At 39.6% G+C, this 144179-nt stretch overlaps 3 protein-coding genes and 2 pseudogenes across 5 annotated transcripts; 2 read left to right on the top strand and 3 right to left on the bottom strand.

The window, feature by feature from the left end:
- Positions 1-37479: 37479 nt before the first annotated feature.
- LOC149173918 (uncharacterized) lies at positions 37480-38070 on the top strand. Its single transcript, XM_089426872.1, has one exon. The coding sequence runs from the start codon at positions 37480-37482 to the stop codon at positions 38068-38070; it is 591 nt and encodes a 196-aa protein (XP_089282998.1).
- Positions 38071-48272: 10202 nt separating this feature from the next.
- LOC149173917 (uncharacterized) lies at positions 48273-51474 on the top strand. The gene is made up of 4 exons (XM_089424782.1): positions 48273-49029; positions 49230-49457; positions 49804-50054; positions 50174-51474. The coding sequence occupies exons 1-4, from the start codon at positions 48411-48413 to the stop codon at positions 50264-50266; spliced, it is 1191 nt and encodes a 396-aa protein (XP_089280908.1). The 5' UTR covers positions 48273-48410; the 3' UTR covers positions 50267-51474.
- Positions 51475-51679: 205 nt separating this feature from the next.
- Positions 51680-52996, bottom strand: LOC149173916 (putative U3 small nucleolar RNA-associated protein 7 pseudogene; annotated as a pseudogene). Its single transcript, XR_016259314.1, has 2 exons — positions 52931-52996; positions 51680-52798 (listed from the first exon to the last, which is right to left on the bottom strand). The product of XR_016259314.1 is annotated as a putative U3 small nucleolar RNA-associated protein 7 pseudogene (transcript).
- A 17085-nt stretch (positions 52997-70081) lies between these two features.
- Positions 70082-133954, bottom strand: LOC149173914 (putative U3 small nucleolar RNA-associated protein 7; annotated as a pseudogene). Its single transcript, XR_016259159.1, has 9 exons — positions 133828-133954; positions 127619-127723; positions 127265-127345; positions 126717-126806; positions 82437-82569; positions 82059-82177; positions 71987-72054; positions 71332-71380; positions 70082-71199 (listed from the first exon to the last, which is right to left on the bottom strand). The product of XR_016259159.1 is annotated as a putative U3 small nucleolar RNA-associated protein 7 (transcript).
- Positions 96782-99189, bottom strand: LOC149173915 (uncharacterized). Its single transcript, XM_089428093.1, has 2 exons — positions 99019-99189; positions 96782-97965 (listed from the first exon to the last, which is right to left on the bottom strand). The coding sequence occupies exon 2, from the start codon at positions 97916-97918 to the stop codon at positions 96782-96784; it is 1137 nt and encodes a 378-aa protein (XP_089284219.1). The 5' UTR covers positions 97919-97965; positions 99019-99189.
- Positions 133955-144179: the final 10225 nt, after the last annotated feature.

Here is a 144179-nt window from a genome sequence, read left to right as displayed (position 1 = left end):
TGCCTGCAAAAGAAGGCCCAATATGAGTTTTGGTTTCAGATTTGTCAGTGTTTCATTGGCCCCTAGTGGGCTTCGGACCCCTACCTCTTTTAGGCATTCATTTCAGAAAAAATGACAAATGAAATTCAAAAAGTAAAAGTTGCAAGTTTTAGAAATAAATCGGCACCTATGAACTCCTTCAAACAATAGAAGCACACTCCGGAAAAAATGATAGCAGACTTACCCCTATTTCAAAAAAATGGAAAATTGTTACCAATTCCAATCGCCTCCCTGGCAACGGCGCCAAAATGTTGGGTGCAGGAATTGCACTTGAGCAAACTCCTCAACACTTGATTGTCAACATGAAGGTTTCGTAAACTTAGAGACGAAGCATAGGCAATGCCAGAAATGGTACAAACTTTTCCTATTTCTAATCCTACTTCTTGAAGGAAATTTTTTGCAGAATCAGATAGAAAACAATTGGAAAGGCAATTTACACCAAGGCAAATCTAGTGATGGAATGTAAAAGACAATTTGCAAGTAAATCAAGTAAAGAAATTCCACACAATAGAAAAAATCTTAAATGCTGAATGAAATGCTATGTTAATCTCCAGATGGATGATAAGCAGTGTTGCAAGTGGGCCCTTGCAGAGTTTTGCCTTTCTTCTGATCTTTCTCCCACACAAACAACCTATCCTTGCACAGTTGCAATCTTGCTTGCACTAGTGCAGGTACAGTATTTCTGTGTAAGAGTATATTCAATCTTCCTTACTAAAGACTTATGTCTGAGTGAAGGTGCTCTAAGCCTCAGGGCTTGGAGCACTCTGTTCTGGTGTCAAGAGGCTTGCTCTTTCCCTGAAGCAGGGTTCCCTTTACTCGGTTTTCTGTTTACTTTCGAAAGCTGAAACGATATACTGAAAAGGAATTGCAACTGTAATGAAATTCCGAATTAACTAGTTGCGAGAAAGAAAATGCTTCAACTCGTTAAACTTCATAAGGGAAATAAACTTCATGAGATAAAACACTTACAAAAGAATCAATCAATAGCCTAAGTACTTTGCATGTGTCAACCAGTTTTGGTACTTCACCCACAATAATGATATTCTTTGCAAGTATAATTTGGTAGTTAATATAACTGCTTCTAGATCTTTTTAGAGATGAATTTTTAATACCAAAAACATGTACTTGATTTATTGATTCATTCACTTGTGAAATAATGGGAAATAAAATGCAGGTGAGTGACTTAATTTTTGCAGGAACGAATGACTAGGCGTGGTGTAAGCAACAACACGCACTGGTGAAGGAAAGAGTTCTTCGCACAATCTACTTCGAAAATGAATAAAAACAGAAAGCAAGAATAAAGTAAATGCGTAAAAGATATCTTATAAATAGAAATGGACACAAATACTCTGCAAACTACGAATCCGTTCCACACATAGGCTACAGAAGATAATTTAATTCAAAACTCAAAGATTAAGGATTAAACTATTTCATCACACATCTACTACGAAATAAACACACCATCTTCCCAAATCACGAAAGCAAGAGGGGTCAATGAGCTGGGTTGGTTGGGCCCTGGCCAACTAGTTCATTCCCCTTCTAAGGAACGAAAGTGATTAGCACTTCAAATAACACATCAAAGACAAATTTACACGTTGTGTGTGCAAACCATAATGATCCTCTTTAATTACTTGATTCGGCAGATTACATTACGAAGCAGTCTAGCCCCAGAACGAAGCAATAACCAGAGTACATAAACCAAAATAATAACTGATGGTTCGCTAGCTTTCTTATCTACGATTTACATCATATATATCCTTCGGCTCTAAGTTGTTTACACTAATTATAGATAATTTTCGTTCAGGCCTCTCGGTCGAACAGACTTAGAAAACGAATTACAAACTTGGCCAATGGTTATAACAACACGAAATTTGTTGGGCCATGATCTATCTTTGGATAAAAATCCCTGGATGCACACCACCTACTTCAGTTTATCAGTGGTTAAACTCAGAGTCGAAGATTGAGATCCTTCCTCGTGGAAGATAGCTCTCAGAATCTCAAACAGTGGCGGTGCAGGAATGTTCCTGCGCTAGTCAACTCATACATTATTAACACTACGTTCCATGATTACTTCTAGGAAATCAATATGAGTTGCAAGAATATGTAAATAACATGAAATCTACATAAAAAGATTAATAAAGTATTGTAGCAAATCTTAATGTAAACAATGAACATGTGCAAGAAAAGGGTAACCATCTTGTACTAGTGCATGGAAGAAGGGTCTTGTATTAAGGTAAAACAGAGGTTGATATTGATGGAAATGGGGTAGAAAATAGGGAAATTTAGGATACCAAAAAAAATCACAAAAAAATGTGGATTTGCCCTAGTGTTATCGTAGCCATAGGGAAGTAGTAAATGTCCTTGAGCCAACCGAATTGTGATTAGCCTATATCAAGGAGTAATCCCCATAATATTATCATGTGTGATATTCCCAATAAATCCTCAATATATTGCACATTTAATGCATCAGGTGCATAGGATATATAAAATATCTCTTAACCTTCCTAAGAACACATTACAGTTTAATAAAAACATTATCAGGTGTAGAAGGAAAGGTTAACCATGCCAAATATTGGTTAGATGGGCCTTAAATTATACCTATTTTGAAGGCTCATCATTCTCCACTACTAAAAAATGTTTCTCATCCTTTGAGCAACCTAGTCATCTTGCCGCACCTCATTCATTGCCCCCAGTAGCTTGCCTGACATTCCAAGTTGTTTCAGAAGTGGTGGCCCCCTCTAGATGAAATCCTACATCATCTTAAATCTTTGTCCACTCCCTGTTTTCCTCAACCTAATTCTTATTCTCCTGTAGGCCCAATAGTATAGGAGGACAAAATTTGAGTCTAATCTAGTGAACTCCAAGCCTATGGATACTTCTTTTATATAGAGCTGTTATGGCCAATGCATTTCTCAACCTCATTGTTGAGTGGTATTCTCTTATTCCTAAACTGTGTGGTAACATATGCCACCTCCTTTTCATGCTTACAAGCTTTCCTCTCCCAATAATCTAAAAGTGTCTTCAAAATGAAGAATTTTTTGTTCTTGTTTTTCCTTGTAGACAACTACCATTTTTGGATCTTTTGCTATGATTCTATGGCTAGCAATGATGAGATGAAGGGTTGATGGTTTTTCCTTGATAAAAAGTGGCTCTTCTACCTCCTTGGCCACGATTTTTTTGATTTCTTCTACCCTAATTTCCTCATGGTTTAGCCATGAAGCTAAAGCCATTAGTTGAACATCACCTAGTTGAGGATTGGGGTCCCAAATATTCATATCAAGCAATACTAGGCTATGCACATAAAATTATACAATCCTAGGCCTATCTTCAATGCCACATTTCAGGCAAAAAATAAATGAATTTCTTAATATATTGCAAAGGAATGGAACCTTTTTGGGCGAATTCCCTAATCTAGAATTGACACCATTGATATATTAAGAACAAGGAATATGTTTTTGATGGATGTCTCCAATGTATAGCTTCCATGGAAAAACTAGCCATTGTGGAAAGTTGTTCCTCTTTCTCCTACAGCAGCGTTCAGGATTGTTGCAACTAGGATTTTAGCTCTTTATTTTCCTTTTGTATATGGTCCCTTATATTTTCTTCCCTGGACCTGAGGTTAGCAATCTCCTCCCACATTTTCTTCATATTTTCCTCCATAATACCAAGATCTTCAACCCCTCTTTACTTGGCAATTTGCATCCATCTATGATTCCTACCTCTTTATTTCTCTAACTCAAAGAATAGTTGAACTAAAAGGGTGGTAGGAAGTACCTTTCATGCATCAATCCAAGCATAATAGGATTTGAAATCTGGTTACGGGTCTAGCTCCTATAGGTCTAGATTTTTTGCCTATAGTTCAGGATTATGTTCTTGTAGCCTCATGGTCACTTCTTGTAGCTTCACAGTTTTTTCCTATAGCTTAGTGATTTTCTCTGGGAGCATTGTTTCCTTAGCTCTTGGCCCTTATTTTTGAACCTGTGACTCTTTTACCTTGACTAATCTGGAGGTTATTTCAACTTGTAGTTTCTCTTCCTTCTTAGATTATGGAAAAATTATTCTTCAATAGTGATTGGAGTTGGTGAAGATGAATGAGGTTTCCCTTATCATATTCTATCACTCTTTCTCCTTTTGAATTACATGGGGGGTTTCCCTTCGCTTTCTCCCTTTGGGTATAATTGGGGTACTTAAATATGCTAGGGTAGCAACAATTTCCTCTTCAAAATCTCCCTTTGAAGTGATCTCTTTCTTCTCCATCTTTATTTTCTTTGGTGGCCTAGATGATGTCCCAATAGCTTCTTAGGGATTTTTAACTTCTAGTTCTTCCAAATTAAGCTTATCTAGCTCTTCCTTAGCCAATTTTGCCTATGTTTCTGCTTCATCTCGTGTCTCTATTCTTCCTTATGTTTTTTTTCTGTCTCCTCCTATGATTTCCTCTTTGATTATTCCTCTTCAATCTTATAGCCTTCCATTTATGCTTCAATATCCTCCTTTTCTTCTTCTCCTTCTATTTCCAACTAATGTTGGACTTGGGTTTCCAAAAGTGCTTCTCTATCCATGTCTATAAAATAAATCCAATAAACAGGGTTTTGTAGGCTCTTTAAAGCATCCAAGACTATCAATTTTTATCAACCCATGGTGAGCTAGGTAAAAGCATTTTCCTCCTTTCACCCTGATCCAGGAGGATCCTTAATAGCCCAAAAATCAAAGTCCTCGAATCTCAATGAAACCAATACCAAATTGAATATCTTCTCACAAGGAATCCAATGGCACAAATGACGCCTCGATCTGATTTTGTATGCAAAAGTTATGCTCAGTTAAATTTACAAGTGAAACTTGGAAAAAATACAAGTTTAGTTGGTCCCAAATAAATTTGGGGCATCACCAAATTAATGTACTGGCCAAATGGGCAACTAAATTCAGTGAAGCTTAGATAAATTTGGCAGGGATATTAGTTACATTTAAATTTGGCAAGACTGCCAAATCTGGTGACATCCGCTAAACTTGGTGGAAAAGTATGGCCCCTTCATATGGGGCCTTGTGGCCCAATCAAATGGTGCCATGTGGCACCTAGCTGGCTTCCAAATTGGCCCCCAAACAACCCAAGTGGTAGAAGAATTAAATTTTAACAATCAGTGGAGGTTATAACCAAGTTTTAAAAACATAATATATATAAACTAGCGACGATAAAGTTCAAATGAGATTTGACAATTTAATATATGTTACCAACAGTTCAGTGGGGGTATATATGACACGATCTATATAAAACCATAATGACTGAGGAGTCAATTCATTGGACCCAACAACCTAACAATAGTGCACCAAAAAACACGCCACGATAGGGGCTTTGTTATCTCTGGTTCGCACATTTATTTAAACATTGTTTGCACATTTGAATGCAGCGGAGGACGAAGTTGAGAGTACGCAAAGGTCATGGAACCGTGACGATCTAAGGAACCAAGAGGGAAAAAAACCTTGCATACGTGATTTCCGAGAAGGGTTTATTCCTAAGGAATATTCCCAAAATATTACATACAGAATCTATTATGGAATCTTGAAGATCTTTGGGGGTCTCGAGTTGACAGTGACAAAAATATAGTTGAGTTTATACTCATTTTACTCATAATATTGCCACAATTTCACTGGTGCAGTTTGTTTTTGGATTTGAGCAGCACATTTTCAGGTCACTCCTCGGATTGTAAGTATAATAGTGTATTTTTCCATGTACTCATTTTCATTTTTGTTGAGATGAATGAAGAGTTCTCCCCTCTATTGAAGCAGGTCTGAAGACTTAGTCTAGATTGGACGAACTTTGTTATCAAATATTAGTTGCATTGTATTTATGGTCTTGTTTATGTTGCACCTTCTTTAAGTGTTGCATATATGGTTTTTACAAACTCTTTCATGCAATTTTGAATACATCAATGAATAAAAGAACCGAGATCACGTTGGTATCAAAGCGGTCTTCTTGTTGATGTGAATTGCGAGTGTGGATGATAAACAGGGCCAAACTCAAAGAAGGTGAGGGAAAACTCAAGTGTTCTGACCCAGAGATTTGACGTGCACACAAAGAAGGAAAATGGAAGATGACAATGCTCGTACTGACAATGAGCAAGATTTCCATAAATCTATCTACAACATGGAAAATAAGGTAGATAAATTGCTTGCAGAATATTAGAAGAAACTAGTTAAGAAGGAAAAGAAGAAGAAAAATAAAGTATAGGTAAACGCTTTGATAACTTAGGGGAATGGATGAGACCCTTCTGAACCTCCATCTCCATCTTCCAGTGAATGTTCTTCTTCTTCTGCTCATTCTCATCATTCTAACAATCATCAGAACAACGTTGCTAGAAAACCATTATTGGAGTTAGAAGTGAAATTTGATTCGCATATGTTTAAGGGAGAATGTTATGAAACCAGCTCAAGAAAAGATAGAAGAGATAGATCAACGCCTTAGAATTCAGCCTCTTCGAGGGGGCAACCTACTTTACATTACATAAATGAACAATTATTGGATGATACAAATGAAAAGACCCCCTTTCTATATATAGGAGTCTAAGGGTCATAACATAATCAGAGCCGACATAACAATAATAATGTAAGGGCACAATAATAACAATAGTGGGCTTTTGTGGGGCACAACAGTAACAATATGGGCACTACATGGGTACATCAATATAATAAGTGGGTTATACTAATAACAATAAGGGGTTACACTAGTAGTATAGGGGCCTAACATGCCCCTCTCCTTCAAAAAGTGTTGTCCTCAACGCTTGAGTAGTTCTTGATGCTTTTGTATAAAATTCTTGTCCTCCCATGTGGAATATTCAGTGGGTAAGTTCTTCCACTTGATGAGATGCTCTGAAATTGATCGATTTTGTAGTTGTCGGGTTCTTGTTTCTGTGACTGCTCAAGGTTCCAATATGATTTTTCCTTCCTCTTCAATTTCTGGCAATATTGTTTGAATTGGGATCTTTTGCAACTTTTGATAAGTGGCCATACTTCTTCGTCCTTCTTGCATTCATCCCTTGCTTCGTTTATCCAATCTGGTTCGATAATAGAAATAGCACAAAACAATGCTTCCACAGCCTCATCCTTGAAGAGTCTTCCCATTCGGTAAGGTTGCCATTTTTTAAGTGCATGTAGTATTTTCAACATTTCCTTCTCATAATTAGCTTGCTTGAGATGTAGCAGTAAAAATACCCAATCACCTACTTCAAAAAAATTTCACTATGATGTCGATCTACCTGTTGTTTCATTTGATTTTGCACTGAAGTGGCGTTATCCTTTAAAATTTGGAGAACTTGTTGTTGATGCTCGATGTGATCTTTCTCTGCTTGAAGCTTTTTCGTCTTGATATATCCTTCTATCTCTAGAGTTTGAGGAGTGGTAATTTCTTCCAATCCTTTACAAGATATGGTCGGATTCATTTCTTGATGCTCGATGTGATCTTTCACTTCTTGAACATTTTTCTTCTTGATATGTCCTTCTATCTTGATATTTTGACGAGTGGTAATTTCGACCAATGAATTACAAGATATGGTTGGATTCATTTCTTCTTTCTCGATGTGATCTTTCACTTCTTGCACCTTTTTCTTCTTGATATGTCCTTCTATCTTGAGAGTTTGAGGAGTGGTAATTCTTGCCAATGCTTTACAAGATATGGTCTGATTCATTTCTTCTTTCTCTAGGGTTGGGTCCTGGCATATATCCTCTTCTTTTGATGTTTCTTGATCCTTTTCTTCCTCCTCTTCATACTCTATGTAAAATAATTTCTTCTCAGCACACTTATGACCTTTAGTGCATTTGCTATCACAATTGTAACAAAGCCCTTTTTCTCTTTTTTCTTCCAATTGTTGTGGTGTAACCCTTGTAGGTTGTGGAAGGCTAGGAGAAACAACACTTCCATCTTTATAGTTATGAGGGGTAGACTTCCTTGTTGCCATAATTTTACTTTCCAATATGTCACAAAGCCCTTTTACTCTTTCCAATTGTTGTGGTGTTGCTCCAAAAAAGGTGTTGCTCTTTGTATCCTCATAATGTGCTATCATTTCTTCCGTGAGAATTGACCACGTAACAAGTTGTTTACGAGAACAAAGACCTTTATACCATAAAAATTGATCTGATTCTAAATATTGAGATGCAATACATACCTTTTGTAATAGTGGTACACCATGTAGATCAAAATATTGCTCCATCTGAAGTATCCAATTTACCGGATCCTTGCCATCAAACTTCCTCATCTTACCTTTTCTTGATTTTAGGGCCTCAATCTTGAAACGGCTATAACTCTATAATTTCGGATATTTAAGTTCTGAAATTGCCACTTGTAGTAGCCCTCTGTGTCCTCTTTCCAATGCCACCAGTCTGATCCAAATTGGATTCTCCAAGAAAAAGTTATGCACAATCTCCCAAGATGACCTGATTATAGACCTTTCCAGAAGAGAAAATTTGTATGAAGTGCCACTTCTCAATTTTTCGACTTATGGCTTTGAAAACGATATACAAGAAACTACAGTCCGTCCTCTTTTTGTACCTTCTTACGAAATTTCAATCTGATCCCTATAGAGAAAGTTATGACGATTTTCCCCAGGTCACCTGTTTTGAATGTAATTCAGGAGTCTTCAAAAAGACCAACTTCCTCAGATCATATCTCCGCAAATATCGTGCAAAAAGCTCTGAAATTTGAACCCAAGGTTCAGCGCGACTTCTGAAACGTTACAGAAAAAATTTATAGCGAAAATGCCACGATGATCTGTTTGGAGCAGCGAAACCCTAGAATCCAAAGCTCTGATACCAAATGTTATGAAACCAGCTCAAGAAAAGATAGAAGAGATAGATCAACGCCTTAGAATTCAGCCTCTTCGAGGGGGCAACCTCCTTTACATTACATAAATGAACAATTCTTGGATGATACAAATGAAAAGACCTCCTTTCTATATATAGGAGTCTACATAACATAATCAGAGCCGACATAACAATAATAATGTAAGGGCACAATAATAACAATAGTGGGCTTCTATAGGGCACAACAGTAACAATATGGGCACTACATGGGTACATCAATATAATAAGTGGGTTATACTAATAACAATAAGGGGTTACACTAGTAGTATAGGGGCCTAACAGAGAATCTAATGTAGAAAAACTAAACAATTGGATTAGACAGATCAAATTTTATTATCGTATACAACAAATCGAAGAGGATGAGGAAAACATCCAGTTAGCTTCTCTTTGGCTGGAAAGCACAACACTTGTATGGTGGGAGAGAAAAATTCATAAAGGTAGTAAGCATAATGGTAAACTCCTTTCTTCATTCTTTGAGTTTGTTTATGCATTGAGAGGGAAATTTAATCCATTGGGTTAGCGGAAAAAATCCATTATGGAATGGCAAAACCTAAGCCAAGGAAAAGGTTAGAATGTTCAAAGTTTGACAGAGGAGTTTAGGAAGCAAGCATTGACATTGAATATTCCTTTAGACTCACCTGATACTTTAATGGAATGTGGATAAAATATATATTGGTGCTCTACATAGTAATCTCTAGCATTTTGTCTTGTTTTTTGAACCCACTACTCTTGATGGGGCTAGTGTGAAAATTCACCTTGAAACCCGGGGAAAGTGAACATGACAACTATGCAAAGAAGACAATGATAGTAAAGAAAAAGGAAGAAAATCCCTTTTGTGCTCATTGCAAGAAAAAAGGGCATGATGAGGAGAATTCTTGCAAACTACATCCAAAATTGAAGCCTAAGAAGTATGGTGACAAAGGGAAGTATAAAAGTGTTGCTACAATGCAACATGCCTTGGGTTTTGATTTAAGCGATGAGATGAAGATCGCAGTTGTTGGGATTATAGGTGTTGGACCAATGATGGGCAGAATATAAAAGAATACATGGATCCAAGAACTTGGGGAGATCAACTAGAGCATTCAAGCAGAGAATGTTGAACTAAGAAGACTACTACAAGAAGCAGAAGAGGAGAAGCAGAGTTTGCAACATCAGTTACAAGCCATAAAATAGACCATGGAATATGATGAGCACTAGTATTGCAGCAAGGATACTGCAACTCCTGGGCTACCATCTTTACTTATCAATCTGGGGTTCGTACAAACTTTGAGGTGACAGTGTTGTATGCACAAGTAAAAGTGATGGTTATGCCTATTGTCACTGTTCAGTTGGCAAGAGACCACTAGGGTTCCAAGCTATACTTCTATAGAGTTAGAAGAAGCTTAATTCTTTGATGGAAGAAGGGAAAATCTACTCTAAGGGAGTTACTCTACAGCAGTAATGGAAAAAAACCAACATGTAATGCTAAACCACACCATACCCTAATTAACATTTAAGAATATATGCTAAGCAGAATCGCAAAATCAACACTAAAAAAATGCTACTATCTAAGCTGCAAAAGTAAAAAGAATCAAACAATACTAATGTGCAAGCAAAAAAACTAAACTAAATATGTTTTCACTTTTTTGTTTTTTTAAGGCAAAATCAAGTATGTAAACTAATTGTTCTTGTGGATGTGACAGGTGGATGGAAGGCGTTTGAGGATGGCTAGAAGGTTTATGGAGTGGTTGGATGGTGTGGAGGGGTCCTAGGAGGATTTTTGTGACTTCCTAGAGGTTTCCCATCAATTCGGCCTCAAAATAGGTCGTTTAAAGAAAACCTACAAGATGTACTAGAAACCTACAAGATGATCCTGTAGGAATTACAGGAAACCTACAAGATACAATTGAGAGATAGTTGTGAGGTGTTGGAGGTGTTGGGAAGCTTGGAAAAGGTGTGTGATGGGTGGAATGGAGTGTTAGAAGGTCTAGGAGCACTCACGAATCAATATCCAAGATAAGATTAACTCAATGTATCTAGGGGAATTTCAATGAAAAATGATGAAAAACTAGTAAGGGTGATGGTGAAACAAGGGATGGCTAAGGTGGATGAAGTAGAAAGTGGCTGCTAGTGATGAAGTATTGGTCTCCTCCTGAAGTACCTGCTCTGCTTAAAACATGTGTGTCTTCCAAGAACTATGCAACAAGATACATATTCATAAACTAAAAAAGCATGAATCAACCGCCTATATTATGCATGAAGAAAGTTGTTGAAGGGAATGAAAGCATGAGTGAGATATTATTGCAGAAATGGGGATGGAAAAAAAATATGATAATGAAATCTACCTTGCAACATGAACCAAATACTGAATCAAATACAACAAACTCCAAAGCTCGTACAAGAACTAGAAATCTGTGTTTTTGGGGTTGCTGAAGGGTCCCTTCCTCAAGTCATGGTCCCAGAGGGAGATAGTGAGGCCGAGACACCTATTGACAACCTTGTGGTGATCATTTTTCTCCTTGCTAACCTGTTATTTGAAAGAAGGCACAAATGGAAGCAAACTATCACACAACCAATCTAATCTAAACTGTTGTAATGGAAATGCATCTACTAAGCAAATGAACAATTAAGCTATGAATCTACACTAGCATAGATGTACAATAAAGAGGAGAATTGGATGCTAGGGTTGGGCCCTAACCCAAGAGCTTTAGCCCTCTAAGTTAACTCAGTGTTGGCTCAAAACAAAACTCATTCTTATTATCAAAACAACAGATTATGTCAAAAGAATTGTCACAAGTCTTGCAGCTCAAAAAATAGAGTAGAGTTTTACAATCAAAAATTTGAATCCTACTGAGGTCCTAGGCCTCTCTACTTATACATCTTAAGTCTCCAACGACTTCCTCAAAATTAGGGGGGCTCATCTCCCAAACTCGAGATAAAATGGTGCTTTGTCTTTCACTTGCTCGGTTGTCTTCTAGTTCTCATGATTTCGTTGTTTTCACTCCGATCTGATGGAGGAGTATTCGAATGGAGGGGTAGTAAATGAGGAGGATTTTCCTTCTATAATCCCTCTCCCTTGTCCCATTTGAGTTTTGACCTTGGTATTTGCCAAAATTCCTTGCTTTTCTCCTTTAATCATGCATTAAATGTGCATTAGACCACAAAGAAAAATATCCAACTCTAACTCATCTCATAAACAAAATATAATCAAAAGTATGCAATAAGTTATGAGAATAGTTGGTTTGACTAAGCTAGGAGGTGAATTAAGGCCCATATAATTACCCAATGATGAGGCTCATCATCACCCCCTACTGAAAGTGTTTCTCATCTTCTGAGCAACTTAGTCAATATCCATATCCTTCATGGCTCTGGTAGCCTCTCTGACATCCCATGCCTCTATTGTGGTCTCCTCTTCTTGTTCATAGAAGCCTTCTTTATTTTCTACCTCTTCCCACTTCCTCTTTTCTTCTTCCTATTTTCTCCCTTCTAGCATCCCTAAGAGTAGTGGTGGACTAAGTTTTAGGCCTATCCAATTGACCTTCAACCTTTGCATATATTTCTTATACATTGGTGTCATGTTGAGTGCCTCCCTTGACCTTTGAGGGGAGTGATATTCTCTTATCTTTAGGTTGTATGGTAGTGTGTTCCATCTTCTTAGGCAAGCATGTATACTATCATCTCGTAGCAGCCTAAACATGTCCTAAAAATGTGAAATTGCTTGCTCTTGGGCAGTAAGATATCTAGGTGCCAACTGAGGGTCATATGCAATCAAATTATGGGTACTGATGAGGGCCATGGGATTTTATTGTTCAGCTATGATCAAAAGAGGTTCAGTTTTCTCTCTTGCCAATATCATTTTCATCTCTGCAGCCCTTGACTCCTCATGGTTCATCCATGATGTCAAAGCCATTAATTGTAGATCTCCTAGCTTGGAATTAGGGTCCCATACATTCATGTCTGTGAGGGCCATGTTGTGTAAATAAAACTCAACCATTTTGGCCCTATCCTCTAGTGTACTTTGATCACAAAGATCAATAAACTTCCTGTAGTCATGAAATAACATGGTTCTTCTTTGTGCTAGTGTATTTATCTAAAACTGCAACCATTGTTCGTTGAGGTAGAGAGAATAGGATTTAGCTGGCATCCTACACTGGATTGCCTCCAAGGAGAGGCTTGCCATACATGCTAGTTGGTTCTCTCTTTCCTGTAGTTGTCCCCTCAGCCATGCATTTTCTGTCTCTAGTTGATTTCTCATTATAGCTTCTCTGTCCCTTAAGCCACTTAGTTCTCTGCCCATTTCTTTGAGTTTATCCTCCATGTGCCCATTGTCTTCTACCCCCTTCAATTTGGTGATCTGCATCCATCAGTGAGTTCTGACCCTCTCCTTCTCAAGCTCGAAGAACAGTGGGATGGAAAATTTTTGAGGTATGACCCTACCTCCTTCAATAAACCAGTAATAGGAGTCCAGGTTAGGTTGGGGGCTGGGTTCTTTTGTCTCTGGGTCCTCCTCTTTAGCTTCTTGCTGCTCCCAACCTATATTTCCAATTTATGTGCCTCTTGTAGATTCAGCGGAGTATCCTGTAGGACTATTTTTGCTTCCTGTAGATTTTTTTGTGGATCCTGTAGGATTGCCTTACCCTTTGAGGAAGTTGATCTAGTAGTAGGCCTCCTTACATAGGTGATAGGGGACTTAGGGGAAGGCATTTTGTCTTTTTGTGTAGGGGAATCTTCAATCTCAATAGGAATTTTGGTTGATGTTTGTGGCTTCCCCTGTCTTATTCTTGTGCTCTTTCTTGTCCTGAAATATAGTGGGGTCTGCCTCTGCCTTTTTCCTTTTTGCTTGATTGGGGTGCTGAGAGCAGTGAGGGCAGCTGTTGCCTCTCTCTCAGTGGCCTCTGGAGACACCCTAGGTGACTCCTCCTTGTGTTTTTCCCCTCTATTTTATTGCCTTCTTCCTCCTTGTCTTTCTTGTCTTCTTCCTCTTGTAGATCTTCATCGTCTCTATCAGTTTCCTCCTTAATTTCCTCATGTGTTTCTTCATCACCCTCCCTCTCTTCTCCCTCTTCTTCTTCATCTTCATCCTGTTCCTTTGTGTCAGTTCCTTCTTCATCCATCTCATCCTCATCTCCTTCTGTATCTTCCTCTTCCTGTTTTACTTCCTCTTCACTAACAATAGGACTAACATCATAAGTGAGAGCTTTGATGTCATCCTTTACTGGCATGTCTCTGAAAACTGACCATGTTATAGGGGTTCTGAGGTTTTCGAGGGCATCTTCAATGAGGATATCAATCAACCCTTTTTGAGCTAATTGTTGGGAATTCCCCTCCTTCACTTTGATGCTTGAGTCTATGAGTGATTGAAGCGAGAAATATGGTATGATGAGCCTTTGGTGAGGGGGTGTTTCTACTCCAAATCTTAATTCTTCAAGGATCCTGAAATGATAGCCATAGACAACACTATATCCACCCTCGCATGAGAAGTATTTGATTAGTTGGTAGCCTACCCCGCTCCATGTATATGGCAGAATTTCCCTCCTGACTCCATTTTTTTCCTCAGTGGGTTCCTCACCTTCTAAAAAGATTTTTCTTTTGGAAACCTGGCTATCTCCTTTGTCTTCTTTTCTCCATGGGACTCCTAGGGGAAGTGTGGTGACCATGTTGATGATCTCAGGGGTGAGATCTATAGTGAGGCCCATTATTACAACAGTGGCATGTATTCTAATATGTGGGGTGAGGGAGAGAGAAAATTCTTGAGCCACCTCATCATGATACCCTCTTAATTTTTCGAAAAACCCCATCCAATTATGTCTTGTGAATATTTCAAACAGTTGGGGGTGTTGTTGGATTCTCACGTGTTTGTGGGCTCTCTCCTATTAAACCCTCCTGTCATCTTGCTAGTGAAGCTTGAGGAGAAAATGAGAGGGTTGAAACAACTTTTCAAATGCAGGAGAAAAACAGAGATGACTGTGTATTTAATTCCCTTTACACAGTTGCTAAATTCACTCAAATTTAGAGTATCTTTGGTTCATTTACTTTCAAAGGGGAATTTAATTTTAGAGCCTACCTCTTTAGACTGGTTGCAGTGGCCAACTCCTGTGATATCCCTTCTGAACTCTTCTCTGCCAATCCTGTAGACAGTCTCTGTGTATCTTGTAGACTGTATCCTGTAGGAATTCCTGTGCAGTGAACGATGGATCTCTGCTTCTGGTGGGTGGCCTGGGTTATGAAAGCGACTTGAGTGAGGGAGTTTTGAGGAGGTGAAATGCATGAATGCATGGGAACGATGTTTTATTTCCTCTTGTGGTGATTCGGGTGAGGTGGCATGTTGGCAACAAAGGTACATTGCCATTTTTGGATCGTTGGTCCCCACTACCACCTCATCATTTCCCACTCCTCATAATCATCTCCCACCTCGTAGATCCGTAGTTTAACCACTTTTTTTCCTACTCCTTCTATGTCTTTGAGTTGACTGCAGCCACGTGTGAGAGGACACCCGGTTGTGCATGTGCTAACTGAACGAAGGTGGCCAAGTTAACTGGCCACCTTTTCACTTATAAACCAACTATCTCGTAACCCTTACAATTTTTTACTACATGATGCATATGAGAGAGCGAGTAGGATACTTACCTGTGGTTTCAATGCTATGCTGCAGTTGTCGAAGACTAGAGGTGTTGTTGTGTATATTTGTTGCATGCCATTCTTCTTCCTCCTCTTGTTGTCTGCTAATGGTTTCTCTGTTTTTGCAGGTATCTGTGGTTGAAGATCTGATGCTGCTACTTTGGAGCTCCTGGATCATCCTGGTGAAGACTTGTTGCTAGTGTGATTGGCATTCTGTGGGATAGGTTGCTACAGGATGTCATGTAGTTGCTTCTCCCTCAAAATTCTTTAATCATTTTGCTTACTGGGGCTGTGAGGATGGTGACATGGATGGAAAGAAGGAGTGGGAGTGTGGAGAGTAAAGGATACTCAAGTGATGCTCTTTACTCCTCTTTGTTTCCTTTTTTCTTTGAAGACTGAAAAAAATTGTTGAAACTGATCTTTTTTTTTTAATGATGAGTGCAGGGATGATGATGTCGGATGAGGTGAGGTGCTAGATCATGGATAGGATGGATTTTAGGGACCTAACAAGTCCATAATTTTCCTTCGGATTGCTTCCTGTAGGATTTACGGGTCACTGTAATTCCTACAGGATCGTCCTATAGGTTTTCAGGGGATCTTATAGGAATACATGGGATCCTGTAGAAAACACAGTGTTTGTATAAATCGAAGAAATGGAGTGGAAAAATGACAAAAATGATGGAGGGATGCATGGTAAGGAGTGAAAAAATGAATATGTGAGTGGCAGGGGTCACCTTGGGATCCTCTTTTTCTCCTTAATTGTCCTTCTTGCCCACCTGCAAATGGAATTTTCATGAAAAAATTATTATTATTTATTTATTTTTTTTTTTGAAACATAACTAGGCTGCCTCAGAGAGGTTTTCACCCAGGTTGTTTGCCCTGGGTGCCTCAACGAAGGTTTTCACCCAGGGATCTTCTTATTCTCTTTTTCTTTTTTTTTTGTCATCACTAGGCCGCCTCAAAAGGTTTTCAACCCAAGGATGGGACTCAGGCACCTCATGGAGGTTTTCACCTGAGTCCTTATTCTTGTTTCTTTTTCCTCAGTGATTTCATGAGGGAGGAGTTGGAACTTGCTCCACTATCATCATTGTCTTATTGATATCATCAACGAACTCTTGCTTTGATAAAGGTATCTTGTACATTTTCAATTGGTGTCCATTAACAAGCAAAGTAATGGCTTCTTCATCTATGGTTTTGATTTGCACTGAACCATTATCATGGCATCTCTCCACAACATAAGGTCTGAGCCATCTTGTCCTTAACTTGCCCTTGAAGTCCTTATACCTAGAATCATATAACAATGCCCAATCGTCTTCCTGAAATTACTTCTCCTTGATATTTTTATTATGCTAGATCTTCCTCTGAAGTTGAACTACCTTTGTATGTAGGAGGGCTTGCATTATGAATTCATCCAAACCATTCAATTGGAACAATCTCTCTTTCTGTGCACTGCTGAGATCCAAATCTAGTTGGGTTGCCATCCTTAATGTGTTATATTCAAATTCAATGGACAACAGGGCCTTTTTCCCATATACCAACTCATAGGTTGTGAATCCAGTGGTGGTCTTCCATGTGGTATTGTAGACCCAGGTGGTATCAACTAGCATTTCTGCCCAATCCTTCTTGCTTCTGCTCACCACCTTGGTTAAGATGCCCTCCAGTGCTCTGTTGGTCACCTCCACTTGCCCATTAGCTTGTGGATGATAGGGAGTGGAGGTCCTATGCTTGATCTTGTGATGGCTAAGCAAGTCTTCGATCATGTTGGAGGTAAACTGATTGCCTTGGTCTGTGACCAGCGCTCTAGGGTACCCAAATTTGTCGAATACATTCTCCCTTAAGAACTCATTCACCTTCTCTTATGTTGCTACCTTAATTGCCTTGGTTTCATCCCACTTCGTCAAATAATCAGTGCATACAATAATGTATTGTTTTTGCTTTGAAGGAGGGTCAATAGGCCCAATGGAGTCCATGCCCCACTTGTCAAATGACTCGAAAGTCACTTGAGGCTGCATAGGCATTTCATCTCTTGGAGTAAGTCTTCCCATCCTCTGGCACCGATCACACTAACTAGTGTATTTTTTCACATCCTGATGAAGATTGGGCCAATAATAACCTGCTTGTAACACTTTGAATGATGTCCTCTTTGTTGCAAAGTGACCTCCACAAGGCCCATCATGACAGGTTAGAAGGATGTCAAAGACTTCCTCTTCCCTGACACACTTTCTCAAGATTTGATTTGGGCCAAGTTTGAAAAGTTTGCCCCCAATCCAAGTGAAGGGGGCGCTTTTCCTGACTATCTTGCTCTTTTCTTTGGAGGACAAGTTTGGTGGGAAATGTTCTGATACCAAATAGTTTTCTATATCTGCAAACCATGGAGAGAGAACTGAAATAGAAAATAAATGCTCGTCTGGTAACTAGTCATCCACCATTCCTTCTTCACTTGTAGGCAAATTTACCCTAGATAAAAAGCCTGCAACAACAATTTCATTACCAGGCTATTGTGATATTCAACAACCCCCCACTTATTAATGATAGTAGTTAATATTACGTTAATAAATGGGGACCCTTTAAAAAATCCATCCAAAAAACAAAACTTAGCATTTAGGCATTTCTTTTATTTTTGGAATAAAGCAAGATATCAATCAAACCCCCCCTTTTTCTAGAGAACTACTAAATGCTTGCCTTTGCACATAAAACATCATGAAGCATCATCAAAAGATCTTTCTAACCCTCCAGATCAAGTAAAATGATTTAAAAAGGAATCTATGCTCAAAACTATCATAATTCTAACATAAACTAAGTCCTTCAGCTTTTTCTTCAAACTCTGAGTCTCGCATCGCATGTCGCCATTCATAAAGGACATGCCTTAAAAAGGTTATCTCAAAACATGCGAGAAAATCGTTGAAAGCAATGGTGAAGAAAGGCAAGGCAGTCATCTCTGAGAAGTTAGAAATGACTCCTCTGTTTACGGATACTACAAGCAACAGAGGGAGGAACCTCTACATGAGAGGCCATGTATAATATACTCGAGGAAGAGCAACCAAGGATTCTAGAAAGGAAGATTACAGTTGACGGACGTGATTCCTCAGATGCTTCCATGTTAGAGACAGCATGCTCGTTTTTTCACCGCATAGCCACGCGCCCGAAGATAATCCCTTATACCGACATGGTTAAATGGGTTATTAATGAAGCTAACATCTCAGACAGAGAATTCAAGACAAGAAGCCAAGAGGTTATGGGATCTTTTACCCCAGATAACCTACGGCTTATGTACCACCTACCAGAGCCACAAGGCATCTACAACAAGCAGTTCGTCGAGAAGTTTACCAAAGAGAACGACGACCCAGTAAACTATCCCCGGACCTGGTCAAATAATGAGGACAAAATCAAGAAAGATAAAAATGGTATGTACACTACTTCGTCTATTTGTCCCCCTCGTAGTTTTGTAGCAGCCATGCTATGTAGACTATTTGGCAGACCCGATAGTACTAAATTCTCCCCAGAGTGGTTGCCATTAATAGATGCAATCGTTAACACAACTATAATGAATTGGGCATGAATTTTGTCTGACAATTTAGCAAGAACAATAATCGAGTTAGACGGAAAAGAAGTGTTGCTTCGAGGGTTTACCCTCCATTTTTTATGAGCGCCTATGTAATGGATGCAATTTGTTTTGGTTTGAAATTCCATATCATGGGATGGAAGTGGACTATTCAAAATCCACTTTCCATTCACATATAGCATAAGGACATGTGGGAATCCAACTTTCAACCACATTTTTTCAAGATTTGTCATGGAGTTATGCTCCCTATTCACAAACAACTTTATAACCGAGATGCCCCCAGGTTTTCCTAAGAAGATGAAGTAGATATCCTCCCAGTGGCCAGATGGTTTGGGGAGGAGACATTTATGTACATCAAATTATTTGGCAGTATCACCTCCCCCCATGTCCTCCCATATTATGTTCCAGACAAATTTATGGCTAGAGAGATAGCCTATCAAACAGCTAGTGAGGGAGCGATGAGCAAGACATTAAAGGAATCAAAAAATGCCATATGGCCTACATTCCCTTTACAGTGTGGAGAATTTGCATTACACGACCTAGGGCATGCATTTAAAGAAGCAGAGAATATGTTATCTCTTCAATTACCTAAATTTCCTGGAAGGCAATATGACACGTTTGGCACTGTCAAAGATTTTGCCAATTAGGTGAAAATAAAAGTATTTAGTAATGAGGAGGATATCTTTGATGACATCTTTTTGCAAAAAAACACCTTCACAGAGGTGAAGCATATGGCACAATTACTTTTTGACCGTGAAGATCTCGATAACTTTTACAGCTACAGAGAAAGGAGGTTATCAAATGTCCCACTGGACCAATTATTGATTGAACCAATAAGGGAACATACTCCTAGTGTAAGTATAGAAGGTGACTCAGAAGAAAATTCTAAAACCGATTCTGGAGCAGAATCCCAAGAGAAATATACCAGGGAATCAGAGAACTCATCACAAAATGGAAAAAGCAGAAGCAGGGAGTCGGTAAAGGATACAACCCAATCTACACAGAAGATCGCTGAAGAAATTTTAGCCAGCACGCAAGCTGAAATCCATGTTACCTCCACACAGCAAATAAAACCCCTGGTAATTGATTTGGAGGAAGAATGAGACAATTTTAATAAAAGGCTCAACACAGACGAACAAACACCAGAGTTGCAAACTATACAACAGAAAACAACTCAGGAAATTACAGCAGAGGAAACTGTAAATACTCAAGAGGTAGAACACATCCCTGTTACCCCCACCTCGAAAATAGTTTTGAGAATAGAGGAGTTCCCCTTCTATATGTGTTTTATAGCCCACAACATAAGGTCGTTGTTAAAAGACAAAGGAAGAAAAATAAGTTGGACTCTACAGCTGTTATTACCCCTGAAAATGAACCGATGGATGTTCTCTGGAAAGATTCACCCGTCGACCCATCCACCAAGCTTACTAGACTCTCACAGTTTGCAGGTGCCTACGCTACAGTGACCATCGACAAAGCAACAGAGGTGCAAATGTTGTTTAAAGAAAAAGAAGATAAAAGTATGTCACTTGAACAACAATTACAGCGAGCAAAATCTAACCAGCAGGCAAAGATACAATTAGCTAAGCTACAACAGGTATTCGAGCAGATGAAAATAGAACATCGAACCAACTTAGTAGAGAAGGAAGAACAAATACAAACAATAACTGATCTACACAAAGAGGATCCAAAAATTGATCATTTTATCTTCGAAGCACTCAGTCTTAACTCACAGTTGATGCACCAAAAACAAATAGTGTGCCAGAAGATTTCGCAATGTAGCACTTATTACGAAACAAGCGACAAATTGACAAGTCAAGTCATGGATATGAGACTTGAATATGATGAGATCTTTAAAAATGTCTTCGACAGCGGTGGGGGAATTTTTGCCGTGGGGCGGGGTCGAGTGGCCGAAGGCCAAGGGGTCGTGGGGTCGAAGGGGCTGAGGGGCCGAGGTGGGCTAGGCCAAGGTAAGCCTCGGGCAAAGTATGGGTGGAAGTACTAGCAGATTAACTTATAAAGATTAAAAAAGATAAGCCTTGGGCGGGGTTGAAGGGGTCGAAGGGGCCGAGGGGCCAAGGTGGGCCGAGGTGCTAGGCAGATATTAAAAAAGAAGGTTGGAGGGGCCCATTGGTGGATGGTTGGTTGGAAGGTGGGGTGAAGGGGACGAAGGGCGAGGTTGAAGGGGCCGAAGGTCGAGGCCAGGGCCAAGGGTTGAGGGGCAAAGAATAGGTCGAATGGCAGATTAAAATATAGAGATTTACAAAAAATATCACCTAAAGGGTGGAGGTGTTGGTGGATGTTTGGTTGGAAGGTGGGGTGAAGGGGAACCCGTTTGAGGAGACCCCTCAAGGTTGTGGAAGGTCAAGGAGGGGCCCCATCTTACTTAATGATGTTGGATTGGCCAAATCAATGCACAGAGGGTGCCATTCTGGGGCCATTTGTGTGACAATGCTCAAAACTTTGTGAATGAGTGTGACAGATGCTTACATAGTTAGAACAACTCATATACACAAAGATAGACCCTTGAAACCATCAAAATAGGCTTCTTCACATTGTGTGACAACCAATCATGCCAAAAGACAACAGTTTACCCAACTTGCAAAAGAGAGCAAAATACTTCAAGAAAGCTCATGAAATAAGTGTCAGTGTTTGTGAAAAAATGTTCAAGACCAAGGAAGGCTCTGAAATTGAGTGTAATCCAAAATTTTGGAGGGTGTTGTAACAGCTACAACACTCTCCAAACAAAAAAGTTGGAGGAGCCATTCAACTTCTCCTCAATCTTGAAGTATGAGGTAGACATCTTAACTTAGTCAAATGAACTTCCACAAATAAGATCTCTTAAAAGGGGTGATTGCTCCTCTCCTTGGGCTTGTCTTCACCTTAGCTCTGATACCATGTTAATTTTTTACAATGTTCTATATTGTAACAATCACTTAAACAATTTCTTCTTTCAGTAGTAATCACTTTTCAAATTATTTTCAATCACCTAATAACAATAAGAAATTGTAGATAGAACAATAAACAATATGCACAATAGAAAACAGCAAAAGGTCAATAAGACACACATATTTAAGTCAAATACTAGGAGAAAACTCCACAAGGGGGAAAAACCAACTAAATTCTTCTTCTATTAAATAATAATTATTCAGCGAAGATTCATAGTCCAAGTACATTCATCAATAATTCAAAGGTCATATCCTTGACTATCCAAGTCAACAATACAATAACTAATCAAAGATGAGAAAAAAAGTCAAATATGGTCAAAGTACCAATCTTGCAATCTTAGGCCCTGTCAAGTATAGTCAACAGTAGTCAACGACAACCCTAACCAATCAAAGTCAATGGTAAACTTTCCTAGAACAATTCAGTCAAAGCAGCAAACAATTCGGCCTCTCTTGATTAGTCAACCCCAGTCAAAATAGTGCTCAAATCTATCAGCAAATTCGGTCAACTGACAAGGTCAACTTGTGGTGAAACTATAACTTTAGACCTATGGTTTGTTGAATTTCCACGACCTTAGGTCTAGGATAGAGTCTTAAAATATCTGACGCTACCAAACCAAGAGTCACAATGATACTACTTTGCATAGTGGAATATAAACAGCAATAAATCTACTAATGCACAAAATATGGACAACTTTTTACAATTTTCAACCCAACTTCGTTATATTAATCAACATATAATAAAACAGTTTAGGGCTCTCGTACTAGGGATAATGGCCCTCATATATCCACTGATACAAGACACAAAACTAAGGCTTGTTGTCAGTCCATCAACAACCAATTTTCCCATACAAGATACCCTAACAATCTGGTTGATGTAGCGTTCTCTCTCAGCTCCTTTGATCGTACCTTGTACCTGCCTAGTCCTGTGGTTTCCGATCTACAGCGCCTACCTCTATCAATGCTCCAAGTCCATCTGACCACCGAACCTTGACTATCAATCTGGTCACTAGTTGTGCCTTAGTCCACCAAGGGCACAACACATCGAGACTCTTGTCAAGTTGTTCATAGCTCCACTTGTGAACAACTCTCAATTGCCCACTACTACTCCTCAGCTACTCAGGGACTTCAACTCACTATGGTTTTCATGCGCTTCTCCAATGAAGACCAACATAGGGCACTGAGGGATGCCACCTATCACTGCAAGATGTTCATCTCCCATAGTGAACACAAGCTAGGAGGACTGCCCATCATCTGTTATAGAAGTCCTTCACACACAAGTCTAGGGCTACTCCACTGCTCCTTTGGTTCGTCAACCCTTGAGCTCAACAACTGCCACTCTAACAACCACTTAGGTCCATGAAGATGGTGCAAACCTTCCTCCAACTTGGGCACCATCATGTTGTCCTCCAACAAACCATAAATTCTCAATCCAATGTCACACTTGGCCCACTCTCACGTTGCCCTCCAACAGACCACAAGTGACTAATCCTCGATGTAGCATCTACCCTGTTAGGGCATCCTCACACCTAGGAAACCCTCCTCTTGGCTGCGAACAGACTTCTCCTAGGACACCCATTCAGCTACAAATTACATCAACTCAAGAGGATATACATACCTACAACCTCCCACTGCTCTTCTTGACATGACACATACACAAATATTGATGTGATTGCTTCATAGGATGTCCTACTACAAAATTTGCCCACTGGTTAAGGCTTCTAACATGCCATGACAACGCTACCTTTTGGCTCCTACAATCCTCCAAATAGGTCCATCCATCTTATCAAACTAAGATCCAACACCTGCTTTCTCAATGTCTGGTGCAAACTGTTGTAATATAGGTCATTGGTTAGGGCTTGCTAGCAATCTGCTACAACACCCTTTTCTCCACCTTCATACCTTCTCTAGGATTGCGGTCTCCCTCCAACTCTCTACTCTTCGTTGTTTTTTCTAGGCTTGTTACCAATCCACAAACACAAGACCCAACCTCCTGGGCAAGAGATCTAAGGCTTGCATCCTACCTGTGATAGTGTCCAAGGTATGGGCCCTGCTCTTAGGAGAGATAACCCACCATGATGAAGACAAAACACCACACAGCACTGCCCCTTAATCCAGCAGCTACCTCTATTGCAATTCGGTCCTTAGAAAAGACAAGGACATGCCTAAAACATACCCATAAACCTCACACACTTTCCTCTCTTGTTGTGGCTGCCTTAGTGAAGTCTGTCCACAAAAAGACACTTCAAACAGATCCTAAAACACTCCATAAGTCACCCTCTATCCTCGGCCTTGTTGCAAGGTAAATTTGGCTTCCAAATAGTCACAAAGAGGCTCAACTAGCCCTCTTCCTCTTCGCTAGAAACTGCCTCCAACCTACAGACCAAAACAAAGGTCTCCTGCTATAATGTGAGTGCCCTTTCGATCTTTAAGGATTGTTCAAATAACCTCATACGCACCTCTTATTTATATCTCAAGGTGTGGCTCCAACATAATGTCCAAGAGGGCTTGTCTTGCTGTCATAAGGCCTCCAATCACTAGGCCGACCTTAACCAAGCCCACACACAAACTTCAAAAAATCCATATCTCAATTTCTTCAACTCACAATCGAATGATTTTCGATGCATCGGATTCGTCTCGACGAGCAATATCATCCTCATCCATCACATGTCGAAATCTCTCCATGGTTTTGTCCCCAACATCGATGGGTGCAAAACCCCAAACTTGGGCTTAAAGCCCACAAGGCCACTTGTGGAACTCATTCCTCCAAACCCTCGATCCTCAAGGTTTGGAGTACCTCCCAAGCTTCAAGAATGAACACTCCCTCTTAGTAATGGAGGCACTTCCAAGACTAGTAAGTAACCATCATCATCTTTAGTGACACTAGCCCATCTGGCGTCCATCACTGTAGCATGCTATGTAGAATGAACCCAGCGATCTCGGTAGTGCCTCTGCCTCATCACATCTGAACCTAAATATCCCAACCCTCCATAGGGTTGCTCCCTCTGAGGCTAGACTCCCTCTGAGCCTACACGATCTCCACTGGCTTGGTCCTGCAAGCACTCATCCTCCTGGATTAAATACAACTCGTGCAAATCCTTCCAATCTTGGATATGCACCATCACGATCCAATGAGGACTCTAGCTTGTCAATCTGTAGTCTATCACATGAAGCCATCTCAATCAACCTCATCTCGTCCAATTCAAAGAAACCCTTGAGTTATCCCAACCATCAATGGCAAGTCAAAGGAAGTCCACGATCTACAAACCTCCACATAACATATTGAAGTGCACTAGGTCCACCACCAACCCACCAAAACTCCCAACCCAACTCACCATGTATTCTATCGAAACCACATTTCCATGTCTTCAGCTGAACCCTCTACTCCATGATCTAGACACCTACAACTCCCTTTCAGTTGCTTCGTTGTGCACCATCTGATTCATTGTCCCTCAAAGCAGCTCAGATACACTCTGATACCATGTTGAATTTCCACAACCTTGGGTCTAAGATAGAGTCTTAAAATCTCTGACACCACCAAACCAAGAGTCAACCATACTACTTTGCACAACGAAATATAAACAACAATAAATCTACTAATGCACAAAATATGGACAACATTTTACAATTTTCAACTCAACTTCGTTATATTAATCAACATGTAATACAACAGTCTAAAGCTCTCGTATCCGGGATAATGGACCTCATACATCCACTGATACAAGACACAAAACTAGGGCTTGGTGTCAGTCCATCGACAACCAATCTGCCCATACAAGATACGTTGACAATCTCGCTGATGTAGCGCGCTCTCTCAGCTCCTATGATCGTACATTGTACCTACCCGATCCTACAGTGTCCAATCTGCACTTCCTACCTCTATCAATGTTCCAAGTCCACCTGGCCACTGAACCTCGGCTATCAATCTTCTCACTAGTTTTTCCTTAGTCTATCAAGGGCACAACACGTCGAGACTCCTATTGAGTTGTCACAGCTCCACTTGTGAACAACTCTCAATTGCCCATTACTGCTCCTCAGCTACTCAGGCACTTCAGCGCACTATGGTCTTCCTGCGCTGCTCTAATGAAGACCAACATAGGGCACAAAGGGTTGCCACCTATCACTGCAAGATGTCCATTTCCCATAGTGAACACGAGCTAGGAGGATTTCCCATCATCTGTTGTAGAAGTCCTTCTCCACACACAAGTCTAGGGCTACTTAACTGCTCCTCTAGTTTGTCAACCCTTGAGCTCAACCACTGCCACTCTAGCAACCACCTAGGTCCATGAAGATGGTGCACACCGGACTCCAACTTGGGCACTATCACGTTGTCCTCCAACAAATCATAAATTCCCAATCCACATTCACACTTGGCCCACTCTCACACTGCCCTCCAATAGACCACAAGTGACCAATCCTCGTTGTAGCATCTACCTCTGGCTAGGGTATCCTCACACCTAGGAAACCCTCCTCTCGGCTGCCAACAAACTTCTCCTATAACACCCATTTAGCTACAAATTACATCAACTCAAGAGGACATACATACTTGCAACCTTTTGCGTCTCCTCTTGACATGACACATACACAACTATTGATGTTACTGCTTCATAGGATGTCCTACTGCAAAATCTGCACAATGGTCAGAGCTTCTAACATGCCACATCAGCTCTACCTTTTGGCTCCTACAATCCTCCAAATATGTCCATCCATCTGATCAAGCTAGGATCCAACACTTGCTTTCTCAAGGGTTGGTGCAAACTATTGTAATATAAGTCATTGGTTAGGGCTAGTTAGCAGTCTGCTACAACACCATTTTCTCCACCTTCAAACCTTCTCCAGGATTGTGGTCTCCAACTCTCTGCTCCTCTTCGTTGCTTGTTCTAGGCGTGTTACCAATCCACAAACACAAGACCCAACCTCTTGTACAAGAGATCTAAGGCTTGCAACCTCCTACTTACCTTTCAGCCCCCTGTAGAAGTGGATATAGGCTTGTGACCTACTTGTGATAGCCTCCAAGTTATGTGTCCTACTCTTAGGAGAGATAACCCACAGTGATTAAGCCAATACACCACACAGAACTACCCCTTAAGCCAGTGCTTGCCGCTGCTTCAATTTGGTCCTTAGAAAAGACAAGGACAGGCCTAAAACATACCCATAAACCTCACGCGCTTGTCTCCTCTCTTACTATAGTTACCTCAGTGGAGTTTGTCCACAAAAAGACACTTCATAAAGATCCTAAAACACTCCATAAGTCATCCTCTATCCTCGGCCCTGCTGCAAGGTAAATTTGGCTTCCAAACAATCACAAAGAGGCTCAACTAGCCCTCTTCCTCTTCACTGGAAACTACCTCCAACCTATGGCCCAAAACAAAGGTCTCCTTCTCTAATGTGAGTGCCCTTTTGATCTTTAATGATTGTCCAAATAACCTCACACACACCTCCTATTTATATGTCAAGGTGTGGCTCCAACATAACGTCCAAGAGGGCTTGTCTAGTTGTCATAAGGCCTCCAATCACTAGGCCGACCTTAACCAAGCCGACACACAAACTTCAAAAAAAACATATCTCAATTTCTACCACTCAAAATCGGATGATTTTCAATATGTCGGATTCATCTCGACGAGCACTATCATCCTCATCCATCACATGTCGAAATCTCTCCATGGTTTTGTCCCCAACATCGATGGGTGCAAAACCTGAAGCTTTGGTTTCAAACCCACAAGGCCGCTTGTGGAACTCGTTCCAAACCCTCGCTCCTCAAGGCTTGGAGTACCTCCCAAGCTACAAAAATCAACATGGTTAAACAAGTCAATGCATGCACAAAAATTCGATCAAAGTCTCTTGAACTCAGCCTCCCAAAAACAAATCAGAATTCAGTCAAACTAACCCAAGTCAAGCAAAGTCAAAGCAATCCCAAAACAAAAGTCAAACTCTGTCAAATCAAAATACCCTATCCTCCTTCGCACATGTGAAATCAGCCCTACAATTTTAGAATTGTGTGAACTAATGAATGATTGATGAGATGTGTTGTGTGATGCCTCCAAATGAAGTCAACAATGGTCAATTTATATGTGATAGAGCATCAATTTCTCTATATAGGTCGACTTGTACTTTTCATGTTGACTTGGACCAACAAAAATATTATTTTTGCAAGGCAAATTTGACTTTTCTCAAGTGGAAGAGACGTCTCCTTAGGGTTTGTTTGGCATCACTAATGGGGAAATTTCTCCCTCGACTGCCAATTTTCAACACATTCCACATAAATTTCTTTTCTATTAAATCCACCCAAATATATGTAGGTCTATTGAATAGATCGAATAGCACTTCCAAGATCATTAGGTTCTATAAAACATTCAAGGAATCCTCAGTATAGAGAAATGAAGGGAATAGTACCAGCCCTTCCAAGAAAAATTGCATTGTATTATTTTTCTATTTAGAGCAATCCAAGGCTTAGCCAAACACAGTCTTAGAGAATTTTTACTACAAAATGAACGCGAAGATAATGTTGAATTTTAAAGAAGGAAAAACCCTTAAAACCCTATAGGAATCCCCATGAGATAATCAAGAAACTCTAATAGAAATCCCTTGGGGCAATGCCTCTAGTCAAAAAATTTCTAGATCACCTATAGATAAGACAAACAACCATAGTTTCACAGTGATAAGAAAACAATGTCACTAGCAAATCTTGAAATTGTGGTTGAAAACACAAATCTAGAAACCCTAGTTCAGCAATCACAAAAAAGCGATGCCACTAACCAAAAGTATCTGAAATGTTATTGAAAAAACAAATCTAAGAACCCTAACATTTGGTGCACCAAGGGGAGAATTTTGAGGACGCGCGCGCTCTGCTCTGAACCGCGGAGCTGGGATTAGGTTTGCCGCCGCCATCAAACTTGGACGCAGCCATGAGCGGACCTGGGGGTGGGGAGTCCGCTCCCACCCCTCCATCATCCTCTGAAGAAGCATTTCGAAGACTTTTAACGCAGAAAGGGAAGAAGCACCAGAATTCTGAGGTGCCGAAATTCATAAAAAAACTTGAAGAAATACCAGAGATAGCACTTCCAGAGGAACAACCGATTAAAATCGCTCTTGCTCTGTCTGACAGAGGCCTGGTAGGGCAGTTTATGGGCCGATGGCCTTCCACTAAAACCACGGACGAATGGATTCAGCGAAACTGGAGACCTCAGCTGAAAAATAACGTGATTTGTTATGCTGTGGGACGAGGCTATTTCATTTTTGAATTTACCACCAAAGAAGACCGTGATCTGGTGTTCAGAAACGGGCCGTATTTTATGGGAAATCAGGGACTGTATCTTAACAAATGGAGCCCTGACTTTGACCCATCCGTCGATGTCCCTAAGGAGGCGCCGGTCTGGGTTCGTTTACCTAATCTCCCGATACACTGTTGGAGCTATCAATCTCTGCAGAAGATCGGTAATGGGTTGGGTCGTTTCATTGACAAAGCTGATCACAAGGGCCAATATACATGCGCTAGAATCTGCGTGGAAGTCGATTTGGAAGCCGGTCTACCAGAAGCGATCAAACTCAAAGTTGGAGAATGGCAGCACTACCAGAAGCTGGACTACGAGCAGTTGCCTTTCAAATGCCGAACCTGTCATGAGCACGGACACTTCCAGAGAAACTGCCCAAAAGCTCCAACAGGGAACACGGTTGAAGAAGAAGGATGGAAAGAAATCAGAAAGGGAAAGGTTGTTCCAAAGCCTCCGGGGCAGAACAACTCCGTCCCAATGGGGAAGCCTCAAATTAATTCAAAAGCCGCTGCTGCTTCTAAAGACGGCTCCTCCTCAGGAGAAAAGGTGGATGTCAAGGAGACCCAAGAGGAAACAGAAAATAAGGGGAAGCAAGTGAAAGTAAATGAAGTTGAATCAACTGTTCCTCCAGCTGAGGATTGTCAGAGAGGAAATGAAGGCAACGAAGAACACATCAGTCTAGCCTCAGACTCTGAGGGAGAATCAGAAGAGAGAGATTCCGAAACTGACAACTCGCTAGTCACCCCTATCAAGACGACTAGAGGGCGGAAATCCAAGAAGAAACAGAGAGAGGAAAAAACTTATATAGATGTCCTCCAAGGTTCCCAAAAAACTCTCAAAGCAATGATGAATACCAGATCTGGGCGCAAGAGTAACAAGGCTCCAATAGGAGCCTCATCCCCCCAAGCCAGTAAATAATGAAATACGTCTCCTGGAACTGCAGAGGTTTAGGTAGCAGGTCGAAAGAGGAAGCCTTGAAAGATATAGTGAGAATATACTCGCCTGAAATCCTCCTCATCCAGGAGACAAAGCTGGAGGATCTTCCTCTCCTCCACTCTAGTAAAGTTTTTTGGAAAAAAGGCCATGGAAGAGCGGTTAGTGCAAGAGGCGCTTCTGGTGGAATAGCCACCTTTTGGAACAACGCCATATATGATTTTATTCAAGAAAAAAGCAGCCCCCACTGGCTTTTCACTCAGCTCCTCCACAAGGATTCTGGTCAGCAAGTATGTTTAATGTTTATGCTCCTGTATTGCCAAGCGAGAAAAAAATCTATTGGAACTCGCTTCATTCATTTCTTTTAGAGCAAAATCCAGGGAATATCATTATTGAAGGTGACCTGAATGTCACCCTTGCTCTTGATGAGAAAAAGGGAGGCTCCATTGTCAGGGAACCTGCCAGAGAATGGGTTGAAGATATAATGTTGGGCTGGGACCTGGAGGATATTAAACCATCTTCAGGTAAATTCACCTGGTCCAACAAAAGAATAGCCCCAAATCACATTGCTGCCCGTTTGGATAGATTCCTTGTCCACACCACTTTCCTGACTTGCGGTCTTATGGCAACCTCTAAAATTCTTCCAAATCTCACTTCTGATCATAAGCCCATCCTCCTCGAGCTTTCCATGGATAGCAATCTAGGCCCCATTCCTTTTCGTTTCAGTCCTCTTTGGATCCAGCAAGAACGATTCCAAGAGGTGGTCTCTGAATCCTGGAATAGGCCCGTCCATGTTTCTCCATTCTTTGTGTGGGAAGAGAAAATCAGGATCCTTAAAAGAAACCTTAAAGAGTGGGCTAAAAGATTGAAGTCCCCTACAGCCAAAAGAAAAGAAACTCTAAACAAGCTTGCTGCTCATCAGTTTCTCAAAGTCTGCTCCAAAAAGAAGTCGAGCTTCAAAAAGAGGTTCATAGATCTAGCAGGGAGGAGGAAGAATTTTGGCGACAGAAGTCTAGGAATCTATGGTTGCAGTCCGGAGATAAAAATACCAGCTTCTTTCATAAGCAAGCCGAAGCCCGAAAGAATTTCAAATCAGTCTCAGAGATTCATTACCAAAATACGGTGATTAAGGATTTCGAAGGCATTAAGAGAGCTGCTTATTCCTTCTATCAAGATCTTTATTCGGCTCCTGAAGAACCAGCTATTGATCCTCATGCCTATCCGATTGAATTAATTCCCAAATGCGTCCAAGATTCGGATAATGCCATGCTGACAGCTCCGATTAGTATGGAAGAGCTAAAAGAAGTTCTGGACAGCATGGAGCCTGATAAAGCCCCAGGCTCGAATGGGTTCTCTGTCAGGTTTCTTTTGACTTGCTGGTCAACAATAAAAAAAGACCTTTTGAGAATGGTCAGAAAATCCCAAAACTGTGCAAAGTTGTGCGGTGGCATCAACTCTGCCTTTCTCGCCTTGATCCCAAAATAGAAAGGCGCCTCAGACTTCAGCAGATTTAGGCCAATATCCCTGTGCAATTCCAGTTATAATTTGGTCTCCAAAACAATAGCCAATAGGCTTAAAAACATTATGCCAGACATCATCCCTGAAAATCAAGGCGGATTCATAAAAGGAAGAAAGATATTGGACAACATTGTGCTGGTGCAAGAAGCAGTTCACTCTAGCTGCCAAAGAAATGAGAAAGGTATGGTCATTAAGCTCAATCTGGCTAACGCATTTGATAGGGTGAGACATGAATTTTTGTTCGCTGTGATGAAGAAACTAGGCTTCTCATCGGACTTCATAAACTGGGTGAAAGTCTGTATTGCCTCACCTTGGATCGCGCCATTGGTCAATGGCCGTTCTACTGACTTCTTCCAAGCCTCTAGGGGCCTGAGACAAGGATGTCCTTTGTCTCCGCTCCTATATGATGTTTAGGCCTCGGTGCTTAGTTTCCAACTCGATCATAATCAGCAAAATCAAACTCTGCCTGGCCTCAGAACTACTCATTAATCATGCCCAGTTCGCCGATGACACCTTGTTGCTCGGAGGAGCCAGCATAATCTTTGCCAAACACTTCAAGAGGGAGCTGGACATTTACAGGTTGATTTCGGGCAGCAAAATCAACTATCGAAAATGCTCTATATATGGCTAGAACTGCTCGATCAAGGAGCTGTCTGATATTGCAAGACTTTTAGAAATGGATGGAATTCGAAATTGGGAGTCATTTAAATACCTCGGGATTCCAATCTTCAAATCTAAGCCTAAAGTTGCTCACTCGCTGCCACTTCTTGATAAGATAAAGAATAGAATCCAAGCTTGGGGTGCCTCTTGGCTGAATAATGCAAGGAAAGTCACTCTTATGAAATCGGTCATTATAAGTATGCCTCTATATCAAAACTCTATTCTCCTTGCCCCCAAAACCTTTCTCAGCAAATTGGATAGTCTGTTGAGAAGATCCCTGTGGGAAGGTGGGAATAACAACGACAGAAGGATCCATTTAGTGAATTGGGAAACTCTTAAGAGACCATTTCTGGAAGGAGGCCTCCACCTGCGTAACTTGGCTGCCCAAAATCTTGCTTTAGGATCCAAGATTCTGTGGAATTTAGTCTCTGGAAATTCTAGCTGGAGTAAAAGAGTCATTTGGAAGAAATACTTCCAAGGGCAACGCTTGAGATGCTTGGATAAGCCCCCAAGATTTCTAAAAGGATCCCCGGTCTTTAATCTTTGCAATGTTGCTAGGGAGCAATTCAGCCATTATCTTTATTGGATCCCTGGTAATGGAAGAAAAATCAAAATCTGGGAAGACTCGATTTTGGGTGATCAGCCAATGAACCAACTGGAAGGTCTTGCAAACATCAAAGACTGGCTTCAGTCTTGCAATTTGCACACTCTGTGGGATATATCGAATTGGAAGGAAGCTCCTGATAGAACCTGGGACTGTTGGAACCTGGGGGAGGTCCCCATTATGCTGCAGGGGGAAGCTTCTTTACTGTTAGATCTGCTCCAAGGAAAATCTCCTTCAAAGGCCACTACTAAAGACAAAAGAAGCTGGGGCTCCCTCTCCGGCTCTTACACTGTTTGCGAAGGTTATAAAAGAATTATTGCTGTCCCATATGCTCCACCCAATCCAGCTCAATGGAAATTTATATGGGATTTCCCATCTCTCCCCAAAATCGACTTCTTCTGTTGGACCATTGCACACCAAAGCATTCTTACCAGAGATAACTTGCGAAGACGAGGGATGGAAGGGCCTTCCAAAAGTCCACTTTGCTTGTCTGATGAAGAAACTGTCAGTCACCTGTTGCTGCTTTGTCCCTTTGCTCAAGAAGTCTGGAGGGGAGTTCTGTTGTTAGATCCAGCTAACCTCGATTTTCCAGATAACATCCCTTCTCTGTTCCGAACTTGGGCCAGCTTATCTCCCTTCTGCCTTAAAAAAAAAAGTCTCCTTAAAACAAGTTGGATGTGGCTCCCTAAATTTATCTGCTGGAAACTGTGGTTGGAAAGGAACAACAGAATTTTTCGAGAAGAAAGCTGCACTCCTATAAGAGTTATTTCTAAAATAAAATTTTTCGAGAAGAAAGTTGCACTCCAATAGGAGCCTCATCCCCCCAAGCCATTAAATAATGAAATACGTCTCCTGGAACTGCAGAGGTTTAGGTAGCAGGTCGAATGAGGAAGCCTTGAAAGATATAGTGAGAATATACTCGCCTGAAATCCTCCTCATCCAGGAGACAAAGCTGGAGGATCTTCCTCTCCTCCACTCTAGTAAAGTTTTTTGGAAAAAAGGCCATGGAAGAGCGGTTAGTGCAAGAGGCGCTTCTGGTGGAATAGCCACCTTTTGGAACAGCGCCATATATGATTTTATTCAAGAAAAAAGCAGCCCCCACTGGCTTTTCACTCAGCTCCTCCACAAGGATTCTGGTCAGCAAGTAAGTATGTTTAATGTTTATGCTCCTGTATTGCCAAGCGAGAAAAAAATCTGTTGGAACTCGCTTCATTCATTTCTTTTAGAGCAAAATCCTGGGAATATCATTATTGCAGGTGACCTGAATGTCACCCTTGCTCTTGATGAGAAAAAGGGAGGCTCCATTGTCAGGGACCCTGCCAGAGAATGGGTTGAAGATATAATGTTGGGCTGGGACCTGGAGGATATTAAACCATCTTCAGGTAAATTCACCTGGTCCAACAAAAGAATAGCCCCAAATCACATTGCTGCCCGTTTGGATAGATTCCTTGTCCACACTACTTTCCTGACTTGCGGTCTTATGGCAACCTCTAAAATTCTTCCAAATCTCACTTCTGATCATAAGCCCATCCTCCTCGAGCTTTCCCTGGATAGCAATCTAGGCCCCATTCCTTTTCGTTTCAGCCCTCTTTGGATCCAGCAAGAAGGATTCCAAGAGGTGGTCTCTGAATCCTGGAATAGGCCCGTCCACGGTTCTCCATTCTTTGTGTGGGAAGAGAAAATCAGGATCCTAAAAAGAAACCTTAAAGAGTGGGCTAAAAGATTGAAATCCCCTACAGCCAAAAGAAAAGAAACTCTAAACAGGCTTGCTGCTCATCAGTTAGATATGGAGCATAGTCCTGTTTCTCAAAGTCTGCTCCAAAAAGAAGTCGAGCTTCAAAAAGAGGTTCATAGATCTAGCAGGGAGGAGGAAGAATTTTGGCGACAGAAGTCTAGGAATCTATGGTTGCAGTCCGGAGATAAAAACACCAGCTTCTTTCATAAGCAAGCCGAAGCCCGAAAGAATTTCAAATCAGTCTCAGAGATTCATTACCAAAATACTGTGATTAAGGATTTCGAAGGCATTAAGAGAGCTGCTTATTCCTTCTATCAAGATCTTTATTCGGCTCCTGAAGAACCAGCTATTGATCCTCATGCCTATCCGATTGAATTAATTCCCAAATGCGTCCAGGATTCGGATAATGCCATGCTGACAGCTCCGATTAGTATGGAAGAGCTAAAGGAAGTTCTGGACAGCATGGAGCCTGATAAAGCCCCAGGCCCGGATGGGTTCTCTGTCAGGTTTCTTTTGACTTGCTGGTCAACAATAAAAAAAGACCTTTTGAGAATGGTCAGAAAATCCCAGAACTGTGCAAAGCTGGGCGGTGGCATCAACTCTGCCTTTCTCGCCTTGATCCCAAAAGAGAAAGGCGCCTCAGACTTCAGCAGATTTAGGCCAATATCCCTGTGCAATTCCAGTTATAAGTTGGTCTCCAAAACAATAGCCAATAGGCTTAAAAACATTCTGCCAGACATCATCCCTGAAAATCAAGGCGGATTCATAAAAGGAAGAAAGATATTGGACAACATTGTGCTGGTGCAAGAAGCAGTTCACTCTAGCTGCCAAAGAAATGAGAAAGGTATGGTGATTAAGCTCGATCTGGCTAACACATTTGATAGGGTGAGACATGAATTTTTGTTCGCTGTGATGAAGAAGCTAGGCTTCTCATCAGACTTCATAAACTGGGTGAAAGCCTGTATTGCCTCACCTTGGATCGCGCCATTGGTCAATGGCCGTTCTACTGACTTCTTCCAAGCCTCTAGGGGCCTGAGACAAGGATGTCCTTTGTCTCCGCTCCTATATGTTGTTCAGGCCTCGGTGCTTAGTTTCCAACTCGATCATAATCAGCAAAATCAAACTCTGCCTGGCCTCAGAACTACTCATAAGGTGAAAGACATTAATCATGCCCAGTTCGCCGATGACACCTTGTTGCTCGGAGGAGCCAGCATAATCTCTGCCAGACACTTCAAGAGGGAGCTGGACATTTACAGGTTGATTTCGGGCAGCAAAATCAACTATCGAAAATGCTCTATCTATGGCTGGAACTGCTCGATCAAGGAGCTGTCTGATATTGCAAGACTTTTAGAAATGGATGGAATTCGAAATTGGGAGTCATTTAAATACCTCGGGATTCCAATCTTCAATTCTAAGCCTAAATTTGCTCATTGGCTGCCACTGCTCGATAAAATAAAGAATAGAATCCAAGCTTGGGGTGCCTCTTGGCTGAATAATGCAAGGAAAGTCACTCTTATGAAATCGGTCCTTATAAGTATGCCTCTATATCAAAACTCTATTCTCCTTGCCCCCAAAACCTTTCTCAGCAAATTGGACAGTCTGTTGAGAAGATTCCTGTGGGAAGGTGGGAATAACAACGACAGAAGGATCCATTTAGTGAATTGGGAAACTCTCAAGAGACCATTTCTGGAAGGAGGCCTCCACCTGCGTAACTTGGCTGCCCAAAATCTTGCTTTGGGATCCAAGATTCTGTGGAATTTAGTCTCTGGAAATTCTAGCTGGAGTAAAAGAGTCATTTGGAAGAAATACTTCCAAGGGCAACGCTTGAGATGCCTGGATAAGCCCCCAAGATTTCTAAAAGGATCCCCGATCTTTAATCTTTGCAGTGCTGCTAGGGAGCAATTCAGCCATTATCTTTATTGGATCCCTGGTAATGGAAGAAAAATCAAAATCTGGGAAGACTCGATTTTGGGTGATCAACCAATGAACCAAGTGGAAGGTCTTGCAAACATCAAAGACTGGCTTCAGTCTTGCAATTTGCACACTCTGTGGGATATATCGAATTGGAAGGAAGCTCCTGATAGAACCTGGGACTGTTGGAACCTGGGGGAGGTCCCCATTATGCTGCAGGGGGAAGCTTCTTTACTGTTAGATCTGCTCCAAGGAAAATCTCCTTCAAAGGCCACTACTAAAGACAAAAGAGGCTGGGGCTCCCTCTCCGGCTCTTACACTGTTTCCGAAGGTTATAAAAGAATTATGGCTGTCCCATATGCTCCACCCAATCCAGCTCAATGGAAATTTATATGGGATTTCCCATCTCTCCCCAAAATCGACTTCTTCTGTTGGACCGTTGCACACCAAAGCATTCTTACCAGAGATAACTTGCGAAGACGAGGGATGGAAGGGCCTTCCAGATGTCCACTTTGCTTGTCTGATGAAGAAACTGTCAGTCACCTGTTGCTGCTTTGTCCCTTTGCTCAAGAAGTCTGGAGGGGAGTTCTGTTGTTAGATCCAGCTAACCTCGATTTTCCAGATAACATCCCTTCTCTGTTCCGAACTTGGGCCAGCTTATCTCCCTTCTGCCTTAAAAAAAAAGTCTTCTTAAAACAAGTTGGATGTGGCTCCCTAAATTTATCTGCTGGAAACTGTGGTTGGAAAGGAACAACAGAATTTTTCGAGAAGAAAGCTGCACTTCTATAAGAGTTATTTCTAAAATAAAAGCTTTGTTGGGCGAGGCTTTGGAAGCCAATACTTCCTCAAGGAATGAAATGAGTCTGGTCAAAGAGGAGGAGCAATGGCTCAAAGATCTGGTTCCAAATCTGAAGGAAAGGCCCATTCCTCCTGCATTCGCCCATGCCAACTGGGAGATTAGGCTGGAAGAACTGGAGTTCATTAAGTGGAGATCGGCCCTGGATGATCATTGTTTATTCTTCGACGGGGCCTCCAAAGGAAACCCTGGGGTTGCTGGCAGTGGTGGAGTTCTACTGAGTCCTGGAGGTTTTCCGGAATTGCGGTTCCATTGGGGTCTAGGAATCGAAACCAACAACAGAGCGGAGGCTCTTGCACTGTGGCAGGGGCTGACCCTGGCGATTAACAGAAATATCCTTTCTCTCTCTGTCTTTGGAGATTCTAGACTTATCATCCAGGCATTGCTCTACCCTAAGACCTCCCATCAGGTTCATTTAGCCACTATTATCAGAAAAATCCGGCTATTACTGCCCAAGTTCAATAAAATTTCCTTCTTTCATATTTTAAGAAATCTCAATTCTCAAGCTGATATGGAGGCCAATCTAGGCTCCCTCTGTACTCGGAGATCCCTGGTGGTCAACTCGATTGAATCTTCATGCTCCATTCCTTAATGTATCTGCTGACCGGACCTCCTACCCTATTTGATCTAAGGGCTATCTCTTTTCTCCTCATTACCCTGCTCTACGGGACCTCATCTCAAAGTATCTTCAATCTAAGTAAAACGGTGGTCTCAGGCCTGATCTCAGTCTTCCTTTCAATGGCCTCTGTTTCCTGTCGAGTACCTGCTTTTCAAGAGCCCACAAAGGATCCCCAAGGGGGCAACTCAGTTCCAGTTTTGATCTTCACTTTACTATCAAACCTGAAGGCCGTGATCAACATAACCAGAGCTTCTCATTTCCGAAAAGCAGCATCCTCTGTGCGACGCAAAAATTGCGATGGAGCTCCCCGCTGCAGAAGCAATCTCTCCAAAGCAAACGTGGACAATCAGGTTTCTCCGCCAATCAATAGCATCGATGCTCTTATGAACAGCAAGATCAGGATCCGCCCAAGGAAGTCCTCTGGCACTGTGCGATGTTCCACCTTGTCCAACAGCCAGCATTGAGAGAACTCAGGTCAAAGTCGACGAAGCTCAAATCTCGGATTCAGAACATCGGGCGGACTGGTAAATTTCCGGATTAGGGGCGAACAAATCCAAACCCAATCAGCTTTCCTCAGAACTCTGTCTCTGACTCCGCAGCATTGTAAGAGCACGCGGCAGCTTGTTTGCCGCCCTAAATAAAATTAACCGTTACTATAAAAAAAAAAAAAAAAAAATTGGTGCACCAAGATATGGACAAAACCTCTAAAACTAGTGCAGAAAACAAACTCAAATATCCCTAAAAACATATTTTCCAACATTGAAATCACCAACAAAAAGGTATTGAATGGAAACAAAATGCCAACCCAAAAACCTATATTAAAAAGAGGAAATTACACCAAATAAATGCAATGCAGCTAAACTAAAAATGCACTAAATAGAGAAAGGTCCAAACATGAGTGTGCAATACATACAATGCGCTAATGCACAAAAGAGAAAATATGCCAACTGAGAATGCCAACAATAGTGTAAACTTAAAACACTTGTATTGACGAGCCTTAGCTTAATTATCCAAAGATTATTGACAAGAGATATTTGAGTTGTGTACTTATAGGGAATCCTCTCAAGAGGGATTATAGGCTCACATAATTAGGGCACTCTTCCCAAAAGAGTGATTAACCCTATGTATCAAATTTGACTAGGTCATCCTAAACCATAATCTAGTAATACAATAAATTATCACATGAATGAAACAATAAGAGTTGGTCATAGCAAATGTGAGGATTACACCATCCAACAAAGAATGGCCATTACAAACAATATACACACCTTCACAATTGAGTCTTAGGCAAACCACTAAAACCTGGTCAACTCAATATAATCAATTTCTTGTCATGCATTGTTATTGTGTTTCTCTCCAATACAATGATCTCCATGATTGCTTGAGGTTTAGCTAAAAACAGTAGATTGCATCAATGAAATTAATTTGAAGGCTCATTCGACATCATAAATATGTATTAGCCAATAGTACCCGTGTTGTGTCCCAGGTGGTTGGGACGGAGCAATAATGCCCTCCCCACCCGGGTTCCATTCGCACCTACATGTTGAATGCTACGCATCATATGTTGTCTATGCTGGGTTGACGTCAGAATGACGCAACGATTGTAAGAATTTCAACTATGCTGGTTTGTCGTCAGAATGACGCAACGATTGTAAGAATTGCGATTGTACAGCTTCTGTATATAATGTATATGTTGCTTCTTCAGCGGGGACTCTTCCCCCCCTGAAAAATATGTATTAGACAATAACCAAATTTAAAGAAATAGCAACTAGAAATTCACTCAAAACTATATGCCAGAAGGATGGCAATCTAGCACTACCTGTGTATGGCCTGTTTGAGAGCCAATTTGAAAAATCGATTCAGCATGCATTAAATATTCTATGAAAGAAAACTAAACATGGCATTCATTATATAGCACTCGCATTCACATTGAGATAAGGGTCCGTGGTCTCAGACAGATTGTGTATAATATTGTGAATAGTTTCTAATGCTTAACCTTTAAGATGAAAAATTGACTACTTTTCAAATTAGATATCATTTTGGGATTCAACTGCGTTAAGTAAGTCATTCATGTATGACCATTTCCATGAGAGGTAGTCGTAACTGACTAATTTCTCATGATTTTTGAATAGTTCACTTAGCACTCATTGCATCGGGTGATGCTCACAGGGGTGAAGAAGTGGGATTGAAACTAGTGAAATGAATCACATAGCATCAATCATCACTTCCGGGGCTTGCACCCGGTAACCAGGACTTCTCAGGAGGTCACCCATCCCAGAACTCCTCTGGCTCAAGCGCGCTTAACTGTGGAGTTTTCCCCACAATCAAGCCCACTTAGCTTGCTACCCCATTTGCAAAACCTTAGCAAGTATTGTGCCTCATGAACCATTCTAGTAGAGATCCCTTGACTCTTTTTGAATTTAAGTATGGGGTTTTACGCAGTGCATTATATTAGATATCACTTTGGGATTCAACTGCGTTAAGTAAGTCATTCATGTATGACCATTTCCATGAGAGGTAGTCGTAACTGACTAATTTCTCATGATTTTTGAATAGTTCACTTAGCACTCATTGCATCGGGCGATGCTCACAGGGGTGAAGAAGTGGGATTGAAACTAGTGAAATGAATCACATAGCATCAATCATCACTTCCGGGGCTTGCACCCGGTAACCAGGACTTCCCAGGAGGTCACCCATTCAAATTGCAATTCAAGTTGTATGGAACAGAAAGAATATGAATAAAGATACGCAACACCAGAGGATAATGAGAAATGAAGCTTGACCATTAGCTTTCTCAAAATAAGTTTGCCATTTTAGCTTTGATACCACTATGTAATATATCTATACACTGGCTTGTAAACAAGTTCACTTAAGCATGCTGCAATACCAGACAAACCGATGTACAGAAGGGTACGTAACCTTTTGTTACAAGAAACACAAATATTGTTTGAACTTTAAAACATTTACTTAAATTTTTGTTACAATAAATACAAATATTGTTTGAATTTAAAAACCTCTATGAAAGAAATTACTGGAATTCAAAAAATTGGAAGCACTAATTTTATTTTCTTTTTTTTTTCGGGTAAGCTAGCTGAAGTCTATATTTAATATGTCACAGTAAACAAGCATGACTATACGAAACCTGCTACAGGGGAAACTAGGCACAGATCAGTCCAAAAAATACTAGTATATGAACCCATAGGAAATTCGATCAGTTAAAATTGAGTGTCGTTCATGATTGGACTATCTGTGGGCAGGGTATACATACTATTTTGATAGTATTTATAAAGCGTTGCTATAACTATTAGAAAGCAAAATAAGAGTATATTTCATCATAGTTCAGAGGACGTAGAAGGGAGCTACCCTTTCTAGATCTCAATCAAGGTTTCATCCTTTTCATACAGCCTGATGGTGTTGGATGAGGTTTCCTCCGATGTAGGAGTTTGGTCCTCAGTTGGGACTGGAGCTTTTTGGTCTGCTGCTCTGCCTGGAACCACTATTTCCAAATTAAACAGTCTTCCATACTGCATCAAATTTCTTATATAGCAAGTTCAAGTCCTTGATGATGGCCTACTATTGCTCACCCTTTTCCTCTACAACCTGTACAATGAGGGCTTTGTTAATTCAGTAAACTTCTATCATTCAGAAAACTTGTGTGTCTCTAGACCTGGGTCTGGATACCATGCAAGATATTCTATCTCCATCCCAGAGTTGGGTGTCTCCCTCCTCTTGCTCCTAATTTCCTTCTCCATTCTAGCTATTTCTTGCTTGATGCCTTCCCGAAATATATTGTGACAGTTCCTTGCTACTTGCAGAGCCTTGGCCTCAGCCCTGGTGATTCTTTGGGTTGGATTTCTACGGTGGTATGTCATTTAACTCTTTCCATGCATGCATTATATGCATCTCCTTACCCAAATATCATAATGGAAAGTAACCCTTAAAAGAGGAAGACCCAAAAAATAGTTAGAAGTCGATTGACTCATGAAAAACACAAAACGTACTGCCACAGTATTTAGCTTGAAGCAGGGAAATAACCAGAACCTATTCAGATAACATTAATAAGTTTTTTTGCCATCCTATGGTATTTCTTTTCTTCCCAATAGGGATCTCTCCATGCTTGCCTGAGCTTTAGCTAAAAAAGATTGGATTGGGCTTGCATTATAAAATTGAAGGCTTCCTTCAACACAATAAAAAGGTAGAGTCCCATCACTAGAATCACAGTGTATGCTAAGAGGATGACAAACTACTAGTACCTGTTTATGGCCAATTTGAGACACTGATTCAGAATGCCATAAATATTATATCAAGACAAACCAAAAATAGCAAGAGAAAGCTTATAAAGATAACATACATATTTAGTGTATACTATTCTCCTTGACATGGAAATAAAAGATGATAAGGTCAAACATATTTAGGCCGATAGGCCTTCCTTTGGAACAGAGTTTCGTCGTCCCTTTGTCTCTCGTGCTGACACGTGGACAGTTATGCCATCAATGGGTTTCTCCCGAGAGTTAGGCAACCAATTTAATTCTGCATATTGAGGCCCCTCTAATGCCCGAAAATGCCGATGAATCGCTGTCGTGCTGAGTTATGTTTTCCCTCTGATACGCAATCCGCGTCGAAGCGTGTTATTGCCCAGAGGATTGAATGTGTAGTGCAGAGCACACGCCATTGACTTTCAGAGAATTTTATGTAAAACAACTCAAACCAGGATCGCACGTCTGCCCGTTTTTTCTGCCAGCAGCCGCCCTTTCCTTTCGCCCGCCATAAATCTAGCAAGCGGCGCCTAAGTAAAAGCAAATCTGAGCGACAATGTAGGTAACCGTCACACAAAGCCCGACACTCCAGAGTAGGGTAGTAATGGCGCATTCTGTTGCGGTCCCTGTTTTGCGGTGCACAGCTGTTCTGATGCACGATCAACTGTTCTGCGGTTTCCGTGCTTCCATGACCGGGAGCCTTCTTGGATCAAACTACCGGCAGTCTTGGATCAATCTCACAGAGTATAACACTGTTCACAAGCGGGTAACGGAGCTGGAAATCGAACCGGAAGAGAACATCTACAGGACATCATTTCTTCCAGATCAGGTCATCATAATCTCACAGAGTATAGCATTGTTCACGAGCGGGTAACGGAGCTGGAAATCGAACCGGAAGAGAACATCTGCAGGACATCATTTCTTCCAGATCAGGTCATCGTCTCTCTCAGTCCTCTTTAATTTTGAAGCTCTGTCAGTCCTCTTTAATAGATGCCCACTATCGTTTGGCTGCTGCCTTTAACATCATGGGTAGGCAGGAATTGTTGGAGTTATATTAAAATGTGAAATGTTTGACATATTCGTATATCCTGAACACTTGTACTGTGGAGAATATTACAGTCATTCATCGGTGTACAGACCAAGGAAAATCCCCTTGTTTCACGACCCACAAACGGAGCAAAGAAAAATTCCCACACATCACTAAGGACTCTCGCAATGTTAACATGAATCACAGTGCTGGAGAGCCTTGGACAACTTCCTAACTTATAGTTTTCACATTTTCCTATCTCTATGTATTATGTTGTGGCTTTGCTTCCCATATTCATCTTTCACGGATATGCAGGAATTTGGGTTTGAATAATTTTTTTTCTTTCTTCTTTATTAAACAACTTGGTTAATCATCTATATCCCTCCCCCTCCGTTCAGAATTGGCTCATTTCCCAATGAAGGGCGAGCCACAAATCATTTTATTTGTTCCCTATCACCCACCATTGATAGAATTCTGGCAGGCTCTGCATTGATTTGCTGGCACCCCTACCTTTACTTTGGTCCCTCCTAGCTAATATCTTTGCAATCAGAGAGGGATAAGAAATGGATATCCTTGTTGTGAGGAGTACCTTTCGAACCAAGCGAAGTAAACAGATGTTCAGCTTTCCTTTCTTCTTTGTTAAAGGCATTGAAGAGCCAGTGTAAACAAGGCATAAAGGTGGTCACAGCATTTTTTGCTTTTTCTTTGCCCTGTTCTATGTTTCGATGTCTATTTTTGTATTTCATTTTAGTTTTGATCGCTGTTCTGTTCTCTGAGAGCTGCTCTATTTTGTATTTTGGATTTGATTTTGATCTTCCAGACTTATTCTTGAACCATGCTAATAAATTGAATATAATCCAAGCAAATGTAAAATTTTCCTTCGTTTTTAATAAAAAATTGTTCTATTTATTCCTCTGAATAAAAATACAGAGCATTCCCACCATAAATGTGAGGGTAAGGATTTTACATGACCAACTATTATGCATACACACCTTACATGAACTTCCTATTTTTAACCCTTTCTCGGTATATTTTCCGGTGACTTTTGTTTAAAATTACAAAACGCAAAAATGGTTAAAATGACAGTTTTGAGGTATTAAATGTTTACACATTGAGAGTCAGTGTTTTGAAGGTTTTTCAGATTTTTTAATCTGCTTTTAATCTGACCGAGAATTATGCAACCCATATATGTTACCCAATTATTTATATATGTATATATATACAGAAATGTAAAACAGATAAACTTCTTTCTATTAGGCTTTTCTTTTAATTATCACATCCACGGTTGATAAACAGTGCTCGAATGATAAATTGCATAGGCATGTAAAAATTGCGACCTTGCATATATTCTATGCATGGGTTGGCCAAAATACCATTCAACTAATTTATATGCATCAATATGTATGGAATCTATAACCAACACTAACATTTTTTGGAAGGTTGCTAATTTAAAACCCAAACTAACACTTTTTGTAGGTTGCAGCCATTCTAGAACTTTTACTTTCACATCGAGTTGATGTAATTCCATGTTTATTAGGCACCGACATGTTCTCATCATGGCTTGGGAGGTCTGTACTAGCTGCTTAAATGTTTTTGAACATTACCTGCAGCCTGCTCCCTATTTTGTTCAGGTTTTTCTGTTATGGCATCATATTTAAGCTCTGATTTGGGAGCTATCATAGTGCCTTCATGCACCACTTCGTGGAAGCATAGATTCATTGACTGGAACTTTTACTTTGACATCGAGTTGATGTAATTCCACGTTTTTTAGGCACCGATATGTTCTCACCATGGCTTGGGAGGTCTGTACTAGCTGCTTAAATGTTTTTGAACATTACCTGCAGCCTGCTCCCTATTTTGTTCAGAGGCATATTTCTGTCTCCATCGTCTCCAACATAAGTAGGAGCTATTTTAGACACCCGAATATAGCATATTAAAGAAAAGAAAATTGTGCATTGTTCACATGATACTTAATATATCATAAATTATTACAAAGCCATATGGAGTCCAGTCAACCTTTTAGAAGGGCCTGGAAAGGGTAAATTAAGTGAGTGAAATACATGGCAAATGCCTCGATTGAACCACATCTCTTAATGTGTAGGATCAGTATTAGGATTGGCTGAGAAATGTTCCTATTTCATTGATGTTTTGCCGGCACTGTAAGACTATAAGCATTTTTGAGCCGCTTGAGGTGCTTCTAAATTCCAACAATATGTAGCTTGTCCCTGAATCAAATAACAAGCATTTTGTTAACGTGGATTACCTTGGGTGGTTAATATGAGAGGTTATTCTCCTCCCCGTGTAGGTTGTGCCCTTATTATTGTTTCACCATCAACAGTTAGCCTTCTTAGATTAGATTCCGCATTCATGTCACATCTTCTTTGACTAGAATTCTGTATTGTGGTGAAATTGATGAATTGCAGGTACTCCTATCACGGGAAAAAGAAACCTCTTGTTCTATTATGGAGACAACCTTGACACCGAATGCCATTCCTCTATTGCTGAATGGTTGCACCGAGATTCAACCACTACTTCAGATAATCGATGTAGGTTCCGTTACCTCATTGAAAACAACATCCTCGCACTTCCACATTACTCTATCTGATGGAACACATCAACATAAGACTTTGCTACCATCCGCATATGGCCCACAAGTTGTCTCTGGAGACATCCAAATTGGCTCAATAATTCTGCTCAAAAAAGCAGCTTGCACAGTGCTCCAAAACTCCTCGTAAGGCCCACCATTTGAAATCACCCTCTTTTACTTTTTCCTGCCTAGCCGTTTTTTGCAACAAAAGAAGGAAAATGGAATCTTTATTAATTCATTTCTTACTTGTTTACATAAGGTCCATCCGAGTTGTTGAGCTTGAAGTTGTGAAGTGCTCAGCAGCGTTGATGAAGGACACATCGACGCTGCAACATGCACAGGCGGGTTCAGCCCAATTTAGCTCTTCGTCAGCTGAAGATACCTTGCCCTCTGTAGTTACTCCACCAACTACGGCAACAACTACAACAATTCCATTCACGACACTCAACCCTTACCGGAAGTATTGGTCTATCCAAGGTAGAGCATCTGCGAAGACATCATTGAAGGCATACAACAATGTGCGAGGCTCAGGAAAAGTTTTCGGATTTGACCTTATCAACCGTGATAAGGAAGAGATTCACCTTTCTGCATTTGCTGAACTGGTTGAATCTCTTTACAATCTAATTCAGGTTGGGCAACTATACATTGTATCAAATGGCACAGTGAGAGAAGCAAATCCAAACTACAACCACCTCAAGAACAAATGGGAGATTTACTTGTCTGCTGCTTCCACTATCAATCCATGTCCTACAGATGATCCAACGTTTCCCTACCAGAGCTTTCACTTCAAGAATATTGCTGAAGTAAAAAGTGCAACTCCAAATACAAATGTGGATGTCATTGGTGTTGTTACCTCCACGTCACCTGCATCAACAATTCGACGAAAAGATGGAAGTGAGACATTAAGGAAAACACTCATACTAAAGGACAGGTCGGGTTTTAGCATTGATGTAACATTATGGGGAGACCACTGTGACTATATAGGACAGCATATTTCTGAATTCTACTCTTTCGACAACCCACCAATTCTTGCAATCAAAGGAGGCTGCGTGTCTGAATTTAATGGCACCACAATAGGGACGATACCAACGACCACTCACAATAAATCCACAGGTTGAAGAAACTCAGCAATTACATGCATGGTTCCGTGAAACCGGCTATAGCTCTTCTTCTCCATCTTTGAGTAGAAACTATGGTGTTGCTTCGAAACGTGCCCTGCCACGAAAGACGTTTCATGAAATTGCTGGCATGCAACCCTCTGATAAAGCAATCTGGGTTTCAGTTCGAGCAACAATTACTGCTCTTCATATGGATGACTTCTACTTTCTAGCATGTCCACTAGATTTCAATGGAAAACAATGCATGAAGAAGGTTGTGGAGCATTCTAACAATCTTTGGCATTGTACAAAATGTAACGGTGACTTCCTAGAATGTGACTACCGTTACAAACTTAAAATTGAGCTACATGACCACACCGGGAATCTACAGAACGTCACAGTTTTCAATGATGCAGGGAACGAGCTCATGGGCATCACGGCAAAAGACCTCTTCCTACTTTCTATCGAACCAACTGATCTACAGGAAATTTGTGGCCGGATTTCAGGGCACCGCTTCCAGCTAACACTTTCCATTAAAACAGATTACTTCAACGGTGTTCAACGCTTGCAACCAATACTGATCAATTCAGAAGAAATTCAATATGCCTCTGCATGCAAGGAAGCACTCACCGACATTCAAGCACTATCCGCTTCAAAACGAACCATTGTTCGCCGCCTTTGAACTTCTTCTTAAGGCTTCATCTACCACGCCTGTTTGTACATAAACAAACATTTCCACACAACTAATTGTCTCATCTTTGTAAATTACACACCCATGTTATTATCATGAAACCTGTAGTTCTCAGTGCAAATACTCTCTTCCAGTCATTCCAACATATGTATGTTTGCCATTTACATTTTACATAATATAAATGTCAACATTTGTAAAGAGTCACTACATATGTTTCTCGTTCATTGTCTACATGCTATACATTGATCCCTTACTTGCTAAGCTATGCATTTTATCGCTCAAACATGTCAAACAAAAAAAAATTGAAGAAGAAGGGAACGAAATATTTTTAGTCTTGTTTCTCTCCTCTCAATGATAGATGCTGAAATAACATATCATTTCATAGCATTCCTAATTGCATGTACCTTGTGTCAAACTCCTATAAAAACTCCACAGAGGCATCATAATCCTTTTAAGAGAAAGAAGATTGGATAACAAGGATAACAAGGTTTGATATTTTTTCAAGGATTTATACTCACTGCACACTACTTTTATTTACATATCATTGAATGACTGCACATAAGGATTTGTCTATTACACTGAGAGACCTTGATCCGTTACGAATCCTGCAAGCGTATACACATAGAAGTGGGTGTCGTCAAATTTTTTCCTGGTTATGGATGTTGGAATTGTGGTTTTCCCGTTGCATGTAAGGGATGTATTTAAATCACAGAAGCATGATAATGCAAGGATCCATATTTTAATAGGTTTAAATACATTGAATATTAGTTTGATATATATGTTAAACATGGTAATAAAAGGATGCACATCTCCATCATATGCACCATTGCATTCTCCCAAATCACAGAGTCCACATCATCCTCCATATTCAAGTCTCAGTATGGTGCCTGGTCCTTCAGTCCTTCCATCGATTCATCATTCATCTGCTCCTTCCATAAGAACATTTACAAGCACAAGCCGAAGCCCATCTTTTTTCAAACCAGGTATGTCCGTGGCTCCTTCCATAAGAACATTTACAAGAACAAGCCCAAGCCCATCTTTTTTCAAACCACGTATGTCCGTGGCTCCTTCCATAAGAACATTTACAAGCACAAGCCCAAGCCCAAGCCCATCTTTTTTCAAACCAGGTATGTCCGTGGCTCCTATGGCTTCAATCTGTAAGTGTACTGCCAAATCTATTTTCACATGTTTCAGTGAATGTATAAGCCCAGGCCCAAGCCCAAGCCAATCTTTTCTCAAAGCAGCTAAGTCCGTGGCTCCTGTGGCTACAATGTGTGAGTGTACTGCCAACTCTATTTTTTCATGTTTAAGTTAATGTTGGATAATGTAGAGAGGAGTACTCCGACTTATATCTAGCAATGTGACTTTGTTAGAGATCTGCACTTTGCATATTTGGTGCTTGCAGCTCAAAACCTGGGTTTTGTATGAGGAGTATTGACTATGGTTTTTGTTGATTTAACTATTGTGATTTCAGCAACAACCCTACAGCAAACAAAGCCCCTGAAGTCCACAAGACATGAAATTCAACATCTCAAAGTTCTGATCATTGTGGCCATTGCTCTTGTGCTCCTCATTTTAGGGGCCATCATCATCCTTTTCACATATTGGACTTGTACATGGGTGTCCAGGAGTCGTTTATGTCCAGTTCTTCCATCATCTCAACCTCCAGCATTACGAAAACAGTCAGATATTGATGACTCAGGTTGGGTACTAATTCATGGAACCGCTTTCTGTCAATGTTTGAACAAGTTACTATTCGATATTCTTCTCAGAATACTAAACTTTCAATCGGGAAAATGAATCTAATCTTTCCACAAGATGCTTATATCTATGCCGAAATATGTTCTTTGTTGGTTTTACATATACTGTAAAAGTTTGCTATGGAGAAGGGAATGTCTTTTAACCTAAGCATCATAAACAAGAATTTTGGGGAAGAAAACCCGTTATAGAGACTGGCATTCTTCTCATAGCCTCTTTATGATCCTTATTGCAAATTAAATTTAAACTCAAAATTTCCTTTAACCATATTGCATTTTACTTATGTGCAGATGCCAATAATGGAATGTCACTTGGCCCCTTGCTTACTCGTTTCAGCTCTTTCAGAACTGGTAAAAGGAAGGGATGCGCATCTGCTATAGAGTATTCTGTTTTACAAGCAGCTACAAATAATTTTAGTAGCTATAACCTCCTTGGGCAGGGAGGCTTTGGTTCTGTATACAGAGCTCAGTTCCCTGATGATTTTTGTGTTGCGGTCAAGATGCTAGATGAAAACAGAAAACAGGCAGACTATGAATTTCAGGTATGAATATCAAGATTCCAAGTCTTTGAATCTGCCTGCGTTGGTTTGAAGCATGTACCTGGAAGAGGTTTTGTGACATTTAGGACAGTGAATTGCATTTACATATATGCATGTTGCAGAGTGAAGTTGAACTAATGAGCAAAATCAGGCATCCAAACCTCGTGTCTTTGTTGGGTTTCACTAAATCCATATTCAATCAACTCTCAAACTAATTCTGTATAAACTTGACTTGAGATTGTTGAACCTGCCATATGACATTCAACTTTACTTGAGATTGTTGAACCTGCCATATGACATTCATGTGCATAGTAAACCATCAAACGACACACCAGCGGGTAGCACAAGAGGATTAAGTACATTGAATGGAAATGGATAACTAGGTTTCATATTTATGTAATTATCTGCCCTTATCATTCATCAGCATCATGTCACCTCACTGTTTGTCATATGACATTCATATGAATAGTAAACCAACTGTTTGCCATATGACATTCATATGAATAGTAAACCACACCAGTGAGTGGCATGAGGTTTAAGTACATTAAATAGAACTGGATAACAAGGTTTGATATTTTTTCCAGGATTTATACTCACTGCAGACTACTTTTAATTTCATATCATTGAATGACTGCCCATAAGGATTTGAATATTAAACTGAGAGACCTTCATCCGTTAGAAACCCTGCAAGCGTATATACATAGAAATTATGCACATTACATAATGTACTTTTTCTTCTCATTCTGAGGGATTTTTGTATTACTACTTTTTGGTTCATCTATAGACAAGGCGACAAGGCTACTTTTTTGTGTCAACCAGTCACAAATTTCTCCACTTTTCATTTACCATGTACAACGTTGTAATTTACTTTTTATTTAAAAAGAAAAGTGTCTTGACAATAATCTATTGAATCTATTGAGCTTTAAGTATGAACGCGTTCTACACTTACTATATTGATATGAATGGTTTGGTTTTGGTTTTGTTCTTTTAATATCAAATGTACTGGTACAGGATGGTCAACGTGGTTATTGCCTTTGTCACTACTGAACTTTATATATGCTTGACTATCTATAGAACTTTCTTCCTTTTACTAATCCTATCGGCCTCTCTTTGTACCTTTTGGGACAATTGCTAGTATATTACACATTGTGAATAATTCTAATGCTTAAGTTTTAACCCTTAATATAACAATCTTCTACAAATACCGGCATAAACACAGCCAATGGATGAAAAACTTGAGTATTTTTCAAACTGCAATTCATGGTGTATCCAAAAGAAATGGAATGAATAGAGATACACAACAGAAGATAACGAGAAATGAAGCTTGACATGTAGCTTTCTCAAAAACAGTTCACTAGGTTAGCGTTGACACCACTCTGTAAAACACTCGTACACATGCTTGTAAACAAGCTTGCCAAGTGCTCTAATATCACTATTTAATGTGCCTGACAAAACCCATATGCAGTGGGCTATTTAAACTTCCGTTGCAACAAATACAAACAAGCGTTTGAACACAAATATTTTTTAATCAAATACTAGAATTCAAAAGAGTGGAAATAATATGCATTCAATGCTATTCCATAAATTCTATACATCAGATACCCAGATATCCTGATAAAAAATGACCCTTAAAAGAGGAATACCCAATAAAACAATTAGAAACGCATCAACTTTCCTAAACAAAGTTGGTAGCAAGTTGAAGGATCTGTGATTGAGCTAAAATATGACAATTATTTGCGAACAAAACGTTCAAGAGCTTTAGGCAGATTTAAATCATTGGTCTTCTGCTTCTTCAAAGATTGTTCCTTCTTTAGTTGTTGCTCAACAAAAGGCCGTTTTGCTCTGATCACATTATCCTGCTTTTTCTTTTGTCTTTTGCTTGGTTTGTTTCTGCCCTTTGTTTTATTTTTTAAAACAACATTTTTACCCGCAGCAATAGCTACCTGTATGTTAGCTTCCTGGGCCTGTTGATTCTTAGTTTCCTGGTTTTCTCTCTGAGAGCGTTGCACGGCACCAATAGTTTCTGGGTCTAGCATAATCATTTCTGGCTGCAACTTATCAAGGAGTGAATGAATCTCTTTTTCACGACGCTGCTTAGCTGTTTCAAATGGATTTGCAACAAATGTGTCGAAGTTAGGCTCCCCTGATCCTGGTACAAGAATGGAAGTTATCCCTGTAGAGTGTCCAATAGCAATTATATCCTCATATGGACAGAATGCAAGGTTTTGCACCTGAGATCCATTTACAAAACGGTGTTTCAAATATGGCCTTTGCTGCTTCGTTGTTAGAGCATCTCTCCAAATTTCTACTAGTGACTCACATCCAACAGCCAGTAAACCTCTTTGACTGACATCCAGGCTTTTTGCATGACAGGAATAGCCATGCAAAGGTGCATATTTTCTCAGATCCCATATTTTGATTTTTCCATCATTTCCTGCTGTAATAATTTGGTGCCCTTGAGAATCAAAAGCCAATGCAGTCACAGGACCATGGTGACATAGCATACTGATGAGAGGAGTGTTCATATTAGGGCTCCACATTGTAACAGTGCCATTGTTGTGTCCTAAAGCTATAACTGCATTATAAGGATTCATACGCATTACATCACAGCGACCTAGCTGTGTTCGGTGTTGGGAAATCAATTCACCAGTACTCGTATCCTGGTATCGCAATATACCATACTTGTTTGTAGATGCCAGAAGAAAGTGCTTTGGAAGAAATTCAAGTCTTAGTGGGTCAGTGTGATCCTGGAAAAATTGAAATCAGCATTTACCATTTCCACTAAAGAACCATTGTCTCTAAGTAGAGACCGTGTCAGGAATAAATAATCAATCCTAACTACCAAAACACCACGATTGTTAGCAGCATAGCATGCTTACCTTGAGACAGTGGATTTCTGTACCAGAACTGTCATAGATATAGATATACCTGAAAAATTCAACCATTTACCAAAACAATAAGATATATGACATACCTAAAGGAGATTTGAAGACAAAATGCATTTCATGCTGGAAACCGAATTTACATATGCCAATAAGGGGCATATCAGTTAAGCATAACTTGCATGTGTTACATTGCTCCTACAATTATACCAATTGTGTGGGTATCAGCAGCAAGAATAAATACTAAATTCTAATCTGAACATAACTCACATATAACCAAATTTAAAGAAATAGCAACTAGAAATTCACTCAAAACTATATGCCAGAAGGATGGCAATCTAACACTACCTGTGTATGGCCTGTTTGAGAGCCAATTTGAAAAATCGATTCAGCATGCAATAAATATTCTATGAAAGAAAACTAAACATGGCATTCATTATATAGCACTCGCATTCACATTGAGATAAGGGTCCGTGGTCTCAGACAGATTGTGTATAATATTGTGAATAGTTTCTAATGCTTAACCTTTAAGATGAAAAATTGACTACTTTTCAAATTGCAATTCAAGTTGTATGGAACAGAAAGAATATGAATAAAGATACGCAACACCAGAGGATAATGAGAAATGAAGCTTGACCATTAGCTTTCTCAAAATAAGTTTGCCATTTTAGCTTTGATACCACTATGTAATATATCTATACACTGGCTTGTAAACAAGTTCACTTAAGCATGCTGCAATACCAGACAAACCGATGTACAGAAGGGTACGTAACCTTTTGTTACAAGAAACACAAATATTGTTTGAACTTTAAAACATTTACTTAAATTTTTGTTACAATAAATACAAATATTGTTTGAATTTAAAAACCTCTATGAAAGAAATTACTGGAATTCAAAAAATTGGAAGCACTAATTTTATTTTCTTTTTTTTTTCGGGTAAGCTAGCTGAAGTCTATATTTAATATGTCACAGTAAACAAGCATGACTATACGAAACCTGCTACAGGGGAAACTAGGCACAGATCAGTCCAAAAAATACTAGTATATGAACCCATAGGAAATTCGATCAGTTAAAATTGAGTGTCGTTCATGATTGGACTATCTGTGGGCAGGGTATACATACTATTTTGATAGTATTTATAAAGCGTTGCTATAACTATTAGAAAGCAAAATAAGAGTATATTTCATCATAGTTCAGAGGACGTAGAAGGGAGCTACCCTTTCTAGATCGCAATCAAGGTTTCATCCTTTTCATACAGCCTGATGGTGTTGGATGAGGTTTCCTCCGATGTAGGAGTTTGGTCCTGAGTTGGGACTGGAGCTTGTTGGTCTGCTGCTCTGCCTGGAACCACTATTTCCAAATTAAACAGTCTTCCATACTGCATCAAACTTCTGGTATAGCAAGAGCAAGTCCTTGATGATGGCCTACTATTGCTCAACCTCTTCCTCTACAACCTGTGCTATGAGGGCTTTGTTAATTCAGTAAACTTCTATCATTCAGAAAACTTGTGTGTCTCTAGACCTGGGTCTGGAAACCATGCAAGATATTCTATCTCCATCCCAGAGTTGGGTGTCTCCCTCCTCTTGCTCCTAATTTCCTTCTCCATTCTAGCTATTTCTTGCTTGATGCCTTCCCGAAATATATTGTGACAGTTCCTTGCTACTTGCAGAGCCTTGGCCTCAGCCCTGGTGATTCTTTGGGTTGGATTTCTACGATGGTATGTCATTTAACTGTTTCCATGCATGCATTATATGCATCTCCTTACCCAAATATCATAATGGAAAGTAACCCTTAAAAGAGGAAGACCCAAAAAATAGTTAGAAGTCGATTGACTCATGAAAAACACAAAACGTACTGCCACAGTATTTAGCTTGAAGCAGGGAAATAACCAGAACCTATTCAGATAACATTAATAAGTTTTTTTGCCATCCTATGGTATTTCTTTTCTTCCCAATAGGGATCTCTCCATGCTTGCCTGAGCTTTAGCTAAAAAAGATTGGATTGGGCTTGCATTATAAAATTGAAGGCTTCCTTCAACACAATAAAAAGGTAGAGTCCCATCACTAGAATTACAGTGTATGCTAAGAGGATGACAAACTACTAGTACCTGTTTATGGCCAATTTGAGAGACTGATTCAGAATGCCATAAATATTATATCAAGACAAACCAAAAATAGCAAGAGAAGTTTATAAAGATAACATACATATTTAGTGTATACTATTCTCCTTGACATGGAAATAAAAGATGATAAGGTCAAACATATTTAGGCCGATAGGCCTTCCTTTGGAACAGACTTTCGTCGTCCCTTTGTCTCCCGTGCTGACACGTGGACAGTTATGCCATCGATGGGTTTCTCCCGAGAGTTAGGCAACCAATTTAATTCTGCTTATTGAGGCCCCTCTAATGCCCGAAAATGCCGATGAATCGCTGTCGTGCTGAGTTATGTTTTCCCTCTGATACGCAATCCGCGTCGAAGCGTGTTATTGCCCAGAGAATTGAATGTGTAGTGCAGAGCACACGCCATTGACTTTCAGAGAATTTTATGTAAAACAACTCAAACCAGGATCGCACGTCTGACCGTTTTTTCTGCCAGCAGCCGCCCTTTCCTTTCGCCCGCCATAAATCTAGCAAGCGGCGCCTAAGTAAAAGCAAATCTGAGCGACAATGTAGGTAACCGTCACACAAAGCCCGGCACTCCAGAGTAGGGTAGTAATGGCGCATTCTGTTGCGGTCCCTGTTTTGCGGTGCACAGCTGTTCTGATGCACGATCAACTGTTCTGCGGTTTCCGTGCTTCCATGACCGGGAGCCTTCTTGGATCAAACTACCGGCAGTCTTGGATCAATCTCACAGAGTATAGCACTGTTCACGAGCGGGTAACGGAGCTGGAAATCGAACCGGAAGAGAACATCTGCAGGACATCATTTCTTCCAGATCAGGTCATCGTAATCTCACAGAGTATAGCGCTGTTCACGAGCGGGTAACGGAGCTGGAAATCGAACCGGAAGAGAACATCTGCAGGACATCATTTCTTCCAGATCAGGTCATCGTCTCTCTCAGTCCTCTTTAATTTTGAAGCTCTGTCAGTCCTCTTTAATAGATGCCCACTATCGTTTGGCTGCTGCCTTTAACATCATGGGTAGGCAGGAATTGTTGGAGTTATATTAAAATGTGAAATGTTTGACATATTCGTATATCCTGAACACTTGTACTGTGGAGAATATTACAGTCATTCATCGGTGTACAGACCAAGGAAAATCCCCTGTTTCACGACCCACAAACGGAGCAAAGAAAAATTCCCACACATCACTAAGGACTCTCGCAATGTTAACATGAATCACAGTGCTGGAGAGCCTTGGACAACTTCCTAACTTATAGTTTTCACATTTTCCTATCTCTATGTATTATGTTGTGGCTTTGCTTCCCATATTCATCTTTCACGGATATGCAGGAATTTGGGTTTGAATAATTTTTTTTCTTTCTTCTTTATTAAACAACTTGGTTAATCATCTATATCCCTCCCCCTCCGTTCAGAATTGGCTCATTTCCCAATGAAGGGCGAGCCACAAATCATTTTATTTGTTCCCTATCACCCACCATTGATAGAATTCTGGCAGGCTCTGCATTGATTTGCTGGCACCCCTACCTTTACTTTGGTCCCTCCTAGCTAATATCTTTGCAATCAGAGAGGGATAAGAAATGGATATCCTTGTTGTGAGGAGTACCTTTCGAACCAAGCGAAGTAAACAGATGTTCAGCTTTCCTTTCTTCTTTGTTAAAGGCATTGAAGAGCCAGTGTAAACAAGGCATAAAGGTGGTCACAGCATTTTTTGCTTTTTCTTTGCCCTGTTCTATGTTTCGATGTCTATTTTTGTATTTCATTTCAGTTTTGATCGCTGTTCTGTTCTCTGAGAGCTGCTCTATTTTGTATTTTGGATTTGATTTTGATCTTCCAGACTTATTCTTGAACCATGCTAATAAATTGAATATAATCCAAGCAAATGTAAAATTTTCCTTCGTTTTTAATAAAAAATTGTTCTATTTATTCCTCTGAATAAAAATACAGAGCATTCCCACCATAAATGTGAGGGTAAGGATTTTACATGACCAACTATTATGCATACACACCTTACATGAACTTCCTATTTTTAACCCTTTCTCGGTATATTTTCCGGTGACTTTTGTTTAAAATTACAAAACGCAAAAATGGTTAAAATGACAGTTTTGAGGTATTAAATGTTTACACATTGAGAGTCAGTGTTTTGAAGGTTTTTCAGATTTTTTAATCTGCTTTTAATCTGACCGAGAATTATGCAACCCATATATGTTACCCAATTATTTATATATGTATATATATACAGAAATGTAAAACAGATAAACTTCTTTCTATTAGGCTTTTCTTTTAATTATCACATCCACGGTTGATAAACAGTGCTCGAATGATAAATTGCATAGGCATGTAAAAATTGCGACTTTGCATATACTCTATGCATGGGTTGGCCTAAATACCATTCAACTAATTTATATGCATCAATATGTATGGAATCTATAACCAACACTAACATTTTTTGGAAGGTTGCTAATTTAAAACCCAAACTAACACTTTTTGTAGGTTGCAGCCATTCTAGAACTTTTACTTTCACATCGAGTTGATGTAATTCCATGTTTATTAGAAACCGACATGTTCTCACCATGGCTTGGGAGGTCTGTACTAGCTGCTTAAATGTTTTTGAACATTACCTGCAGCCTGCTCCCTATTTTGTTCAGGTTTTTCTGTTATGGCATCATATTTAAGCTCTGATTTGGGAGCTATCATAGTGCCTTCATGCACCACTTCGTGGAAGCATAGATTCATTGACTGGAACTTTTACTTTGACATCGAGTTGATGTAATTCCATGTTTTTTACGCACCGATATGTTCTCACCATGGCTTGGGAGGTCTGTACTAGCTGCTTAAATGTCTTTGAACATTACCTGCAGCCTGCTCCCTATTTTGTTCAGAGGCATATTTCTGTCTCCATCGTCTCCAACATAAGTAGGAGCTCATTTAGACACCCGAATATAGCATATTAAAGAAAAGAAAATTGTGCATTGTTCACATGATACTTAATATATCATAAATTATTACAAAGCCATATGGAGTCCAGTCAGCCTTTTAGAAGGGCCTGGAAAGGGTAAATTAAGTGAGTGAAATACATGGCAAATGCCTCTATTGAACCACATCTCTTAATGTGTAGGATCAGTATTAGGATTGGCTGAGAAATGTTCCTATTTCATTGATGTTTTGCCGGTACTGTAAGACTATAAGCATTTTTGAGCCGCTTGAGGTGCTTCTAAATTCCAACAATATGTAGCTTGTCCCTGAATCAAATAACAAGCATTTTGTTAACGTGGATTACCTTGGGTGGTTAATATGAGAGGTTATTCTCCTCCCCGTGTAGGTTGTGCCCTTATTATTGTTTCACCATCAACAGTTAGCCTTCTTAGATTAGATTCCGCATTCATGTCACATATTCTTTGACTAGAATTCTGTATTGTGGTGAAATTGATGAATTGCAGGTACTCCTATCACGGGAAAAAGAAACCTCTTGTTCTATTATGGAGACAACCTTGACACCGAATGCCATTCCTCTATTGCTGAATGGTTGCACCGAGATTCAACCACTACTTCAGATAATCGATGTAGGTTCCGTTACCTCATTGAAAACAACATCCTCGCACTTCCACATTACTCTATCTGATGGAACACATCAACATAAGACTTTGCTACCATCCGCATATGGCCCACAAGTTGTCTCTGGAGACATCCAAATTGGCTCAATAATTCTGCTCAAAAAAGCAGCTTGCACAGTGCTCCAAAACTCCTCGTAAGGCCCACCATTTGAAATCACCCTCTTTTACTTTTACCCGCCTAGCCGTTTTTTGCAACAAAAGAAGGAAAATGGAATCTTTATTAATTCATTTCTTACTTGTTTACATAAGGTCCATCCGAGTCGTTGTGCTTGAAGTTGTGAAGTGCTCAGCAGCGTTGATGAAGGACACATCGACGCTGCAACATGCACAGGCGGGTTCAGCCCAATTTAGCTCTTCGTCAGCTGAAGATACCTTGCCCTCTGTAGTTACTCCACCAACTACGGCAACAACTACAACAATTCCATTCACGGCACTCAACCCTTACCGGAAGTATTGGTCTATCCAAGGTAGAGCATCTGCGAAGACATCATTGAAGGCATACAACAATGTGCGAGGCTCAGGAAAAGTTTTCGGATTTGACCTTATCAACCATGATAAGGAAGAGATTCACCTTTCTACATTTGCTGAACTGGCTGAATCTCTTTACAATCTAATTCAGGTTGGGCAACTATACATTGTATCAAATGGCACAGTGAGAGAAGCAAATCCAAACTACAACCACCTCAAGAACAAATGGGAGATTTACTTGTCTGCTGCTTCCACTATCAATCCATGTCCTACAGATGATCCAACGTTTCCCTACCAGAGCTTTCACTTCAAGAATATTGCTGAAGTAAAAAGTGCAACTCCAAATACAAATGTGGATGTCATTGGTGTTGTTACCTCCACGTCACCTGCATCAACAATTCGACGAAAAGATGGAAGTGAGACATTAAGGAAAACACTCATACTAAAGGACAGGTCGGGTTTTAGCATTGATGTAACATTATGGGGAGACCACTGTGACTATATAGGACAGCATCTTTCTGAATTCTACTCTTTCGACAACCCACCAATTCTTGCAATCAAAGGAGGCTGCGTGTCTGAATTTAATGGCACCACAATAGGGACGATACCAACGACCACTCTCACAATAAATCCACAGGTTGAAGAAACTCATCAATTACATGCATGGTTCCGTGAAACCGGCTATAGCTCTTCTTCTCCATCTTTGAGTAGAAACTATGGTGTTGCTTCGAAACGTGCCCTGCCACGAAAGACGTTTCATGAAATTCCTGGCATGCAACCCTCTGATAAAGCAATCTGGGTTTCAGTTCGAGCAACAATTACTGCTCTTCATATGGATGACTTCTACTTTCTAGCATGTCCACTAGATTTCAATGGAAAACAATGCATGAAGAAGGTTGTGGAGCATTCTAACAATTTTTGGCATTGTACAAAATGTAACGGTGACTTCCTAGAATGTGACTACCGTTACAAACTTAAAATTGAGCTACATGACCATACCGGGAATCTACAGAACGTCACAGTTTTCAATGATGCAGGGAACGAGCTCATGGGCATCACGGCAAAAGACCTCTTCCTACTTTCTATCGAACCAACTGATCTACAGGAAATTTGTGGCCGGATTTCAGGGCACCGCTTCCAGCTAACACTTTCCATTAAAACAGATTACTTCAACGGTGTTCAACGCTTGCAACCAATACTGATCAATTCAGAAGAAATTCAATATGCCTCTGCATGCAAGGAAGCACTCACTGACATTCAAGCACTATCCGCTTCAAAACGAACTATTGTTCGCCGCCTTTGAACTTCTTCTTAAGGCTTCATCTACCACGCCTGTTTGTACATAAACAAACATTTCCACACAACTAATTGTCTCATCTTTGTAAATTACACACCCATGTTATTATCATGAAACCTGTAGTTCTCAGTGCAAATACTCTCTTCCAGTCATTCCAACATATGTATGTTTGCCATTTACATTTTACATAATATAAATGTCAACATTTGTAGAGTCACTACATATGTTTCTCGTTCATTGTCTACATGCTATACATTGATCCCTTACTTGCTAAGCTATGCATTTTATCGCTCAAACATGTCAAACAAAAAAATTTTGAAGAAGAAGGGAACGAAATATTTTTAGTCTTGTTTCTCTCCTCTCAATGATAGATGCTGAAATAACATATCATTTCATAGCATTCCTAATTGCATGTACCTTGTGTCAAACTCCTATAAAAACTCCACAGAGGCATCATAATCCTTTTAAGAGAAAGAAGATTGGATAGCAAGGATAACAAGGTTTGATATTTTTTCAAGGATTTATACTCACTGCACACTACTTTTATTTACATATCATTGAATGACTGCACATAAGGATTTGTCTATTAAACTGAGAGACCTTGATCCGTTACGAATCCTGCAAGCGTATACACATAGAAGTGGGTGTCGTCAAATTTTTTCCTGGTTATGGATGTTGGAATTGTGGTTTTCCCGTTGCATGTAAGGGATGTATTTAAATCACAGAAGCATGATAATGCAAGGATCCATATTTTAATAGGTTTAAATACATTGAATATTAGTTTGATATATATGTTAAACATGGTAATAAAAGGATGCACATCTCCATCATATGCACCATTGCATTCTCCCAAATCACAGAGTCCACATCATCCTCCATATTCAAGTCTCAGTATGGTGCCTGGTCCTTCAGTCCTTCCATCGATTCATCATTCATCTGCTCCTTCCATAAGAACATTTACAAGCACAAGCCGAAGCCCATCTTTTTTCAAACCAGGTATGTCCGTGGCTCCTTCCATAAGAACATTTACAAGAACAAGCCCAAGCCCATCTTTTTTCAAACCACGTATGTCCGTGGCTCCTTCCATAAGAACATTTACAAGCACAAGCCCAAGCCCAAGCCCATCTTTTTTCAAACCAGGTATGTCCGTGGCTCCTATGGCTTCAATCTGTAAGTGTACTGCCAAATCTATTTTCACATGTTTCAGTGAATGTATAAGCCCAGGCCCAAGCCCAAGCCAATCTTTTCTCAAAGCAGCTAAGTCCGTGGCTCCTGTGGCTACAATGTGTGAGTGTACTGCCAACTCTATTTTTTCATGTTTAAGTTAATGTTGGATAATGTAGAGAGGAGTACTCCGACTTATATCTAGCAATGTGACTTTGTTAGAGATCTGCACTTTGCATATTTGGTGCTTGCAGCTCAAAACCTGGGTTTTGTATGAGGAGTATTGACTATGGTTTTTGTTGATTTAACTATTGTGATTTCAGCAACAACCCTACAGCAAACAAAGCCCCTGAAGTCCACAAGACATGAAATTCAACATCTCAAAGTTCTGATCATTGTGGCCATTGCTCTTGTGCTCCTCATTTTAGGGGCCATCATCATCCTTTTCACATATTGGACTTGTACATGGGTGTCCAGGAGTCGTTTATGTCCAGTTCTTCCATCATCTCAACCTCCAACATTACGAAAACAGTCAGATATTGATGACTCAGGTTGGGTACTAATTCATGGAACCGCTTTCTGTCAATGTTTGAACAAGTTACTATTCGATATTCTTCTCAGAATACTAAACTTTCAATCGGGAAAATGAATCTAATCTTTCCACAAGATGCTTATATCTATGCCGAAATATGTTCTTTGTTGGTTTTACATATACTGTAATAGTTTGCTATGGAGAAGGGAATGTCTTTTAACCTAAGCATCATAAACAAGAATTTTGGGGAAGAAAACCCGTTATAGAGACTGGCATTCTTCTCATAGCCTCTTTATGATCCTTATTGCAAATTAAATTTAAACTCAAAATTTCCTTTAACCATATTGCATTTTACTTATGTGCAGATGCCAATAATGGAATGTCACTTGGCCCCTTGTGTTAGGATATTCCGACACATAGGATATAGTTAAGTTCAACTTGGTCTAGTATAGAGTTAGGTTAGAGTTAGGTAAAGTGTGTTTCTTTACCGTTGTACATTTTGTAACTTACAATCCGACGGTCACAATATGTAGTGATCCGACGGTTCACTCTCACCTCGGTATTACCGACACTTGATCCGTGGCTTGACACCCGATTGGTCCATGAGTTCTATTTAAAGCGCATGGAGGGTCATTGTTCGGGTAATCCGTGCATGAGAGAAGCTTATGTAAATTTTCATTCTTTAATTAATAAATTGCCTGTAGTACCCACGTTGGGACAGGCCGTGGACTGTTTTCCTCCTTGCACTTTGAGGGTTTTAACCACGTCAAAAATACTGGTGTATTGATCTGTGATCTGGTTGTGAGCGGTGTCCTTTTGGTATTCTTTCTAAGGAACTTACCATGTAAATTCCTATATGGTATCAGAGCTATTTGAAGGCCGCGTCCGTTGGTGATCCAAATCTGAAGCCGGTAGAACTGCATGCGGCTGTCGTTTCCTAGATCTGTTGTTTCTGACTGCTTTCGGGCCGAGAGGACTGCTCTGTTGCGTTCGGAGCATCTGTTCCAGTGAGGAACCCCTTTCGTTTCACGCGAAAAGGTTTCCGGTAGCCCTAGCTGCGTCATTTTTCAAATCGGGAGGTATACAGTGTTTTTTTGCAGTTTACTATTATTTTCTCTCTGCTTATTTCGGTCTCAGTTTATTTAGCCTTTTTTTTAACCGGATCTATACCTTTCATTTCTGCGTATGCTCTTTGCCCCGCGACTCTGTGCGATCTGGGCAAATCAGAAACAGAAAGGAAGGATTTTTCTCATGTGTATGCTCTTTTCCCTGCACCTTAGTGTGATCTCGGAAAATCAGAAACATTGAGAAAAATATTTAGTTTTTCGGCTAAAGCTAACTTTGAGATTTTTTTTAAAATTTCTAGTTTTTTGGCTAAAGCTAACTTCGAGCCGCAAGGTTCGTTTTTCTTTGCATATTCGTGTTGGGTTTTGTGTTTTGTGTTTTGTAGGGAAAAAGAGCTTTCTCAAGGCAAGCACGCAAACCAAGGCCCCCCCCCCTCTCTCTCTCTCTCTCTCTCTCAAATTTTTTGTATAGATCAATTGGTTCAAAGCTATTTTAAGAGAGTAGAGGTCTTGGGTTCAAGTCTCCATTTTGTGGGGGCGGATTTTTTTTTTTTTCATTCCCGCAGATTCGCGCACTTTGCCGGCAACGTCAACATTTTTTTTTTTCAAAAAGCCATAACTTCTTCATCCGGAAGCCTTTTTCAGAGCCGTTTTTTTTAAAACCGCCTATTTTTTCGAGATCTATCCATTGGAACACTTACTTTCAGCATCTTCAGCTTCAGTTTTTTTTTTTAAATGGAAAGTCCATGCCAAGTCATTCTTGACAGCACTAACTACTTCCAATGGGTAGCCTACATGGAAGATTTACTTAGAAGTAAAGGTCTCTTCAGAATAGCCACAGACCAAGAGAAGAAACCAAAAGATGAAGACAAGGCTGCAAAATGGGAAAATAGACAAGATCAAGCACGTGGTTTGATAGGGATGTCTATTTCTCCTGATCTTAGATTCCACATTGCAGAACTTGAGACTCTTCATGAAGCATTAGAAAAACTCGCTAAAGTTTTTGGGATTAAAAATGAAATTAGAGACCATCAACTTGAAAATGAGTTGCTTACTTTGGATCCTAATAATTTTTCTTGCATTGAAGATTTCTTGTCCAAATTCAAGACCCTTAGATATCTCTTGGAAGGTGTTAAAGTTAAGAAAGAAGATGGTAACCTTATTTATTCCATCCTTACTAAGTTGGGACCAGCCTACTCTGTATTTGTTTCCACTTTCCATTCTACAAGGGAAGCTTTCATTTGTCAAGGAAAAGACTACAAGGCCCCTTCCTTTGACTCCTTTTGTGATTCCTTAATAAGAGAACAAGAAAAACTCTTACACCTTGGTCTTCTTAATCTTGGAAACTCTTCCGCGAAAGCGTTAGCCACCCAGCAGCAACCAAATTCAAAGAATCCTAAGAAGTCATATCCTCAAAAGAATGGTCCTAAACCATCTCAGCCTCAAAATGAAAGATCATTTCAACAAAATGATAAGACCAATAAAAACAAATGGAAGAAGACTGATAGACATTGTAACTTTTGTAATCGAGATGGCCACTTAGAATCTAAATGCTTTAAGAAGATGGAAGCCTTGGAAGCCGCAATGAAGAAACATAACATCCATGTGGAGCCTACTTCAACTTCAACTTCCGGAATGGCACTTTCTGCATGTCGTTGTCAATCATCTCAGTCTGGTTATGCATTAAATGTATCTTCTTCTTCTTCTCATTCTCATGAGTGGCTCATTGATTCTGGAGCCTCTTATCACATGGCCAAAAACCAAGCCAGTTTTCTTCTTTAAATGATTGTAACACCAAAAATATATATATTGGTGATGATAGATCTCTTAATGTTGTAGGGACTGGAACTGTTCATCTAGACAATGGTCAGTTTAATGATGTATTATGTGTTCCAACCTTATCCTGCAACCTTCTATCTGTCTATCAGATAACTCATTCAGGTGAAGGTAAAATTGTTGAATTTTCACCTCATGATGTTGTAATCAAGGATCTAAAAGATCCTAAACAGATTCTAGCTACTGGTCTTGCTGATGATTCCAAAAGGTTGTATAAGTTTCACAACTTTGGGTCATCAAATCTTCCCTCAGTATTTGTTGCTCATAATGATGAAGTGAGCAAACTTTGGCATGAGCGATTTGGTCACTTAAACTATCGCTCCCTTCAGCATCTATGTAAAGAAAATATGGTGACAGGTCTTCCTATGGTATCTTGCAGAGATGGTGTTTGTTCCGGATGTGTACTCGGAAAACATCATCGGGACAGTTTTGACAAACGTGCCTCTTGGCACGCCTCAGCCCCTTTACAGCTTGTGCACAGTGATTTATGTGGTCCTCTTCCTGTTGCTTCATTCTCTGGCTGCAAGTACTTCTTAACTTTCATTGATGATTTCTCCAGACGCACTTGGGTATACTTCTTAAAACTCAAGAGCGAAGTATTTAACACTTTTTTGGCCTTCAAAGCCTTTGTTGAAAAACAATCTGGACATCAAATTCTTAAGCTAAGAACTGATAATGGTGGAGAATATGTTAAAAACACATTCATCAACTTTTGCACCGAAAATGGAATTCAAATGCAACATACTGTTCCATACACTCCACAACAAAATGGTGTAGCTGAAAGGAAAAATCGCACCTTAAAGGAAATGGCTAATTGTATGCTGCAATCTAAAGGACTCAGTCTTAGTTTTTGGGCCGAAGCAATTAATTGTGCAAATTATATAATCAATCGCACTCCTACTAAGGTTCTAGAGAATATCACTCCAGAAGAAGCTTGGAGTTCCATTAAACCAGATGTCAGTCACTTTCGTGTGTTTGGAAGTGAAGCATGGGCCCATATTCCAGATGAAAAGCATAAAGCTTTAGAACCTAAGAGCGAGAAATGTACTTTTGTTGGATATTCTGAAGATGTAAAAGGTTATAGACTTATTCCATTTAAGTCCAAAAATGTTATCATTAGAAGAGATGTAAAATTTGATGAAAATAAATCGGCCTGCGAGCCTAGTCCGGCGGATGTGCCACCTCTTCCTATCTCTTCTACTTTTGAAAACATTTCTTCTTCAGATGATGAAAGCGAGGATAATAATCCTCCCCCACCTTCTCAGGATCCTCAACTTCCAAGATGGGTCTGTGCTACTCGGGATGTAGCAGGTGATCTTGCCGGTGATCCTACAGATCAGCGACGTACACGTTCTCAGTTTGAAAGAGCCTCTTCTTTACTGGCTCAAGCTCCAGTAAATCATGATCCTGACACTTTTGCAGAAGCTTCAGGCCATCCACATTGGGAAGCAGCTATGAATGAAGAATATCATTCATTGATGACAAATGATACATGGGATCTTGTTCCTCTACCAAAGGGACGCAAACTTGTTAGATGTAAATGGGTTTACAGAACCAAGTATGGACCAGATGGGAAAGTTGATAAACATAAAGCTCGTCTCGTTGCTAAGGGCTTTTCACAGGTTGAAGGCATTGACTACACTGAAACCTTCTCCCCTGTTGCCAAAACGAACTCTATCCGCCTTGTTCTTTCCCTTGCTGCCTCTTTAAAATGGGAAGTCCATCAAATGGATGTTAAATCTGCCTTCTTGCATGGGGACTTGCAGGAAGAAATCTATATGGAACAACCCATTGGCTTCATACAAACAGACTCTAGCCTTGTTTGTCGACTTAAGAAATCCCTTTATGGCCTCAAGCAAGCTCCTCGGGCTTGGTATGCCAAAATGGATAGCTTTCTTTTAGAATCTGGCTTTTTTAGGTGTCATTCTGACAATACTGTCTACACCAAGAAAGTGGGCAACTCTCTTATCATCCTTGTTCTTTATGTTGATGATCTTATTCTTACTGGTAGTGATCCTAACCTTATAAACCATGTGAAGTCCAGCCTTAAAAAGAAATTTGAAATGACAGACTTAGGACACTTACACTATTTTCTCGGTCTTCAAGTCTTGCAATCCCAGGAGGGTATTTTCCTTTCCCAGTCCAAGTATGCTTGTGATATTCTTCGTCATTTTCACATGGAAGACTGTAAGCCAGCCCCTTCTCCCTTTCAGTCTGGAGTCAAACTTTCAGTCTCTTGTACTTCTCCTGAAGTTGATGCTACCTTATACCGTCAACTTGTCGGAAAACTCTTGTATTTAACCCATACTCGTCCTGATCTTTCCTTTGTTGTTGGCCTTGTTGCTCGTTTTATGCAAAACCCCCGTGAAAGTCATTGGAAAGCAGCTAAAAGAATACTTCGTTATGTTCGAGGTACAGTACAGTTTGGGATTCATTACAGTGCCATTCAGCTATGCAAAGATCCAGTCCAGCATCAGCGCAGCAAACACATTGAACTACACATGCACTTCATCAGAAAGCTCATTCATGACCATGTTCTTGAAGTGCAATATTGTCCAACAGATGATCAGGTTGCAGACATCTTCACAAAGGCTCTCACAGAGGCGAAGTTCACTAAACTTCGATATATGCTTGGAGTTCAGGAAGTTATCACTAAGGGGGGATAGGCTCTAGTGCCTCCTTCCTTCTCCTATTGTGTCATATTTGTAAATCCTTCAATCCTATCCCAAGTTGTTCTTAAGGGGGGATGTTAGGATATTCCGACACATAGGATATGGTTAAGTTCAACTTGGTCTAGTATAGAGTTAGGTTAGAGTTAGGTAAAGTGTGTTTCTTTACCGTTGTACATTTTGTAACTTACAATCCGACGGTCACGATATGTAGTGATCCGACGGTTCACTCTCACCTCGGTATTACCGACACTTGATCCGTGGCTTGACACCCGATTGGTCCATGAGTTCTATTTAAAGCGCATGGAGGGTCATTGTTCGGGTAATCCGTGCATGAGAGAAGCTTATGTAAATTTTCATTCTTTAATTAATAAATTGCCTGTAGTACCCACGTTGGGACAGGCCGTGGACTGTTTCCCTCCTTGCACTTTGAGGGTTTTAACCACGTCAAAAACACTGGTGTATTGATCTGTGATCTGGTTGTGAGGGGTGTCCTTTTGGTATTCTTTCTGAGGAACTTACCCTGTAAATTCCTACACCTTGCTTACTCGTTTCAGCTCTTTCAGAACTGGTAAAAGGAAGGGATGCGCATCTGCTATAGAGTATTCTGTTTTACAAGCAGCTACAAATAATTTTAGTAGCTATAACCTCCTTGGGCAGGGAGGCTTTGGTTCTGTATACAGAGCTCAGTTCCCTGATGATTTTTGTGTTGCAGTCAAGATGCTAGATGAAAACAGAAAACAGGCAGACTATGAATTTCAGGTATGAATATCAAGATTCCAAGTCTTTGAATCTGCCTGCGTTGGTTTGAAGCATGTACCTGGAAGAGGTTTTGTGACATTTAGGACAGTGAATTGCATTTACATATATGCATGTTGCAGAGTGAAGTTGAACTAATGAGCAAAATCAGGCATCCAAACCTCGTGTCTTTGTTGGGTTTCACTAAATCCATATTCAATCGACTCTCAAACTAATTCTGTATAAACTTGACTTGAGATTGTTGAACCTGCCATATGAAATTCAACTTTACTTGAGATTGTTGAACCTGCCATATGACATTCATGTGCATAGTAAACCATCAAACGACACACCAGCGGGTAGCACAAGAGGATTAAGTACATTGAATGGAAATGGATAACTAGGTTTCATATTTATGTTTTATCTGCCCTTATCATTCATCAGCATCATGTCACCTCACTGTTTGTCATATGACATTCATATGAATAGTAAACCAACTGTTTGCCATATGACATTCATATGAATAGTAAACCACACCAGTGAGTGGCATGAGGTTTAAGTACATTAAATAGAACTGGATAACAAGGTTTGATATTTTTTCCAGGATTTATACTCACTGCAGACTACTTTTAATTTCATATCATTGAATGACTGCCCATAAGGATTTGAATATTAAACTGAGAGACCTTCATCCGTTAGAAACCCTGCAAGCGTATATACATAGAAATTATGCACATTACATAATGTACTTTTTCTTCTCGTTCTGAGGGATTTTTGTATTACTACTTTTTGGTTCATCTATAGACAAGGCGACAAGGCTACTTTTTTGTGTCAACCAGTCACAAATTTCTCCACTTTTCATTTACCATGTACAACGTTGTAATTTACTTTTTATTTAAAAAGAAAAGTGTCTTGCCAATAATCTATTGAATCTATTGAGCTTTAAGTATGAATGCGTTCTACACTTACTATATTGATATGAATGGTTTGGTTTTGGTTTTGTTCTTTTAATATCAAATGTACTGGTACAGGATGGTCAACGTGGTTATTGCCTTTATCACTACTGAACTTTATATATGCTTGACTATCTATAGAACTTTCTTCCTTTTACTAATCCTATCAGCCTCTCTTTGTACCTTTTGGGACAATTGCTAGTATATTACACATTGTGAATAATTCTAATGCTTAAGTTTTAACCCTTAATATAACAATCTTCTACAAATACTGGCATAAACACAGCCAATGGATGAAAAACTTGAGTATTTTTCAAACTGCAATTCATGGTGTATCCAAAAGAAATGGAATGAATAGAGATACACAACAGAAGATAACGAGAAATGAAGCTTGACATGTAGCTTTCTCAAAAACAGTTCACTAGGTTAGCGTTGACACCACTCTGTAAAACACTCGTACACATGCTTGTAAACAAGCTTGCCAAGTGCTCTAATATCACTATTTAATGTGCCTGACAAAACCCATATGCAGTGGGCTATTTAAACTTCCGTTGCAACAAATACAAACAAGCGTTTGAACACAAATATTTTTTAATCAAATACTAGAATTCAAAAGAGTGGAAATAATATGCATTCAATGCTATTCCATAAATTCTATACATCAGATACCCAGATATCCTGATAAAAAATGACCCTTAAAAGAGGAATACCCAATAAAACAATTAGAAACGCATCAACTTTCCTAAACAAAGTTGGTAGCAAGTTGAAGGATCTGTGATTGAGCTAAAATATGACAATTATTTGCGAACAAAACGTTCAAGAGCTTTAGGCAGATTTAAATCATTGGTCTTCTGCTTCTTCAAAGATTGTTCCTTCTTTAGTTGTTGCTCAACAAAAGGCCGTTTTGCTCTGATCACATTATCCTGCTTTTTCTTTTGTCTTTTGCTTGGTTTGTTTCTGCCCTTTGTTTTATTTTTTAAAACAACATTTTTACCCGCAGCAATAGCTACCTGTATGTTAGCTTCCTGGGCCTGTTGATTCTTAGTTTCCTGGTTTTCTCTCTGAGAGCGTTGCACGGCACCAATATTTTCTGGGTCTAGCATAATCATTTCTGGCTGCAACTTATCAAGGAGTGAATGAATCTCTTTTTCACGACGCTGCTTAGCTGTTTCAAATGGATTTGCAACAAATGTGTCGAAGTTAGGCTCCCCTGATCCTGGTACAAGAATGGAAGTTATCCCTGTAGAGTTTCCAATAGCAATTATATCCTCATATGGACAGAATGCAAGGTTTTGCACCTGAGATCCATTTACAAAACGGTGTTTCAAATATGGCCTTTGCTGCTTCGTTGTTAGAGCATCTCTCCAAATTTCTACTAGTGACTCACATCCAACAGCCAGTAAACCTCTTTGACTGACATCCAGGCTTTTTGCATGACAGGAATAGCCATGCAAAGGTGCATATTTCACAGATTCCATATTTTGATTTTTCCATCATTTCCTGCTGTAATAATTTGGTGCCCTTGAGAATCAAAAGCCAATGCAGTCACAGGACCATGATGACATAGCATACTGATGAGAGGAGTGTTCATATTAGGGCTCCACATTGTAACAGTGCCATTGTTGTGTCCTAAAGCTATAACTGCATTATAAGGATTCATACGCATTACATCACAGCGACCTAGATGTGTTCGGTGTTGGGAAATCAATTCACCAGTACTCGTATCCTGGTATCGCAATATACCATACTTGTTTGTAGATGCCAGAAGAAAGTGCTTTGGAAGAAATTCAAGTCTTAGTGGGTCAGTGTGATCCTGGAAAAATTGAAATCAGCATTTACCATTTCCACTAAAGAACCATTGTCTCTAAGTAGAGACCGTGTCAGGAATAAATAATCAATCCTAACTACCAAAACACCACGATTGTTAGCAGCATAGCATGCTTACCTTGAGACAGTGGATTTCTGTACCAGAACTGTCATAGATATAGATATACCTGAAAAATTCAACCATTTACCAAAACAATAAGATATATGACATACCTAAAGGAGATTTGAAGACAAAATGCATTTCATGCTGGAAACCGAATTTACATATGCCAATAAGGGGCACATCAGTTAAGCATAACTTGCATGTGTTACTTTGCTCCTACAATTATACCAATTGTGTGGGTATCAGCAGCAAGAATAAATACTAAATTCTAATCTGAACATAACTCACATATAAGTAGAGACCCAAACCAAGAAAGAATAAAGGAGTTATGAAAACAATTATCAAGAGCCCAAACATATCAAGAGTCTTTGTGCACGGTTGTGCACATTAATCCAGCTCGTAGAATATTATACATTGATGCTAAGTGGATGCTAACATGCTAGATGGGCATAACTGTTTTCTGAAGCAACCATCATGTCAGACATATGCAAGATGTAGTAGCAATACATTAAATTTACTAACTTTCATAATGATTTAACCATTGCAGCACACAAAAAGGAAGCAACCAGCCAGATGTATATAAGAAATCAATTTCTCGGTTAATTCACAACATTTCTGGTGTTCTCCTAGTTGGAGGGAAAATGATCAAATACAAAGTTGAGAGGTATACTTTTTCTGAGCCGTCGCAAAAAAAAGCTCGTTATGCAGGAATTTCACATCACGCACTGTTTCTCTGACCTGCGAAGAATCATCAAAAGTTATCCAAAAAGCGAAATGTCTCCTCTTACAAGTACATGGTATCAGATATCTCCAAAAAGAACAATTAATTAAATCCTTTGACATAATCCAATTTATCTGCCTAAGATAACCTCAGAAGCTTTACTGCAAACAAATCTCTATACATTCCTCTCCTAAAAAAAATAAAAAATAAAATAATATACATATATATGGAACTTGATCAGCATTATCCAAAAGTGCTTTTCCAGCCAACCTTGCCAGAATCTGGTAAAATGGATTCTGATGGTTCCAATCGATCCAGTTAATCATAGGTTTTTCTGAGCTCACGTATCAATTAGGAGACCCCCAAACCCTTAAGGATTTCCGGAACCATAAACAGATCAGAGTTCCAGGTAGAACCATGATCCACTGCCAGATTTTGTTCAGAATTGTTACCACCCAAGATGGTTACTAGACCATGATATCATGCATTCCTGGAGTAAAAAAAAATTCCCTTAGTGGGGTAATTATTGAAGCACATCAAAGGCTGATCTTGCAATGTCACTCTAACAAAAGCATGGAAATGGTCACTGAAATTGACGCTGCTACAGTGGTCAATAAACAGTACATTGAAGACAAATTTTCAAGGATAAAGCTTCCATTTTGAAAAATGTCCGAAACCGATCCGATAAATGACAATAGTGAAGTTTTTAATGGTCAGAAGTAGAACTATGCTTGGAGAGGAAGGAACCCGACTAATATTGGTTTTTCTTTTGGGAGTGAAAATTCCCAGAAATTGGCTCAAAGCTAGAAAAGAACTGCTGTTTGGCTGGATGGAATTTCTAATACTAGAAAAGTGGAGCTTGGTGAAGTCCAGCTTCTATCGTAACTTGCACAAAGAAATCAATCTACAAGCCACCCTTTATTCCAATATGGTTATGGAGGTACTCACAAACCTGGGCCACATAAGGTCAAAGTACTATGCTTCTCAAAAAGTGGACATCGTGCAACTCCGTTTCTAAGACAGGCAGGAAAAGATTATTTGGCCATATGCATCTTTTGAACTCATGCTATGTAGAGAAGAGAATGTTTCCTTATGGTGGAACATGTTTGAGTGGATTCTGCCCCTGCAATTGTCTTTTTGAATGGTCCTGGTGCAGAACCTGAGGTACATTATGGGGATATCAATAGTTTTGAATTTCTTAGTCTGATGGAGCAACATAAAATTCACGCTCTCCCACGACTCAGGAGCATTACTTCTGTGGATCTTGGATGTGATGTCAAAGGTTATCCAAGATAATCTTACAAATGTGGACCAAGAAGGTCAAGAAAATCAGTTTCGTTTTCCCACGAGTTTCAGATAAGAAAATGTAATGCATTTTCATATGTCTATATAACCACTGATTTAGCATGACCAGCTGCAGTTTTCGAGCAAATTTGAATGATGTTTGAGTGCTGTTTGAAATATAACCTTCACCTTACATCTAACTGATGCTTCTCTTAATTTTGGGTGCTGTTTGTTGAGGAGTTTATTCAGAACAGGAAGGCATTTTGAGGAAGGTGAGTCCACAATGTTCAAATCAAATTTCTACCAATTCCTAGAAGATAGAAGATCAGCACTTCAATCAACGGACAAATGTCAATGAATCAGTCTGAAATCAGAGATTCTGAGATTGCTCATGTGTCAAGCAATGGAATCTGGAATCTAAAACTAGCATATGAAGGGTAGAGGTCTGTTGTTAATCCAAATCACACAAGAATGAAGTACTATTTTTTAGACGTAGATATTGTATGAGGGGCACTACTTCTAGCAATATCAGTTCATATATTTTGGGTTTCTTTTCACTCCAAGGCAATCAAAAAGGAGTGTTGTCTCATCAAGGTCCAAATCAATACAAGAAGTGGTTAGAAGATCCTTATTTCAAGAGCACTTTATTCAAGAAGAATGCCACATGGAAAAAGCGTCCACTCCGGGCCATATGACACAAAGTCAAAGAGGTTAAATGTTAAATTTGGACAACTAGGTCCAAACTCCATGTTCTGATGCTCAGATTAAGAGGCTAATATTTTTGTTGGATTCCTCTTTCTGAGAGGTGTAAAATCCATATAAAAATAGTCTTAATCCGATGAGCAGAACTTATATTTTGAATTTATTATTCTTAATAAATTATATGTGCAAAGGTCAGCCAGTTTTGTAATGTAGGCTCACATGCCCAACAGATGTGTCACACACCCTCATTGATGGATATATATATACAGGAAAAGTTGGAGAGAATTTGATCACAACACAACTCACATCTTCCTCTCTCATCCTTAAAAGTACGAGCTACCTGGAGGACGAATTTCAGCCACACGTGGGAAGGACGAAGAGGATTTTTCTGCTGCTAGGGTTTCTGCTGCTAGGGTTTCGCAGAAGTTTGACCAGCGTTGACTTTGGTCAACGCTTGGTCCAAACAAGCTGAAAACTTGTGGGAGGTTCGATTTTGAAGGCCATACTACCTGGCACAAAAATCGAGGTCAAAGGGTTGACCGTTTTGCTGCTGCGTTCATTTTTAGCTTGCTGCCCCTGCGTTGACTTTTCAGGACAGCGTTGACTTTTGTAGAACTGACTTGGGTTGACTCATCTACTGGTTGGAGGGTTGTTGTGACACATGCTGGGCTGGCTGACCAAAGGAGACTTTGCTGGTTGAAGCATCCTGTTGACCGCCGAAACAAACACATACATTTTTCTTGTTTCTGATTTGTCTTCTGTTAGATCTGCTTATATGTTCTATCTGCATTTTGCTTATCTACTTGTATGATTGCTGTGAGAAAAGTGAAATTGCTCTTAGCATAGAACATCTACAAAACTTTACATGGTATCAGAGCTGAGGTGAAGACAAACTCTATCTATAGCAATCATCATCGAAGGAAATGGATTCCTCTAAGCTTGAATTCAGGGAGAATGACAAGCTGACTGGAAGTGATGACTTCCATGCCTGGAAGATGTTATTAGATCTCAAATTAGAAGATCATGATCTCCTAGATCATGTGACAGGGAAGATTCAAGAACCTCCATCAAATGCCTCTGCTGCTGTTAAACACAAATATAAGAAGGGAGAAATCAGAGCAAAACTGTTGATCAGGGAATCCATAAATAAGAGTCTGGTTGCCTACATATCTGAACTAGGCACATCCAAGGAGATGTATGACAAACTGATACTTATGTTCCGAGTAAACAATGTGAACCAAGTGCTATTCCTCAAGAACAAGTTGAAGAATATGAAGAAGGGCCGAGACGAGTCTATTCAAACCTTCTTTATGAAGTTGACCGAAACCAGGAACAATCTGCTAGCTATTGGGGAGACAATAGCTGATCGTGAGATGGTTCTCACCGCACTTGGAGGACTTCCATATGAATGGCAAGTATTCACAACTACCATTCTCAACAATAATACCATCCCTAACTTTGATGAGCTTCTGTCAAAATGTATGCAAGAAGAAACAAGGATGAAGGAATTTGATAATGAAAGAAATGCTGCCTATGTTGCTCATTCCCGAAAGAAGAACTCTGGTGGTTCCAAGGACAAAGGAAGGACTAAGACTCAAAAGAAGAAGGGTAAATGTTTCACCTGCCATAGGACTGGACACTATGCTAGAGAATGCCCCTTCCAGAAGAATTCTCCCGATAGTGACGACAACAACAACAACCGAAGGAATGGGAATCAAAGAAATGACAAATCCAAAGGAAAGAGGAAGGCTCACTTTGAAGGAAACCATCCACCTTCTAAAAGGACCAGAAATACCAGGTATGAGGAGTCTAATGTTGTTGATCAAAGAAATGAGTATATTCTAATATCTGCTCTCTCAGCTGCATCTCCGCCCGACACTATGGATGTCTGGCTAATCGATAGTGGTGCCTCAAGACACATCACCGGATTCAAGGAAGCACTTTCTGACATGGTTGAAAGGGTTACTAATCTAGAAATTACCCTTGGGGATAATGCCACTTATCCTGTGAAAGGGACCGGGACTGTGACCCTCCACTTGTCTCAAGGACAAGTCCTCCATCTACAAGATGTACTCTATGTACCCAAATTGAAGAAGAACCTTGTGTCTGTATCTGCCATGGAAGACAAAGGATTCAATGTAACTTTCTCTGATGGAAAGGTACTCATGTGGAAGAAGAGCTTCAAGGAAGCTATCTCAATTGGTTTTAGAGTTGGTACACTCTACCAGGTTGGAGGGAGTCCGTTGGGAGCTATGACTTGTGATACTATCCGTCAAACCGAACTATGGCACCGAAGATTTGGACACCTTCATTACAAGGCTCTTCCCGAAGCAAGGAAGGTGGTGACAGGGATGCCTGATTTTGGAAATAATCATAAAGGTGTATGTAAGGGCTGTGCTGAAGGAAAACATACAAGGGGACCTTTCCCCTCAAGTGTCACAAAGACATCTGAGATATTGCAACTGGTCCATTCTGATCTTTCCGGTATGTTGCCTGTAACATCCCTGGGGGGATGTTCTTACTATATGACATTTACTGATGACTTCTCTCGCAAAACCTGGATATACTTCTTGAAGAAGAAGGATGAGGCTTTCATGTGGTTCCGTACCTTCAAAGCCTTGGTGGAAAATATGACCGGAAAGAAGATCAAGATTTTGAGGACTGACAATGGCACTGAATATGAGTCAAATGAGTTCAAAGACTTTTGCAGAGAAGCTGGCATTAAGAGGGAGACTACCACTGCATATACTCCTGAGCAGAATGGTGTTGCTGAACGCAAGAATAGGACTATTGTGGAAGCTGCCCGTGCCATGCTATGTGACCAGGGTCTTCCAAAGTTTCTGTGGGGAGAAGCTGCAAATACTGCTGTGTACATTCAAAACCGATGCCCTCATTCCGCTTTGGACTCCAAAACTCCCGAAGAGGTTTTCTCTGGTAAGAAACCTGATGTCTCACATTTTAGAATTTTTGGATGTCCTGTCTATTTTCATGTGCCGAAAGAAAAGAGAAGTAAGTTGGATGCTACTGGGAAGAAAGGAATGTTTGTGGGCTACAGTGAGACTTCTAAGGCATATAGAGTCTATGTACCTGGTCAAAGGGAAGTAGAGATAAGCCATGATGTCACTTTTGACGAAGATGCTTCCCTGAAGAAAGTAGTAGATCTTCCTAGATCTGAAGAAAACCATGAAGAAAGACCTGGAAATCTGGAAGAACCCCAGGATGAGACTATGCCTGATGTTGAAGAGCCAATGGACCCTATTGATCCTTCCCCTTCTCTAGGAAAGAGGCCATCATGGCTCAGGGACACCCTCGAAGATGCTGAGGGTCATGCTGCCCCAAGGGGAACATTCCGAGAAAGCAAGAAGCCGTGTAGATACCAGGGGTATCTAGCTGCCATGAGTACTATTATACAATCTAAACCTGGATCTTTTGAAGAAGCCATCAAGCATCAAGTCTGGAAGGATGCTATGCATGAAGAATATGAGGCTATTATGAAGAATGATGTCTAGGATGTGGTCCCGAGACCGAAGGACAAATCTGTTGTCACCGCTAAATGGCTCTACAAGATTAAACATGGATCTGATGGGAGTGCTGAAAAGTTTAAGGCAAGATTTGTTGCCCAAAAGGAAGGAATTGACTATGACGATATATTTGCACCTGTGGCTCGATATACCACCATCCGATCCATCATAGCCCTTGCTGCTACGCAAGGATGGAGTCTTCATCAGATGGATGTCAAGACTGCTTTTCTGCATGGTGCAATAAAGGAAGAGGTGTATGTAGAACAACCTCTGGGATTTGAAGTTCAAGATCGAGACACTTATGTCTGCAGGTTGAAGAAAGCCCTCTATGGGTTAAAGCAAGCACCCAGAGCTTGGTATGAGAGGATGGATAGTTACTTGATGAAGCTGGGCTTCACTCGAAGCAATGCTGATCCAAACCTTTACTTTAAGGTTGAGGAAGGAAAGCCTCTCATTCTAGTGTTGTATGTGGACGACCTCTTCCTGACAGGTGATGACCCTCTCATTCATCAATGTAAGAGGGAGCTTGCTGCTGAGTTCGAGATGAAAGACCTAGGACTGATGCACTATTTCCTAGGCCTGGAGGTCTGGCAGAGACCTGGAGAGATTTTCCTTTCTCAAGGAAAGTATATTGTGAAGCTTCTGGAAAGATTTGGGATGGTGGACTGTAAGTCCGTGTCGACACCAATGGAACTCAACTTTAAGAAGTTGAGTGGCAGCGCTGCAGGGCCTATCTTGGCCAATCCTACTGAGTATCGTCAACTCATAGGATCTTTGATGTTCTTAGTGAACACCCGTCCGGACATATGTTTTGCAGTGAATACTTTGAGTCAACAGATGGTTGAGCCTCATCATTTTCACTGGGTTGGTGCCAAGAATCTTTTGAGATATCTTCGGGGCACGATAAACCATGGGTTGAGATACACTGCCGGGAGTGTGATACTCCGGGGATATACTGATGCCGATTGGGCTGGCAGTGTGGTGGATCGTAAGAGCACATCTGGATGTTGTTTCAATCTTGGTTCTGCTTCGATCTCATGGATGAGCAGGAAGCAGAAGTCGGTGGCTTTGAGCACCGCGGAGGCCGAATACATTGCTGCTAGTATGGCCTGTTGTGAAGCAGTTTGGTTGAGGAAGCTCTTTAGTGAGCTGTTCCAACATGTGCTAGATACCACTGTAATACTCTGTGATAATCAGAGTGGGATTCGTATGACTGAGAATCCTGTGTTCCACGACCGATCCAAGCATATTGATATCAGGTACCACTTTATCCGGGATATGGTACAGCGAGGCGCCGTAAGGCTCGATCATATAGGAACTGATGAGCAGGTCGCGGATATTCTCACTAAGCCCCTGGGGAAGGTCAAGTTCCTAACCTTCCGTGAGAGTCTTGGTGTCGTGGAAAGACCCTATGATGTGGGTCCTGTTGGACAATGAGCTCTGGGAGCTCTGGGGGGCTTTGGGGATAGCTTCTCGGAGCTATAAGCACTCATAATGCTTCTGCCCCACCCTTGCGATTATTGAGCTGGTTTGCCACTCATTTAATCTGTGCCCCGTATGCATCCTACCCATTGAGTTCAGGGCTCATGGGAAGTACCTCTCATTTGGCCAATGAGGTGTGGAAAAGCTAGAGACTATTAGCAAAGACTGATGGACGCATCAGAGATTGCCGTACTCTCTATCTAGGATGGCATGGTCCAACCACTTGATCTGGGATCAAGATTTGTGAGGTCTGGGACCTCTGGACTGATTATGTCAGTCGGGGAATGATGTCTTTGTGACTGACCCACTTCTGTTCTGAAATAAAGAAGCCAGCAAAGCAAGTTTCGGCGGGATGACTCACGATGTTAATTGCACTAATAGATGGAGTTCTCCCTAGTTGAGAGGGAGTGTTAAATTTGGACAACTAGGTCCAAACTCCATGTTCTGATGCTCAGATTAAGAGGCTAATATTTTTGTTGGATTCCTCTTTCTGAGAGGTGTAAAATCCATATAAAAATAGTCTTAATCCGATGAGCAGAACTTATATTTTGAATTTATTATTCTTAATAAATTATATGTGCAAAGGTCAGCCAGTTTTGTAATGTAGGCTCACATGCCCAACAGATGTGTCACACACCCTCATTGATGGATATATATATACAGGAAAAGTTGGAGAGAATTTGATCACAACACAACTCACATCTTCCTCTCTCATCCTTAAAAGTACGAGCTACCTGGAGGACGAATTTCAGCCACACGTGGGAAGGACGAAGAGGATTTTTCTGCTGCTAGGGTTTCTGCTGCTAGGGTTTCGCAGAAGTTTGACCAGCGTTGACTTTGGTCAACGCTTGGTCCAAACAAGCTGAAAACTTGTGGGAGGTTCAATTTTTGAAGGCCATACTACCTGGCACAAAAATCGAGGTCAAAGGGTTGACCGTTTTGCTGCTGCGTTGATTTTTAGCTTGCTGCCCCTGCGTTGACTTTTCAGGAAAGCGTTGACTTTTGTAGAACTGACTTGGGTTGACTCATCTACTGGTTGGAGGGTTGTTGTGACACATACTGGGCTGGCTGACCAAAGGAGACTTTGCTGGTTGAAGCATCCTGTTGACCGCCGAAACAAACACATACATTTTTCTTGTTTCTGATTTGTCTTCTGTAAGATCTGCTTATATGTTCTATCTGCATTTTGCTTATCTACTTGTATGATTGCTGTGAGAAAAGTGAAATTGCTCTTAGCATAGAACATCTACAAAACTTTACATTAAAGAAGGGCAAAACCTCACCCAAGGAGGCATTCAAGGCACATTTCAAGGTAAAGACATGGTCAAATGCTTATATGCTCTACTTAACAAATGCCTTTGCCAAAAAAAGAACAAATGGCAATTGGGTGTCGTTTTAACTTTTAAGGAAGAATTGTGGCCTAGTTTGAGGAGCGCTCCACCCCTTGTTGAGTATTAGAGAGATTGACAGATGGCATATGAGACCTAAAACAACGTCAAACGAGCATTTTAAGGGGGCACCCCTAACGTAAGAATGACATGTGGCAGGAAGAACTGTTCAAAGCATATTTTATCCATCTTTTCACCCTCTGCTGAGCGCCCAACTTTGAGAAAATTTGCTTGGAGCAAAATGTGGATCTAGAAGAAATTTAATAATATTTTATTCCATAAGGGTTTGATGTGAAGAATATAAATAGAGGAGAGTTTAATTTGTAAAGGGCGTGGTTGAATTGATGGGAGATCTCCTCCAAGCTTTGTTGAAGAACTATTGGGAGGAAGAAATCAAGGGGCAAGTTTATATGGGTGGTTTACCATCTCTCTCGTGTTTTAAATGGGTGACTACAGTCTTTGAAAGGATTGCCATTGTTTTGCTTCTGGAATAGCCTTTGTAGTTTGGTAGCTGTATTCAATGAAAACATGAGCATCATCCTAGGGGATGCTTTGGCTTTGAAAATGTGCTCCAAGTGGGAATGCCTATGGAATGCCCTCTGTAATCCTTGATGTAACTTTGGATTTTAGAAGGCTGCCCTACCTTAATGGCTCTTCTAATGTGATGAAATCAGATTTGAAGATATGATGTAGTGTTGGGCTGTTCATTCACTGAAAGGCTGTCCTACCTTGTATACTTCATTTTTGGCTTTATGTTATGGTTGTTCCTACATGATTTAGTGGTTGCATGTTATTTTGGCCATAATTTGTGGTTGCAATGGTGGATCTTGTATAAGGGATCTCACTTATTCTTGTGTAACCTAAATGCCTCTTTTGGACTAACTATGGAACATCAATGTATGGCTTAATTACATCTTCTCCATAATATTCAAACTATCTTGTTTGTAAATCTTGACTCCGTAATTCATTGGATATGTACCAGTGTTGGTCCACCATCCTATATATCTCCTATGGATTTCCCTCTTGTGCTAGAGGAGGGCTGGCCTAAAGTGAGAGGAAGAGTTGTTGTGGTGACAATGAGCAACCTTCCTAAGTGCTTCCAGGGTTGCACATGGGTTTGAGACTCTGAATATCTTTGAGTGCAGGTCTAGCAGGTAACAGGAATCATACTGGAATCATGTCCACAAACTGGTGTGTTTTGGATAAAGTTTATCCTACACACATATATATAAATAAAAGAAATCTCCACAAAATGCAAAGAATCTAATCATAATTCTGAACATACTCACAGAAATTTTAGATTTGTACAGAAGCATCAAATCAATCTTTTACTCTCTACTCAAATATTATAACCATTTTTTCTTATATCCTTCATAGTTAAAAATACTCTTTCTGGTGTTCAGCTGTTTATGACCTATCCCAGCCAACCTTGAATTCATAAATCACTTCACCCTTCCTTAACAATTCATACATCACTTTATTTAAAATGCAGTCAAGCATTAAGATCCACTATGCTTCATGTGTCTGCATTTTGTTTGTGCCAAGACACTTGGGAATAGCAAAAGAAAATAAATGTTTGGTGCTCATTATCATACACTCTATTAAATTGATGTATCTGTTTACAAGAAGTGTAAAATATCTAACCTGCAATTCCTTTATGAGTCGTAAATCTTTCCAATCCATAATCGATAGATGACCCTTGCGACCCGCCATTACCATGTAACGACCATTCAAAGTGTAATTCACGATATATGGTCCAAATTCTGTTCAAAACAAAAATGTTCTTCACTATCAGCAATATGGAAGACAATATCGTGATCAAAAAGTGCACCCTATACCATCTCTTTAGCAAAATTAACTAAGAAGTAGCTCCCATGATACAAACCCAATATAGATAATATTCTATAGTGAACAAGCCTCATAATTCCAGGCAGAACGAAAGGGTATAGCATTTTAGCCGATATTATTTCAACAGTTGGCACAGATAATTATATACCTTCTGAGAAAAAGATAATTGTATACCTTGTAGCTTAATGTCAAATGCCTTCCTCGAACTCAAAAGATCTACCTCACGAACAATGTCTTCTTGTTTGTAGTTGCTTGTCTTTTCTAAGCCTTCTGCCTCCAAGTACCCTCCCTCACTTGGTAGAAGCCACTGACAATGACATGAAGGGCTTGTACAGATAAATATCCAAAATCTTGAATTACTAAGCTTCCACCGATTTGAAATAAATAACTAGTTTTGGAACAAGAAATATTTTAAGCAATTTTTCAAACATAAATTTTTATGAGAAAGCATCACAAAATGCCTAAACCTTTCAACCTTGGTTTTACATGTAAGCATCAACTATCCCTAACAAATTCAGCAATGCTATCATTGTATGAAGAAAGCCAAATATTAAGGATGTATTATGCTTCTTGACAACACATAATTACCTATGCAATGTTTACTGAATTATTTTACTACCATTCCTATAACAGAAAAAGATACATACAAAAACCTGTGCTTATCAAGCAAAAAGAAGATCGGTATTAATAATCCAGCAGAACTCAGTGCTGTCTGTGACTGTCTGGAAAAATAGTTCTTAAAGGGGAACATTGGACTTGCTCGATATGTAAAGGACAAACTCCCTCAAATCAATCAGTATCCAAGAATTTGGTAAATCAGATAACAAGAATACAGCTTCCACAAGGTCAATTTAATATTTGTCCTGCATGCATCCAGAAGATACAACACCAGGCTAACCCATAACAGAGAAAACCAATTCCCTTGCAATATTTGAAATAATAAAGCAATTATCAGGTTACAAGTTGCCAAGCAAATAAATAAATCTACCATCTGAAACTTCCATTTCTAGGAGAGAGTATCCCACCCAAGGAAATATTCTACTGTGTTGAAAATAAGGGTACCAAGGAGGTGCTTCTTACACATTTCTCCTTTTGGCCTAGGGAGACACATTAATCACCTTTTGTCTAAGTGACATTATGTGTCTAATTAATGTCAAGGGGCTAAAGTACTTTTTATGTGGAGATGTACTAGGTACTTTACATTATTAAAGTCAAATGTGTTTCAAAAGTCACCTTATTTGAAAAGTGCTAAGTACACTTCATACTATTTAAGTGATTTTTATATTCTAAAAGTGACTTTATGAGGAAAAAGTGACCATGGTACTAAAACATTAAAAAGTACTATGGAGGCTCATTAATTGAAGGGGGGCACATTAAAAAAGGGGTCAAGAAGAAACGATCTCCACCCTCGATCGAATGAGCTGACATTTAATCTCAGCCATTAGATCTAAGGGTTAGGGTTCTCATCTTATTGAGAAGACAAAAAGGAGGAAAAAGAAAATTAGAGCTCAATATTCTCATGGGAGCTATTGAGGAGAGGAGCAAGGAGACAGGAGGATGAGAGCTTGGAAATTCTACAGCAGAGAGAGCAAGGATCAAGCTACGGGGTTAAAATCTCTAGAAGGCCAAGTTCAAGCCTGTGTGGGAGCTCGAATCTCAAAGAGGAACGCAGATAAATCATTTACTGCTTGTTCTGGGCATGCTTCAGGTTTTAAGTCAGATTTGTTTCAACGTTCGGGCAGCAGAGAAATCCTCTTTCACTCAGCCACTCGAATCCCGAGATTTCCGGGCCTGTACAGCGAAAATCTCAGGCCTCAGTTTCCTGTGTATACTCAGCAAAAATTTCAGGCCAGCTCAGTGAAAATTTCAGACCTGCTTTCTCCAAGTTCGACCAGCTTGTTTTAAGGCATGTTTGAGTGAGGAAACTTGGGTTCTTAAGGCTGATAAGGTGACTGTACAATGGGTCTGTTGAGAAATCTAGGGCATCATGAATTAGGTGATTTCTCTTAATTAGTAGCTGCTTGTGAGTGACTTTTACAACTTTATATTAGGATCTTCTTCTACTTAGATTGTTGGTGTTCTTCTTCATCAAACAGCTACCAATGCATTAACATAAATAGACAAGAGACACAGAATGTAGGCTATAAGCCAGGACCAAAACCTCCCACCCTTTGAGAGGAAAACCCGCACAAAATTCTTCTTATAGAGATTCCAATTGACGAATACCAAGACCAAGACCAATACCCTTGACCTATTTGCCACTCCAAGACCAAGACACAAGTTCTCTTGACAGTCAACCTTCTTCTTGACTCTTCTTCCGCTTCGACCTTCTTAGCACCAAGACATAGTTTCCACCGAGACCTTGTCACTAACATGACACAGATCTTATTTCTGTGATGGCATTGAGTCCTCATCAATACCTTCAAACTGTGATAGTAGCGAGCCTTGCTCACCGTGGAGACACCGAAACAAAGTTACAGAGACAGCTCCAAAACAAACTGTGGATGGACTGAGATCATCTCCTATCCGAGCACACAGAGATGATTACCAATCTGTAATAGCAATGTACTGTGAGACTGTATTTCTGAACTGAGACATAGAGATTTTTTTTGTGCTAGAACCGAAACTTGGATCACTGTAATTTCTCCAAGATTTTTCCTCGCTGTACCGAGACAGTTTTATCTTGACTGCACCGAGTTTATCTCTATACTTCTGTACCCTAGTCCAAGCTCATTCACCAAACTTTCTTCTACACTCTCATCTGAACTTAGCACTGTAATTGTCATCCGAAAATCTCAGGGATATCCGAACTTCTGAACTGTGGAAATGGAATAATCTACACGGCTATTTATAGTGGTTGTCCCATAAATAAGCCGACCTGTGAAACTGAATAGTTGTGTCTCCATTTAAGTGAGCCGACATGAGATTTTTACTCCTCGAGGCCAACTTGAAGAGGAGAACTTGCATTTGTCTTTGGAGGGCTTCCAGACAATTCTATAGACTTATATACATTTGAAATATACCCAAGAAGGGCTCTCCATACATGACATTAATTCTTTTGACAAATCCTAAAGGCTCACAAAGGGAGCCATCTAAAAATAAAATCCCTTGCTCATGAAACCCATGAGGCAAGCCAATAATAATTTTAGTTTTCATCATTTACGAAAATCACAATTACATGTCATTATAAAGACCGAACCTAGTTACACTTTTCAACAGGGTCGATTACAACAGTGAAGGAGCTGTGAGAGAGGCAGCATTTTCTGCTGGAGGAGACCAGACTGTGGTCTTAAATTTATCAGTCCAGATTTCTGTGCAAAGACAACCTCTTAAATGCTTCTTCAAAGGAAAGAGATAAGTTAATCTCTTGTTGTATTTTTGTTGTATAAAATTTCCAACAAGCAAATAAAAATCCTCCTAGAAGAACTGGTTTTCCCCTTTTGGGTTTCTCCAGGGTCAATTGACCGAAAATAGGTGTGTTAAATTCATGTGCGTGCTTGCAATTTTCTCTTGTATCAGTTGTGGAAAAATGATAGAGTAGCTCTTATGTTTCAAGTAAATGCAAATCTGATATAAAGATCAATCAAATGTTTTTAATATTTTATGATGGGTTTGGGCATTAAACCATGCAAAGCTTGAAAATTGGGTTGGGCTACAGCACTCTTAAATTTGCTACATGGTATCAATGCCTGAAGGTGTTCAGATCTGAAAAGTTCATCAGCTGATACAAAGACCAGTATGCAAAACTTCTCATATTCAGTGAACAGCAGTCACTAAACCTCAGTCAGAAACCCAAAGAAGTGTTGGTTAAGAGGAAGGAGACTGCCTAGTATCAAATCTGCTCCATTTTGTTGGTTGTGACTCGTGAGGGTCATGGCCACTAGGTTGAGGGTAGAAGACAGATTGAGTGGGGCTGATAATTTTGGCCCTTGGAAGGAGAGTATGACACTTTTGTTTGAGGAGTTGAAGGTATGGGACATTGTAGAGAATGCAGTGCAACCTCCTACTGACCAAACACATTTGACAAAATTCAACAAGAAGAATGTAAAAGCAAATAGGATCATCCTTGATGCCATCAAAGATCACCTATTCCCTCATGTGACAGGAATGAAGTTTGCCTACGAGATTTGGGAGTCTCTAGTCACATTACACCAAAGTTCCCATCAGGACAGGAAGATGGTGTTGAGACAAAAGCTAAGAAACACCAAGATGACCAAGACCGACAATGTGACCTCATACCTCACCAAGATTTCACAGGTGAAGGAGGAGTTGGCTGCCGTGGGAGAGGCTATCCCAGTTCACTGAGAAATGGGATGGATTCATACATGGCATTGTGATCAGAGAGCACTTTCCAGACTAGAGGAGGATGTGGGACGATTTCATCCAAGAGGAGTGCCAAGGCAGGTAGCCAGAGTGGTGGGGAAGGTGAGAAGAAAGTTGCTCTTGTGACGAAGGGCAAGAAGAATAAGTCCAAGAAGGGGTCTTCTAGTGGAGCAAAGCAAAAGAAGGGGAAGCAAAATGTGAAGGAGAAAGACATGAGCAAAGTGAAATGCTTTGCTTGTGGGAATATGGGTCACTATTCTGTTCAATGTCCCAACAAGAAGAACAAGAAGAAGCAAGGAGTTGCAGCTTCAGCAGAGGTGGATGATTTCACTTCCCGATTTGACATTGAGTTTGCCTTATCAGCAGAAGTGGATGAGTCTGCCTTGGTGGTGAGTTTAGCCACTCATGTTACATCTTCCCATGCTTGGTTTGTTGATAGTGGAGCATCCTGCCATATGACTGGAGTGAGAGAGCACTTCATGAGTTTCTTAGAGGATGATATTGACTTGGAGGTTGTGCTTGGAGATAACTCCAAGGTCAGAGCGGCAGGAGTGGGGACAGTATCATTTCAGAGGGAGTCATTGCCTCCTCTAAAGGTGACTGATGTTCGTTATGTTACAGTGTTGAAAAAGAACTTGATATCAGTTTCTGAGTGCATGATCACCTGGTGCAGGATCGTCAAGTGCAAAATATCAGAGTCGAGGATCTCCATTGGTCATAATAGAGCCTTCCTTGTCAGGAGGAGAGGCTCCAGTTGAGGATTTTCCCATACCACCCAAGGAGGCTACTACAAGGAGGAGGAAGCCAAGATGGCTTCATGACAACCTGAAGAAAGCCCGGGAGGCAATGGGGAAACCCAAGTGGTCAATGAGGGAAAGCAGACCACCAGAGAGGTTGGGTGGCTTTGTGGAAGATGTTGTGAAGACAAAACCAACTAGTTATGAGTAGGTCGCCAATCAACAGATCTAGAAGGATGCCATGGTGGAGGAGTATGCCTCCATCATGAAGAATGATGTTTGGGAGGTAGTGCCGAGACCTGAGGGGAATTCGGTGGTGACTTCCAAGTGGCTCTACAAGATCAAACATGTTGTGGATAGCAGCTTGGAGAAGTTCAAAGCTCATTTTGTGTCGTGGGGGTCCTCACAAGCAGGGTTGCGAGGGAGTGCTTCCCCCCCTGAATCGCTCTCAGAGAACGCTCCGAGCGGGATCGAATCAAGAGCAACCCGAGTGCGTGCTCCAGCAAAACAAAACAAAAAATCTCTCTCTGGTGTTTTCACAAAAATTTGCCACAAAGATGTTCCAAATGCAATTTTTTTCAAAGAAACAAGAGTTTTTTTGTAGGGCAACCTAATATTCAAACTTATCTCAATCGTATTGATATGCAATTCATGGTAAATTCTTAATGTTAAATGCTAGAGGCCATCTAGAGCCTATTTGTTGATGTATTTTTGGTTCAGAGATGGATTACACTCAATGTTATTTTGGTTATGTGCACCCTTACATGTATATAGATGAGAAATTGTAACTTGTGGACGTGGTTGATGAAGATTATAACTTCTAGATGATTGATGTTATATGGTTTAATCCATGTTTTTATGATTTTTATATCTAATTCATCATTTTCCATGCTTTTGCTGACGTATATGCATCAAAATATATATTATATTAAAATTCGCTCTCGATTCGCTCTTGACCCAAGAGCTTTTGAAAATGTCGCTCTCTGCTCCCACTCCCCGCTTCCGCTCCCGCTCCCAAGTAACCTTGCTCACAGGTAGAGGGAGTTGACTATGAAGAGACCTTCGCTCCTGTTGTTCATTACACTTCCATTAGAACAGTCATATCTATAGCAATTGAGATGGGTTGGAGGATTCACCAGATGGATGTGAAGATTGTCTTTCTCAATGGCGTTATATAGGAGGAGGTGTACATTGAGCAGCCACAGGGCTTTGAGGTGCATGGAAGGGAGTCTCATGTGTGTAGGTTTAAGAAAGCCTTATATGGACTAAAGCGGGTGTCGAGGACATGGTATGAGAGGATAGATGCCTACTTGCAAGAGATGGGTTTATAGAAGAGTGATGCAAATTCGAACCTATACTTCATCATGGTTGGTGACGATCCACTCATTCTAGTTTTGCATGTGGATGATTTGTTTATTACAGGAGACAATAGACTCATCCAGCACTGCAAGAGAGATCTTGCTTCATTGTTTGATATGACCAATATGGAAGTGATGCACTACTTTTTGGGGTTGGAGGTTTGGCAGGAAGATGGGCATATCTTCATTGGCCAAGGCAAGTATGCAGGGGATATCTTGAGGAGATTCTATATGAAGGTTGTAGGCCTATGGCTACTCCTATGATCACCAACTGGAAGAAGTTGCATGCCTCAGATTCTAAGTTGGTGAACCCCACCTTGTTTTGTTAGTTAATCGGTTCCTTGATGTATCTGGTCAACACTGGACTGGATATTTGTTTTGCAGTCAACACATTGAGTCACTTTATGATGGAGCCCAGGAGAGTGCACTGGTGCAAAACATGTGTTGAGGTACCAACCAAGCATAGTGGACTATTGTATGGACTATGTCAGGTGTGATGGAGTCAGATTGATTGGTTGCACGGACTCAGATTGGGCTGGCAGTGCTAGTGACAGGAAGAGTACTTTCGGGTGTTGTTTCTCATTGGGCTCAGCGGTTGTGTCATGGTTCAGCAGGAAACAGAGGTCAATGGCATTAAGCAACACAAAGGCAAAGTATATGGTACTAGTCAGGCAAGTTACGAGGCACTGTGGCTTCGCAAGATGCTATTTGGTTTATTTGGTTAGAGGCTGAGACCAACTACAATATACTGTGATAACCAGAGTTGCATCAAACTCTATGAGAATTCAATATTTCATGACCGGTCAAAGCATATTGAGATCAAATACCACTTCATCAAAGACTGGGTTCAGAAGGGAGTTGTGAAGCTTGAGTATATATCCACTAATGAATAGGTAGCAGAGATTCTCACCAAGTCATTGGCAACGGGCAAGCATGTATTCTTCAGAGACAGGATGGGAGTGGTGACAAACACCTTCCTCAATAAGAGGGAGTGTTGAAAATAAGGGTACCAAAGAGGTGTTTCCTAGGCATTTCTCGTTTTGGCCTAGGGAGACACATTAATCACCTTTTGTCTAATTGACATTATGAATTTAATTAACGTCAAGAGACTACAATACTTTTTATGTGGAGATGTAGTAGGTACTTCAAGTTATTAAAGTCATATGTGTTTTAAAAGTCACTTTATGTGAAAAAATACTAAGTACACTTTATATTATTAAAGTGACTTTTATATTCTAAAAGTGGCATTATGAGGAAAAAGTGACCATGGTACTAAAACATTAAAAAGTACTATGGAGGCTCATTAATAGAAGGGGGACCACATTAAAAAGCGGGTCAAGAGGAAATGATCTCCATCCTTGATTTAATGAGCAGAGATTTAATCATAGCCATTAGATCTAAGGGTTCGGGTTCTCATCTTATTGAGAAGACAAAAAGGAGGAAAAAGGAGATTAGAGCTCATTATTCTCATGAGAGCTATTGAGGAGAGGAGCAAGGAGATAGGAGGAGAGCTTGGAAATTCTACTGCAGAGAGAGCAAGGATCAAGCTACGGGGTCTCTAGAAGATCGAGTTCAAGCCTGTGTGGGAGCTCAAATCTCAAGGACGAAGGCAGAGAAATCATTTGTTGCTTGTTCTGGGCATGCTTCAAGTTTGAAGTCAGTTTTGTTTCAATGTTCAGGCGGTAGAGAAATCCTCTTTCACTCAGCCACTTGAATGCCAAGATTTTTGTGCCTCTACAGCGAAAATCTTGGGCCACAGTTTCCTGTGTATACTTTGCGAAATTTTTGTGCTAGCTCAGTGGAAATTTCAGGCTGTGTTTCCTGTGTATTCTCAGCAAAGAATTTGGGCCAGTGGAGCTAAAATTTCAGGCTTGTTTTCTCCAAGTTGGAGCAGCTTATTTTAAGGCATGTTTGAGTGAAGAAACTCAGGTTCTTAAGGCTGATAAGGTGACTGTACAATGGGTCCATTACAACAGTGAAGGAGCTGTGACAGAGGCAATATTTTTGGCTGGAGGAGATCAGACTGTGGGCTTAAATTTATCAGCCAGATCTCTGTGCAAAGACAACCTCATAAATGCTTCTTCAAAGGAAAGAGATAAGTTAATCTCTTGTTGTATTTTTGTTGTATAAAATTTCTAAGAAGCAAATAAAATCCCTCCTAGAAGAACTGGTTCTTCCAGGGTCAGTTGACCAAAAATAAGTGTGTTAATTCATGCGTGTGTTTGCAATTTTTTCTTGTATCAGTTGCGGAAAAGGAAATGGTAGAGTAGCTCTTATGTTTCAAGTAAATGCTAATCTGATATAAATATCAGTCAATGTTTTTATGTTAAATTTGGCAACTAGGGCCAAACTCCACCTTAGACAGCTCATATGATGAAGATGATATTTTTGTCGGATTCCTCTTTCTGAGAGGTCTAGGATTGATCTAAAGATCATCTCATTCTGACATGTATAAATGGAATTATGAATTTATTTCTTCTATGGACAATTGTCAAAGTCGGCGAGCAATCTGATGTAGGCTCAGAAGCCCAAAAACATGTCTTTTCACGCTCAAAGTTTCATATAAATAGAAGGAGCATCTACCTCATTTGATCATCATTCATCTCACACATATCTCTCTCTCCTCATCTGATTGGGTGTACGGATTTCTGGGCAGCCTCTCAACTCCACACGTGCGAAAGACACTCTGAGATTTTTTGTTTCATAAATTGACCAAACTGCAGAAGGTTTGACCAGCGTTGAGCGCAGGTTTGACTCTGCATTGACCAAGCTTGACTGATATTTTTGGGACTGTTTTGGGCTGATTTAGACTGTCCTTGGAGGCCGAATTGACTGGGTTTGACCGAACTGATTTGAAGGTGTAATTCTGCTAAGTTGACCAGCATTGACTTTCTGGTTAGGGCATCCTGTTGACTGCAGTTTCACTGGACAGATTTGACTATGATTGGGCAAGTGAATTTTGTATATTGTACTCTCTCTCTCTGCTGAACTTTTGAAGAATAATACGAAGAATTGATCGAAGGGTTCCCCACATTGGGGTTTGTCCCTGGCATGCACCACATCTTGTGTCCTCTTGTCTTGGCTTGTCTTCTGCTTTTTATTTATGTTCTATCTACATTTACTATCATGTTAATGTGATTGTTAATCTGGAAATTGATATTGGGCTTGTTGTCGCACAAAGTGTCTAGGCACCGCGACAATGCTCGGAGCAAGCGCTGTCACTCTAATCCTTACTCACTCCGTTTAGAGTCTAGACTCTCTCCTGGACAAGTCAAGCAGGGTAGTCCCTAAGGTGAATGAATGAGAATTGTCTGTGAAACACAGGCTCTAGGAGACTTAAAGATGGACACCTTGATGAATTTAAAGCAAATCTTGGTCCACTGAGATGGATAGATTAAAATAAGACACAACCACAAGATAAAAATAATTATAGACCATTGTTTTTATATTCAATTAACCATAGACTGAACAAAAACAAGATATCCCGAGCAATTTATAAATGTGATGAAAACGACGATCATGAACAATTAAATGTCAACGCCCAAAACCTTATCACGCAAAATATTCTAGCAATTAAATCCTGTGAAGAATTATGAAATTTAAATGCGAAGCAATGATTCCAGATTTAAAATGATTTTCATTAATAACCCAGATCTAGAATAATTTATCATTCTCCAATAGTCAATGATTTTAAAACATTAATCGCACCTGACAATAGAGAAAACACTACCACTAAAGGACACTAAGGAACTTTAAATTTGAATGTTAATTATACCTTAGGCAATTAAATTAGTGTGGTAAATGAAGAAATTAAATTTTTAATGTGACAAAAGTAAAACAAATCAAAAGGGTTAATAAATTGAAATTTTAATGAGCCATAGGCCACATTAAAATTTTTAATGTGAAAGTGCAAATCCTCTTTTGATTTAATTCTTTTAGGAATTTTAAAATCACATAAATGAAATTTTTTGATTTTTTGATTTTTTTAATGCTTTTTAAATGTTTTTGAATATCTTTTGAGGGTTTTAAATGAAATAAAAATATACAAACAAAGAAGAACAAACAAACAAAAAAGTTAAATCAATAATGTAAAACAAAACCAAAAAAAAAGAAAAAAAATTAAATTCAAAATAAAACAAACCTAGGATTAAAAAGTAAAAATGAAATCAAATTTGAAAATAAATAATAATAAAAAATTTAAGTCGAAGTCATAAAAATCAAAACAAAAAATGAAATGTAATTAAAAACAAAAATAAAAATTGAATTATTAATAAACCTAAACCTAAGTCATGCAAAAACATAAAATAAAGCAAAGAGAGAGAAAATTGAATGTTCGTTTTGTTGAATATGTAGGTCAATAGTGGCAGCATTTCGACGGAGGAGGCAGTATTCAGGCAAAATGGAGCTCAATGGAGGAGTTTCGTGGGGTTTTGAGGGTGGAATAACGAGGAACGACAGCAAGCAGCATTAGGAAGTGGAGAGGAAGCTGCGATGCAAATGGATAAGGGGGAAGGAGCATGTGGATGGCAGCCAGCGAGAAGGACGCAGGTCAATGGAGACAGTAAGGGAAGGCCGCAGATGGGGAATGTAGTTGTGGGTTATGAAAATAACGCAGAGAAGGGAGTTCATGAATGGAGCCACGCAGAATAGCTAGCAGGTTTGAGGACGCTGGCAGCAACAGAAGGGAACACAGGTTTAAGGAGAGGCAAGGGTTGCGTTTTAAAGGGAGCTATGGTTTAGTAGATGAGGGCAGCAGATTTGATGGAGGAGAAGCAGCGTTTTTAGCAGGGGATGAAGGTTGCAACAGAAAAGAAGAACGCACAGATAAAATAAATCGAAATTTGCAGCTGAATATGATGGAATTGATGTATGTAAGCTGAAGGAACAGTGAGCCAAGCAAGCTGAAAAAAACACAGCAAACAGAGGGGCTATGATTTTGGCAACAAAGGAGGCAAGAGGGTTCTCTAAAAAATTCAAAATTTTCTGCAGCAAAGAATAAAAGAACCCCAGGCAGCAGCTCGGAAAACTTAGTCAACATATAAATGGTAGCCAGAAAACCCTTAAAAACATTTCCAGAAATTCTAATTAAAATATTGAATCCTTTTGCTTCAAATTTCCTTGAAACCCTTATAAAAATTTCCAGATTTAAAATTTGAATAATGTCCCTGGAAAATTATGTTGATAAACCCCAAAGATCCAGATCTTACCCTCCAGGGCCTAGATCTAGACTCTACACAAATTTCTTCCTCATATCTCTAGCTGCACGACAACAAGAAAAGACGCAAACAATATATACAATGATAAAAAAAAAAAATTAAAACTCAGAAAAACGCATGTTCGAAAAATTACTTACAAAATTTACAAACTGCAGGCTCTAATCAGCTAGATCTACCATTATGTTGCATATAAATTAAAAGATTTTTAAATTTTAAAGATGTTAACTCGAAACCCTTCGTGCATCACCAACAAAAATCTTATGATAAACCCGGAGCTAATTTAGCTAGCCTCTTCAGGAAACACAGATCGGAAATTGGATGGTCCAACTGAAAACTTCCCCTAACGTCCGAGGATCTAAAATGAAGATTTCCCTGCAAAACTCAATCCAGCCATCAAAATAGAGCGAGAAAATAATAATAAAACTCAAACAAATAGAGATACCTGCTATTACGTTCAAAATTTAGATTATTATTCAAACCCCGGCGACTGAGCAAGATACACGTACTCAAATCACTCTTTAGAAGCTATCATCAATGGCTTTACAAAAAAATTATGCATGAAAACAACACATCTTATTGTATTCCTATGAAGAGTAACACCAGTAGAATGGTTAAGTCACCAGGTTCGAGTTCGAGTTCGAGTTCGAGGACCATGAAATTCGAATAAAGTTCGGCAACTCAAATTTTGTCGATAAAATTCGACATAAAATTCGACATATAGAAATTCGAAAAAAAAAAATGTATATTAAAGATAGATATATCATATGCATATGAGAAATGGTATGGCAACTTCAAATGCATTTAGTATAGCTGTTTCTGTTCTGTTTTAGAAGAAACTTATAGTATCAGTGATCATAGATGAACAATAATGACAAAAAGAGAACACAACTAGCCAGGGTTACCTTAGTGTTACCCTGATATATCAAAACAATAATCAAAACACTAACAGCAAAACAGTACAGCAGCCAGCTTGTATGCCACCAGCATCTACAGAATGTAATTTCGTCTTTATAATGAAATTACGATTTTTCCTTACAGGAAAAAAAAAGAACCCACATTTAGAGGGCAGATTTATACACTTATAAAGACTATCTTATTGTTAGAAATTATATTAACTGAAATATACTTCATATTCAGCTATGGAATACTCATAAATTTGACCAGGAGGGAACCATTATAAGCTGGAAGGTCTGCGTGTTATTGTGTTTAAAGTTCAGGCCAGCATTGACAGATTTATTACAGCAATTGTTGTATTCAAAGGACAGCCTTGCAATTTCACATATATTGACTCAACATACCTGGAAACATATCTATTTAGTGCTGGTATATAAAACCTGAATACCTTTATCACTTCATGTGAACTTTGTGATATATATTTAGAGTAAATCAATTACAACTTCCATCCAAGTTCTCTTTATTTCCTTCACAACCAAGTTGTCAATAAGCCTAAACCTTAATAGATAAAGATACTAGGAAGCCCCCCTAACAGCAAAAGAGAATTCCCTAATATTACAATTTACAGTAACAGCAAAACAGTACATCTACAAAACTAGCCAGCTTGTGATATTTGTTGAAGTGTTGAATCACAATTAGAAAGTTTACAGTTTTGAAACGTAGGAATCCTCAAGGCATGAAAAACAAGCACAGATTCTAGAAAATATCCCAAAAAAATTAAAACATGATTATAAGAAATCCTGTAGGCTGTAACTTTGTAAGCAACCATTCATAACTATTTTTTAAAGATAGATTGGCATAAAAAAAATATACAAAAACAGCAAATATATGCTAACTTCTAAGATATTTAATTAATGAACAGCAAATATATATTCTTTTGGCAGTTCAATGAAAAACTCTGCATTATAATTTATAAGATAAAAAGACAGTTTAAACTTTAAACTTTAAAGTAGCAGCTAGCTTGGCAGTTTTAGGCTCTAGCAAATTGTTCATGCAAAAACTAAACTAGAAATCTAAAACAGGAACACAAGTTTTATTCTTGACGTTCCTGTTGCCCACTTGTTATATCAAAAAGTTCTATGTCATCAAGAGCAGTATGAGATGTGAATCCGCTAGATGCTTCAGCACCAGATTCATCAGCGAATTCCCTGTCAGTGTTTATGTCACTATCAATGTACAAATCAGCATCATCCATTGTTGCATTTGGAACAGGATCGATCCACGGAGTAGAAGAATTGGATGACTCTTTAGCCACATTCTTCAATGCCAACTGCAAATTACTACGAACATAAACAAGATCTTCTAATTTTTGAGATGGCAGTCTATTTCTTTTTTTGGAATGAATGTGGTCAAAGGAACTCCAATTCCTTTCACATGTTGATGCACTTGTTCCTTGGCTTAAGATACGAATTGCAAAATTTTGCAATTCTGGTGCCCCTGAACCATAAAATTCCCACCATAGTGCTGGATCACTTCTGCTCCTATCATACTTTGCTGATACTGTTCCAAATAATCCTTCTTCTAACCTGTATGCTCTCAACTGACTTCTGATCAAACCTGCAATCTCTGGATCTGGATTTAGCTTCTCAATAGATTGGATAAGTCCATTCATGATTTCTTCGTCCCTATGTCTTGGTAACCCAAACAATCTAGGGTCCAAATAGCATGCTGCTGCGTGTAATGGACTATGCATCATCTTCCATCTATGATCAATTAAATCCCATATCTCCTTGTAATCAGCTTCCACATTATCAAAAGCAGTTGCAATGGCCTCTTTGCAACGATCAAGGCTTTCATAAACAAAACCCATACAAGGTTTGTCACCATCAACCATGCGGAGCACATTAACAATTGGGCCACAAATTTTTAAAACCTTGTTTGCATTTTCCCAAAAGCCATTATTGAGCACTATTTGTTCAACATTTTTCCCCTTAGTTTCTTTTGAGAGAGTAGATCGCTTTTTCCTCAACAACTCTTTTCAGAGTAATATAAAAAGTGGCAAACCTTGTATCACAAGGCCTCAACAACTCTTTTGATGCATTCTTCCTGTATATGCTCAAAGTGAGACGATGGTTGATGATGAAGTTTGAAATTGATTTGGCTCTTCGGATTGTTTCATTGACCCAAGGAAATTTGGCTAAGTCATGCAACATTAAATCCAAGCAATGAGCTGCACAAGGGGTCCAATAAATCTGCCCATATTTTTCCATAATCAGCTTCCCTGCACCAACACAATTTGATGCATTATCTGTAACAACATGGACAACATTTTCCACCCCAACTTCTTGAATCGCTTCATCCAAAATTCCAAAAATGAATTCTGATGTCTTCACTTGATCCATTGCATTCACTGCCTTCAAGAAAACTACCCCTTGAGGACAATAAACAAGCACATTGATCAATGGGCGATGACACAAATCTGACCAACCATCACTCAAAATTGTGCATCCTGTAAGCTTCCAGGACTCTTTAATATCAGCCAACTTTCCTGTCACTCTGTCTTTCGCTCTCTTTAGCAAAGTTGTCCTTAAAGCTTCAGATCCAGGAGGAACATAGCCCTTCCCAAAATCAATGGCCTTTTTAATTACATTTTTAAAATATGGACTCCTCGCCACATTAAAGGGAATTGCACATGCATAAAAATACTCAGCAACAGCGTCATCAACTTCCTGTTTCTCAACAGGTTTCCAGAATTGATTTAATGTTTTCGGCCCCCCTGTTTTTGCTTGAGGAGCTGTAGAACTAGATCCACCAATGTTTGAAACTGAATTAATGGTGTTGGAGGAAGACATGGCAATCTCCCTCTCAATTCGCTGCCTCTTATTCACCCTTTTCTGCCTTTGCATCTGTGAACTGGAATGGTCTTTCTCCACTTTGGCTTTTTGTTCATCAGTGATCTTAGTGCAGGCTTTAACACCACCTCCACTTCCATTGCTAATACCGAGAAGGTGATCCACTGCTCTAGTCAAAGTGCCCTTGAAATTATGTCCACACAGCTGACATGAAAGATTAAAACCATCTTTTTGGATAAAATTCCAAGCTACAGCAGTTGATTTTGGGGGTGCCATTGGAATTTAGAAGTCTGAAATGTCTGACACTTCAATGTCTGAAATGCCTGCAATTTTTTTTGAAATTACATTTTCGTTAGTCATGTAAACTTGTAAAGCAAATGTTCATGATCATCCAACGAACAGTAAGCAAGCCAGAATTTTTCAAAGAATAACAGTCTTCTCTCATTGAAAATTGTCATCTGGAAAATTATTTAAGGATAAACTGTTATAATTTATAAACTGTTATAAATTATTTAAGGATAAATTTTCCAGATGAAAGATCTGATAAAGAGCTGATAACAGTTTTCAAAGAATAACAGTCTTTATTATTTAAGGATTGCCTAACTTATTGACAACAAATTTGAGGGTAGTAAGGAGGTTTTGGGTAGTTCTGAATAAAGAAAATTGTCTTCAACACAGTCAAACCAGGCTTCAGCCTTCAACACAGTGAGAACATAATTAGAGCCTAGAGCCTAGAAAAAGTGGAGCATATGTAAATTAAGGGGTGAAAATAATGATCCAAAAGAAATTGTCCTTTGGGTACTCTCAGCCCACTAAAACATTTTGTTAACTGCAGTAGTAGTCTTATAATCTGACAGTATGGAAATGATAGCTTATTTACTTAAGTGGCATGCACAGGAGGTAACTTGGTAAGGGAACTATCCAGTGCAAGCACTTCATGGGACAGACTATGGAAAAGCAAAAATGCCATACCCAGATTTCAGAGAGACAAAATCAGGATTTGAGAAAAGACTCATGCGAAGCAATGTAATGAAGGACTCATTTGGACAGAGGCACAGCCGCACAGGACGTGAGTAACTCCACCAGCAAACAAATAATTTGTAACACAGTGGGGTACTCTATGTCTGCAGCGTAGAGATTAAAGTCATTCATCAAGAAGGTGCTCGAGACTGTCCAAACAAAGTATGGTTATCCGGATCCCCAACCATGGCATTTTCTTGACAGAAATTAACTGCATTTGCTCTAAGAGAATCATTCCATACTTCTGATTCCTTTGTAATGTTATAACTTATCAACACCAAATTCTTTCCAAGCATTGGTTCGTTCCATTACTATGACGGAAAGGAAAGTTCAAAGAAGACGAGAAGAAAACTTACAAGTTACAGCCTACAGGATGGCAGATGCACACGCGGCAGTTTTCTGAGTTCTAACTTCTCGCCTCTCGGCCTGGTAAACTGATATAGCAGAAGATAGATATGCCCAGAACAACCCTTTCTTTCACGCCTTGTCTTCCAACAAACTTCTCTTACACTGATTTGGGAGATATCAATGCCTGTTCAGGATATACGAGTCTTTGTTTCTGGAAAAACCCGAGCCCGTCAAGGTGTAGTCTATGGCGTCTGCAATGACCAACGGCGGCAATGAAAACTTGAAACAACGAAACCCGAGTCAATGAAAGTTGAAACCAATGAAACCTAAAACAGGAACACTCATACCCGTGGGCGCGAAAAAAAACGAATTTAATCAGCTGCCGGCGAATTTCAACGCATAGAAACGAATTTAATGGCGATTTTATTCGGCTAAAATTCGAATTCGGCATGAAATTCGAGTTCGCCGAATTTAATGGCGAACTCGAACGAACATGTTCGTTTGACCTTCAAATTCGCCGAATTTCGAATTTTATGCATAAAAAACGGCGAATCCAGTGACTAAGCTTAACCACAGAGTCTTTCTTTATTATCCGGAAAAAAAGATTACACGAGATTCTTGCTAAGCACACGACTCAAAGTTGGATGCATCGACTGACAAATGACTTCCTATTTAAAGATAAATCCTCCACCGGCTAGTTCGAGTGATCCTCGTCAAAGCAATCTTGACCGTTGATGAAAATTAAAATTTCTTTTAATCTCATTCGTCGAAATACTTGATCTTTGAGGAAATTCAAATATTTTAATTAAATGCATTTTATTTAACTCAAAAATAAAAATTTTGAGTTAACTTCCCAAAAAATTTGACCTTGGCTCAGAGTTGCGGGGGAGCGCCCCCCCCCCCCCCCCCCCCCCCGCGCCCTTCGAACCCGCTCCCAATTCCGCTCCCTGCCAAAATCGAGATCGATTTCGGGAGCGTTGCTCCCAGAGCGAAAATTAAAGCTCAGGAGCACTCAGGGAGCAATCGCTCCCGAGCTTTTAATTTTTCGCTCCGAGAGCGAATTGCGCGAAAAAAATTCCGCGGACGCCAAAAAAAAATTTCAATTAAACAAACAAACAAGAACAACAAACCAAAAAACAAAAAATAAATAAATAAATAAAAATAAAAATTGTTTTAAAAGGGCTTGGGAGGCAAAAAGTATTTCATTGTGACTTGAATGAGTTGAGGAGAGCAAAGGAGTGAGGAAAAGTGAGGAGCAAGGAGCAAGCCTGCAAGGAGGTTAGTAACTTAGTAATTTAGTAGTTTAAACTTTAGTAACTTAGTAATTTATTAATTTAGTTTAGTTTAGTTAGTTTAATTTAGTTTAGTTTAGTTTATTTAGTAAATAAATCATGAACCTAAATAAATTAAATTAATTAATCTAAATAAATTAAATTAATTTTCTCATTCCTATTCCCATTCCCATTCCCATTAAATTTTGCAGATTCAAAAGCCTACAAATATCAAACATCATGGACCTCGCTATATTTCTTGGCATTTTCCTCTTCTTGGTCTCTTTTCTGGTTATTATGGTGCTAGAGAGTAGGAAACGGAGGGGCCAAAATGAAGAGGGGGATGAAGAAGCTGGAGAAAGTGGATTTGATGAAAACCCCGGTGAGGAGGAGCTGGAGGAGGGTGAACATGACTCTCACAAAACTAAACAAGACCAATCCCCATTGTGGAAATATGTTAACAGCCCTGAAGCAGGGAAAGGGGGTGGAACCACTAAATTTCATTGCCCCCATTGCAACAATAATTACACAAGTTCATACACCCGTGCCAGAAAACACCTCTACGAGAAAAGGCCATGGGATGGAGATAAACAAATAGGAAACAAAAATTGTGCCGCTGTGTCAGCCGCAGATAGAGCCAAATACATAAGGGAAGAGGAGGAAGCCCAATACAAATCTAAAAGTTAAGGGATTTCTTTGAACCAAGCTCACAATCACAAGCACAAAGAACTCCTTCAGCATCCTCCCAAGGCAGTGGATATGGAGGCATAGGGTCACCAGCTTTAAGGCGTAGAACCATATCAGATTTCCTTGATGAGGGGTGTAGGAATGATGTGGATTCAAAAGTTTACAGGTTTCTCTATGCATGTGGGATACCATTCAATGTTTTTTGCTCACCTTATTGGCACGAAATGGTTTCTGCCATAAATGATGTCCCTAAAGGATACAAGAGCCTTGGGTATGACAAGGCAAGAACCGTTGGACTTGATCATGAAAAAGCAAAAATATCACATTCTTTGAATAGAATGACAAGTTCTTGGACTGACCATGGGGTGTCCATTGTATCTGATGGATGGAAAAATGTAAAAGGCAAACCATTGAAAAGTGTTCTTGCTGTGTTTGTTAGTGGTGCCATCTTTCTAAATGCATATGATTACTCAAACAAGTTCAAGACTGCCATCAACATTGCAGAAGCATTACTTGAAACAATTGACTGTATTGGGCCATACAATGTCATCCAAGTCATCACTGATAATGCTCCTAATTGTAAGGCAGTGGGAGCAATTATTGAGGATAAATACCCCAAGATATTTTGGTCTGGGTGTTTGGTTCACACATTGAACCTTCTGATGCATGATGTTGTCAAGAACAAAAATGCACAATACAAATGGATTGGTGATTTGTACAAGAAAGGCAAACAAATGATAAAAAAATTTAAAATCATAGCAATACCCATGGCCTTTTCCGCAGCCACTCAAGATTGGAGTTGTTGAAGATTGCGAAGCCCAGATTTGGTAGCTATTACCTCACCTTCAAGCGCCTTTTGAAGGTAAGAGAGTCATTGGATAGCATGGTATCAAGTCCACATTGGCAGGTATTAAAGGAAAGGGCCACAAATGCAAATGACAGTCAAGGTTTTGAACTGGTGGAGGAGGCCGCTCTTGATAGTATGTTTTGGTCAAGTGTGAGGCAAGTATTGGATTTCACCAAGCCCATTTATCACATGATTTGGTTTGCAGATACAGATGAACCAGTGATTGGCAAGGTGTATGAGCAGATGGATACCATGTTGGGGCAAATAAAAAATATTGTTCAAAACAAAGAACCCGACTTGTACAAACTGATTCATGATTGTGTGTGTGTACGGTGGAATAAACTTAATCTTCCATTACATTGTTTGGCGTATATCCTTACGCCAAAATACTACTCTACATTTTGGTTGGGCCAATCTGCACCACGGGGTGGGATTAGGACCAAACCCCATTTAGATGCGAGGTAACTAGAGGATATTTGGAAGCATTAGAAAAGTTGATACCTGACAAGGAGGAATGTACAGTTATGCGCCTTGAAATAGGCAGATACTTCAGTGGCACTGGTTTGTTTGGTACCTTCCATGCAATGGAAGACAGAGATAGATTTGATTCTCTCACATGGTGGGAAACATATGGCGGCCAGGGACTTTTGCCAAAATTGGCAAAAAAATTTCTATCACAGGTTGTAAATACTTCTTCTGCAAAGAGGTGTTGGAGCACCTACAGCTTCATACATAATGTGAAAAGAAACAGACTCAATGAAAACAGAGCAGAAAGCTTGGTTTATGTGCACTACAACTTGAGGTTGTTGAGTCATTACTGTGATCGGGCTTATGAGGATACCACATATAAAATTTGGGACAACCACCCAAAGGATGACAATTTGGAGGATGGCACTATACATCTTGACGAACTGGAAGAGGAACTTATAAGGGATGAAGATGAAGCAACTCTAGCAGCCATGCCACCTCCACCATCCAGTAGCAGTGCTCGAGTTCCGAGTCTTGTTCCTTTGCTGTTGCAACCTCCATCTACACCCTCACGTGGAGGGCATGTGCCTTCTAGTTCTGGTCGTCGATCTGTGCGGGAGACTCCTAGAAGACCACCACGACCTGCTTATACAGGAGACTCTCGTGGCAAGGGCCACATGTAGATTTACAATTTACTTGTCTTTTCTAGTTTCTATTAGTTTTCATAACTGTTGAGTCTTGAGTCCTTGACTCTTGACTCTTGACTCTTTCATATTATAATGATATTTTTTGTAAACAATATATGACTGTGACAATGAAAGTCTGAAGTTTGAAGTTGCCAAGTTGGCAATTATAACTCATTGGTAATGATTGTGAATTATGAATATGATGCTTCGTGAAAAACTAAAGTTGTTTCATTTCATTTCATTATTCATATTTCATTTTATAACATTTCATTTCATGTTAACAGTTAGAACTTAGAACTTAGAAATATCTAAGATATTATTTCTTGTAATGGTTAAACTTAGCTTACAAGTACAACTTTGGTGATCAATGATGATAAATGTTATGTATTGAATTTTCAATTTTGAAAGCTTGAAGTTGAAACTTTAAGATTGAATTTGATGAATCATGATTCACGAGACTCAATATGTTGCAGTTGTAATATGTATGTTACTAACTTGTGGACATGGTTGATGAAGATTATAACTTCTAAATGATTGATGTGATATGGTTCAATGATCAATCTATATTTTTTTTATGTTTTTTATATCTAATTCATCATTCTACATATTTTTTGTTGACATATATGTATCAAAAATTAAAAAATATAAAAAATATATATACTTTTAAAAAATCGCTCCAAGATTTGCTCCTAAACCGGGAGCTTCTGAAAATGTCGCTCCCACTCCCCGCTTTCGCTCCCGCTCCCAAGTAACATTGCCTTAACTTAACCCCCAGGGATCAAAGGTTTAAAATTTGGCAAAATAATTAATTTACTTTAGTCCCAGGACCTTTTAAAATTTAATTTTTAAGGACCAACAAATTTTGCCTTTGGAGAATTTAAATTTACCTAGGACCTAGAATTAATTAAATTTCTGGCTTAGGATTTTAATTAATTTTTTTCCAGAAAATTTAGTTTATTAACCTATGAGGGGATAAATTATTTTTCAAACCCTCAAAACACTTTACATCATGATTTTCATATTTTTTTACATCATAACGGGGAAAACCCATTTGTAATAGACCCTCACAGACTACCCATTTCTGCGACACAGATCTGCTGAGATTATTTACATTATACACATGCAGAAAGGGTTTACATAACATCTTGGAAGTCAGGCTGATGACGATAGCTGGATGGCACGGACACATCGATCAAGTGCTATCCCTTTTGTGAAAAAAAAGGAGTGTACTGTTATGGGTCGTTGACAAGTAGTGGTCAACAGGGCTAATAAGAAAAATTGAAGTGAATTGCTCTTAAGCATAGAACATACCATTGTTATCTAAAATTAACATGGGATCAGAGTTGAGGTGAAAACAAAGCCCAAGCAAGAGTGAAAAGAGCAATCACTAAGATTTGTTGGACAAGGACAAGTTCAATGGCCTCTGCATCTTACTTCAAACCTGATCACAAGCTCAATGATAAGTTTGATTGTCATGCATGGAAGATGCCTCTTGATTTGACTTTGGAAGAGCAGAATGTTATGGACTATGTGCAGGGAAAGATTACTGAACCTCTTTCAAACACACCAACTGCCACTAAGACAAAGTACAAAAAAGTGAAGTCAAAGCTAAGAAGATCATCAGAGATTCTATTAACAAGCATTTGGTTGCATACATCTCCGATTTGAACACATCTAAGGAGATGTATGAGGTTGGTTGGCATGTTCAAATTTAGCAATGCAAACCAAGTCCTCTTTCTCAAAAACAAGTTGAAGGACATAAAGAAGGGAAGAAGTGAAGATATCCAATCCTACTTCATGAGGATTACCAAGATCAAAAAATGATCTTCTTTCAATTGGAGAAGTTATTGCTGATTGGGAGCTCACTCTCATTGCCCTTGGATGTCTGCCTCGTGAATGGCATGTGTTAAACACTACTATCCTCAACAATGACAAGATTCCAGGTTTTGATGAATTGTTGACTAGATGTACTCAAGAAGAAACAAGGATGATGGAGAGAGGCATGCCTTCAAATAGGAATGAACCCACTGCATTCTCTGCTCATGCTAAAAAGAAGAACAACGCAAGTTCAAAGAAGCAATGTCAATGAAGATCGGGATTCAAAGATGGAAGGAAGGGAAGATGCTTCATTTGTAACAAGTTTTGCCACTATGCTAGGGAATGTCCTAATAGAAGGGATACACCTCGGGATGATGACAACAACAACTACAACAATTTCAAGGACAACAACAATCAAAGGAATGGCAGACAGATTCAACAACAAAGGAAAAAGCAATGTTCCTGCTACTCAACATGGAAATGGTCGACCTCCCAAAAGATCAAGAAACTCCAGGTATGATAATCTAATGTTGTAGATAACATGCAAAAATAGAATTATCTTATATCTAACTTCTCTACTTCCTCTCATCCAGATACCTTGGGAAATTGGTTGATTGATAATGGTGCCTCAAGGCACTTCACTGGGTATAAGAAATCCCTTTCAAATCTAATAGAAAATGATACAAATTTGGAAATCATTCTTGGGGACAATGCCACCTATCTTGTGAAGGGAGTTGGGAATGTTACTCTTCAGTTAAATCAAGGTAACACTATTCATCTACAAGAAGTACAATATGCACCTGATCTAAAGAAAAACCTGGTATCTATCTCGGTGATGGAAGACAAAGGATTCAAGGTGGCATTCATTGATGGAAAGGTACATGTTTGGAAAAGAAATTTCAAAGAAGCATTTACTCTTGGATTCAGGGTTGATAGCCTATATCAAGTTGGAGGAAGCCCACTAGGAGCTATGTCTTGTGACACATCTCTTCAATTCGAATTATGGCACCAGAGGTTTGCTCATCTACATTATAAGGCTCTACCTGATGTGAGGAAGATGGTGACAAGTATGCTTGAATTTAAAGTAGAACATGAAGGTGTTTGTCAGGGATGTGCCAAAGGAAAACATACAAGGGGACCATTCCCCTCAAGTGATAACAAGACTACCAACATTTTGCAATTGGTTCATTCTGATCTATCTGGTATGATGCCCGTGACATCTTTGGGAGGATATTTATATTACGCTATCTGTGGATTATTTATCTCACAAAACTTGGATATATTTCTTGAAGAAGAAGGACAAAGTATTCTCATGGTTCCGTTCTTTCAAAGCCTTGATCGAAATTCAAACAGGGAAGAAGATCAAAATAATGAAAACCAATAATGGAACCGAATATGAATCAAATGAGTTTAATGAGTCCATACACTACTGTTATTCATGCAACTAGCATGTGTACGTGACTTTAGTACGGGGAAACAACGTATAACCAGTTAACTAACTTTTCATATAATTCATCATCAATTAATCTTTAACTAATAAAATGAGTTCAATGACTATTGCAGAGAAGTTGACATTGAGGGAGACTACTACTGCACATACTCCCGAGCAAAATGGAGTTGCTGAAAGAAAGGATCGTTCCATTATAGAAGCCACTCGTGCCATGCTTCATGATCAAGCCTTCCCAAGTTCTTATGGGCGGAAGTTGTCAACATTGCCATGTATGTTCAAAATAGATGCCCTCATCAAGCGTTGGACTCCAAAACTCCCGAAGAAGTTTTCACCGGTAAGAAACCTGATGTTTCTCATTTTAGAATTTTTGGTAGCCCCGTGTATTTTCATGTGCCGATAGAAAAGAGAAGCAGATTGGGTGCGTCTGGGAAGAAAGGAACATTTGTAGGCTACAATGAAACTTCTAAGGCATATAGAATCTATGTGTGTGGTCAAAGAGAAGTGGAGATAAGTCATGATGTCACCTTCGATGAAGATGCTGCCCTCAGGAAGATTAGTAACCTTCCTATTCCAAGGAAGGACAAAGAAGCAAATACAGAAAAGCAAGGAGAACCGCAAGATGAGCCAATGCCCAATGTTGAAGGACTAATGGATCCCATTGATCCAGCTCTCCTCCTCAAAAAGGAGACCCTCATGGCTTAGGGAAACTCTCGAAGATGCCAAGAATCATAATGCACCAAGGGGTACATTTCGTGAAAGTAGATGCCGAATAGGTACCAAGGGTAATTAGCTGCCATGAGCACCATTGTTCTATCTGAGCCTTGTACATTCGAAGAAGTTGTGAAGCACCAAGTTTGGAAGGATGCTATGAACGAAGAGTATGAGTCGATTATGAAGAATGATGTCTGGGATGTGGTCCCTAGACCCAAGGACAAATTTGTTGTCACCTCGAAATGGCTCTACAAGATCAAGCATGGAGCTGATGGAAGTGCTGAAAAGTTCAAGGCCAGATTTGTTGCTCGAGGCTTCTCTCAAAAGGAAGGTGTGGACTATGATGAGATATTTGCACCAGTTGCCCGATATACCACCATTCGTTCGATTATAGCCCTTGCTGCCTCGCAAGGATGGAACCTACACCAGATGGATGTCAAAATTGCCTTCTTGCATGGTTCAATTAAGGAGGAATTCTATGTAGAACAACCCGAGGGGTTCGAAGTTCAAGATCGTCAGACACATGTATGCAAGTTGAAGAAAGCCCTCTATGGGTTGAAGCAAGCTCCCCGAGCTTGGTATGAAAGGATCGACAACTATCTGATAGATTTACAATAAGTGAAGTTGATCTAAACCTTTATTTTAAGTTTGAGAATGACAGAACTCTCATCTTGGTACTTTATGTGGACGATCTCTTTCTGGCAAGTGCATACCCTCTCATTCATCAACGTAAGAGGGAGTTGTTTTCCGAATTCGAGATGGACCTAGGACTGATGCATTATTTCCTAGGGTTGGAGGTCTGGCAAAAGCCAGGAGAGATTTTCTTTTCTCAAGGAAAGTACATTGTGAAGCTACTTGAAAGATTTGGGATGGTGAACTCCAAATCCGTGACTACTCCGATGGAAATTGACTTCAAGAAGTTATGCGGAAGTGTTGTTGGACCCGATTTGGGAAATCCTTCTGAGTATTGTCAACTCGTGGGGGGCCTGATGTTCTTGGTGAACTCTCGTCCGGACATATGCTTTGCAGTGAATACATTGAGTCAGTTTATGGTCGAGCCTCATCACATACATTGGATTGCTACCAAGAATCTTTTGAGATATCTTCGGGGCACAATCACCTATGGACTGAGATACACTGTCGGGAATGTGAGGCTCCATGGTTATTTTGATGCTAACTGGGTTGGCAATGTGGTGGATCGTAAGAGCACATCTAGATGTTGCTTCTCTCTAGGTTCTGCTTCGATATCGTAGATGAGAAGGAAGCAGAAATCTATTGCTTTGAGCACCGCTGAGGCTGAATATATTATGGCTAGTATGTCCTCCTGTGAAGCTGTTTGGTTGAGGAAGCTCTTTAATGAGCTGTTTGGACATGTGTTGGATACCATCGTGATCTATTGCGACAACCAAAGTGGGATTCGTCTTTCTGAGAATCTTGTGTTTCATGACCGCTCCAAGCATATTGATATCATGTACCACTTTATCCAGGATATGGTACAACAAGGAGCAATAAGGTTTCATCATATTGGGACTGATGATCAAGTCGCAGATATTCTTACGAAGCCCCTGGGAAGGTCGAATTCTTAACCTTCCGTGAACGACTTGGAGTCGTGGATATTGAGCTTTGGGAGCTCCGGGGGGCTTAAGGTACTTCTTGGAGCGATGACTGACCATAGGGTGAGTGATTCACCTTCCCCTAATGGTGCGTGATGTACAGGGTGAGTGGTTCACCTTCCCCTGTGATACCCCATGATGGTTGAGATATGCATAGGATGAGTGGTTCACCTTCTCCTATGGCATATGAGCAAGATGAGTGGTTCACCTTCTCCTGCAAATACATCCTACCCATGCAGTCTGGGACTCATGGGAAGTACCTCTCATTTGACCAATGGGTAAGGAAATGAGAATACGGACCATAGTACTATCGATGGACGCATCGTGTACTACCATAATCCCTATGCTAAGATGTTTGATATTGATCTGGGATCAATGGAGATTGACTTCGGGCCAGTGGATAGTGGTATGACACACTCTCGATCATTTCTTCTTCATTATTTCTTCATATTTCAGCAGAGTAGAGTAGACCAGGGATGTCAGAGATGGTACAGATTGACGGATGGTTTGGCAGGTGGAGTTCTCCCTCATTGAGAGGGAGTGTTAAATTTGGCAACTAGAGCCAAACTCCACCTTAGACAAGCTCCTATGATGGAGATGATATTTTTGTTGGATTCCTCTTTCCGAGAGGTGTAGGATTGATCAAAGATCATCTCATTCCAACATGTATAAATGAGATTATGAATTTATTCTTCTATGGAAAAATTGTCAAGGTCGGCCAGCAATCTAATGTAGGCTCAAAAGCCCAAAAGACATGTCTCTTCACCCTCAACATTGCATATAAATAGAAGGAGCATCTACCTCATTTGATCATCATTCATCTTACACATATCTCTCTCTCCTCATTTGATCATCATTCATCTCACACATATCTCCCTCTCCTCATCTGATTGGGTGTACAGATTTCTAGGCAGCCTCTCTCCTCCACACATGCGAAGGGCAATCTGTGATTTTTTGTTTCATGCGTTGACCAAATTGTAGAAGGTTTGACCAGCGTTGACCAGGTAGTAGTTGACCTTGTTTGACTACGATTTTCTTGGATAAAATTATGTTTGGGTAGGCTGCATTTCTAGGCACTTATTTCAAGGCATTATGTATTGTTTGACTAGCGTTGCCCACAGGTTTGACTCTGCGTTGATCAAGTTTGACTAATATTTTCGACACTGTTTTGGGCTGATTAGGACTGTCCTTGGAGGCCGAATTGACTGGGTTTGACCGAGCTGATTTGAAGGTGTAATTCTACTAAGTTGACCAGCGTTGACTTTCCAATTAGGGCATCTTGTTGACTGCAGTTTGCCTGGACAGATTTGACTATGAATGGGCAAGTGAATTTTGTATGTTGTACTCTCTCTCTCTCTGCTGAACTTTTGACGAATAATAAGAAGAATTGATCAAACGGTTTCCCCACATTGGGGTTTGTCCCTGGCATGCGCCACATCTTGTGTCCTCTTGTCTTGGCTTGTCTTTTGCTTTTTATTTATGTTCTATCTGCATTTACTATCATGTTAATGTGATTGTTAATCTAGAAATTAATATTGGGCTAATAAGAAAAATTGAAGTAAATTGCTCTTATGAATAGAACATACCATTGTTATCTAAAATTAACATTTTATGATGGGTTTGGGCATTAAACCGTGAAATACTTGAAAACTGGGTTGGGCTACAGCACTCCTAAATTTTCTACATACTGAACCCATTTGGGCAATGCATAAGTAATAAAAATATGAAAACTCAGGTCAATATTCATTTATATCCACTATAAACCAAACATATATGCTTCCAAATCGATGTGAGATGTAATATACCCATGATATTTCAAACGAGATAATAGAATAACAAAATCCATTTCTGGTGTTAAAACAGCAGATGGTTTAACTAAGGACTACTGCAGAACTATCCTAATAACGTGTTCTAGCATGTTCAGCATCCTATTGTTTGTAAATAAATAGGATGTCTAGCAGGTTGTGTCAATGATGTAGTCCAGATGCAAGAATTGAAATACTCTCATGATGTCCAATAGTTGGCTATGAGACAACAATAGAGTTGTTAAATTATGGTATGTTCTATGCTTAGCGCAGTTTACTTCTTTTCTTCTTATTAGCCACAGATTAGCAATCACATATATATTAAGTAAAGTGCAGATAGAACATTAAACGATCAACAGAAAACAAGCCAAGACAAGAGACACAAGATGTGGCGGCTAGCCAAGGACAAACCCCATTGCAGGGAAACCCTTTGATCAAATCTTCTTTTATCTTCAATAGTTCAGCAGAGAGAAATAGTACAAAATCAGAATTCTGTAATTTTATATCAGTAACAACAAACCCTAGATCAGCAAAGTCAAACTTGGTCAAACGAGTTGAAATTGACCTCCAATATGCTTGGTCAATCTCCGATCAACTAGCCCTACAACAGCCCCAAAAACACAGTCAAACTGTTGTTGACTAAAGTCAACCTGCTGCCCAAAACTAGGGCAATCAACGCTGGTCAAACTTGTGGACGGATTGCCTCGATTTTTGTGCCAAAATTTGCAGCCTGCCTAGGAGAGGCAGCCACACCAAAACCGCACCCTTGATGAGTCAACGCTTGGTCAACGCAGGTCAAAGAGACCTTCAACAGCTTCTGCATCCTCCTTTTCAGCGTCCTCCTTGCCCTAATGCGTCCTCCTCCTTCCCACGTGTGAGCTGCTCCTTGTATAACCCAAAGCTAAGGAGAGAGAGAAGAATGAGTGAGATGAGATGATGAGAAAATGAATCAACCTCTCTTGTATTTATATGATTCACTAGGCATGTGTGCCACACATTTAACTGTTGGTCGACCTTGACAATTTGTTAAGTAAATACAAATAAATTCATATCTCCATAAATACTTGTCAGAATCGGATGATCTTTAGATCAATCCTACACCTCTCGACAAGAGGAATCTAGGAAAAATATCAACTGCCATAAATGAGGTGACCCACATGGAGTTTGGCCCTAGTTGCCAATTTTAACACTCCCTCTCAACTAAGGAGAACTCCATCTGCAATCCGTCTGACCGTCGCTACTATCCCAGCCATCAAATGCACTGCCCTGCACTGCTTGGCCCTGCTTTGCTCTGCTCGAACTATGAAGAAGAAGAAATGATCGAGGATGTATCATACCATCCTCCACTGACCCGAAGTCAGTCTCAGAGTGTGTCATACCACTCTCACTAATCCCAGATCAATGGAGGTCATCCTAGCATAGGGAGTACGGTAGATACAACGATGCGTCCATCGATAGTACTACTAATGGTCCCTAACCCCATTTCCCTACTCATTGATCAGATGAGAGGTACTTCCCATGAGTCCCAGACTGCATGGGTAGGATGCCTCGATAGAAGCAATGTTTTTAAAACTGAAACCGGTGACCGAACCGGTCCACCTAATGAACCGGTTGAACGGGACTGGTTAGGTCTAAACGAACCGGTTTTAGAAAAATACATTAAATAATTAATTTTTAATGAAACAAAACTATTTTTAAGATTTAAAACCATGATTCCAAGCCAATAGAGACAAAATATGCAAAGTTTGCTCATTTATATACCATGTAAAGGTGAATATATCAAAATGGCACCGAGTGCAATACATATCATCAACAAAATAGTAAAATACATAAGCAATGACTCAAATAAACAATTTGTTTGGTTTGCAATTTTATTGCCATAAAAAAACCCTTTATCTTGCACTGAATCACCACGATGAAAAGATATGGTTGTTCATTAATAATGAAAAATGGTTCACCTGCCTCCACCATGTTTGGCTCTCTGAGATCATCAAAGATAGACCCTACAATGCTTTCTCTGTGCTTCATGAGATGGTCTTTGACGCTAATTGGAATTGGAGTAATTGAGTATGCCAATTAGACATTTCTCTATTAAACTCTCAATATCCATGTCAGAGATAGGATCTCCACAGACAAACCAGCAATACAAATGCCATCTATGCCTTACAAATTTGTACACATCATGTAAACTAAACCTCAAATCCACCTTTATATATGGACAAGTGGGTCAACATGTTTTTCTTTCAAGCTCTTCATGGTCTCAAGTTAAACTGCTTCTGGTTATATGGACAGGTCGGCTCAGATTTAAAACTCTATTTTAAATCAATTTAATCTTCAGTCTATATGTCTTCTCAAACATTCCCGCATCTTGTCTTAGGTCAACCCTTAAACATGAAAGAAGGCTGGGAATATATATATAACCATAACCACAAAAATGTTCCAAAATCATGCACCCTCTGTAATTCTGTTGCCAGGAACAGGACTAAGCATACAATATCTATACAAGGGTTGATTATTCCTTTTCCTTCAATATTGAGCTTACCTTTTACTATAACCAAAGTGTGAGCAATAAGAGGTGAGGTGTTCCCTTAGACAGGCTCAAAGTATTCTTTGTTACATGCTAAAAGGTGACTGTGAGCATTGTTTCTAGTCTTTTGGCTGCTAGGCCCAAGGATGATCCAGGCATGAAATCAGGTTCAACCAGTATTCTTTCTAAACTAGTGAACACATTCTGTTGGAGCGCTCCTTCTGTTGATACATTTTGCTACTTGACTGTTGTTACATGTTTACTGGAGATTATTTCTAGTCTTTTGGTTGCTAGGCCGAAGGATGATCTAGGCATGAAATCAGGTTCAACTAGAATTCATTTATAAACTGAAAAGAAACATTGTGTTGGAGTGTTCTTTCTGTTGATACATTTGCTACTTGAATTTTGTTACATGATTCCTGGAGATATACTTCAATGAATCACTACTGGAAACAGTGTTAAATCTACAGGCTATCTAAGATGTTGAAACAGGACCAAACACAGTGCACTTACAACCTTTAAATTGTGAATTCTCCAAACTTACCATCCTCAATCAGTTGGAATTCAGCGTGCCCTACAGGCTGCCAATACCATAGTGGAACAACGGAGATGAAATCAGCACATCGTCTATGTTTTGTATAGTCCAACATGCCTTTAAAAAACTTGTAATGAAGAATCCCCTGCTACCGAGAAATGTAACCATAATGCAAATTTCAACCATAGAGTAACACAATTTTAGTTTCCAGAGCAAACTTTCTTCACACCACATGCCAAACCAGCAATACAAATGGTGGAGGTTGGCATGGCAGGTAACTGGCCGGTTTGACTACAAACCAGCAAGTTTTGTCCTAAACCAGCCGGTTAGGACCCGTTAGGGCCAAAACTTCACCACATTGCCTTCCTGACCGGGTTTTTTTAGGCAGTTCCAACCGGTGGCCTTGTTGACCGGCCGGTTAGACCGATAACCGGTTAGTTAGGTCAGTTTTAAAAACACTAGATAGGAGAACTAATCATCATGTCCACAAGAGAACGAATCATCCTGTCCAACAGTCGCCACGGAGAACTAATCATCCTGGCCCACAGGAGAACTAATCATCTTGTTCCACAGTTGCCACGAAGAACTAATCATCCTGGCCTACAGGAGAACTAATCATCCTGTCCTATAGTCGCCACGGAGAACTAATCATCCTAGCCCACAGGAGAACTAATCATCTTGTCCTACAGTCACCACGAAGTGTCACAGGGGAAGGTTGAACCTTTCACCCTGTACATAGTGCACCACCAGGGGATGGTGAGTTGCCCTATGGTCGCATGTCGCTCCAAGAAGTACCCCGCGCCCCCCGTGGAGCTCCCAGAGCTCAATACATCATACTCGACCCTCATAAGAGGGTCTCTGAACAATACCAAGTCGTTATCGGAAAGTCAAGAATTCGACCTTTCCCAGGGGCTTCGTCAAAATGTCAGCGACCTGTTCATCTGTACTAATATGTTAGAGCCTTATTGCTCCCCGCTACACCATATCCCGAAAATAGTGGTACTTGATATCAATATGCTTGGAGCGATCATGAAATACGGGATTCTCCGATAAACGAATCCGGCTCTGGTTGCCACACAGGATCACAATGGTATCCAATGCAAATGCAAACATCTCACTGAAGAACATTCGCAACCAGACCGCCTCACAAGAGGCCATACTAGTAGCAATATACTCTGCCTCGACGGTGCTCAAAGCCACCGACTTCTGCTTACTGCTCATCCAGGATATTGAGGCAAATCCCAAAGAGAAACAGCACCCGAAAGTGCTCTTTCGGTCCACCACACTGCCTACCCAATCAGCATCAGTATATCCATGTACTCTCACATCTTAGGCACTGTATTTCAACCCATGAGTGATTGTGCCACGAAGATATCTCAACAGATTCTTGGCACCAATCCAATGTGAGTGGTGAGGCTCAACCATATGTTGACTGAACGTGTTGACTACAAAACATATATCCAGACGAGAGTTCACCAAGAACATCAATGCTCCGATGAGTTGACAATACTCGGTAGCATTTCGTAAAATGGGCCCCGCAGCATTACCGCTTAACTTCTTGAAGTCAAGCTCCATCGGGGTAGTCACGGGCTTGCAATCCACCATACCGAATTTCTCCAATATCTTCACTACATATTTTCCTTGAGATAGGAAAATCTCCCCTGGCTTCTGCCAAACTTCTAGTCCTAGGAAATAGTGCATCAGTCCTAGATCCTTCATCTCAAATTCGGAAGCCAACTCCCTCTTACATTTGTGAATGAGAGGGTCTGCACCTGTTAGAAAGAGGTCGTCAATGTACAGCACCAGTATGAGAGGATTGTTTCCTCATGGCAGCAAGGCCGGATCCAATCAACAGGAATAGGATTGATTCAAAGGGTAAACAGTTTTTATTTTCAAGTTTTAACCATCAATAAAATGGAGTTTACGACGAAAAGGGTTGAGCTAGAGTCTCACACCTTGAATATTCTTGCAGTCTAGAGGCTAGAGCTCGGTAAGCAGAACCTGGAAAGATTGAAACCACCGACAGTTTCTTCACCTGCTAGCATGCAAGGAGCACTTACTTTTCTGACGACGGGAGCGCTGACAGTTATGCACATCAATGGAGCAGGAGGCGATGTGAAACCGGCATTGATTCGAAGTGGAAACCCCTATGCAAAAGCAACGCCTTACTCGCAATCTTTTACAGAAAGGAGTCAAGTTCCGGTGAATGAACTGGTAAGTGTCTTGTACTGCTCTCCTGTCGATGTAGCAGATCTTGAAGAAATAGTCTTTACTGGTGGTTTAGAGGACATAGTGAAGAGTTGTAGGCTTAGGGTGAACAGCAGAGGCCATCCCTTGTGAAGATCTTGCTTACAGGACACTGGAGACGTAGGGGTCCTGCAAAGGAAGGAGGGAGTCTCTCAGGTACTACCTAGAACCCTCAGAGCTGGAGATTGTAATGAAAAAGGGGAAATCTCAAACCCTACAGAAGTAGGCCCTGGACTTTGGAGAGGGTTAACAGAAGGAGAAGGGTGGCAGGGTGCATGCAAACCCTATCAAGGATGGGGAAGGGAGGAACATGAACTGTTAATTTTAGGTATGTTCTATGCTTAGTGCAATTTACTTCAATTTTTCCATATTAGCCCAATGACAATATTCAGATTAGCAATCACATCAGCATGATAGTAAAGTGCAGATAGAACATAAACATAAATCGCAGAAAACAAGCCAAGACAAGAGGACACAAGATGTGGCGCCAGCCAGGGACAAACCCCAATGTGGGGAAACCCTTGATCAATTCTTCTTATATTCTTCAATAGTTCAGCAGAGAGAGAGATAGTACATATACATCAGAAGTCAACACTTTGACTTGACAAGATAAGAGCAGAGATCTTCACCATGAAGATGACATAATGAGGTTGCAGATCTGATGACAAGGACTGCAGATCTGAACTCAGGTGAAGGCATACTACTTCAACTGATTCTCCAAGGTGATTCCATCACCATGCTGCACCCAACACCATGTTGCATCAACCATGCTGCATCCATCATGCTCCATCCATCATCATGCTGCATCTTTGCTAGCTGACTAATCCTTAACTCATGACAATAGCTTTGTCCATCTCATATTACGGCAGCATCATATAGTCATCAAAATTAGCCTTAGATCTCAGCAGCATTATACACGACAACTCCTTAGATTAAGCTAATGCTCTGAGCCCTCAAATATCCATAAGAAATACTTGACTGTGGTGTTATGGCCTGCGGCCTAACACACAGTTTTCATGTAGCAGCATAAACATTATTCTTGATCTTCCAATGATATCTCAACAGGTTTGATCCACTGCTTCTTTTAACTCGGCCTCCTTACAAGAAGGAACCATCCTCACACAGTTGCAAGAGGGAGGCTCAAACAGTCCCTTAACTTATTCCAGTTTTATGCTGTATGATGGCTACTTTGTTGTGGCTAGGTGACAGCAAATAGAATCCCTTCTAAACTGCGTATTTAGGGTCCTTATTACAGTGAATAGGTTCACTGTTGATCAACTCTCCTTTGTTGCGAATAGGGCTTCATCATAACTGTGGATTAGGGCATGATCAAACAGTGGATTAGTAGGTTGCGTTAGGGCCCCTTTGATAGCGTGTAAGTGTCACCCTTAATTGCAGATTAGATCACCCTTGAGGACTACAGCTAGGGCAGCTTATATAGACTCCTCTTTGACTGTGTCTAGGGTTGGTTAAGGCCTCCTCTTCCCAGCGTATAAGGATCCTCTTCTTGCTGCATAGAACCCTCATTTGACTACAGATTATGACATCTCTTTATTGCGTAGACAGGTCTCCTTTTGCTGCATATAAAAGCTCCCTTTTACATAGGAGTCTCCTTTAGAACAGCGTATAGATTAGACCAGCGTTTAGGCCTTTCCTTGCCACAATATGGAAGCCTCCTTCACTGCGTCTTAGGGTACCATCCCTAACTGTAATTTAGCGCTCTCCATGGAAGCATTAGGATCTAACCTCTGCGTATTAGACTTAGGGCATCATTAGGCCAGCGTATTAGACTCTTTCATGGCTACTTGTAAGGCTCCTCCAAGACTGCGTTAAGGCTTCTTTATTGACTGCATTAGGGCTTCTTCATTTGTTGAAATTTGGTACCGGAGGACAGGTGGTTCCCTTAGGTTTTGATCTTTGGCCTAGGGAAAAGTGTCCAAAAGAATTTAATTTTTCTCCTAAAGTGACTTTATAATTTTATAAAGTTAAATCTAATTTAAAAGTGACTTTAAGTGATAAAGTTATTAAGTCTAATTTTAAAGTGACTTTTATAGAGTCAATGAAAAATTAGAAATGAAAAGTGACTTTGGAAATAAATAACTAAGTGGGTCTTTATTAAAGTGGGGTGAATTAAAAAATATAAAGTGAGATTTAAATGAGCATTTAATCTCAGCCATTGATCTAAATCTATTTCAGCCATTGGATTTAGAGATCACCCAAAAGTCACTTGGATCACCCAAAAGTCACTTGGAGTTATATTAAAGGAGGAAAAGGTCATTCATTCTTTCATGAGCAGATTGGGAGAAGGAGAGCAAGAGAGCAAGAGAGATTTCTGAGCAGGGAGGAGAAGGAGACAGCAGCTTGGCACACATTCTAAGGCAGCAGTTGAGCAGATTTGTACAGCGGATTCAGCACATAGTGAAAGGCAGATTTTTGCACAAAAATCGAGGAACAGTTTGCTGATTTTTCTGCACACAAAACGGAGGCCGTACAGCATTTATTGCTGTCCTGTTTGCTGTAATTTCCAGATTGCTGTGAGGCACGGGAAAGGAGATAAGTTGTAAATTTGCTTGCTGATTTTTTGTTGAATAATTCTCACTGTAAAAAGGCAATTTTCAGAAATAAAGAAGAGCTCTCAAACTGGTTTTCCCCAAGAGTTGTAGGGGGTTTTTCCAGGGTCAAGTTGATCAAAAATATCAGTGTTTTAATGTGTTTTAATGGCTGTTTTTGATTGCTGATTTTTAATTCTGCAATTTCCAGCATTCTGAAAAATTTCCAGAATTTGTGTTTTCAGCAATATTTATTTTTTTCAGTCTGTTAAATGTATGGTTATGGGAATGGGCATTTAACTACATGGGAGAAATAAGGAGAAACTGAAAGCCGGGGTGGGAAAACAGAAATTTCTACATGGTATCAGAGCTTGAGTGCTGAAGGGCAGTTTGGGACAGCAAAAAAAAATACAGCTGCTGATTTTTTCACTCAGAAAATTTCAGCAAGCTGATTTTTCATAAACAGCAGTTTTATCTTTACCACAGCAGTGCTATTTTTCAGTTTTAGGACAGCAAGATGTCATTGGGATTGAGGGTGGAGGATAGGTTGGATGGGCATACAAATTACAGCGTTTGGAAGGAGAGAATGCAGAGTATCTTTGAGGAGGCAGAAGTCTGGGATATCATGGTGCATACAGCACAGCACCCTGTTGTTGTGCCTACTGATGCTACTCAGTTGACAGCTTATAATAGGAAGAACAACAAGGGTAAGAGGTTGATTCTAGACGGAATCAAAGACCATTGCATTCCTCATGTGAGAGGAAAGAGCAATGCCCATGAGATGTGGACAGCATTGTCCAATCTCTACCAGAGTACCAATGAGAACCGGAAGATGGTCCTGAAAGAGAAGCTGAAGAACATTAAGATGGGGAATGATAGTGCAGCTGGATATCTCACAAAGATTACCAATGTGAGAGATGAGTTGGCAGCGATTGGAAAGGCCATTCCACCCACTGAGTTGGTGCGGATTGCAGTGAATGGCCTCCCCGTTCATGGTTGAACTTTGCTGATGGGGTTTGTGCACGTGAGACCCTTCTCACATGGGAGAGGTTTTAGGATGATTGCATTCAGACAGAGATCAGGAAAGGTCAGCTTGGGGCAGCCAATCCAGTTGAGCAGGATGAGGATGTAGCACTGGTGGCAGGAGGCAAGAAAGGCAAAGGGAAGAAGCAGGCTTCCACAAGCAGTGGTGGGGGCAAAGGCAAAGGTAAAGGTACACAGGGGAACACACAGAAGGACTATTCCAAGGTGAAGTGTTGGAATTGTCAAAAGATGGGACACTATGCAGTTGTGTGTCCGGAGAAGAAGAAGAAGAAGGGGAAGAACCAGGACGTGGCAGCTTCAGCAGAGATTGAGGACTTTGCTGGTCGTTTTGACCGAGAGTTTGCGTTCACTACGTGTGAGTCCTCTAGTGCAGGATCACCTGCCACACAGGTTCAGAGGGAGCATGCTTTTCCCTCGATTAGCGGAGCATCTTCAGGTATCTGGTATGTGGACAGTGGGGCTTCACGTCATATGACAGGAGTCCGTGAGTACTTCTCAGAGCTTTCAGAGAGTGGCACTGATATCGAGGTAGTACTCGGTGATGACAGAGTTGTTAGAGCAGTCGGGGTGGGGACAGTGACATTTCAGAGGGAGTCCAAACCTCCCTTGAAGGTGTCAGAGGTTCTTTATGTGCCAGGGATGAGGAAGAACCTCATATCCGTCTCAGCTTTGGAGGACAGAGGATATGAGGTACTGTTCAGGGGAGGGCAGGTGTTGATGTATCCCAGGGGCACTCCAGCTGATTCAGCTAGAGTGATAGGTGTACGCCATGCAAAGGTGTACAAGTTTGCATTTCAGCCCCTTTTGGCATTGAGCAGTAGTACCGACAGCAGAGCTAGCAGTTCTGAGCTGTGTGAGATTTGGCACCGCAGGATGGGACATATGTATCATGGAGCCTTGAGGACATTGCGGGAGATCACTACAGGTGTGCCAGATTTCAGTACTGATCACTTTGATACTTGCAGAGGTTGTGCGATGGGCAAATTTGCCAAATCCCTTTTTCCCAGCAGTGACAGCAGAGCGACTGGGATACTTGATTTGATTCATTCCGATGTGAGCGGTCGGATGTCTCATGTTTCCTTGAGTGGATATGAGTACTATGTCTTATTCATTGATGATCACTCCAGGAGGACCTGGATTTATTTCTTGAAGACCAAGAGTGAGGTCTTCAAGCGGTTTTAGGAGTTCAGAGCTCTTGTGGAGACTCAAACAGGTCGAAAGATCAAGTCCCTGAGGTCGGACAATGGAGGAGAGTACACCCTTGGAGAGTTTGTTAACTATTGTGCGGAGGCAGGCATTAGGAGGGAGTTCACTGTTCCTTACAACCCCCAGCAGAACGGGGTTGCGGAGAGGAAGAACAGATCCATCATAGGGGCTGCCAAAGCCATGTTACATGATCAGGGGTTGCCATTGTTCTTGTGGGCAGAAGCCTGCAACACAGCTGTTTACTTGCAGAACACGAGTCCGCATCGTGCCTTGGGGCACATGACTCCGGAGGAGGCTTTCTCCGGGAAGAAGCCTGATATTGGTCATCTTCATATCTTTGGATGCATTACATACTCCTATATACCCAAGGAGAAGAGGACCAAACTAGAGCCTACCGCAGAGAAGAGTATCTTTGTGGGCTACAGTGAGACCTCAAAGGCCTTTCGGATTTACATTCCTGCACAGAGGAGAGTTGTTGTCAGACGGGATGTGAAGTTCGAGGAGGACAGGGCCTTTAGGAGGTCATGGGAGTTAGAGTATCTGGATCAGCCAGACCCTCAGCAGCAGTTGAGTCAGTCGCAGGGATCCAGTGGGCAGGGATCAGAAGGATCAGGAGGTACATCTATGAAGGTGTCAGGTCCGTCAGTGAGCAGTGGCTCATCGAGCCAGAGGGGTGGTGCTCCGGGCAGCATGCAGAGCAGTTCACAGAGCAGTTCACTAGGGAGTCCACTGATGGACAGTTCACACGGTATCTCAGCTTCTACAGGTTCAGGTGCAGGCAGGAGGACAGCAGACAGACAGTCAGGAGTTCAGGCTACTGATGATGATGAGGAGGAGGGGCATTTCTTCCTGGGGCAAGGGAAGTATATTGTGGACATCCTTAGCAGATTCCACATGGAGGATTGTAGACCCATGTCGACACCGATGATCACCAACTGGAAGAAGCTTCATGCTTCGGATTCCGAGTTGGTGGATCCCAAATTGTACAGGCAGCTGATTGGTTCCTTGATGTATTTGGTCAACACTAGACCAGATATCTGTTTTGCAGTCAACGCGATGAGTCAGTTTATGTGTGAGCCTAGGAAGGTTCACTCGGTGGCTGCAAAACACATTTTGCGGTACTTGCAGGGGACAGTGGATTATGCTCTGGACTACAGGCAGGGAGATGGAGTGAGATTGGCAGGATACACTGATTCTGATTGGGCAGGTTGTGCTTCTGATAGGAAGAGCACTTCAGGGTGCTGTTTTGGGTTGGGTTCAGCAGTAGTGTCATGGTTCAGCCGGAAGCAGCAGTCAGTAGCACTGAGTTTAGCAGAAGCAGAGTATATGGCAGTCAGTCTAGCTAGTTGTGAGGCTATCTGGCTTCGCAAGATGTTGTTTGGCTTATTTGGTCAGCCGTTGAGACCTTCAGTGATTTACTGTGATAATCAGAGTTGCATTAAACTCACGGAGAATCCAGTATTTCATGACAGGTCAAAACATATCGGGATCAGATATCATTTCATCAGAGACTATGTTCAGAAGGGAGCTGTGAAGCTTGAGTATATTTCCACTGATGAGCAGGTTGCAGATATCCTTACCAAAGCCTTACCACGGGGCAAGCATGTCTACTTCAGAGACATGATGGGTGTGGTGAGGAACACCTTCCTCGGTAAGAGGGAGTGTTGAAATTTGGTACCGGAGGACAGGTGGTTCCCTTAGGCTTTGATCTTTGGCCTAGGGAAAAGTGTCCAAAAGAATTTAATTTTTCTCCTAAAGTGACTTTATAATTTTATAAAGTTAAATCTAATTTAAAAGTGACTTTAAGTGATAAAGTTATTAAGTCTAATTTTAAAGTGACTTTTATAAAGTCAATGAAAAATTAGAAAGGAAAAGTGACTTTGGAAATAAATGACTAAGTGGGTCTTTATTAAAGTGGGGTGAATTAAAAAATATAAAGTGAGATTTAAATGAGCATTTAATCTCAGCCATTGATCTAAATCTATTTCAGCCATTGGATTTAGAGATCACCCAAAAGTCACTTGGATCACCCAAAAGTCACTTGGAGTTATATTAAAGGAGGAAAAGGTCATTCATTCTTTCATGAGCAGATTGGGAGAAGGAGAGCAAGAGAGCAAGAGAGATTTCTGAGCAGGGAGGAGAAGGAGACAGCAGCTTGGCACACATTCCAAGGCAGCAGTTGAGCAGATTTGTACAGCTGATTCAGCACATAGTGAAAGGCAGATTTTTGCACAAAAATCGAGGAGCAGTGTGCTGATTTTTCTGCACACAAAACGGAGGCCGTACAGCATTTATTGCTGTCCTATTTGCTGTAATTTCCAGATTGCTGTGAGGCACGGGAAAGGAGATAAGTTGTAAATTTGCTTGCTGATTTTTTGCTGAATAATTCTCATTGTAAAAAGGCAATTTTCAGAAATAAAGAAGAGCTCTCAAACTGGTTTTCCCAAAGAGTTGTAGGGAGTTTTTCCAGGGTCGAGTTGACCAAAAATATCAGTGTTTTAATGTGTTTTAATGGCTGTTTTTTTATTGCTGATTTTTAATTCTGCAATTTCCAGCATTCTGAAAAATTTCCAGAATTTGTGTTTTCAGCAATATTTATTTTTTTCAGTTTGTTAAATGTATGGTTATGGGAATGGGCATTTAACTACATGGGAGAAATAAGGAGAAACTGAAAACCGGGGTGGGAAAACAGAAATTTCTACATCATTCGGACAGCGTAGAGCCTAGGGCACTCCCTCTAGATCTCTCCTTCATCAAAACGCAAAACAGAATGAAGAGAGAGATCACAAGAATGTGAGTGTGTGTCAAAATGACTTGAAGGCCACCTCTATTTATAATAGAACGTGGAGGACAAGTGGGGGTAATTTGGTTTCTGGTCGACCTTGACGAATTGTCACATAACACAAATAAATTCATATCTCCGTGAATACATATCGGAATCGGATGATCTTTAGATCAATCCTACACCTCTCGATGAGAGGAATTCAAGAAAAATATCAGCTGCCATAAATAAGTAGACCCACACAGAGTTTGGCCCTAGTTGCCAATTTTAACATGAACACACGAAGGAACCCCTACCTCAGATAAAGGGAAGTCAGGTGGCGAGAGCAGGAATCTGCAATCTCGAATCGGGAGAACTGCCCAAGAGTACAACTAGGACTCAATGACAAATCCAGGGCCATTCGGAGCTAGGAGCAAGAGGGAACATTGTATCTGTGGAGTTGGGGGTTTTGGGAGGCGGCTCTTTGCGAGATGGGGAAAACCTGGGAGACAGTACACAAATTTCTGATGGTCAGAGACAAGAACTAGAGGAACAGCCTTCAGAACAAGATGGGGAAGCTCCACGACAAACGGGCTCTAAGAGAAAGAAGGAAAAAGGAATCAGGCGCAAGTCAGAGGATAACAATTTGGTTCTAGGAGCAGAAATAAGATTTGACACAGTAATGGCAACTTATCAAATTAATCTGGTGGGACGTGCGAAAGGGAAGCTCTTTACAGCTATGAAAATTAGTGACTAGGTGAAGCACAATTGGGGCAACTCCTTGGTTGGTGAAGCAAAGGTGACAGTTCTTGCTCGAGGATGTTTCACTCTTTGATTCGAGAATGTTGAAGATGCAACCTGGGTATTAGCAAGAAATTGGAGCATAGCATCTTCACCATTGCTACTTGAAATATGGACTCTGTTATTCGATGCTAATAAAGAAAAGTTGGAGGAAGTACCAACCTGGGTAAGATTACCTGCACTCCCACCTTTATTGTGGACCGAGGACGTTTTTAAGGCGATAGGGGGAAAATTGGGGAATTCTTGGAGGCGGATATGTCTTTCTTGTCCACCAGAGCTAGAAGGGTAGCTAGAATTTTGGTGAGACTAGATCCGAGGGAGGGCCTCTTCGAAAATTTCAAAATTTCCTTCCAGGGGCAGTCCCATCTGCAAAATTTGGACTATGAAGAGCTGCCGTTTCGATGCTGGCATTGTCATAAACTAGGGCACATGGCAAAGGACTGCCTGTTGAGTTTCAGAGGCATAATCAGGCAGGGCTGGAGGCTGGTGGAGTATGGGGTACAGGTAATGACTTCAGGCCAAGGGCACCAGAAAACAGTGATCCTCCTCCAGCTTTTCAAGTGGACAGTAGAACAATTCGGAAAGATTCAGAGGATCATAAGGAAATCGTGGAGGATGGACAGCAGGCTCAGCAGTCCAGAGAAGAGCCAGCAGTCGATACCGATAAGGGCACTGGAACTGGCTCTATTACTCAGGGAGCGGAATGCAGTGGCAGATCAGCTCTCTAAGGACGGTGCTAGGCAGGATCCAGGCTCTTGGCAGGTCAGCAAATGTCTAGATGGGACAGTCCACAGATACCAGCACCAGCCGTTTTTTTATCTATAATTACAGGCACATGGTTTTTATCTAGTTTTTTACACAGTATTATAGTTTGCTGATTTACCGAACAAACTGTTTTTAAAATCAGTGGCCAGTTTTATATGATGTAATTATAATGGCCGAGGTTTGTACCGACCAGATAGCTGATAGGGACAGTTGTTTATGGTCTTTTTGGTTATGATGGAACTCAAAAAGGGGACTCATGGGCTGGATAAAAAAGCCTGAAGGACATGTTTTTTTTATCTAGATTTTTGTTTTTAATCATGCTGGACAGATAGTGAATGCAATGGGCATGTACAATGTAACTTTTTATACTTCAATAAAAAGTTATGATTTTTCTGCGGAAAAGAAACAAAAATCAGTCAAATTGCCAATTCAAAACATATTTATAATTTAAAGCACAACATAATACATAAATTCATTTATTACAATGAATCAATTTATCAAATTAAGTATGCAGCGTGGAACTTGACTTGGGCATGCAAAACATTCCAATACATGAGTGGTTGAAAGCTGTGAATAGGAAGCAAGAAGTCTCGAGGTCAAGTGGCCAAGCTGGCTGCCTCTGCCTATGTGGTCTTCACTCAATGTCACTGTTGGGTCAGCATACAATAGTCTACACAGCTCACTTTAGTCTAGGTACCAACCTCAGAATGAGAGGAAGTGCCCAGGGCTTTTCCAAGGAATAAATTTCACTTGATGTCTTTTCCTCATCCTATATGTGTCTCTAAAGTCTAGAATGTACTTCCTCTATTATACAACATATTTATATGGTCTTCACACTCCAATCAGCTAGAAAATCAGTATCACCCTAGTTCCTATGCACACTCCTTGATGTCTGTGATCCATCATCTTCATCCTAACAACCTGAGGATTTCTCCAAATAGAATTCCAGATAACAAACTTATTGGATTCATTAATTATTGTTGGGCAAGAGTTACAAGTTTTGACAGAATCTATATGAAAGAGGAAAAATCTTCTGCCAGTGATAGACAATCATCAATAATAATTAGGAAAATTAGGAACATCAGCCAGTTTGTCAAATGATGGATTGCTGTGATAAAATTATATTAGTAAACACATCTTCGAGACTGACCATTAATAACTTGAAGTGGCATGTAAACAATAACATAATGAGGCAAGCATGTAAAACAAACAATCTCTATACTATATAGTACCAAAAACATTCAATATCTATAATTTTGGTATTTATTTTGGGGAATTTAAAGGCCTTGTAGCTAGTGCTTGTGGTTGTTGCCCTTGCAACCCAATTGTTTTTTAAACAATGCTCATGTACATATATTGTTTTATTTATAGTTAAAGGAAAGCATTTTCTATTAAAAGTTAATGAATGCCAGGCTGTACATGTCCATCGGGCTGTTGTCAAGTGGTTGGGACTGGGTCTTGCCACAATAAAGACCCAAGTTCAAAATCTGGTGGGCTTACAGGCCCAATTGATGTTAAAAGTTGGTCAAGTTTGATGGCTGCCATGTTAACTAGGCTTCACGGCAATAAAGCAGAGTAGGGGTTGAAACTTGACAGCTCCCAATGCATGGATCAAGGAAAAAGTTGTTTACCCTTACCCAAAAAAGAAGAATGCCTGGCCGTACATGTGTCCTTTCCTTTGGGCATCAACAGGCTCAGTAGCATAAATTGCTATGCATAATGAAATTGATGAAAGTGCCTTGAAACACATCGGCAATTATAGTCTTTTTTCCAGATCATTTAAAAGCAAATAAAGACATTAACAGAATGCAGAAAATATCTCGCAAATCATCCCAGGAGAAAAATAAAGCATAATTAATCTGACTATAATGATCTATTACTCTGATTCTAATGAACAAATGCACAAAGGACGAACCTGTTCAACTTTAGCCGCATTTCTGGCAGACCGTTTATACAATGCTTCCTTGGTCGCCAACTTGCCTTTGAGTTTTTTATCTTTTAAATTCTGGAAGAATGGATTTCAACATTCAACCAATTGAGAAAAAAATCTAAAACATCCTAAGAAATGGTCTTTCTTTATATAAAAAATCATAATTTGTCAATTTGAAAATCAGGGCAAATCAAATCTCATAAATCTTTTAAAATGGAATTTTCTCCATATTGATATCTTCTTCTACGAACCCAGTGGGCTAGCTCAAGTGGTTGATGTCGTGAGAGGTCTCTGGGTCAAGTACCCAGGCTACCTGCCTCAGTGATGTACTTGAATTTTGTGGACCTCACTTGATGTCCCCACTGGCAAAGATGCAGGAAGTATACTCCACCCACTTTACACTAGGGGTGCCCCATCCTCAAAATGAAGGAAGTGACCAGGAGTTTCCCAGGGATCTTTATTCCAAGGAAAAAGATATATTCTTCTACAAAAAGAGAGAATTTTAAAAAAGAAATAGAGACAAACTTTTGTACCTTTAAAGACACACCCTTTCCTCTCAAGTATTTTTTGATTTCTGGATCCATCTTGTCAGAAGCTTTGGTATTATCGTTTTCCTGCCCATACATTACATTGTTTGATTAATAAATATGAAAAATGTGCATTTTCAACATAATGTTAATTAAAGAATGAGAGTTATTTTGGTCCTGGAAATAAATTCAAGTTTTGGGTTTGGCAGAAAATTACACCATCAAACAACCACAAAATTACTCTGAGCCAAACACAGCTTAGACCACATTAAAAAGCAAAAATTCTTTATATTAAAATGCATTTACCATTTGGAGTTAATTGTAATTTGGAGCATATTAAATATGGCCCTTAAAACACACCTCTTGGGATGTGTTGCTGTGATTTTTGTCTGAATATTTTCCAGTGAGATTTGACATTGCAGGCATGCTAGTTTGTGCAGCAGCAGAACCAAGGCCAAAAGCCACCTGTCACAATTTAGAAATCATTTAGATAAATCATCAAAGACAAATTCGATCATGATAAAAGTTAAAACTATTCCTCATTGCAAGCCTTCAACTATGGTCTGGAAGAAAGGTACATGTCTCAGAAATGCAAATCAAGATTGAATGACTTCCATCACTTTAAATATTTTTAAATTGTAATTCTTGAAGACTTATATATACTCTAAAACTCCTGTTTTGGGGGGCTAACATGAAGGTTTCTTTTATTTTATTTTATTTTATATATGTTTTTATAATATACCAAAAACATCGTTTTGTGTTTGTGGGGTTGGGGGAAGAGTATGTGTATATAATGAAACTTGACCATATTAATCTAAGCCCAAACAATAATGATAAAAAAAAAAAAGATTTCCCTCTACTAATCTAAGAGCAATCTACCATCTCATAATTATACAACAATGTGATACAAAAATTGAAGGGGAATTAAACTAGCCAAAAGGGAGAAAATTTTGATCAATAGCCAGTCAAAAAGTGAGGAATATGTTGCTGGAAAGCTGTTCTATTAAAATAAAGGGCTTTATGAGTTCTCCCATGAGATATTCCACAGAGCAAGCTGACAATCACGACTGAAGGAAAAACAGGTGTAGGGCAAAGTTATGACCTGTGTCACCGCATTCGACGCATTCTTTTTTTGAAATTCGAAAATCATCGAATCTGAATGATCTCCGAAAAAATTCAACCTTTGTTTGGCGAATCTCAAATCGATCCTAAACTTTTATCTCGAACCCTAACTCCGAGGTGAATAAATTAACCTGTAACTAGGAGGATTTGTTGAAATCCAACCAGGAATTCGGCAAAGTGAAAAAAAATATTAAACTCATATCACCCACCCCGCATGGTTTTCGTTTCCATTGGATTCACCTGACGCTAGATTAGATTTCATTCGAATTTACTCCGCAGCACACGTACACTTCAAAGCTCGACACTGGTTTTTTTTCTGCCCGACACTGACACCCTGGCCTTCGTCCCTGCTCACTCTAGACTTGTCTTGAGGCACGCGTCGAGGGTTACATTGCAAGAATCGAAGGTTCATTTGTGATTCGCACCAGCCTCCAGTCGGTTCTTTGGTTTCAAAAATATTTCACTGACATGTACCCCTACAATAGTGACAAACCTAATTTGTATTCAGTCACTAGACTGTATCTCAATCACCAATCACCATGTATGATTATTGGGCTTAACCTATTTTTTTTTCAGTCACTGGACTGTATCTCAATCACCATGTATGATTATTAGGCTTAATGGTATTATTATGCATAATTTAAATTATAAAAGGGAATCTCTACATGGTTACACACACTTATCTTCACTAATTATGGTGCATTTAGTAATGGCCTAGTCTAACTTACAGACTAAATGGGCCTTTTCATTGCAGTTGGAAGATACAATTTCAAGCAACATTGTGATTTTTTATTATTGAATACATAAATAGAGTCAGCACCCTGAAACACTCCTGGAGTACTCAAATTCTACAGCACCCTGAAAAGGGGTACTCAAATTCTACAGATTAAGCAACAACTCAAGTGTTTAAAAATCTTTACCAATTTTTGGTTAAAATTAACCAGAAAAAATTCCCTCAAACTATTTCTATTTCATATATTACTTGTAGTAATTGTCAAACTATTTCATCTTTAGTTTAGTGTAGTAATTGTTATAAGTACTTTTATAATATCATAACATGCACTTCTTTTTAATTAAATAATATCTCCACACACAGATATATATAAACCTAATTTATAACAGACTATATTTTTATGGAATAACTAGACTGTATCTCAATCTTTTTAATTAAATAATATCTCCACACAGATATATATAAACCTAATTTATAACAGACTATATTTTTATGGAATAACTAGACTGTATCTCAATCAACATGTATGATGAAGCCATTATACATAATTTGAATTATAAAAGGGAATCTCTATATCCCATTTTATGATCATGGTTACACAAACTTATCTTCATTAATTACGGTGCATTTAGTAATTGTTATAAGTAATTTTATATATCATAATATGTATTTTTTTAATTAGATTATATATATATAGTATTATGTCGAATTTAATGTCAAAGATTATTCTCAGACATTTCATTATCAAAATTTTCTACAACTTCAACGTCTTCGAATTCAAGCTCTAAGGACTTAGGTTATGACCTCCAGAGGAGAAGCACATTGGAAATGGTTCTTCATTTGGAAGTTCAAAGCATTACTCAAATTGATTTTTAAGTTAACATTAAATAAAATAAAATTATTACTTAGCACAATTTATAGAAAAATTCCTGTCATGGTCCAGGCCTTTGTCCACCTTGCAAAGAAAATTCTGGAAGTGTAAAACACCTCTTCACTCTATGTCATTTTACCAAAGAAATCTGAGCTAAAACCAAATCATTCACTCTGCCATTTAACCAAGGAAATCTAGGCTGCAACCAAATCAGTCACTGGTGGGAAGGGGATTTGGGAAGGTGCAGCAGTCGAAGAGGCCCTAGAGGATTCGCTAAAGGACCTAAATAAAACCCAGCAGTCTCACCTTGTTTTTGTTTTATGGGTAGTTTGGCTAATAAGAAATCAATATCCCTCAAGATACTCGCATCTCCCACCAAGGATCTTTTTACAATCTCAAAGGAGCATACATAACTTTTGAGGAATCAAAGAAGAAGAAAAAACAGAAAAGGACTGAGCCGCAGGATATACATTCTTCCGTCCCTTTTTGTTACTTTGATCATCCAGCAAATAGATATCCCAATGGCTGTGGGTTTGGGGTATTTTACACATCTCTCCTCCTTCCAAAATATCTTTTCAGTGGTGGCCTCAGAGCAGGAAAATAACAATGCAGAAGTGTAAGAAACAACTATTTTAATGAATACTGCACAGGAGCATAGATTAAATGACCTCAACATGTTTGAAGATTCAAAGCTGGTCACAGATTGGATGATCAGTTCTCTTAATCGGTTCTAGTCTTAAGAGAAGTATCAATCTCTATGGCAATATCCAGCTCGCAGAGGAGTTAAACATCATTCACATCTATTTCCTCCAAGCACCATTTATTGAAATTAATAAATATAAACACGAATCAGACCGGTTATCTAAGGAAAATGTTGACAGATTTACTAACTCTTTACTAATTATGGAATGCAGGGAGAGGGTAGAGGACACACCACCCACAGGTTTATAGATCTGTAATAGGATCTTTTTGGGAGTGTGGAATGCTTGAAGGCCTGTCCCCTTTTCTTGTTGTAGTGCCTTATGCTTTGGCAATAGTGAGCTGTATTATGTTTTATGTTTAAGACTATTTCAGTAAGGCCCCTCTAGTTATGGAGTGGAACCTACTTTCAGACTGAGCCTCCGGGCCTTTAGACTTTAGAAAACATAACTTTTTTATAAGTAATAATTAAAATGTTACGGTCTGTCAGTAGATTGCGAGAAATGCATTGGGCATGGTAACTTGTTCAGCCAGATGCATTTGAACTCTGATTTCCAAGCTTCCTTTAAATGTCAATACCTCAACTGGTTCAGTTTCTGGATGAGAGAACCCATGTGTATTTATTATATTATAAACCTAGAAACATGACAAATGCCGATCGTCCACCAATGTTATCAGAACCAAACTGTTCATCAAACTGGTCAACTCCCAAACCAAAACGGAACCAGACCAGAACTGGAAAAAAAGGGACCAAAAAGCCAGCTGACCAAAAAATACATAAAATATTCAAACTTAAAACTTTAAAGAAAAACATACACATTTATGTGCATCCAAACCATATATACACAAATATGCAAACGTTTTCATTTATATAGCAAGTAAGAGTGCATATAACCAAAATAATATTTGGTGCAATACATCTTTGTAACACAAATACATCAACAAAGAGGCTCTAGATGGTCTTTAATGCAAAAAAATATCATGCTACAACAGATACATACATATCATCAATATCATTGTATATATTGGGATCTTCATCATCAATATCACCCTCTAGAATCTAAGCCTTAAAATAAGATAGAAAAAGCTTAACATGTCAAATCGAGATTTTATTTGAGTGATGTCTACATTTTTACAAAGGTCATGATAGAGGAGGTCCACAATCAACGCCACTAACATCAAGGTACATAGAGGGCTTGGTGCTCTTGATTAAATACCGGTTCCATAACCTCGTACACGACAAAATCCAATGGAAACATTGCAAGCCCCCCAATCTTGAAATCCTAAAAACTGTTAAGTCCTTTGGATTGAGTGGAATCTGAAATTCTACTTTCTACATATAATATCCTTTTATTTCAAGAATTTAACATTACCATTAATTACAAAGCATTAGTAGGGCCCTAGAGTTGAATATTATGCTGCCCCACTCAGAACATTTCTTTATTTTTATTTTTATTTTTATTTTATTTTTTTAAAATTTATTTGCGATGTTAAGGTCCTTGGTTGCATTGTACAGGTAACAGAAATAGCTGGTACAGTGGAAAAAACCAGCCTTTTCCAGTTATGTGCCAACGATCAGGCTGGTTTAAGCATCAAAACACTCAGACCGGCCAGTTCCACCAGTTCTAGTCCTGCTCCGATAACATTGTCTTCCAAATGGTTTATACTGATTAGTCAATTTCAATCGCTTCCCTGGACTTTGGGATTTTGAAAGTTTGAAATTCGTGGCTCAGTAAACACTCCAGATAAAACAAAAAACATGCACTCAACTATAATGTAACCATAGCAATCTTACACCATATACCTCACATGCCAAACATTGAGCTTCAGAAAATGCAAAAGCTCAATTGTGGCAAAATTATAAGTTTTTACAAAGCTCTAGACCTTGCATAAAGCTTAAAGGGATGCTAGTGCCTATTTCAAATTTCAACTATCAATGACTCATAACATAAACAAATGTCATCCTTAGACACGTATCCACCATGATCAAAACTAATCTCCATATGTCATGTCTTTGATACAAACAAAGCAGGGACTCGAAACCTAAGTTACAGGAAACATCACCCCCAAACCCCAAAAACGTTGTTCGGCGTTTCGGAAACGGAAACGGATACGATACGGCACGGAAACGTTTTAGTTTTTTGGAAATGCATGATCCTAATTCTAAAGCGTTTCCGTTTTTTTGGAAACAGATGATCCTATTTTTGAAACATTTCGGGCATTTTTAAAGGTTTTGGATCCGTTTCTAGAGTTTCCTGACTTGGATATGACATTGAATGCCATGTCTCAAGATTTTGTTTGATGAGGGAGCACCAATAATTGCATCTTCAAGTGGACATGGCAACAATGCTCCCACTCATGAAGAGGATCCAAATGATGATGTGAATCTTAATTACATGGATGAAAACATATTTGATGATATGTAAATGTAATTTATGATGATGTTCTAAACTTTTGAACAATAGACATTGAGTACCATAATATGTCATATGATTGATTGTCAGTCATAGTTCAATTTTGTAATTTGTACTATCTAGTGTGCACTTAGCATTATTAATTTTGGTGATGATGTTGATGATTGAAATTGGAAATAATCTCTAATGATGATGACAATGTTTAAGCTGAATTGGTGATGATGATTTGTTTAAGTGGAATTCATGATGATGATTATAATTTATGTATTTTTAAATATAGAATCTAGATTCTAAAAGATGAATGGTAATATGAAAGTTTTATTTTGTTATATATATATATATATATCGTTTCCTTATCGTATTGTATCCAGACTTTTCGAAAATTCACCGTATCCATTTCAAACCCCGTTTCCGTATCCGTTTCAGTGCAACATAGCTTGAAACTCTCCAGAGAGATGGAACCTGCTAGTCAGCACGTACACCACGGGAAGACATGGACAGGAAGGATGCTGGAAGCTCCAGTCAACTCTGGAACCTGGAGACATAAGCTACAAGAGGCCCCAGCTACTTGAAATTAAACTTGAGAACTGATGGAGGCCAGCAAAGTATTTCACAAAACGCATGAATGAAAAAGAGTTACCAAATCCAGAGAGAATTTTCTGGTAAACTTGAAAGGCATAAGGGAATCAAACACTAGATGACTTATTATGGTGGAGAAGAGGTTACTTACACTGACATAAATATGCTCAATTCCCATAAATCATCTGCATTGATCGGCTATTTCTCTTCATTGCTAAGAAGTTCTCTTCGGAGCTTCAAGAAAACAGTTCAATACACGGTAAATATCTTTTCTGCTGCCTTTTATTTTAATTTTCTGCGAGTGATTGGATGAAATATTAAGCAGAATGAGCCAGATATTTGAGTTCTCGTCTGGAAAATATTTCAATGTTCTTTATTTCCTGTGAATTGAAAACCTTAGGCTAGAAGAAGAAAAAAATGTGAAGACCAGCACTATAAAATTGCAGTGTTCTTCACGAAATCCTTGGCTCCAAGAAGTAAATATTTAAAGACTGAGACACTAAATATTGTAGTCAGATTTTGTAGATATATCTGCATTTATGGTGGATAAGATCTTGGAAGGAGAGAGAGGAAATCCAAAGCACTGCAGGATAGTTTCTGCAACTATTAGTGAGAGATTTCAAGCTCATCTGTATAGATAAGTTGTTAAATAGCGGAATTAAAGATCAAACTGTAACGCTTTCAGTTTAAATTGGACAAATTCAGTTTAAATTGGGAAACTTCAGTATAAATCGCACAATTTCAGGTTAAATTATAGCAATTAGAGTTAAACTGCAGTAGTGTCAGGCAATGTCACATGGTTCGGTTCGAATTCGAGTTCGACCATGATTAAGTTCGATTCGAATTCAAATTTTCTAATAAAGTTCGAATGGGGTTCGCCATTAAATTCGAATATATATAAATAATATTTTTAATATAATCCAATATAATATTTATATATTAAATTTGTAATCCTTTATATACACAAACATTATTATATTTAACATAAAATTTAATTGAACTTAATATTAATATATTATTTTTTATATATGTAAGAGAATAATAAATAAATAAAGTAAATTCTTTATAATACAATTTTAATGAGAAAAGATATTCAAATAAAATTTAATATATAATTCATAATTATGAATATGTTATTTTTTTTAATATGTATATAAGAATATGTATCTAAAAGAAAATTATAAAATTATATGAATGTGATTCAAATTTTTTTAAAACAGGGAAAAAATCAAAAAGTTAAAACCATTTGATTTCGGCAAACCATTTGATTTTTGATGTATTAAATTTACAAGACTGTTTGATGTTCAAGAAAAAATCCCATTCCCAATAATCTTGAGAAAGTCTTATCACGAGAATGACACGATCAATCATGCGAAGTCCAGCGTCACGAGGATGGCATAGATCGATCATTGAGGATCCATATGGTGGACGCCCTATTTACAGATGTATGAAATTATGGGCGCAATTGGGCAGATGAGTTAAATTCTTTGCCCTATTCACAGATGTAACTACTCCAATTTATTCGTGCAATGGGGCAGACCAGTTAAAACCGAAATTTATCAAACTTATTCAGAGCGTGATAAGTGGAAGGTCTGCGGGTTTGACCCTATGACCTTCCAACAATAATATGCTTTATTACAGCAATACGATAACCAAAATGCCAACTAGCAACATCGAAATTTATCGAACTTAACCCGAACCTGAAAATTTTTTTGAGGTTAGCCGAATTTCAAACCTCAAGGTTCAATTTCGGCGAACCCTGTGACACTGGTGTCAGGTTAACTTGCTGCATTTCTAGCCTCTAGCTAACATCGTTGCAATTATATGTTAAATATCATTGTTTCAGGCGAAATTGGGCAAATCAAGGTTACTTGGGAGCGGGAGAGAAAATGGGGAGCGGGAGCAAAAACGGGAGCAGGAGCGACATTTTCAAAAGCTCCCAGTTTGGGAGCGAATCCCAGAGCGTTTTTTATATAATATATATATTGTATATTTTGATGCATATATGTCAACAAAAACATGTAGAATGACGAATTAGATATTAAAAACATACAAACAAAATTAACAAAGAATAAAGAAAACCAAAAAAAAAAAACATAGATTGAACCATATAACAACAATCACCTAGAAGTTATAATCTTCATCAACCACGTCCACAAGTTAGTAACATACAACATATTGAGTCTCATGAATCATGATTCATCAATCTTAAAGTTTCAAGCTTTCAAAATTCAATATATAACATTTATCATCATTGATCACCAAAGTTGTACTTGTGAGCTAAGTGTAACCATTAAAACAAATAATATCTAACATGAAACGAAGTGTTATAAAATGAAACAACTTTCAACTTTCATGAAGCATCATACTCATAATTCATTACTAATGAGTTATGATTGGCAACTTCAAACTTCAAACTTAAATTGTCATATATTGTTTACAAAAAATATCATAGTAAATATGAAAGAATCGATAGTTATAAAAACTACTAGAAACTAGAAAAGACAAGTAAATCTATTATCTATTGCTAATGCTTGGGCCTCTTGCCACCACTAGAAATGTCTAATTTTTTAGTCTTGTTGGAAAATCAAGATCTTTGTCATTAATATCACCCTCTAAGCATTAATATCCAGAGGTATCTTTGTCATTACCTCTGGAAGGGATCTTTGTCATTAATATCACCTTCTAAGCATTAACATAAGATAGAAAAAGCATAGCATGTCAAGAAAAGATTTTGTTTGAGTGATGCATACATTTTTAGGAGGGTCATGATAGAGGAGTTCGACAACCAATGTCACTAACATCAAGGTACATAGAGGGATTGGTGCTCTTGATTAAATATGAGTTCCATACCCTAATACATGACAAAATCCAATGGAAACATTGCAATCCCCTCAATCCTGAAAAACTGATAAGTCTGCTGGCTTTTGAATGAAATCTAAAATTCTATTTTCTCCATATGAAATCCAATGAGGTCGGAACCACTCTCAAACATCCTGAGTCATTTCATGGTAATGTTAAAATTTTAAGTAAAAGTGATATTCTCCTTAATCTTCATTTTCATCCTGAAAATGAAGATTAAGGAGAATAACACTTTTACTTTAAGAATTTAGCATTACCATGAATCACATATCAATACTAGGGCCATAGGCTTGATCATTAGGCCGACCCACTCAAAACTTATTTGTTTCTTTGAAAAACAATTGCATTTGGAATATTACTGCAAAAAAATACTAAACGTTCCTGAAAAGGCAGGGAGCGTTTTTTTAGGGGAAGCGCTCCCAAGGCGCTTTGGAGTCGCTCCCGCTCAGAGCACGACTTGGGAGCGGGAGCGTGAGGGAAGGAGGCGCTCCCCCAAAAAATACAGAGTAACTTAAAGAATTTCAAGTTATGTAGTTGCAATTCAGTTTAAATCAAAGAATTTTACTCAAATATCATTATAGCTTAAATATCATTGTTCCAGGGTAAATTGAGCCAATACAGACTAACTTACAAAATTTCAAGTTATGTAGTTGCAATTCAGTTTAAATCAAAGAAATTTTAGTTTAAAATTTAATTGCAATAATTGTTGCATTTCATGAAAAATTTGTACAAATAGCAAGAGTCCAAGATAAGCTTTGGGAATATTGATAATTTATAATTTAGAATAAATTGTATAGTTGGGGGTTACATGGCATAAATCCAGGATATTTGTGAATTTAAGAAACTGTAGGTTTTTGGGGGAAGTTGTTATATATTGGACTTTTACTCTATACATTCAGGATTAGATTGTGGCTTTTGGTGGACAAACAGATGGCTTTACCAACTAATAATTGAATGCTTAGAAAAAGGCGGGCTTCAAGGGGTCTTGAATTCATACCTGAAGTGGACATTTCTGATGTATCTTTATTACAAGCTCTACTTCCTCTTTTCCAAACAAATAATATATTCTGAGAAGCCTAAACGATGCTAAATTGAGCCAACCGCTAACTAACTTACAGAATTTCAGGTTGGCTACTTGCAATTTGGTTTTAATCGAAGAAATTTTAGTTTAAATTGCAACAATTGTTGCATTTCAAGAAAAAATGTACAAATAGCAAAAGTCTAAGATAAGCATTGGTAATATTGATAATTTAGAATATATTGTACAGTTGGGGATTAAATAGCATAAATCCAGGATATTTGTGAATTTGGGAAACTCTAGATTTCAGGGGAAATTGTTATATATTAGATTCTATTCTATCCATTCAGGGTTAAAATGTGGTTTTTAGTGGAGATTCGAGAAATTGATAGCTTTGTCAGCTAACAATTGGCTGCTTAGGAAAAGAGAGACTTCAAGATGCCCTCTAATTGTACCTGCAGTGAACATTTATGCTATATCTTTATTACAAGCTCTGCTTCCTCTTGCAGAACAAATAATATATTGTGAGAAGACTAGAAAATAACAGAGGAGAAATGCAATCTGCATTACACAAACATTCAAGGTTTTGCCTGTGCTTTTTGAGGAAATCGGAGATGGGGGGGTCCCAATGCCTCCCTCTACATGGTTATGCTTCAGAGAACTATAAGTTATTTTACAGAAGACAAAATATCTGCTGGAGGGCCGTAGCAGTGATGGAAGTTGTATTTGGTTTGTCATGCAAGCCAAAGGATATCAAATATATACTGTGTTCTGACACACGTTATGGCTAGTGCATTGGATGTACTATGCTTGAGATTGTCGGATGTCTCAGACGAGGTTAAGGAGCAAATTGAGTTGGTTCACAGTCTGTACAGAAGAGCTAAGCTTTTCATTGATATTTCTGAAAAACAGATCTGCAGAGATCTGCTGGCTATTCTTAATTAGTTCAAGAGGGAGGTGACCCCAAAGGAATCTAAACTCAGAAAGATTTTTGATGATTTGCGTCTAGAAAATGCAAGGGATTGTTGAAGAAAGATAGAGTTGTTGGAGGAAGAGATGAAAAATTAGAAAAAAAGTTAGGTGCAGATCAGAATTTTTCAATTATTAATAGTTTGATTGTCTTCATGCCTTGTTGCAATTGTGTCCTACTCAGGGTTACAGAGATGGAATTTGATGCACAATTACAAACATACAGTGAACACACAGTTTCTAGAACGAAGTCCAAGGATATCCCTGTTATTCCAGATGATTTCAGATGTCCAATCTCACTTGATTTGATGAGAGAACTAGTAACTGTATTTACTGGCCAAACATATGAGCTAGCACCCATTACCAGATAGATCAAAGAAGGAGACTCTACTTGTCCGAAGAATGGGCAGAAGCTTTTGCCAAAAATCTTATTCCAGATCATGCTCTCCATGGCCTTATTCAGTATTGCGATGCACATAATAACCCCTTTAAAAAGCCTTAAAACAACAAGAAACGTTCTTCAATGGAAAGCATCATGAGTATCAAGGCAGCTTTAGAAGCTGCAATGACTGCAGCATTCCTTGTAGAAAAACTTGCTACATCTTTTGAAGAGAAAAAGCAGGTTGCTTATGAACTCAGACTACATGCTAAATGCACCATGATCAATAGAGCTTGCATGGCAGAGACAGGAGCCATTCCTTTGCTTGTATCACTGCTAACTTCACAGGATCCCAAAGCTTAATAAAATTTTGTAACTGCGCTCCTCAATTTATCTATTTATGAGAGGAACGAAACTAAAATAATGCAATCTGGTGCATACAGCCGATCATCAATGTTCTCAGAAATAGATGCAGTGTTCTTCAGCTTTTCCTCTGTTGTTGAATATAAGAAATTAACTGGAAAGAAGTCTGATGTCATTCCAACCATGATAAATCTTCTTTGGGACAAAATTGTCAAAGGCAAGAAGGATGCAGACACTGCCTTGTTTAATCTTTCAGTTTTTACTTGAAGTGCTTCAAGATAGTAGCAACTGGTGCAGTTCCTCTTTTTATTAATGTTTTGACAAATGACACACCAAATCTTACAGTCAATGCAGTTTCTGCTCTTGTCGTTCTTGCAAGACAACAAAGATTTTCTACTTCACTTAAATGCAAGGAGAATATTGTGGCCATATGCCATCATTGTATTGCAATGGAAGTGACAAAAATTGTAAATAACTTGTTGAGAATCGAGATTACCATCATTAAAACCTCATCTGTATAATCTTCTTACATCTAGTACTCCTAGAAAAAAACTACATTTCTTCTCAAAATCCTTCACAGTGGGGAAACTTTAAGAACTTCGCAAACAATTTTCTCATACGATACTGAAAGTTAGTGAACATTGTGCGCTAGCAGTTGGAGATTTTGGTATACTTTTGCATTCTTTTTATCAATTTTTAAGAAGGATCAATTTTTTTCTATGTTAAGCACCTGCCGCCAATTCGTGCAGGTGCTTGCCTTTCACTGGCATAGTATATTCTTTCACTTTGGTAAACAAGAATGAAAATAAACGTAACCATTCTCTTGTTTGGACACAATAATGTCCTGTACATTTTAATCTGTACAAACAGGTGACAAAACTCAAACTCTAGTCATCCGCAAAGCCTTGAATAAGTTCAAGTGGAGCCCATGTAGATCAAAAGTTAAAACCAGTTGAAATGGGAAAAAAAGCAGGTATGACACAGTTCCAACATACCCCCGACCACTACCAGGATATGAATTAGAACTTAGAATAACAAAACCATGCGAATGAATTCAGTTTGTGTGTGTGGATTGCAAGAACCCTTAACCCTTCGTTGTAAAATTCTCTGCCAGGAAGCATAATCTACCAATGCCCTAAAACCCTAAACCTCGGATTTCCTTAGAGTAAAGAGACAAAAAATTATTTAGAAAACAAGTTCATGAAGGGGGCAAAGTAAAACCTTTTCCTCAAAGTGTCGCTGGAGTAGACGGAGGATGAACTATGTTACCTTGACCTCGAACGGCAGTAGACTATGTCGCAAAGCGTCTGGAAGCCACACCAACCTGGGGGATACAACTAAGTGAAATGAAGGTAACTACCAGAAGCTAAACTCGGATTTTACATATGTGAATGCACTAGATTGATCGCCACCAAGCACTCTATAACAAAAGTAATATTACAAGGATTTAGCATTTCACACACCCCAAAAAAATCCATGGATCCTCATGTGTGAGTTTCATAATGTTGCATGCCCGTGAATTAGATGCAAAAATGTTGCATGTCGGAACCAAAATAATTGTTGCTATAATAGTGTCCCTTAAGGGCTGGCTGTGAGTCAAAAATGTATATAAAGGCTTAATATGGTTTGCTAACAATGATAGATTGTGGTTCTCATATCTATTTTGTCACATTGTATAAAGACTTCATTTTGTTACCTTTCATGTGTTTTATTTCTGAAAATGAGATTATCTATTTAAAATTGTTATATAGCTTTTCATGGTTATCACCATAAGAATTTGAACTCATATATTTATTTTTCCTCTTTAGTACAATTTTGATCAATGATTGGTACGCAAAGTTTGTTATCTTTAGTATTTATATCATTTTTGTAATGGGTAAACTTTTCTATTTTTAGTATATTATATTTTTTTAATGTGTAATTTTTTTATTTTTAGTATATTATATTTTTTTGTAATGCGTTAATTTTTTATTTGTATCAGTATAAATTCATTTTATTTTGGGGTTTACAGATTTAAAAATATCAAATTTATCTCGATATTAACTTATTTTTAAAAGTAAAATTTTGATTTTGAAAAATTTAATTCACTCATTAACAGATTTATAATTAAAATAGATTTGTACAAGTTCTTAATAATATTATTTATATTTATATAAATTTCACAATTTTATATATATATAAATATTCTTATTTATAATTTGATTAAAACTTTAACAATATCATATCATTTTTAATGAATGTTTTACAATTTTTTTAATTTAATATATATATATATAACTGATGTAAACAGAAATCCGGTTTCCCGAATTTCCGACGCTTTCTCACCAATCTCCCCTTTGGAAGCTCAACAGGCTTCGTCCTCTTAGTGTTCTTTGGTTGTTAACCCTTCCTTTCTCTCTGGTGGGTCAACAATCCTCCCTTGACTAAGGGTCACGACCCTTTTTATAACTCTTGGAACCAATAATCCACACTTCACCCTTTGATCAATTCCTCTTCGCATCGGAACTTTACGCACCTCTCATGTCGGCGCCCTTTACAACCCTTCCGTTAACCCTCGTTAACTTTATACACACACACACACACATATATATAGCCCCACTCTTTATGCCTTGATCCTTTGGAATAATTCACAACCCCATCTATCAAGCTTTATTTCATTATAAACCGCTTATAACGGAAATCCTTCGTAAACTACCCTTTTGGCTTTTCCTCCGCCTTCACACTTTTCCCGAGACTCCACTTTATCGCAATCGGGCTTCGGGAGTTCCACGGGCTCTTTAAAATTCACCCTTTCGCATCTGCCGATGCAATTAACATATCGGATTCCACTATAATATAAATTGCGTCAATATTCTATCGAGTCCGCTCCGCTTCAGACTTCAAACAACATCATGCCCGCATTCATTCCCTTATCGGGTCTGCTCCATATCGCATGTCGCACTTCGCTATGCCAAGGGTCTCGCACCTCTCCTATAGAACATTTGCGATGCAATCGCCGATCGCATCGGACTTCGCACGTCGCACATCCCTATGGCCCAAAGCTCATTCCTCTCCGATGAAACATAGTGATGAATCCTCCACCGTTGATCTATGCATTTGATCCAACGGTCAGCGCTACATCGCACTTCGCTATTCCCTTTGGCTGGTTCGTCCACACCGAGGATAAGTTGTGATGCGATGCTCCCTTGCGATTTAATCCCGTCCGTCGATCTTCCAGATTTGACGGCTCCTATGTACTGACGCCTTACTTCTCCGCTCTTCTATTCACTTGAGTTTTACGCTATTTCTTTACTTCGGCTATGGTTCTGGGTTTCTCCAATGGTCCTCGTCCTTCCATTGTTCTGTTGTGCGACTCTCTCCTGAGCTTCACTTCGTGAGTTCTTTGATCACGATTACTCCAACATTACTTTGGTTCTTTAAATGGTTTCAAAGACTCTCCACAATCCTCTGTCTCGTTCTCTCCTCTGTGTTCCGCTTGGACTCTGCCTCGGCCCAACTCGCCTCGTTGTTCCTCTAGAACAGTCCTCAATTTCTCCACTGGTATAACGAACCAATTCTCCTCTTGATTCCTCAATTCTTCAATAGGAATCCACACAATCTCCTCTGTGTTCTTTCTCTCAGAGTCTTCTACTCTGTTTATGCCGTCTCCTCCTCTATATTCCTCAGCTCTGTCTGTGCTCTTATTTAACCTGCACATACATCTGTTAGACTCACACAGAATATCATCAATGTCCTTCTATGGATCACTCAGCACATAAAAGAAAATACGCAATCACAATAATTCAACTACTCATTTTGTTAATAATGCACAGATACAATTGACTTTGGCCTGATTTACATTCAGTCGACCCTCATGCTCCTCTTGGAGACTCTCTCTATAGGCCTCTGCGGCTCTCCTCTATCTCTAATGTCTCCTCCCTATCTACTTTCTTACTTAGAGGCTCACAATTTATACATCTGGCATCAGTTACTTAACTGACTCTTGAACTCTCAACTGACCCCTAATTTCACTCCTGTTCTCCTTTATTTCGGGAACAGTTACAACACCTCACCATGACTAATCAATGTCTATTCTAATCACTCAAAGCCTAAATATTTACATTATTTCCTACTCAGGAACCCATTTTCTTGAAAACACAAGACCCCCTATGTCTACTAAATTACATTGATTTTCTTGGGCTGAATGCTCCTGCATCAGACTCCCAAGCTTGAAAACATTCATGATCTCCTGATCATGTGTTCTCATATGGTAATAGGAAACCTCCAGGGTCCCAAACTTCAGTTTGTAGATGTCCAAATGCTCTGCTCCTTTGTTGTTGCCGCATGTCTGTTGTCTTCTGTTTCATTCTCCTTTCTTTTCTTCCCTTCTCAATCAGCTTCACCTTCTGATTGATCACTCCTTCTGTCATCAGCTTCCTCCATCTGAGCTACTTCATCATTAGCTTCCACAGTTCTTCTATCTCCAAGTCCAGCACATCTTTGGTCTGGTACACATCTTCTCTTTCTCTGGTCTTCAGATTATTGTTGCTTTCCTCCAACTTCTGCATCTTCATGCTTTTCTCTTTTGTGGCTTCTTCTTCTTGCATCAAATCTTCCTCAACATCTGCAAAAAAATCTGCATTCACAAACCAATTATTAAAGTACGAAACATAGGGCCTTGGTGCCTCTTCTCTCCTTGGCAACAATTCAGCTTGCTGCTCTGTTCTCTCCCCTTCTCTCAACACATCAGTGTGTTGTTTCGAATTCTCAACAGAATGCATGAGACTATCAATTAGCCTCTCCTCCACATCATCTGTTTCAATGATGCCTCCCTGCTTTTGTTCACAGTAGTGAACTTCTTCTTCCTTAGCCTGTTGCTGGTTAACTCTTCTTTGAAATTGTTTGATTCTTACTGCCTCCCTTTCATCCTTAC

Source organism: Pinus tabuliformis, chromosome 4_2 (genome assembly GCF_031772625.1).
Source record: "Pinus tabuliformis cultivar Carrire ecotype Pingquan chromosome 4_2, CPIR1, whole genome shotgun sequence".
Taxonomy (NCBI): domain Eukaryota; kingdom Viridiplantae; phylum Streptophyta; class Pinopsida; order Pinales; family Pinaceae; genus Pinus; species Pinus tabuliformis.
The sequence above is the reverse complement of the archived record's forward strand: the minus strand, read 5'-3'. Positions and strand labels throughout refer to the sequence as shown.

Coding starts and splice junctions, on each gene's coding strand:
- LOC149173918 (XM_089426872.1), top strand. CDS start 37,480: ATGAGTCTGGTCAAAGAGGAGGAGCAATGGCTCAAAGATCTGGTTCCA.
- LOC149173915 (XM_089428093.1), bottom strand. CDS start 97,918: ATGGCACCCCCAAAATCAACTGCTGTAGCTTGGAATTTTATCCAAAAA.
- LOC149173917 (XM_089424782.1), top strand. CDS start 48,411: ATGGATGTTGGAATTGTGGTTTTCCCGTTGCATGTAAGGGATGTATTT. Junction 49,030..49,229: donor GGCTCCTGTGGCTACAATGT/GTGAGTGTACTG, acceptor TTGTGATTTCAG/CAACAACCCTACAGCAAACA. Junction 49,458..49,803: donor GTCAGATATTGATGACTCAG/GTTGGGTACTAA, acceptor ACTTATGTGCAG/ATGCCAATAATGGAATGTCA.